Consider the following 142,615-nt stretch of genomic DNA (forward strand, 5'->3'; position numbering starts at 1 on the left):
GATGCATTACATCCTAAAGGAGGTGCATCCCCTCCTTACTCCTCCCCTCGCGAACAAATTGATATGTTTGCCCCTAGTGGCAGGTATGGGAACTAAGAGCTACAGTCTATGTACTACTCAGATGGCCTCATTCATTTATAGAGCAACCCAGACCAAGTGCGTCAATTGTCTGCATCTCAGATCGACAGCAAACGTTGCCTGCAACAAAGTGAGTAGATTTTGATGTGCTTGTATTTTTTTGATTATGTAATTGATTGATTTGATTAATTCTGTGCTTGACCAGTTTACATAACATTGACATGTTGATGTTTAATCAAACGCTAAAGGTTCTTTGCCCCAGAGTAAAGATATAGAAATGTGTGAAATAAGAAAAAATTTCATGCAATAACTAAAACGATGAATTGAGTTTCTTCATGAATTATTTAATGGTGACACTCATAGCCCATCTGACAGGCATTTACAAGAAGTTAATGCAAGAAAGTGTTAAAACCCCCCCCCCCCCCCGTTTCTGTTAAAAAGTCAGGGTTAGCCGATTGTCGATTTTATCCTGCAGATTTTTTCGTTTGGCCAATACGTTAAGTTTTGAAGTTTTTCCCACTGTTTGCATGACAAAATTACCACCTTAAGCCAATGTTTCTTATCGTTTGCACTACTTATACAAACTGCACTACTTTTATATATATAAAAATATATTTATTTACAAAAAACGTATGTATATACTGTTGTTTACAAACACAATGCTGCCTCTTATTTTATTTTCTTTACCAGTTGCCAAGCAACGACATTTCGTTGCCAGTTTTTCACTATTGTGTTCTCTGTGATGACAATGACAGTAAGAGGAAGTCTAAGTCTAAAATGTAACACTATGATAAAAAAGAAGATTTTTTGAAGATTTTTTGTTTCCAACACCTCGCCTTGAGGGTGTTTCATGTTCACTTCGTACATTCCAGACTGCGTGTTAGGGTGATACAATTATAGTTCTTTTTTTTTTTTACATTCTATGTTGCGGAGAAGGCACGAAAAAAGCATGCGAAATAAACAAGATTTTTCAAAATGTAATTTGTGATGGAGTTTGGACATTCAGATTTGCAACTTCCTGGTTGGCAGTTAGGGGGAAACTTAATGGAAACTTAAGCAACGACGATCGTGAAATAAAGGCTTTTAAAGGCCGACCAAACAGCAATGCAAACTTTAGCTTTGGGAAAATGGCCGGTGAAGAGCTGACTTGTGTGACATATGTACAATATAAGCTGTCGCTCACCTGTGTCTGTGCATGTGAACAGTGCCTTTTCAACACAATTCATTGGTTAAATGTTCTGTCTGTTGGCTTGTTTCCCTCCACAGCGCAGTCATGGCCCTCAGAGGCTGCCGCATGACCCTCTTAAGCAAGTTTGCCCTCGGCTGCATCCTGATTTTATTAATTACAGGACTTTTCATGACGTATTTTGATGGCGTCAAGTTCCCCACTGTTGACAGTTACATAAAGAGAGGTCATCACTCTTGCCAGTGTCCAGTGGACGCAGTGCGGCAGGGACCAAACCCTAACTGTTCCTCAGAGCAGCAGATCAACCCAACTGACATCCAGAAGATCCAGGAGGATGCCGAGCCCGACACTGTTGTCTTGGTCTGGTTCTGGCCGTTCGACGTTCCATTTCTGCTCGGCTGTGAGAAATACAATATCACAAAATGCCACGTGACCGCTAACAAGTCTCTCTATCATAAAGCCCATGCAATTCTCATCCACAACTGGGAGATTTCAAAGGTAAACATGCCAAAAGAGCCACGTCCCTGGTTTCAGAAATGGGTGTGGTGGAATATGGAGGCACCTACAAGGTCACAGAAAATCCCTCAGGTTGATGAAATATTCAACTTGACCTGCAATTATCGCCTCGAGTCAAACATCCCTGTGCCTTATGGGCATTTGGAGCTACGAGCACCTGACGAGGAGGCTTTCCAGCTGCCGCCAAAGGACAAGCTGGTCTGTTGGATTGTGAGTGACTGGAGTGAGGACTATGAAAGAACCAAGTACTTTCATGTATTAAAAAAGCTTGTGAATATAACTATTTATGGACGAGTTTTTGGAGACAACTTATCTCCAGAGGACTACGTTCGCGTTGTAACTAGTTGTAAATTTTACCTGGCCTTTGAAAACTCTGTGCACAAAGACTACATTACAGAGAAGTCATTCCGCCCACTGATGTTCGGAACTATCCCTGTTACTCTGGGCCCTCCAAGGCAGAATTATGAGGAACATATCCCTCCCGAATCTTTCATTCATGTCGATGACTTTCCCACAGCAGTAGATCTGGTAGAGAGGCTCCTTTACCTTGACCAAAATGATAGTGAATATCTGAAATACTTTGAATGGAAAAAAAAGTATAAAATTATACGGCCACATTTTGGTACAACACATGCCTGCCAAACGTGCACTTACATACAACAGCACAGAGGGTACGAAGCTGTTCGGAATCTTAAAGAGTGGTTCTGGGGTTAATGTGAAACTCATGAAACATGTTTGGTACTTTTACCAAGAAGGTGTGTGAGGCGTATAACTCAAAAAGTTAAATATAGATGTAATGTCACCTTAGGAGGAGGTAAAAATGAGTTGAGATGTGGTTTTTTGATTGTTTGGTTTCAATTGACAATTGGTGGAGGAATGAACCCTCTGATAAAGTGGTGAGATTGGTATACCTTGACCTGGTGCATTATTTTGCTGGCGTAGCTCCGCCACTTCATGACTAAGGGACAATTCCAATTCCTATCTTAACCCTCAAGCTCAACCCTTAATCTTAACTGGCCCACAAAACCAAGTGTTGAGGGTTATTTTGTCATTTGGGACACCCCTTAAATGCAGATACGTCTTCAGACTGTAGGGGGCAGAATGACGCGAAAGCTGTCCGTCAACTCCAAACAAGAAGAAGAAGAAGAACACATTTTCGTCACGATTATTTATTACGATCTGTTTGTCAGTCAAGTTATTAGGTTGTCAGTTATAAGATGATACTCATACAAATACCACAACCACGGACATATTCAGCTGACAGTTACCACACACCACGCCTTATTGAAGGGTAAACAATAGCAAACCCTCGCTTGTCCGCACCGGCCGGTTATTGACAAAAGATCGTCAAATAAATGTTACGCAACAATGACGTCAGTAATCCATAATATGGGCCTAAACTAAGATAATACAATGATTTTCATCATTTTTATATCTCTATTAACAAAGAAAATACTTAATTTGTAGCGTACTCGTTTCGCTGCTTTCGGCGCCATCTTTGTTATGTCAAAACACACTCTGGGTAGCCCTTGCTCCCAAGGGTGGTCTCGGAAAAAAATCGCAATATTGACGGCGATACAGCCCCTAAACTTGCCCCTCAATTAAATTTTTCTGAGACTCGGGACAGCACTTGCACTAGAGGGAGCGCGCATTTTTGAGATTGAGGGTAAAGCAAGGAATTGGAATTCACTGTGTCCAAAAATAGTGGAGATACATTTTGTTTTTGTTGATGTATGAGTTCATTTTAGTTTGGGATGTTGTTAAGGTGGAGTTGCCTGTAATTTTGTTAGGTACATCTTTTAAGTTTCTCATGTAACAGGGGGTCATTATGGGTGAATAAAAACTCTTTCTTCATATCTTGGGCACATTTTCTGAGTCTGCATTCATTGTTTAACAGCTTTAAAGGTACAGTATGCAAGAAATCTAAAGCAACTGGCCATAAAATCCTTGTTGGGTGGAGATGCGCAAGTGCGGTGATCAACATCGTCATCAGGAGAAGTGGGTCAGCCACGCCCGCTGCAGAGATAGAGCAAAGACACGGAGCAGCAGGGAAAAACACAGGAACTTGCAGAGATGAGTGAATGAGTGAGTGTGGATTATGACAATCCTCGTAATATGTCACAGAGACTCAGGAATAATGAATGAATGAATGAATGAATGAATGAGAGTTTGAGACCCCTGTTGTAAAGCATTAAGAAAGTAGGTGTCTTGATTCTCCACAGAAATCACTGTGAGTCAAGGATATGGTCTAACTGGTGTCTTAGAGACTCTCTGCTCACAGATGTTGACTCGCCATCGCTCTACACCTCGCGTTTCGTACAGGTGTTTTAATCGCTGCTTGTAATGATTCACAGTGTGCAAACACACACACACACACACACACACACACAGAGAGCCACACACCCATGTGTGCACATACGTGATGCTGTATGCAAATGCACAGCGATGGATTTTTTTTTTTTTTTTTTTAATTTTAAAACAAAACTTTTTTGCTGAATCTTTTATCTGCAGACAGGGATCACTTTCTTTTAAACACATACATGATTTACAGGGTGTCATTGAGGTGTGTAGCAACATCGCCCCAAACAACAATGAACAATCTATTTTTTTAAAAAGGAAGCAAATATCTTGGCTGGCATCAGGGCGCTGTCACTTCTTCCTGCTTGCGATCAGTCACACATTAACTTGATGTTAACTTGATGTTAATGTGTGACTGATCGCTGCAAACCGAATTGCTCCCTTGGGGATAATAAAAATCTAGATACCACGCAACTTGAACCTTGAATGTTTGTCTTTGTGCTTTATGACACGGCCCTGCTTTTACAAGCCACCTTATAACCAGACCCACGGGTTCCTTTTTCCCCACGAGGCAGAACTTTGGAGTCCTTTTTGCGGCACGGACCCGTGGACAATCACTGCCAATTGGGAAGTTGGGTGTGACATGAAGACTTTTGCAATTACATTCGCAAATGAAACGCAATGATTCCCCCCGTTCTGCGTCTGCCCTCCTCCTACCTGTGCATGTAAAGCGGGCCACCTTATCACAAAAAATGTTTTTCGACATCCTGTTTCTGTATTTGAACGTCACACCCAGTCGCAGAGAAAGCGAAGAGGACACATTCTTGTGAATGCTGCATTTACAGGATCTGGATCAAAGGGTGTGCTCCGAAGTTTTTCATTTTTCCCTCAAGGTGAGACTGCTGGTTCCTATTATTATTATATATATTTTTTTTAAATGATTTCATCACCCCGTTGAAAAATAAAATACAGTGCACTCTAAATAATTCCTTTTTAGAGCATCCTTTCTTCTAAAATGTACTGAAAAAAGCTGTGAATAAAATTAGTCGATTGGAAGTCCAGAGACTGAAAGCTATTATTGAAACGAAGGCTTTGGCAATATTATATATCTCTGAGAGCAAAGTGAAAAATCACTGTTGTTTCTCTGTATTGCTGTGATTCCTTGTCATTCCAGTGTTACACTAGATTCTGCCAAAGGTACTGGATGTAAACTTGTGCACAGACTTTTTCATCAACCTGAGTGTGTGTACGTACGTGTCAAAGGTTTGTGGTTCTTTTTATTACCACAAAGGAAAAACTGTTAAGTAGATTTGCACTTTTTAAAACAAGTGCAAATCTACAAAACGCTACATCTGGAAAGAAAAAGCAATAAAAGTCCAAGATGAGATTAAAAACACAATGATTTTTCCACTTTTAAATATGCTTTTCTAATGGAGAGAAAACAAACACGGATTAATTATTAAATGTTCTTTTTTTCTTTCTCTCCACAGGTGAGTCATGTCCCTCACAGGCTGCCAGATGACTCTCCTGCGCAAGTTTGCCTTGAGCTGCGTCATGATGTTGTGTTTTGCTGGGTTGTTCTTGATATATTACAATCCTGACGTCAACTTGCCCACTTTTGCCATTTACATGGAGAGAGGTAATCACTCTTGTCAGTGTCCAGTGGACGCAGTGAAGCAGGGACCAGACCCCAAGTGTTCCTCAGAGCAGAAGATCAACCCAACTGACATCCAGAAGATCCAGCAGATCGACCCATCTGACATCCAGAAGATCCAGCAGATTGACCCATCTGACATCCAGAAGATCCAGGAGGATGCTGAGCCCGACACTGTTGTCTTGGTCTGGTTCTGGCCATTTGGCTTTCAGTTTGATCTCAGCTGTGACACATACAATGTCAAAAGATGCCTCTTGACTTCTGATAAGTCTCTCTATCATAAAGCCCACGGGGTTCTCATCCACCACAGGGACATCCGATGGGACAACTTGCCAACAGAGCCTCGTCCCTTCTTCCAGAAGTGGGTGTGGTTTAATATGGAGTCGCCCGCAAACTCGAGCCCAAATCCTAAAATCGATAAATTATACAACTTGACCTGCAGTTATCGCCTTGATTCAAGCATCTCTGTGCCTTATGGATATTTGGAGCCACGAGCATCTGGAGAGGAGACTTTCCAGTTGCCGCCAAAGGACAAGCTGGTCTGTTGGATTGTGAGCAACTGGAGTGAGCAGTTTATACGAGTTCAGTTCTTCAAGGAATTGAAAAAACACGTGAACGTCGCCGTTTATGGGAAAGCTTTTGGAAAACCCACGTCTGAAGAAGAATACAATCGCATAGTGTCCAGTTGTAAATTTTACCTGTCATTTGAAAACTCTGTGTACAAAGACTACATTACAGAGAAGTTATTCCGCCCTATGATGTTAGGAGCTGTACCTGTTACTCTGGGACCTCCAAGGCTAAATTATGAAGACCACGTCCCAGCTGATTCTTTCATTCATATCGATGACTTTCCCACACCAAAGGAGCTGGCAGACCGGCTACTATACCTTGACCAAAATGATAGTGAATATAAGAAATACTTTGACTGGAGAAAAATGTTTCAAATCAGAATGTCAACATTTGGTCGAGAACATGCCTGCAAAACATGCGCTTACATACAACAAAACAGAGGGTACAAAGCTTTTCGAAACCTTAAAAAGTGGTACTGGGGTTAAGTCAAAGCAGTGTGGTGGTGATTTTCACGTTTATTCCGACACCAAACACCTCAGTTGACCACATACATAAAATGGTCTCTTTCTTCTGTCTCTACCTCACCTCCCTCTCGTCCTTTCTCTCCTCTTTCACCCCAACCCGTCTCGGCAAACAGCCGCAACATCGTTTCTGTCGGGAGATTGCTTCTCTCCGCTGAGGCTTCGGTGCTTTGCTGATTGAGTGTGTGAATTGTTGGGTTGCCTCTGCTCTCCACGATGCTGTGGTCTGTGTACAGAGCCTCGAGATAATGTATGTTGTGATTCGGCACCGTACGAATAAAATTGAATTGAGTTCGTTCAGAATCGTTTTTTCATCCCAGGACGCCTGGTCCAGATTTTCTCCTCTTGCGTCGCCGCCGCAGCACATCGCATCAGGGCCGACGGTCGAGGCTCAGCGTCTGTGGTGAGTGAGACGGTGGTTGGACGAAATGAGGCAAAAGTGGAACTTCCAGGGAAGCTCAGCTTCTCCGGGCGAGAAGATTCACGGTGCTCGGAGGAACCGTCTGATCGGCGAACAAAAAAACACTTTTAGATTGTAGAAGTATACACAACGCGATGAACGCTTTCTGTCTCCGTTTGACGTTTGTACATACTGTAAACCAGGGGTGTCAAACTCATTTTCACTGAGGGCCACATCAGCATAGTGGTGACCCTCAAAGGGCCACTGTCATGTAACTGTCATACAGAATAAATGTAACTAAATGTAACCAACTACAATGTAAACTAAAGCTAACTACTCCGTAACATATTGCTAAATAACTTTCTGTATTTATTACTTATTCAAATTACAAATATGATGCATCACAGATGTAACCTGGTGATTTCTTCAGCCACTATAAAGCTAGCTTTCACTGCCACGTCATTTTTTTTGGGTTGCGGCCTTTGTGAACACATTCTGCTGCGAGCGCAGTCTCAATCTCAATTTCACTTGTCGCGTGATTGCATATACAGTGATACACTGCCATCTAGTGGCAGGATGCCGTCACTTTGCGGGTAACGCGATCGCCATGCACTATGGGAAAAGTAGTTTATGGTCAACGCACGCCTTAAAGCAGCACACACCTATTTTAAAGGTGCATTACGTAATAAATCTAAAGCAACTGGCCATAAAATCCTCCTAATGTGTCACAGAGACTCAGGAATAATGTTCATATAACAAACTGAACTCACCAACAACAACAGAACAGCCAAAATATTTACTTAATTTTTTTTTTTTTTGCAGACTGCAAATCATGTTTATGTCTTGAAATCATGTTTTGGCATGTGGCGCCACCTACCACCATCTACCAATCATTGCAGTCAGTAGAGTCTCAGCTGCCGAGCAACCACGGGTTGCCAGTTACGTCAGAAAACGAAACCAAAAACACCTCGGTATTTTGAATTTGAATGTAGTAAGCGTTTTTGGCCACATTCTTACATATGGCGCCTTTAACACTGATTTTTAAGACCAATTCATCACTCGCGGGCCACATAAAATGACGTGGCGGGCCACATCTGGCCCCCGGGCCTTGAGTTTGACACGTGTTCTGTAAACTATAACGTGCTCTGCACGTAAATGATTGTTGTGGACATAGAAGGGTTCTGAATTTACAAGATTTTTTTTTCTTTTTTGGCTCTGAATTACAGGTTTGAGTGTTCATTCCATCCGATCGACCACAAACTCCTGAGGTGCCTGCATAAAGTTGACAAAACAAAGATAGGACCATGAAAACAAAATCGGGTCAATTCAGAGGTAGAAAAACAACAATGTACACAGTACAAAGTACACTGTTATGTGTATTTATCGCGTTTTATTGCATTGATTCATCCCAATCTGGAAAAATTCATCCATCATCTTCCTCTAAACCTGAGTGTCAGACAGCCAGAGAGTACCTGAGAGTATTCCTCCACCCATTTCCACTCCCACTGCAACCAGCTGCTCACCTGATTCCACTCGCTCTCAATCAAGACCAAGCTTTTATGTACTGCTGATTTCCATGGTTCTCGTAATGGCACAGACCTAATGTGACAGTCTTCTGCAACTCAGAGTTACATGCAACAAAGTGAGTGGATTTTATTGAGTATTTCTAGATTGTACCTGTATGCTTGACCAATATAGAGGATCTTGATGTTGATTACATGTTGTTTTGTGTGTAATTTCATCTTCAGGCTTTAACATTTTTTGGCCTTTTTTGTCTTCTTATATCCATCCATACATATTAAAAACAGGAGGAGAGATAATTGTGCGGAAAGTGTACAATAGACCATTTTTATTTTTATTTTTATTTTCGTTTGGAAAAATGAGCTGAGCGAACTTTGAAATGTGACCTATTTCCAAATTCCAAGATTTTGAATTTTGAGATTTACAAAAAAAAAAAAAAAAAAAAAAAAAGCCTTTTTAGAGCAACCTTTCTTGTCTCATGTCCCTTTAAGACACTCGGACACTTATATCAGGCAAACGGTCAATTATACAAATAAGGCGATGACGTCATTTAGCAACTTCGAACTTATCCTTCATTTATCGCTATCGAGGCGAGCTGCTCGATATATCCTGATATTGATTTGAGGCCATATCGCCCCAGCCCTAGTTTGTGGTTCTTTTTATTACCACAAAGGAAAAACTGTTGACGTTTTTTAAAACAAGTGCAAATCTACAAAACACAAAATCTGAAAAAGCAATAAAAGTCCAAGATGAGATTAAAAACACAATGATTTTTCCACTTTTAAATATGCTTGTCTATTGGAGAGAAAACAAACACGGATTAATTATTAAATGTTCTTTTTTTTTTCTCTCCACAGGTCAATCATGTCCCTCACAGGCTGCCAGATGACTTTCCTGCGCAAGTTTGCCTTGAGCTGCGTCATGATGTTGTGTTTTGCTGGATATTTCTTGATATATTACAAGCCTGACATCAACTTGCCCACTTTTGCCATTTACATGGAGAGAGGTAATCACTCTTGTCAGTGTCCAGTGGACGCAGTGAAGCAGGGACCAGACCCCAAGTGTTCCTCAGAGCAGAAGATCAACCCAACTGACATCCAGAAGATCCAGGAAGATGCTGAGCCCGACACCATTCTCTTGATCTGGTTCTGGCCGTTTGGCTTTAAGTTTAATCTCAGCTGTGACACATACAATGTCAAAAGATGCCTCTTGACTGCTGATAAGTCTCTCTATCATAAAGCCCACGGGGTTCTCATCCACCACAGGGACATCGAAAGGAACACCTTGCCAAAAGACCCTCGTCCCTGGTTCCAGAAGTGGGTGTGGTTTAATATGGAGTCGCCTGCAAACTCAAGCCCAAATCCTAAAATCGATGAATTATACAACTTGACCTGCAGTTATCGCCTTGATTCAAGCATCTCTGTGCCTTATGGGCGTTTCCAGCCACGAGCGTCTGGAGAGGAGACTTTCCAAGTGCCGCCAAAGGACAAGCTGGTCTGTTGGATTGTGAGCAACTGGCACGTGGAATTCGAAAGGGTCAAGTTCTACAACGATTTGAAAAAACACGTCAACATCTCCGTTTACGGGAAAGCCTTCGAACAACCCACGTCTGAAGAAGAATACAATCGCATAGTGTCCAGTTGTAAATTTTACCTGTCATTTGAAAACTCTGTGTACAAAGACTACATTACAGAGAAGTTATTCCGCCCTATGATGTTAGGAGCTGTACCTGTTACTCTGGGACCTCCAAGGCTAAATTATGAAGACCACGTCCCAGCTGATTCTTTCATTCATATCGATGACTTTCCCACACCAAAGGAGCTGGCAGACCGGCTACTATACCTTGACCAAAATGATAGTGAATATAAGAAATACTTTGACTGGAGAAAAATGTTTCAAATCAGAATGTCAACATTTGGTCGAGAACATGCCTGCAAAACATGCGCTTACATACAACAAAACAGAGGGTACAAAGCTTTTCGAAACCTTAAAAAGTGGTACTGGGGTTAAGTCAAAGCAGTGTGGTGGTGATTTTCACGTTTATTCCGACACCAAACACCTCAGTTGACCAAATACATAAAATGGTCTCTTTCTTCTGTCTCTACCTCACCTCCCTCTCGTCCTTTCTCTCATCTTTCACCCCAACCCGTCTCGGCAAACAGCCGCAACATCGTTTCTGTCGGGAGATTGCTTCTCTCCGCTGAGGCTTCGGTGCTTTGCTGATTGAGTGTGTGAATTGTTGGGTTGCCTCTGCTCTCCACGATGCTGTGGTCTGTGTACAGAGCCTCGAGATAATGTATGTTGTGATTCGGCACCGTACGAATAAAATTGAATTGATTGGAATTGAGTTATACGACAAGTTCGTTCAGAATCGTTTTTTCATCCCAGGACGCCTGGTCGCGATTTTCTCCTCGTGCGTCGCCGCGGCAGCACGTCGCATCAGGGCCGACGGTCGAGGCTCAGCGTCTGTGGTGAGTGAGACGGTGGTTGGACGAAATGAGGCAAAAGTGGAACTTCCAGGGAAGCTCAGCTTCTCCGGGCGAGAAGATTCACGGTGCTCGGAGGAACCGTCTGATCGGCGAACAAAAAAACACTTTTAGATTGTAGAAGTATACACAACGCGATGAACGCTTTCTGTCTCCGTTTGACGTTTGTACATACTGTAAACCAGGGGTGTCAAACTCATTTTCACTGAGGGCCACATCAGCATAGTGGTGACCCTCAAAGGGCCACTGTCATGTAACTGTCATACAGAATAAATGTAACTAAATGTAACCAACTACAATGTAAACTAAAGCTAACTACTCCGTAACATATTGCTAAATAACTTTCTGTATTTATTACTTATTCAAATTACAAATATGATGCATCATAGATGTAACCTGGTGATTTCTTCAGCCACTATAAAGCTAGCTTTCACTGCCAGGTCATTTTTTTTGGGTTGCGGCCTTTGTGAACACATTCTGCTGCGAGCGCAGTCTCAATCTCAATTTCACTTGTCGCGTGATTGCATATACAGTGATACACTGCCATCTAGTGGCAGGATGCCGTCACTTTGCGGGTAACGCGATCGCCATGCACTATGGGAAAAGTAGTTTATGGTCAACGCACGCCTTAAAGCAGCACACACCTATTTTAAAGGTGCATTACGTAATAAATCTAAAGCAACTGGCCATAAAATCCTCCTAATGTGTCACAGAGACTCAGGAATAATGTTTATATAACAAACTGAACTCACCAACAACAACAGAGCAGCCAAAATATTTACTTAAATTTTTTTTTTTTTTTCAGACTGCAAATCATGTTTATGTCTTGAAATCATGTTTTGGCATGTGGCGCCACCTACCACCATCTACCAATCATTGCAGTCAGTAGAGTCTCAGCTGCCGAGCAACCACGGGTTGCCAGTTACGTCAGAAAACGAAACCAAAAACACCTCGGTATTTTGAATTTGAATGTAGTAAGCGTTTTTGGCCACATTCTTACATATGGCGCCTTTAACACTGATTTTTAAGACCAATTCATCACTCGCGGGCCACATAAAATGACGTGGCGGGCCACATCTGGCCCCCGGGCCTTGAGTTTGACACGTGTTCTGTAAACTATAACGTGCTCTGCACGTAAATGATTGTTGTGGACATAGAAGGGTTCTGAATTTACAAGATTTTTTTTTCTTTTTTGGCTCTGAATTACAGGTTTGAGTGTTCATTCCATCCGATCGACCACACACTCCTGAGGTGCCTGCATAAAGTTGACAAAACAAAGATAGGACCATGAAAACAAAATCGGGTCAATTCAGAGGTAGAAAAACAACAATGTACACAGTACAAAGTACACTGTTACGTGTATTTATCGCGTTTTATTGCATTGATTCATCCCAATCTGGAAAAATTCATCCATCATCTTCCTCTAAACCTGAGTGTCAGACAGCCAGAGAGTACCTGAGAGTATTCCTCCACCCATTTCCACTCCCACTGCAACCAGCTGCTCACCTGATTCCACTCGCTCTCAATCAAGACCAAGCTTTTATGTACTGCTGATTTCCATGGTTCTCGTAATGGCACAGACCTAATGTGACAGTCTTCTGCAGCTCAGAGTTACATGCAACAAAGTGAGTGGATTTTATTGAGTATTTCTAGATTGTACCTGTATGCTTGACCAATATAGAGGATCTTGATGTTGATTACATGTTGTTTTGTGTGTAATTTCATCTTCAGGCTTTAACATTTTTTGGCCTTTTTTGTCTTCTTATATCCATCCATACATATTAAAAACAGGAGGAGAGATAATTGTGCGGAAAGTGTACAATAGACCATTTTTATTTTTATTTTTATTTTCGTTTGGAAAAATGAGCTGAGCGAACTTTGAACTGTGACCTATTTCCAAATTCCAAGATTTTGAATTTTGAGATTTTGAGAAAAAAAAAAAAAAAAAAAAAAAGCCTTTTTAGAGCAACCTTTCTTGTCTCATGTCCCTTTAAGACACTCGGACACTTATATCAGGCAAACGGTCAATTATACAAATTAGGCGATGACGTCATTTAGCAACTTCGAACTTATCCTTCATTTATCGCTATCGAGGCGAGCTGCTCGATATATCCTGATATTGATTTGAGGCCATATCGCCCCAGCCCTAGTTTGTGGTTCTTTTTATTACCACAAAGGAAAAACTGTTGACGTTTTTTAAAACAAGTGCAAATCTACAAAACACAAAATCTGAAAAAGCAATAAAAGTCCAAGATGAGATTAAAAACACAATGATTTTTCCACTTTTAAATATGCTTGTCTATTGGAGAGAAAACAAACACGGATTAATTATTAAATGTTCTTTTTTTTTTCTCTCCACAGGTCAATCATGTCCCTCACAGGCTGCCAGATGACTTTCCTGCGCAAGTTTGCCTTGAGCTGCGTCATGATGTTGTGTTTTGCTGGATATTTCTTGATATATTACAAGCCTGACATCAACTTGCCCACTTTTGCCATTTACATGGAGAGAGGTAATCACTCTTGTCAGTGTCCAGTGGACGCAGTGAAGCAGGGACCAGACCCCAAGTGTTCCTCAGAGCAGAAGATCAACCCAACTGACATCCAGAAGATCCAGGAAGATGCTGAGCCCGACACCATTCTCTTGATCTGGTTCTGGCCGTTTGGCTTTAAGTTTAATCTCAGCTGTGACACATACAATGTCAAAAGATGCCTCTTGACTGCTGATAAGTCTCTCTATCATAAAGCCCACGGGGTTCTCATCCACCACAGGGACATCGAAAGGAACACCTTGCCAAAAGACCCTCGTCCCTGGTTCCAGAAGTGGGTGTGGTTTAATATGGAGTCGCCTGCAAACTCAAGCCCAAATCCTAAAATCGATGAATTATACAACTTGACCTGCAGTTATCGCCTTGATTCAAGCATCTCTGTGCCTTATGGGCGTTTCCAGCCACGAGCGTCTGGAGAGGAGACTTTCCAAGTGCCGCCAAAGGACAAGCTGGTCTGTTGGATTGTGAGCAACTGGCACGTGGAATTCGAAAGGGTCAAGTTCTACAACGATTTGAAAAAACACGTCAACATCTCCGTTTACGGGAAAGCCTTCGAACAACCCACGTCTGAAGAAGAATACAATCGCATAGTGTCCAGTTGTAAATTTTACCTGTCATTTGAAAACTCTGTGTACAAAGACTACATTACAGAGAAGTTATTCCGCCCTATGATGTTAGGAGCTGTACCTGTTACTCTGGGACCTCCAAGGCTAAATTATGAAGACCACGTCCCAGCTGATTCTTTCATTCATATCGATGACTTTCCCACACCAAAGGAGCTGGCAGACCGGCTACTATACCTTGACCAAAATGATAGTGAATATAAGAAATACTTTGACTGGAGAAAAATGTTTCAAATCAGAATGTCAACATTTGGTCGAGAGCATGCCTGCAAAACATGCGCTTACATACAACAAAACAGAGGGTACAAAGCTTTTCGAAACCTTAAAAAGTGGTACTGGGGTTAAGTCAAAGCAGTGTGGTGGTGATTTTCACGTTTATTCCGACACCAAACACCTCAGTTGACCACATACATAAAATGGTCTCTTTCTTCTGTCTCTACCTCACCTCCCTCTCGTCCTTTCTCTCCTCTTTCACCCCAACCCGTCTCGGCAAACAGCCGCAACATCGTTTCTGTCGGGAGATTGCTTCTCTCCGCTGAGGCTTCGGTGCTTTGCTGATTGAGTGTGTGAATTGTTGGGTTGCCTCTGCTCTCCACGATGCTGTGGTCTGTGTACAGAGCCTCGAGATAATGTATGTTGTGATTCGGCACCGTACGAATAAAATTGAATTGATTGGAATTGAGTTATACGACAAGTTCGTTCAGAATCGTTTTTTCATCCCAGGACGCCTGGTCCAGATTTTCTCCTCTTGCGTCGCCGCCGCAGCACGTCGCATCAGGGCCGACGGTCGAGGCTCAGAGTCTGTGGTGAGTGAGACGGTGGTTGGACGAAATGAGGCAAAAGTGGAACTTCCAGGGAAGCTCAGCTTCTCTGGGCGAGAAGATTCACGGTGCTCGGAGGAACCGTCTGATCGGCGAACAAAAAAACACTTTTAGATTGTAGAAGTATACACAACGCGATGAACGATTTCTGTCTCCGTTTGACGTTTGTACATACTGTAAACCAGGGGTGTCAAACTCATTTTCACTGAGGGCCACATCAGCATAGTGGTGACCCTCAAAGGGCCACTGTCATGTAACTGTCATACAGAATAAATGTAACTAAATGTAACCAACTACAATGTAAACTAAAGCTAACTACTCCGTAACATATTGCTAAATAACTTTCTGTATTTATTACTTATTCAAATTACAAATATGATGCATCATAGATGTAACCTGGTGATTTCTTCAGCCACTATAAAGCTAGCTTTCACTGCCACGTCATTTTTTTTGGGTTGCGGCCTTTGTGAACACATTCTGCTGCGAGCGCAGTCTCAATCTCAATTTCACTTGTCGCGTGATTGCATATACAGTGATACACTGCCATCTAGTGGCAGGATGCCGTCACTTTGCGGGTAACGCGATCGCCATGCACTATGGGAAAAGTAGTTTATGGTCAACGCACGCCTTAAAGCAGCACACACCTATTTTAAAGGTGCATTACGTAATAAATCTAAAGCAACTGGCCATAAAATCCTCCTAATGTGTCACAGAGACTCAGGAATAATGTTCATATAACAAACTGAACTCACCAACAACAACAGAGCAGCCAAAATATTTACTTAATTTTTTTTTTTTTTGCAGACTGCAAATCATGTTTATGTCTTGAAATCATGTTTTGGCATGTGGCGCCACCTACCACCATCTACCAATCATTGCAGTCAGTAGAGTCTCAGCTGCCGAGCAACCACGGGTTGCCAGTTACGTCAGAAAACGAAACCAAAAACACCTCGGTATTTTGAATTTGAATGTAGTAAGCGTTTTTGGCCACATTCTTACATATGGCGCCTTTAACACTGATTTTTAAGACCAATTCATCACTCGCGGGCCACATAAAATGACGTGGCGGGCCACATCTGGCCCCCGGGCCTTGAGTTTGACACGTGTTCTGTAAACTATAACGTGCTCTGCACGTAAATGATTGTTGTGGACATAGAAGGGTTCTGAATTTACAAGATTTTTTTTTCTTTTTTGGCTCTGAATTACAGGTTTGAGTGTTCATTCCATCCGATCGACCACACACTCCTGAGGTGCCTGCATAAAGTTGACAAAACAAAGATAGGACCATGAAAACAAAATCGGGTCAATTCAGAGGTAGAAAAACAACAATGTACACAGTACAAAGTACACTGTTACGTGTATTTATCGCGTTTTATTGCATTGATTCATCCCAATCTGGAAAAATTCATCCATCATCTTCCTCTAAACCTGAGTGTCAGACAGCCAGAGATTACCTGAGAGTATTCCTCCACCCATTTCCACTCCCACTGCAACCAGCTGCTCACCTGATTCCACTCGCTCTCAATCAAGACCAAGCTTTTATGTACTGCTGATTTCCATGGTTCTCGTAATGGCACAGACCTAATGTGACAGTCTTCTGCAGCTCAGAGTTACATGCAACAAAGTGAGTGGATTTTATTGAGTATTTCTAGATTGTACCTGTATGCTTGACCAATATAGAGGATCTTGATGTTGATTACATGTTGTTTTGTGTGTAATTTCATCTTCAGGCTTTAACATTTTTTGGCCTTTTTTGTCTTCTTATATCCATCCATACATATTAAAAACAGGAGGAGAGATAATTGTGCGGAAAGTGTACAATAGACCATTTTTATTTTTATTTTTATTTTCGTTTGGAAAAATGAGCTGAGCGAACTTTGAACTGTGACCTATTTCCAAATTCCAAGATTTTGAATTTTGAGATTTACAAAAAAAAAAAAAAAAAAAAAAAAAAGCCTTTTTAGAGCAACCTTTCTTGTCTCATGTCCCTTTAAGACACTCGGACACTTATATCAGGCAAACGGTCAATTATACAAATTAGGCGATGACGTCATTTAGCAACTTCGAACTTATCCTTCATTTATCGCTATCGAGGCGAGCTGCTCGATATATCCTGATATTGATTTGAGGCCATATCGCCCCAGCCCTAGTTTGTGGTTCTTTTTATTACCACAAAGGAAAAACTGTTGACGTTTTTTAAAACAAGTGCAAATCTACAAAACACAAAATCTGGAAAGAAAAAGCAATAAAAGTCCAAGATGAGATTAAAAACACAATGATTTTTCCACTTTTAAATATGCTTTTCTAATGGAGAGAAAACAAACACGGATTAATTATTAAATGTTCTTTTTTTTTTTTCTCTCCACAGGTCAATCATGTCCCTCACAGGCTGCCAGATGACTTTCCTGCGCAAGTTTGCCTTGAGCTGCGTCATGATGTTGTGTTTTGCTGGATATTTCTTGATATATTACAAGCCTGACATCAACTTGCCCACTTTTGCCATTAACATGGAGAGAGGTAATCACTCTTGTCAGTGTCCAGTGGACGCAGTGAAGCAGGGACCAGACCCCAAGTGTTCCTCAGAGCAGCAGATCAACCCAACTGACATCCAGAAGATCCAGGAAGATGCTGAGCCCGACACTGTTGTCTTGGTCTGGTTCTGGCCGTTTGGCTTTAAGTTTAATCTCAGCTGTGACACATACAATGTCAAAAGATGCCTCTTGACTGCTGATAAGTCTCTCTATCATAAAGCCCACGGGGTTCTCATCCACCACAGGGACATCGAAAGGAACACCTTGCCAAAAGACCCTCGTCCCTGGTTCCAGAAGTGGGTGTGGTTTAATATGGAGTCGCCTGCAAACTCAAGCCCAAATCCTAAAATCGATGAATTATACAACTTGACCTGCAGTTATCGCCTTGATTCAAGCATCCCTGTGCCTTATGGGCGTTTCCAGCCACGAGCGTCTGGAGAGGAGACTTTCCAAGTGCCGCCAAAGGACAAGCTGGTCTGTTGGATTGTGAGCAACTGGCACGTGGAATTCGAAAGGGTCAAGTTCTACAACGATTTGAAAAAACACGTCAACATCTCCGTTTACGGGAAAGCCTTCGAACAACCCACGTCTGAAGAAGAATACAATCACATAGTATCCAGCTGTAAATTTTACCTGGCCTTTGAAAACTCTGTGCACCAAGATTACATTTCAGACAAGTTGTACCGCCCTATGATTTTAGGAACTGTACCCGTTACTCTGGGCCCTCCGAGGCTAAATTATGAATAGCACGCCCCAGGTGATTCTTTCATTCACATCAATGATTTTATCACAGCAAAGGAGTTGGCAGGAAGGCTACTTTACCTTGACCAAAATGATGATGAATACATGAAATACTTTGACTGGAGGAAAAGGTTTGACATTAAAAGGGCCGATTTTGGCCGAACTCATGCCTGCAGAACGTGCATGTACTTGCAGCGAAACAGAGGGTACGAAGCTTGTAGAAATCTTAAAAAGTGGTTCTGGAGTTCTTAATGCTGCACCTATGCTAAGTCATATCCTGCTATCATGACGGATTTTTGTTGAAATTGCTAAAAAAAAAAAAAGTATGGGAAATGTATTGACACTGTATTTGTTTGCTGTGGTGGAATGTGCGCGCACTAATAAATTGGCAGCTCTGCATCATGGTTGACACTGATTTCAAAAATGTTCTAACCAGTCTGATCACTTTTCCTCCCCCTTATCACCACAGGAGCGCATACAAGAGTGGCGAGAACATGAGGCACTAATTTTCATTTGTACATAGTCTAAAATAACTAACTGCTAAGCTCTGTCATCGCAACACAAAGAAGAAATCTTAGTCGCTGCCAAAAGTGCCTCTGCATCTCTGCTGATCTGAACAATGATGGTGGTGTGTGATGAAGATAATTGTGATTTAATGGTGATTTAGGGTGAATTCCAATTCCTTGATTAACCCTCAATCTTAAACCCTCAGTCTCAAAAATGTGCGCTCCCTCTAGTGCAAGTGCTGTCCCGATTCTCAGAAGAATTAAGTTGAGGGGCAAGTTTAAGGGCTGCATCGCCCTCAATATTGAGATTTTTTCCGAGACCACCCTTCGGAGCAAGGGCTACCCAGAATGCATTGTGTGTTTTCACATAACAAAGGTGGCGCCGAAAGCAGCGAAACGAGTACGCTACAAATGAAGTATTTTCTTTGTTAATAGAGATATAAAAATGATGAAAACCATTGTATTATCTTAGTTTAGGCCCATATTATGGATTACTGACGTCATTGTTGTGTTACATTTATTTCTATTTGACGATCTTTTGTCAATAACCGGCCGGTGCGGACAAGCGATCGTTTGCTATGGTTTACTTTTCAATAAGCCCTGGTGTGTGGTAACTGTCAGCTGAATATGTCTGTGGTTGTGGTATTTGTATGAGTATCATCTTATAACTAACTGACAACCTAATAACTTGACTGAAATAAAATAATAAATAAATAATCGTGACGTAAATGTGTTCTTCCTCTTTTTTGGAGTTGACAGACTGGACGCAGCTTTCGCGTTATTCTGCCCCCTACAGTCTGAAGACGTATCTGCATTTAAGGGGTGTCTCATTTCTAAGTGACAAAATAACCCTCAACACTTGGTTTTGAGGGCCAGTTAAGATTAAGGGTTGAGCTTGAGGGTTAAGATAGGAATTGGAATTGGCCCCAAATCTAAATGATAGATTTCCAGCGTTGTATGACAATTGGTGAAGAAAAGAAGCCTGAATCCACAGTTTATGCCACCTTCAATGGACGTATTGTGTGAAATGCGTCCAAAGTGTGAGTGAATTTCTGTAGAACTGTAGTGTTAAAGCAGCTTTCAGTGGTTATCAAGACGAGGAAAGTAAATACAGACCATTCATCGTGTTAAGAGGTTATAAAGTCCAGTTTTTTTTTACGTATCGTTCTGTGTTGCAGTGTAGCTCACAAAATGCTATCTGTGCTCCAGTTTACAGTTTAAGTATACAGAGGTCTGAGGGTTTTCTGTTCAGGCAGGCAACTGCTTGGGGCCCCGAGTTGATAGACCCCCCCCCCCCCCCCCACACACACTTGGAGCCTGTGGGCTGGTTTTGCTGAAATGTGCAGTGACCAGCCGCCTCCCTGTCCCCCTCAAAAAACAATGACATCTCAAGAGGGAAACCTCCCTAAAGGGATCACACCTCACGTTAACCTGTGTGAGGTTATCGTTCTGCAAGTTGGAAAATGAAGAGGATTATTTGCATCTCTATCATGTTATTTGCATTACATATGTGAAATGCATATCTTTTTTACTCAGTTTATATATGGTTTTTTTCAGTTATTTACAGTATTTTACTGTTCTATATATATATAGTGTTTTATAATGTGGGTTCTTTACAGTGTAATGTATTTTTTACTAAGTTTATATCGGTTTTTTTAAAAGCTATTTACAGTATTTTATTGTTCTTTACATTTATATTTTCATATTTTACAAGGTTTTTCCATGTTATTTCATTCATTCACCCAAAACATTTTGAACTGAAATTATTTGTAACATAATGGCGATGAACACTGGTTGTAAGGGCCCCCTGGGAATCTTTGCTTAGGGCCCCTACAGACTCTAGAATCGCCACTGAAGCTAGTTGAAGTTTGATATTATTTGTGAGGTTGACCCTGTTGCATTGAGAAAGTCTTATACTGCCCCCTGCTGGCTGCTTTTATGTTATGTTTCTATTTCGACACCCTCACACACCTTCCCGCTCACTCAGGTCAGCTTGATCTGTCTTTATCGTGTTTTTTTTACGTCTTCTGATTTATTGGAGTCGTTTCAGATGTGTCTTATCGGCTCAAGTGATGTCAAAGAAGGTGGACCTCACCCCCATGAAACTTTAAATTCAACTGTATGTTCAGTTATTTATTATAAAAGCGAATATTATATGTTTAGTGGGATGGAACGGACACTTGATAGAACAGTTTTAGAACCATTGATGCATTCTTGCCTTTCGTCTCAATGAGGGAAAAGTCATTCGAACATTTTTGGAATGTTTGGAAACGCTTGTGTGGGAGCGCCCGCCAAACTCTGCCTCTGATTGGCTTACCACGTTGAACACCTGTGAACACCATGATGAGTGTATGAAGCAGGAGGGCAGAATGTAGCTCAACGAAAAACCGGCGGATCATTGTGTTTCCATGTGAGGTCTGGACGGTGATTGTCAAGTTGAACAGGTTTTCCAGTCTTACCCACATGATCTGTGTTGTGCAAACAATGACACTGGGCTTTGACTAAAAACAAGAAGTGTTTTTTATTAAATTAACACCTTTACAAAAACATAATACAATGGTACGGTTTTATTGTTAATTATATATTCACGGTGCTTTTGGAATATACTTTGACTTGACCTAGTTGTTATAGTTGGATCATTTTTAACACCATCGATTTCACTTTAATTTAGAGCTGCTCACAAACAGAGCAAAGACATGACCGAGCGTTAACCCCAGTACCACTTTTTAAGATTTCGAAAAGATTGGAACCCTCTGTTTTGTTGTAAGTAAGCGCATGTTTTGCAGGCATGTGTTCTACCAAAATCTGCCCTTTCAACGCTATACCCTTTTCTCCATTCAAAGTATTTCTTATATTCATCATCATTTTGGTCAAGGTAAAGTAGCCGGTCTGCCAGCTCCTTTGCTGTGGGGAAATCATCGACATGAATGAAAGAATCAGCTGGGACATGGTCTTCATAATTTAGCCGTGGAGGTCCTAGAGCAACAGGTACAGCTCCTAACATCATAGGCTTGAACAGCTTCTCTGTAATGTAATCTTTGTACACAGAGTTTTCAAAGGACAGGTAAAATTTACAACTGGACACTAAGTGATTATAATCTTTGTCATCGATTTTTTTCCCAAAAGCTCGTCCATAAACGGTGACGTTCGCATGTTTTTTCAGTTCATTGTAGAACTGAACTCTTCTATGTTGCTCATTCCAGTTGCTCACAATCCAACAGACCAGCTGGTCCTTTGGCGGCAACTGGAAAGTCTCCTCTACAGACGCTCGTGCCTCCAAATATCCATAAGGCACAGGGATGTTTGAATCAAGGGGATAACTGCAGGTCAAGTTGTATAATTCATCGATTTCAGGATTTGGGCTCGAGTTTGCAGGCGACTCCATATTAAACCACACCCACTTCTGGAACCAGGGACGAGGCTCTGTTGGCAAGTTGTTCCTTCCGATGTCTCTGTGGTGGATGAGAACCCCGTGGGCTTTATGATAGAGAGACTTATCAGAAGTCAAGAGGCATCTTTTGACATTGTATGTGTCACAGCTGAGATCAAACTTAAAGCCAAACGGCCAGAACCAGACCAAGACAACAGTGTCGGGCTCAGCATCCTCCTGGATCTTCTGGATGTCAGTTGGGTTGATCTTCTGCTCTGAGGAACACTTGGGGTCTGGTCCCTGCTTCACTGCGTCCACTGGACACTGACAAGAGTGATTACCTCTCTCCATGTAAATGGCAAAAGTGGGCAAGTTGATGTCAGGCTTGTAATATATCAAGAAAAATCCAGCAAAACACAACATCATGACGCAGCTCAAGGCAAACTTGCGCAGGAAAGTCATCTGGCAGCCTGTGAGGGACATGATTGACCTGTGGAGAATGGACAAGCATATTTCAAAGTGGGACCTTTATTGTATCTCACTGACTTGTTTCAGTTGTTTGGATTTCTAGTACGATGTGACTTTTTTAAAACATGCTGATTAAGAGTATTTCACGAGTTTGTTGTGTTTAAAGGTTGCCATTTATTTGATGTGGCAATAAAAAGAACCACACACCGTGAGTTCCACAAACAGAGGTAATAACTACAGTGAAGGAAAGTCTGCTCATACGTTCACATACAGCACCTTGACAGAATGTGTGACATTTAGTGAAACCTTTTTTTATTCTAAAAACAAAGGTGGTAACAAAGAAAGTGCAGTGATTTTAACTTAGCTGCCCTTAGCAACCGTAAACATCAACAGTTTAGGTCTCTTCTAAGTGACATTTTTATGTTTTAGAAAAGCAATGCGAAGTGCCCAACATGGAATTATATAAATCGTTTTATTAAGTAAAAAAGTATTTGTTTGATAGACTGCGTTTGCTCAGTGGAATGGTTAGTGATATCTGGAGAGAAGTTACTCTGAAAAGGCATTATTATTCAGACTACACATTATTTTATTTTTTTTATTCAAATAGGGTGAAATAAGTCTGCTACAACAAACATTAGAATGTACTGAGGAATGAAAACAGTCTCACCATGAAGAAGAAAAATGCAGATTAAAAAAAGAAAGAACGAAAGAACAACAAAAAAAGATCCAGATTGTGTAGAAAGAGCATTAACAAAAATATGTCCTCTTCCCTTTCTCTGAGGCTGGGTGTGATCGTCATTGTCGTACCTGGAAGTGAACAGTCATTTACATATCTGTGTGGTCAGGTGGCCTGCTGCAAATCAAACCATGCCAACAGGTGGTGAGGGCAGAATGTACGTCAATGAAGAACAGGTGAGTTGTTCCTGAATCCTCATGAAAGGTTCAATGAGTTACATATTCGTTTCACACAATGAGATGCTTGGCAAGTTAAACAGGTTTTTCAAACCTCACCTGTTTCATGCAAATGAAGGCTAAAGACTTTGCTTTCTTCTTTTTTAATCTTGTGCCCAATGCTCTTCCTGATCCTCCCATTCTTCTGGGCTTGGCACGAGGAGTACATTGGACGTGGCCCTCACCCATTACTGGGGTCAATTTAGAGCAGGGGCCTCAAACTCAGGTGACCAGGGAGCCACTAAAATGCAATATTTCACTGAATTTCAAAGTGAAAGTGTTCATTTTAAAATGGAACAATGTATGCACAAATATCTTTGATAAGTCTGAGAAATATTGTCACAAATATGATTATTGTGGTTCTATCACCCACCCATGACTACTTTTTTTTCCCTCCGAGCATGACATGACATTAAGCACCCACCCCCCTCCCGGTACCTGACCTTTTGAGATCCCAATCATTTAATAGAAATAAGTGCAATTACTAACTGAAGTTGGATTTTTGAGAGACACTTTTTTTGTTGAAAGAATTGGTTTAACTGTATTTAACTGTACTAAATCCAGTAGTTTAAATGTCTTTTTTGCCCAGTGGGAAGGTAGGACATGGGTTAACTGTCCAGAGTGGGAGGGAGATGTTGACCTGTAAAAGCTGAAATTGTTAGTTTAAAGGTGCCATATGTAAGAATGAGGCCAAAAACGGCTACTACATTCAAATTCAAAATACAGAGGTCTTTTAAATTTCGTTTTCTGATTTAAGTGGCGACCCGTGGTTGCTCTGCAGCTGAGACTCTACTGACTGCAATGATTGGTAGGTGGCGCCACATGCCAAAACATGATTTCAAAACATAAACATGATTTGCAGTCTGCAAAACATTTTTTTTTAATGCAAATAGTTTGTCTGTACTGTTGTTATTGGTGAGTTCAGTTTGTTTATGAACATTATTCCTGAGTCTCTGTGACATATTAGGAGGATTTTACGGCCAGTTGCTTTAGATTTATTACATAATGCACCTTTAATTAATTATGTTGCTATGTTTTGCTTTTTTCCATGACAAGCAGCTGGATTATGTCAGTTGCTAGCTAGCTTGTCAGAACTGCTGGTTATGATGTTAATGCCAGATGAAACAAATTAGATAACATCTTAGTAGTTTTTTTTATTTCTAAAAAAAAGTATTTATTTACAAAAGGGAAGTCCACTTGTCATATGAGAAACTTCAAAGTACCACTCAAAATTACAGGTGACTCCAGTTTATGGAGACGAAAATGAAGCAAATTTACCAAACACCAATTGTATATGGCGACACACTGACAGTCAAAAGGCTTCTGTTTAAATTGTTGCATCAATACTTTTCTATTAACCACAAACCAACAACAAGGTAAATAGGGGGCATTCTGAGGCTTTTTGAAGGACCATTATGGTGACTCATGAAGTAAGAGCAAGTAACTCGAAATGGGCAAGTTACCACTGACGCAGATCATTACACAACTCTGTATTACATGTACAACATGTACTTGAGAAGCAGCTGGGTGAACACATGAACAAGAAAGATCTTTATTGGCAAGAGCAATGTAACTAGGGAATTAGAATTAATTAACAGAGATGGGGATAGTAAAACCAGAGACGGGGAAATCTCCCTCATCCCCCCTGCTAATCGCACCCTGCCTGCAGTGACACCACATCCAAGTACCAGTCCTACCACTTTATTAGAAACCAAACAATCGAAAATCCACATGCCATGTCAACTAATTTTCCCTAAGGTGAAATTAAATCTATATTTCACTTTTTTGAGTTATACTACTCACACACACCTTCTTGGTGTAGGTACCAAACATGGAGTTTCACATTAACCCCAGAACCACTCTTGAAGATTCCGAGAAGCTTCGTACCCTCTGTGCTGTTGTAAGTAAGCGCATGTCTTGCAGGCATGTGTTTTACCAAAAGCTGACATTACAATTCTATACCTTTTTCTCCATTCAAAGTATTTCTTATATTCACTATCATTTTGGTCAAGGTATAGTAGCCTGTCTGCCAGCTGCTTTGCTGTGGGAAAGTCATCGACATGAATGAAAGAATCAGCTGGGACATGGTCTTCATAATTTTGTCTTGGAGGTCCCAGAGTAACAGGTACAGTTCTTAACATCATAGGGCGGTATAACTTCTCTGAAATATAATCTTTGTGCACAGAGTTTTCAAAGGACAGGTAAAATTTACAACTAGATACTATGTTATTATATTCTTTTTGAGTTGTGGGTTTTCGAAAAGCTCCTCCATAAACCGTGACGTTCACATGTTTTTTCAATTCCTTGAAGAACTGAACTCGTCTAAATTGCTCATTCCAGTTGCTCACAATCCAACAGACCAGCTTGTCCTTTGGTGGCACTTGGAAAGTCTCCTCTCCAGATGCTCTTGCCTCCAAATGCCCATAAGGCACAGGGATGTGTGACCTAAGGCGATAACTGCAGGTCAAGTTGAATAATTCACTAATGTGAGGGAATGGATCTGTGTACGTTGGTGACTCCATATTAAACCACACCCACTTCTGGAACCAGGGACGAGGCTCTGTTGGCAAGTTGTTTGTTTTGGCTCTGATGTCCCTGTGGTGGATGAGAACCCCATGGGCTTTATGATAGAGAGACTTATCAGAAGTCAAGAGGCATCTTTTGACATTGTATGTGTCACAGCTGAGATTAAACCTCACGCCAAACGGCCAGAACCAGATCAAGACAACAGTGTCGGGCTCAGCATCCTCCTGGATCTTCTGGATGTCAGTTGGGTTGATCTTCTGCTCTGAGGAACACTTGGGGTCTGGTCCCTGCTTCACTGCGTCCACTGGACACTGACAAGAGTGATTACCTCTCTCCATGTAAATGGCAAAAGTGGGCAAGTTGATGTCAGGCTTGTAATATATCAAGAACAATCCAGCAAAACACAACATCATGATGCAGCTGAAGGCAAACTTGCGCAGGAAAGTCATCTGGCAGCCTGTGAGGGACATGATTGACCTGTGGAGAATGGACAAGCATATTTCAAAGTGGGACCTTTATTGTATCTCACTGACTTGTTTCAGTTGTTTAGGCTTTTAATATGAAGTGATTTTTTAAAATTTTAAAATTTATTTTTTAACATATTGATTGAGAGTATTTCATGAGTTTGTTGTGTTTAAGGGTTGCCATTTATTTGATGTGGCAATAAAAAGAACCACACACCGTGAGTTCCACAAACAGAGGTAATAACTACAGAGAAGGAAAGTCTGCTCATACGTTCACATACAGCACCTTGACAGAATGCGTGACATTTAGTGAAACCTTTTTTTTATTCTAAAAACAACGGTGGTAACAAAGAAAGTGCAGTGATTTTCACTTAGCGCTCAAAAATGTCCCAACACTAAGCATCAACAGCTTAGATCTCTTGTAATGGACATTTTTATTTTTTAGATAAGCAATGTGAAGTGTCCAACATGGAATTATATAAAACATTCTAAAGAGTAAAAAAGTCTTTGATAGACTATGTTTGCTCAATGGAATTGTTCGTGATATCTGGACAGGGTTTCACACAGAGAACATATTAGCTTTGTTAAGCACAGTTTACAAAAAATCTTATTCTGAAAAGCCATTATTCAGCCAACACACGATATATATATTTATTTTAATTTAAATAGGTTGAAATAAGTCTGCAACAACATACATAGGAATGTACTGAGTAATGAAGATTGACCAGCTTTCTCACCATGAAGAAGAAAAATGCAGATGAAAAAAAAGGATAAAAAAAGAAGAGATGTTTCCTCTGATCCAGATCGTGGAGATCTTTTCTGTCTCTGAGGGTTGGTGTGAGTGTGTGAGTGTAATATTAGCAGGAACTTTAACAGTGGTCAGGTGAGTTTTTTTTTTTTTTTTGGGGGGGGTCGGGTGGGGGGGGTTCTAAAAGTTAAGTCCATTTTATCTCAGAAAATTACTTTTGATACTTAAGATGACAAATACTTTATATACAAGACTTTTACTGAAGCAATGTTATAAAAAGCGACTTCATCTTCTGCCAAAGTCATTTTCTGGTCAGATATTTGTGTCCCTTTAGGTCCTTCATACAAGACTGGGTGACACTAAATACTTATACACAGAGGTGGATAAGTAATGAATTACTGTAACTGAGTAGGTTTTTTTTAGTGTACTTGTACTTTTTACAGTCATTTAAAAACTGTACGTTTGAAATCACATCTGTTGCTGAGTAAAAGAAAATGTCCTGAATTTAAAAAGAAATGCTGCTAAGCAGGATTCAGCGCCAAGGGCAGACAAGTTGAACCTGTTTTATGAAAATGCTGCTGTCGTCAATGGTCCTACCTCGCACAAAAAAGTATTCAATGCAGTAACTAGAGTACATGTATTTTGTTACTTTCCACCTCGGGCGTTCACTGAGTAATTTATCTGACAGTCTGAACTTTCAGATTTCACGTTACGATGACAGTCTGTTCATAATGTGAAAAAGTATATTTGTCAGTTTCAGATACCTGTGACTAAATGTTGTGTGCCTTTGTAGATCTACTGTGATCTGTGTGTTGTGTAGATTGTAAACTTTGTTGTTGAAGAAATTTCAAGTTTATAAAAAAAAAAATGAAGAAAGATACTTAATGGGGTGGTGCATTATGTAATAAATCTAAAGCAACTGGTCATAAAATCCTCCTAATGTGTCACAGAGACTCAGGAATAATGTTCACATAACAAACTGAACTCACCAACAACAACAGTACAGACAAAATATTTGCATTAAAAAAATATATTTTGCAGACTGCAAATCATGTTTACGTTTTGAAATCATGTTTTGGCATGTGGCGCCACCTACCGCCGTCTACCAATCATTGCAGTCAGTAGAGTCTCAGCTGCCGAGCAACCACGGGTTGCCAGTTACGTCAGAAAACGAAACCAAAAAGACCTCGGTGTTTTGAATTTGAATGTAGTAACTGTTTTTGGCCACATTCTTACATATGGCACCTTTAATAGAGAATTGTGTTCAGTTAGACATGATTTTATTTTGATAGTTTTCTTAGTTCTCATTATTTGTATTCGTTGATCAGTCTGTCAATCAGAGGAGTTCTAGTTCTAAGAGTACTAATTTGGTGAATTACACCAATTCATTGAAGGCTGTTAAACAATTGAGTCAGACCCAGTGTTTATGATGGAAAAAAGTCTTTATTCACCAAAGAAAAGTCCCCTTAAAAAAGTCATATGAGAAACTTCTAAGATACACCAATCAAAATGACAGGTGACTCCACTTTATGGAGACGAAAATGAAGTCATGAAGTCAAAAGGCTTATGTTTAAATTGTTGCATCAATACTTTTCTATTAACCACAAACCAACAACAAGATTAGTCCCTTACACAGACTACATGTATACTTATGATAACAGAAACAAAGTGTGACCCACTTTATCGCCACACTTTATGGGTTCCTGCAGTGACACCACAACCAGGTACCAGTCCAACCACTTTATTATAAACCAATCAATCAAAAAACCACATTCCGTCAACTCATTTTTACTTCCTCCTAAGGTGAAATTAAATCTATATTTCACTTTTTTGAGTTATACTACTCACACACACCTTCTTGGTGTAGGTACCAAACATGGAGTTTCAAGTTAACCCCAGAACCACTCTTGAAGATTCCGAGAAGCTTCGTACCCTCTGTGCTGTTGTAAGTAAGTGCATGTTTTGCAGGCATGTGTTTTACCAAAATGTGGCCATATAATTCTATACCTTTTTTCCCATTCAAAGTATTTCATATATTCACTATCATTTTGGTCAAGGTAAAGTAGCCTGTCTGCCAGCTCCTTTGCTGTGGGAAAGTCATCGACATGAATGAAAGAATCAGCTGGGACATGGTCTTCATAATTTTGTCTTGGAGGTCCCAGAGTAACAGGTACAGTTCCTAACATCATAGGGCGGTATAACTTCTCTGAAATATAATCTTTGTGCACAGAGTTTTCAAAGGACAGGTAAAATTTACAACTAGATACTATGTTATTATATTCTTCTTTAGTTGTGGGTTTTCGAAAAGCTCCTCCATAAACGGTGACGTTCACATGTTTTTTCAGTTCATTGTAGAAGTGAACTCTTCTATGTTGCTTATTCCAGTGACTCACAATCCAACAGACCAACTTGTCCTTTGGCGGCAACTGGAAAGTCTCCTCTCCAGATGCTCGTGCCTCCAAATGCCCATAAGGCACAGGGATGTTTGACTCAAGGCGATAACTGCAGGTCAAGTTGAATAATTCACTAATGTGAGGGAATGGATCTGTGTACGTTGGTGACTCCATATCAAACCAAACCCACTTCTGGAACCAGGGACGAGGCTCTGTTGGCAAGTTGTTTGTTTTGGCTCTGATGTCCCTGTGGTGGATGAGAACCCCGTGGGCTTTATGATAGAGAGACTTATCAGAAGTCAAGAGGCATCTTTTGACATTGTATGTGTCACAGCTGAGATTAAACCTCACGCCAAACGGCCAGAACCAGACCAAGACAACAGTGTCGGGCTCAGCATCCTCCTGGATCTTCTGGATGTCATTTGGGTTGATCTTCTGCTCTGAGGAACACTTGGGGTCTGGTCCCTGCTTCACTGCGTCCACTGGACACTGACAAGAGTGATTACCTCTCTCCATGTTAATGGCAAAAGTGGGCAAGTTGATGTCAGGATTGTAATATATCAAGAACAATCCAGCAAAACACAACATCATGATGCAGCTGAAGGCAAACTTGCGCACGAAAGTCATCTGGCAGCCTGTGAGGGACATGATTGACCTGTGGAGAATGGACAAGCATATTTCAAAGTGGGACCTTTATTGTATCTCACTGACTTGTTTCAGTTGTTTAGGCTTTTAGTATGAAGTGACTTTTTTAAAACATACGGATTGAGAGTATTTCATGAGTTTGTTGTGTTTAAACAGAGGCGCAGTTTGTGAACAGGCAAGGCAGGCAACTGCTTGGAGCCTGAGGGCTGTTTTTACTGAAATGTGCAGTGACCAGCCGCCTCCCTGTCCCCCATTAAAAAACAATGGGCGATTTGCAATGACATCTCAGTAGGAAACCTCCCTAAAGGGGCCCCACCTCCCGTTAACCTGTGTGAAGTTATCTATATGTTTTTTTCAGTTATTTACAGTATTTTATACTATATATTGTTTTATAATGTGGGTTCTTTACAGTGTAATGTATTTTTTTTTTTACTAAGTTTATATAGTTTTAAAAAAAAACAACTAGTTACAGTATTTTATTATTCTTTACATTTATAGTTTCACATACTTTTTAATTACAAGGTTTTCAAAATATATTTTGAACTCATTAATTTTTCATTGGTGTAAGATTATTCATAACATTTTTGCTTCCGGCCCCTACTGACTCTAGAATCGCCCCTGGTCCTAAGTACAATCAGGAACGACAAACACTTAGAGAACAACTAGCAGTAAAGTAAAGGTAAATCTGAATACTACAGACATATTGCAGTATCCAGTATTTTCTTTATTACTTGAAAACAATAGGGTTATTCCATAGAATTTATTGTCGTAGAATCCAGACCCACACTCCTATTCAGAAGGTGGCGGTAATGCGCCTAAAAGCTGTTTGCCAACCGCCATAAAGCAAGAAGAAGAAGAACAACAAACGTGATGACGTCACACAGAGCGCTCAAAATGGCGGTCGATTTGACTCCACGATTCAGACGGTTGAACAGCCAAACTAGAAGTTTCCGTGAAAACATACAGCATGGTACGGTACAAGTGAAATAACTAAATGTGTTTTTGCGTCAGACAATAAAAGCATTAAAGTTAAGTAACCAGACAGACGGTTCTCGGTTCTGCGTGTTGCTAATGACAGCGGTGACAGGTCAGTGTCCTGCATTAGTCATCACCGCCGTTGGTGGACATCTACATTTACGAGGCTTAATAAGTGAGAATATGGTAATATGGCGTATTTAGATAAGATACCAGCTCCGAAGTAAATAATATAATAACTCAATAATAATAGCTCCTTTAAAAACAAGACAAAAGCACACGTAAAATGACTGAAGTGACAGGTTTACATGGAAAGTAAAGTTTGGCAGTTCACACATGCTGCAGTTTATTGTTGTTAGAGCTGCAACTAATGATTATTTTCATAATCGATTAGTTATTTTCTTGATTAATCGAGTAATGGTTTGGTCCATAAAATATACAACAAATAAACGTTGTTCCAGTGTTTGTCAAACGTGGAAATGATGATGTTCTTGAATGTCTTGTTTTGTCCACAAACCAAAATGGCTACTGTGATTATTTGTCATTATTTGTTACCTGTCACACACCTGCAATCTGCCAAATATAGTGTGTCAGACATGACAAATGTGCTATGCGCTATATGATATTTTACTTTTGTATAAGTAATGAATGATCAACTTTGTCGAGCGATTTTGACAGATCTATCTTAAACTGTAAGGCAGATGTGTTGTCATTCATTTGTCATGTCTCCTAATAGGATTTTCAGGCCCCTTTGGTGCCACCCAGCTGTGGCACAACATCATCCAGGCCCTGCAAACCCAGGTGGAGGTGCGCCGCTGTAGGCGGCATCTACGCGTTCATGCCGAGTGTTTCACCGGCTCGGACGCCGTGGACGCTGTGCTCAGTTACTTGATGCAGAATGTGGTGTTTTGCACGAGCGAAGTGTCTCGCCTCAAAGCTGCCCGACTCTGCCAGGCTCTGATGGAGGCGAAGGTGTTTGAGCCAGTTGGCACAAAGCTGTTTTGTAGAGACAAGGAAGTGGCCTTTGAGGACAACAGCTCTAGCCTTTACCGTTTTCTGGAATACAAAGTGTTGCCTGGATCTTCTGCGACAGACTGCAATAGTGTGACGGAAAATGTGCCACCGGAGGAGTTTGGGATTAAGAGACGGAAGAGCTCCAGGTTGCTTTTGAGGACCTTTTCACAAAATACAAAATCTGTTTGCGATACTTGTTTTTCCCCTAGATAAGTGTGTGTGTGTGCCTAGTAATTACTTAATGAAGAGAATATTGTTTTTATTCTGCAGGCTAAATGAACTGAGAACAATCTCCAATCCTCTTGCTGTTGGGCCGTCAGATTCGAGGGTTGAGAGGCTGCTGAAAACCGTCAACCTGCGGCCACGTGTTTCACCAGCTTTGAATACAGCCCCGACTTCTTACACCTTTCTATCTAAAGCTGGTAAGACTAGAACTCTTCATTTTATATATATATATATATATATATTTCATTCACTCCCTTATTTTTCCTCTATTTCTTTCAGTTGTGGGTGAGGTTTGGAAGCAGCAGACACTGCTGCAGCTGCTGCAGATAGTAGAGTTACCCATGCTGGACTGCATCCTGACCTCTCCTGTCCGAGTTCAGCCTCAGGCCTGTAGAGCTCTCCTGAACACCCAGGACCTGGTTTTCTCCAACACGTGCCTGGAGAGAGAGCTGCCCGATGCCCTCAGCCTGCCCCAGTCAGTGCTGTAAATAATATGTTAAAGCGTTTCATGCATTGGACCATATGGATCTGGCAAAATGAATTTCTTAACCAGCTCGGCTAAAGTTATCTTTTGTTCTCTCCCCCCCCCCCCTTTGATCTCAGGTTGGATGACTGGCTGTCGGCTGCAGCGGACTGCCTGGAGCTCTTCCCTGACCAGCTGATTGTGTTTGCAGGTGAACAGCTCAACCAAGGCAGTGGTGCCTCTGTGGAGGATGGGAATGCAGAGCAGATGGCAAACCAAAAGAGACTTCTCTTTGACATTATTTCCAAGTACTACAGTGGACAGGAGAAAGCCCCCCTTCTCTCGGGACGCTACCTAGATATCCATGTGGCAATCCTGAATCTACTGGGTAAGAGTTTTAATCAATACTTCAAATACTTGTTGTCTACTCATAGATTTTCCGCTTTATCATTTATTTTCCTCTAAATGGGAACATGATCTAGAAAATCAATATCATGTTCTAGTGAAGAACGCATGAAACACACAAGACCGCAAACCTCCGGTCCCTAAACGAAGTGTTGAGATTTGGAAATAATGATATTCTCAAATGTCTTGTTTTTGTCCACAAACCAAAAATATCCATTCGTAAGGATTTCTTTGTTATATGGAGCAAAGAAACCAGAAAATATTCACATTTAAGAAGCAGCAAAAATCACAGAAACAAGAAAATATTCACATTTTTACGAAGATAAAATGATCAGAAAACTTCTTTTCATAATGAAATAATGAAAAAACCCTCAAATCGATTATCAAAATAGTTCATGAATATATTCATTTAGTAATCAATTATTCGAGTAATTGTTTCTGCCCTAGTACAGAGACACACTGGTGTCCCCTCATATGTAGGAAAGTAGGAATTGAGGCCATTAACTCTTAGTTTTTAAAAGTTTATTAATGTTGTAAATCAAGTGAAAAGCAGACTCGTTTTCTCATAGACTCTGCGTCCATCTTTACATACAGTCTATGCTTACTGTATATCATCTTAAAATGTAGAAGACGGACTCATTTGGCCATCCTTTACTTTATATGGTGTTCTCGCTTTTTTTCTGAACTGACCGCATCTTCTGTCTTTCAAGATGGAGGAAAGGTGCAGGATGCCGTTAAAGCCTCACAGTTGTGTTTGCGTCTACTGGAGCCGAACGTGAGGGACGAACTGCGGAGATTATTGGCCTTCATGGCTATAGCAGCTAACCCAGGTTCCTGTCGTCTGCAAAAACAAGTAACTCACAGCGTTGCTACAGAGTATTGTTCAGAGCACTTAAAAGTCCTGGAAAGATGTTTTTTTTCTTTTCTTTTTTTAATTGTGGGAAAACATTGAACACATCTGCCATGCTTTATCATCTGTTTTCCTAGAAATGGGAATGTGATGTTCTAGTTAAGAAGTAAAACTAAAAATAACACGCTCTAGGACTTTAGGGGCTCTTAATTTTAGGTCTATTATGTTGTACTGCAGTTGAGGTGCATAAGCAGTTCATACGTCTGATTGTGTTCTTCCATTGCAGATTGAAAACAGGGCCTTGGTCTGCCGCACGTTTCTAAAGGCAATTGTGCAGAATCACGAGCTAAGTCGATCGCAGAGTGAAACCCTGGCTCTTTTCCTCATGGACAATCACACCGAGCTCTTCATGGTACGCCTGTTATCTCCCGAATCACAAACTGTGAACCGTGTGTTTCATTAACTTGACTTCGCTACCTTCGCCCGTTCTTGTCCAACACAGACCCCTGCGTCTCTCATTGAAGCTGTGAGGAGAACGCTGAGGAGTATGCAGCAGGGAAGAGACCCCGATTCACTTCCCAGTAAGTAAAATACAATATAAATACAAGTGCGTATACAGACAGTTAACTAAGAAATACATTTATTGTAGAAACGACAGACAATTCAGTCCCAAAATGAGCTCGTGTTGTGATCTGATCTGCAACAAAAATACACTTGAATAAAGAAAATTAAGGAATGACGAGGGCTGAGCAGTTCTTTGTTTGGCACCAGCAGCCCCGAGACTCTCATGTGGAGGATAAAAGTGGTAGACCTAGTTATGACCCAAACCCGGACATCCATCTGCAGACTGCAAGAAAGGGGGCGGGACCACAAGTGGGCGGGACTTCAAGTTGTCCAATTCACACAGAACCACGCGAGAAGTCGGCAAAATAAAATAACAAGAACAGATCAAGTGTAACGTGGTATGGGTTATGCTTATCGTTAGTGAAGTCACTGTTTTGTGAACTGCAAAAGAAGGGGCGGGACTACAAGGGGGCAGGACTGTAAGCACGGGGTGAAACTTAAAGTTGTCCAATTCAGTTTTAGTTCAGAACTCTTATGTTACGCATATTGCAGACGGACCCTTCTCGATTCTAACCATGTGCCTTGCTTGCAGTGTTCACCTTCTGCCAGCAGGTGACCCCACAGGTCTACGAGGACCAGTGTGAGGCGACCACCCTGGAGAGTCTCAAACAGCTCCTCTGTGACGTTTCCTCCGGCAAGAACATGTCCGTCAAGCAGAGGAGGAAGCTGCTGAAAGATTTTGAAAAGCACCACCCAGTGGTTTTCCTCCAGCATTTCTCCAGCACCTTCTGAAACAAGCGGCACACGGGGTTTGGTCGAAGGTACATTGCTTACACTGAGGAATACTAATATTGTGAAGCACAACATTGCTTTACAACTAGCTCACTGCTATTCCTTTAATCCAATCTGGTGTGTAATAGATATAGATGCATTTATAATTTAAGGCTGCAGTAGCAAATCACTGCTTTTTGGTGAAGGAATTAGTTGTGACTGGTTTTGCACTAGTTAATCAACAGTTCATCATCAGCGATACTAAACCTGTAGTTTAAAGAGGGAAAGTAGGAAATCACACTGATTTTTATGATTATTGAAATGAAACGGTAATGGAGAGGGAGTTTATCTTCAGCGCGATTTTATTTATCTGAAATATGAAGTTATGAATCACGGTCAAAGCAATCACTGGAATAACATTTACTGTAAAGTAGCTGCTTTTGAGGTGAAGCACAGATAATGTAATGCTGGGATGTCTTTCAGGTGTATTTGCAATTTCCATTGGGTTGATGGGTGCTTCGTTAATGACATTGTGTTTGTCAAAAGTGATGCTGTGCACTTAGCTCGGGCATTAGTGTTCAATCAATTTGATCATTGATCAATAACAATATTAAAGCAGCCATTTTGTGGTTGTTTTTGTTAAATTTACTGCAGTGGACTGTGCTGAGTGCAGCTAAGAAATCACCACTAATGTAGCTAAATGAATTCAAAATTTTAAAAGTATATTTGTGTATTAGACTACTCAGGTTAATGTGCAGTATTTTAAAATCATGGATATTTAACTGTAACCAACTGAAACGGTGTAGGATTTAAACAAAAAGCCACTATTTTAATCTTTAAAGGGACAAAACATTTTCTAATTCTTTTTTTTCAAAATAATTTGAATTAATGTACGTTAGAATGCACTTTATAATGTGAAGATTGCCTTATTTTCTGGTCTAATAAAAGTTTGATCGAGTCTTCAAACAAAATGGTCCTGATCATTCAGTTCTTTAGTGCATCAGTTTCCTCTGAAATGAATTATATCTTAAAAATCATGTATTTTGTTGCTATGATAGACATTATGTCGTTTTAGGGAGATTTGTTTTGCTCAGTGGTAGTGCACTTTTCATTTCATAATTTTAGATAGTCAAACGTGGCGATTAATAGTTAAAAAAAGAGAGGCTTGTTTAGTGAAGGAAACAGTCAGATGACGTCGACACACCTGACGCCATTAAAAAACCCGGAAGTAGGCTAATTCGTCCACTAGCGCACTGAGCTAACTAATTTCGTATGCTACTGGAAGACATGGGGGGCTGTGTTTAACAGCCAACACTGACAGCACTGCTTCAGGGAGTCCACACACTGTAGGGAGAATATCTGACAGCTATTTTCATCCAAAGGTAAGAGGCTGTAGACTGTGTCACAGTGTCGTAATGATTAAGACAATCAGGGCTGTGTACCTACGTGTTGTTGGCTAGTTAGCCTGGCTAGGCATATACACCGTGGTCTGTTTGTATTAAAACGCATTTTACAGTTCCACGGCGGTGTTGTCAGCCCCTCTGCGCGACTCTGACAAGTTTGAAGGCTTCAATAGAGGATTTAGTTGGGGCTGCTGTTGGCGACGGTGTCATTGTGTTGTGCTAGTATCCGGTACAGGCTAAACAAGACTACTTAACTTGGCCAACATGGATGTGTTTCGCAACTAGACACTGCATTCAGGTTAAGCGAGGAATAATACATTAAAAGAACGCTTTAGTACGAAGCTAAGATGTGTTTTTTTTCCTTTCTGACGCGGGCAGCATGTAAAATATAACCAGGTAAACTGTCTGGTATCATGTGGCTAACATGCTAGCTGTTGTTAGTTAGGTTGAGTGGTGCAGGTGTTTTTTGTGAGCCTTGCGCTGAAACAATTACTCGATTAGTCGATTATCAATCGATTATCAAATCAACTATTCTTTGTCAACTATTTTGATAATCGATTAATCTGTTTGAAGATTTTTTTCCATCATCAAAACACGATTTCTGATTTAGCTTCTTAAATGTGAATGTTTTCTTCATTTATTTGCCCTAAATAACAAATACATTATTAAAAGTGAATAATGTTGGTTTGTGGACAAATCATTGGTACTTTACATTGATTTAATATGTCTTTATGTCTATGTATATATGTAATATGTCTTAGTGCTGCTTGATGGGGTCTCATGTTCTCATGATTGTGTTCTGTATTATTAGGTGTTTTTTGTATCTGTAAAGCACTTTTGTTTATAATAGTTTGCATGTTCTCCAAACATGCAGATCTGGGGATTCTTGACCTGAGATGTGAGTGTGATACTGAATGGTTGTTGTCTCTGTGCCCTGTGATGGTGTGGTGACCTCTAGGGCCTTTTGCCCTATGTCAGCTGGGATTGGCACCAGCGCCTCCTGCGCCACTCATGTGGAGGATAAAGTGGTAGAAGATGGATGGATAAATAGATGTTTAATTATCATACTGCCTCAGTCCACAGAGGAATATTTGTTAAATCACATATTATTGTCATAGGTCTGTGCCTTTGGCAAATTTAGATTGTATTCATCACAAAGTAAACACTTAGCAGTGACACAGTTATGTCACAGTGTTGACAAATGAATAGTGACTATCCCCTCACTGCTGAGTAAATCATTGAAGAAATCCTGTCATGCCTCTCTTTGAATTAAGCATGTTTTGCTGAGGTACTAGATGTGCCTTATATGAATACAAACTAAGCCTATAGCATCCCAAACCCAATCCTTAATCCTCAATTATAGACTACATATTTTAATGTACACCTTAATTGTGTACCAAAATTGAATCAGATTTCTTTGTTATATGAAGCAAGGAAGCCAGAAAACGCAATCTTGGTTTATAAACTAATGACATAGTGCTGAGCATGTTTTGTCTTGTTTCTGTATCCTGCAATTAACATCAATCTTACTGAAGATAACTAAAACAAACAAGGAGGAGACTGTGGCCTGCCTGACATCTTCTTTTGTCAGACTTCCTTTTTTGTGTGTGAAGCTGAAGTATTTCATAAGAGAGTCTCACTGTGGTGTGCATGAATATATCCTGAGTCATTTCATAATTCCGGTGGCAAATGGGTCTATTGAGGTGTATATTCTCTTCATCACAAGTCAGATGCTGGTTGATGTGCAGATTTTCTAGCAAGTGCAATGAAGTGTGTGACTAATGAAATGTTTAGACTGAATAAGGTTTAAGCCACAGCTGTCTCATATAGTGATACCAAAAACTTTTTTTTTTTTTACCTACCCGAGTTAACTGTATTTTTCTTTCCCTAGGTGCCAGGTCAGGCCTGAACATGGAGTCCATGCTGAACAAGCTTAAAAGCACTGTCACTAAAGTGACAGCAGATGTCACCAGCGCAGTCATGGGCAACCCAGTGACACGGGAGTTTGAGGTTGGACGACATATTGCCAGTGGGGGTCCTGGCTTGTGCTGGAGAATCTACAATGGCACCAAGAAGTCCACCAAGCAGGTGCGTCTTAATATTTGCCCACTTATTGGACCAAATCTAAATTAAAGACTGTGAAACTTGATGAAGATGGTTTAATCTGAGTTGTCTTTGGTCCTCCAGGAAGTGGCAGTGTTTGTGTTTGATAAGAAGATGGTGGACAAGTATCAGAAATTTGAGAAGGACCAAATCGTTGATTCGCTGAAAAAAGGGGTGCAACAGCTGACCAGACTGCGTCACCCGCGTCTCCTGACTGTGCAGCATCCTCTGGAAGAGTCACGGTGAGTAACACACACACACACACACACACACACACACACACACACACACACACACACACACACACACACACACACACACACACACACACACACTGAATGAGTCACCACTCTAATTCATTCACAGTGTAAATATTGGTCACCCAGAATGTCCTTTATGTATTTTATCTTTCTTGTGTGTTGACCACAGAGACTGCCTGGCATTCTGTACAGAGCCGGTGTTTGCAAGCCTGTCCAATGTGCTGGGCCAGTGGGACAATCTGCCCAGCCCAGTGCCCAACGACATCAAGGAGTACAAACTCTTTGATGTGGAGATCAAGTATGGCTTGCTGCAGGTAAGAGTGCGGAGAGGTTTTATCGTAAAATAAACTTAACGCAGTATCAAGTCGCCTGGCACAATTTACCAGATCACGAGAACCATACCATTACCTTCATAGTCACCATTTGAAACCAGTTATTTGTGGGTGTTTTATCTTAAAATATATCCAATTGTCAGACTGTTTACCTTGTTTTTTCAATCTGTTGACTAATCAACTGATCACCCAGTTGTTACACAATTAAAAGACACTGTAAAACAAGAAAAAACTATAATAAAAGCATTGTACTTTATTGTTGTACTTGTCCTGGGTGGATTCACATGCTGTTGTTTGTCAAAGCCAATTTAACCAGCCAGAGTCTATGCCTTCACCTTTAAGTGTCATTCCGCTTTGTCTCATCAACTACATCAGTCACAATTTATCTTATTTTACTGTTTTCACAGCCTTTTTTAAATTATGTTTTTAGAGCTGAAACAATTAATCAATGGCTATATTAATCGTCAACTATTTTGATAATCGATTAATCGGTTTGAAGCTTTTTTCATTATAAAAAACAAGATTTCGGATTGTTTCAGCTTCTTAAATCTTTGCTCTACATAACAAAGAAATCATTAAAACTGAACAATTTTGGCTTGTGGACAAGAACATCGTCATTTCCAGGTTTGACAAACATGATCAACGTTTTTTTTTAAAAACATTTGATATTTTACGGACATAACGATTAATCGAGAAAATAATCGCCAGATTAATCGATTACGAATATAATCGTTCGTTGCAGCTCTACATGTTTTATTTTATATTGTGCCCATACAATGGGGAAATACATTTCTCAGCCACATTCTGAATTTCCCTTTCCCTCCATTTTCTCTCTCCAGATCTCTGAGGGCATGGCCTTTCTCCACAGCGGGGTGAAAATGGTACATGGAAACCTGTGTCTAGAGAACATCATCCTCAATAAGAGTGGTGCATGGAAGATCATGGGCTTTGACTTTAGCATCTCCTCCACAAACCCCACAGAAGCTGAGGTGCGTTGATGGTTCACCACCTTCGGGGAACGTCTACAAAATTGAGGTGTTGCAGTGAATCTTGATGTTCTGGTTGTCTCCTTCTTTTCCTCCTCCAGCCGAAGTACACATGTAAAGAATGGGAGCCCAACCTTCCTCCTCTCTGCCTCCCCAACCCTGAATACCTGGCTCCTGAGTACATCCTGTCTGTCAGCTGTGACTCTGCCTCTGACATGTACTCACTGGGTGTTGTCATGCACGCCATCTTCAACGAGGGCAAGCCTGTTTTCCAAGTCAGCAAACATGACATATTTAAGAGCTTCAGCAGGCAGCTGGACCAGGTAAGTGGGCTAAGTGCTAAATGTGGACGCATGACAAATTAATAATTAAAATCAGGCTCCATCCTGTTTCACACCCTTGCTACTACTGCTTTGCCCGCTGCTCCTTTGTGTGGAGGGTTTAGGGGAAGATGGGTAGGGAGACTTGTGAGGGTTAACGAGCATTTTTAAGGGGCACACTTCAAACAGAGGATTATGTGATTTTATCCAGATGAACTGAATCCAAAGTAATATGTTGTGTAGCTACTGTATGCCTACCCCAACAAAAAGTGCTGTCTTTTGTCACCAGTATTCCCCGGCTTTGCTGCAGACATGTGATTAAAGCTCCCATAGACCGGAAGTTCCAATTAATGGTGTTTTTTGGTGTATATCTGCGCCGTTACCTCGTTTATGAAGCCCTAAACTGTTCAGCCGCTGCTGAGAACGCTGGGTTTTATTGTATTCTCAGCCTCTGCAAGCAGTCTGAAAAAGTCTGGAATCGTGGCCCAACGATCCCGTCTCCTGAACAGCAGATCCTCCTGTTGCGGGCACTAGTCCGGGCACGTCTGGTTGCGTACATTAAACCGCAGAAGAAGAAGAAGAACATCCGTTGTGGAGGTGTTTCACTTGCGACAGTGTCTTCTGACTCTGGGTCCGACTCCGGTTCAATGAGGGACTACGGCGGGGAGTCGTGACGAAGCTATTTAACAATGTTTTGATAATGAGTAGCAGTGCATCCGGCGTTCCAGAGGGGGAGCTCCGCTTCTGAGAGCTGACGTGCAAATTGCGTCACTTCCAGGAACCTGGCCAATCACAAGAGAGTTGAGAAAAGCTCTTGTTGGCTGGCCAATCACAACACAGCTCTGTCTTCTGGGGGTGAGATTTCGGTCTGAAACGGCGTGGCTGACGAGAGCTTCAGTGAGGAGAGATTTCGATCGGCTGGTTTGCAGCAACGAGGAGGTTTTTGACCATAAAAACAAGTTAATGTATGCAAGTAGACCTCCATAACTCGATATAACGCGATATGACCACTCTATGGGAGCTTTAATAATGGCTGTATTCCACGATTGGTGACAACAATGACAGCAAGTTAAATTTTGGGCTAAACATTTCGTGTCTGTTTAGATGAAGCTGAGTCATGATCTTGAAGGGGTTTGTCATTTCTTCAACTCGGCCTTTGTGTGAGTTATATCTTTTTGTTTTTCAATCATAGCTGAGCACCATGAGTCCAACGCTGCTTAACAAAATCCCTGAGGCTGTGCGGGAGCATGTCAAAATGCTGCTAAGTGTCACACCCAACGTCCGTCCTGATGCTGACCAGATGACCAAGGTTTGCAGTAGTATTTGTATTAAGTCGACCGTTTTGTCCAGGTTTGTCTTTCTGTATATTTCTTATTTCCCATGGTTTTTTTTGTCTCTGTGCACGGCAGATGCCATTTTTTGACGACGTGGGTGCCGTTACTCTTCAGTACTTTGACTCCCTCTTTCAAAGAGACAACCTGCAGAAGTCTCAGTTCTTCAAAGGCCTCCCGAAAGTGCTGCCCAAACTGCCCAAGGTAAAGGAGATGCAGTGTAAGCTCTCTGCACAGACTGATCTAAGTGTTCAAAAAGTGATGATCTAAGGCTTTCTTACTGCTGCAAATGAAGTTATTATTATCCTGAATTCACCACAATCAGCTGGTGTGTTTTTTTTTTGAGCTCATCCCCATTTACTTTTCCACAGAGAGTCGTGGTTTATCGAATCTTGCCGGCGTTGACCTCTGAGTTTGTCAACCCGGACATGGTTCCCTTCGTGCTGCCCAATGTGCTGCTGATCGCTGAAGACTGTACGAAGGAAGAGTACATCCGTCTCATCTTGCCTGACCTCACGCCAGTTTTCAAGCAGCAAGAGCCAGTTCAGGTAGAAACACACAATACAACCTAGATGTCTAACTCCAGCTGGTTGTTCAAGAGGCTGCACTGTTGTCTGTTTGATATTAATCATTTACAGTTCAATTTCTCACTGCATGAATTTCTTTGTTCCTTCTCTGTATTTTTCTTCTCATGCCTCCTCAGGCTAGTAATATGGTGAGTGGTCTCTATTGTGCATAGGCTCCAATTACATCAGCTTTGTGTGTGTGTACATGTTTGTGTTGTCGGTTGTGTTGCACTAAACGCTGCGCCAGAGCAACTAAAAATCACATTCGGTACGTTTCCATTACTGTCCTTGAATTCATGTAAACGTACCGAGTCTCTCCACTCGCTTCCATTTACCACTATACTCACAAGCGCAACATTAGATGAGTGTTCTCTTGCTTCTAACTGGGTCTTTTTTCGTTGTGCAGATCCTGCTGATCTTCCTGCAGAAGATGGACCTGCTGCTGACCAAAACACCCGAAGGGGATATCAAGAACTGTGTGTTGCCTATGGTCTACAGGGCTCTGGAAGCTCCTTCTGTACAGATCCAGGTACAGGAGGGAACAATAAAAGTTACTTAAAAGTCTTACTTATGTCATATTTTCTAACATTCTATTGGTATTTGAGTAGGAGCTGTGCCTGAACATCATTCCGACGTTTGCCAACCTGATCGACTACCCATCCATGAAGAACTCCCTCATCCCCAAAATCAAATCAGCCTGCCTACAGACCTCCTCATTAGCTGTGAGTCTTTTCTTTACTTCACCACTTTATGATTGTGTTTTTTTTTTTCTTTTGTTGTCCTTAATTTTGCCCTCGTTTTTGTGTCTGTTGCACAGGTGCGAGTGAACTCTCTGGTGTGTCTGGGGAAAATTTTGGAGTATCTCGACAAGTGGTTCGTCATTGACGAGATCCTGCCCTTCCTGCAACAGATCCCCTCAAGAGAACCAGCAGTCCTCATGGGCATTCTGGGTAAGGACACTTGACTCAATCCATCCGGTTTAACCAGATTAACTCTGCCACACCTGTAATCCACACTGTTCCGGTGTTTCAGAGCCGTGTTTTTAGTCTGGACGGACAAATACAGTTTCCCCGCAGTCACTTCCTGATTGGTTCTAAAGGCCACAACTTGACCATCAGCTGTGAACAAAAAGCTCTGTTTAACACTTGCTTGCAGTTTCAGTCCCTGCTCTGTCTGTCTGTTTTTTTTGTGCTTCCACACTTGCACTTGCCAATTTGACCAGCAGAGGCCGCCAGAGGCTTGTTGCGTGAGTGGGGGGGGGAAGTCTGCCATCTCTGATCGCCTTGTTCTTTCTGAAACTAAGTCAGCAGCAGAGGACAGAGGAGAGACTCGGCTTCCTGCTTACACTGCCAAGTGTATGCCTTTTGAAATTGAATGGTCGTGTGGTATAGATGTTTAGGGATGTACGTCTGATACAGAGTTGAAACTTTCCTCTGGAAGCAGATACGATAGTATGCACTTTTATTATATATTAGACAACTCAAAGAATTTAACAGTTGAGCTGCCTATGACTGGTTATTTGCTTACTACTTACTTCTCTCAATTAAGGAATCTACAAATGCACCTACAGTCACAAGAAGCTGGGCATTCCCAAAGAGAACCTTGCTTCCAAGACCCTGCCTCACCTCGTCTCCCTGAGTATAGACAACAACCTCAACCTGAATCAGGTATCGTACTCGCGCACACATACAGTACGTTTTAGATGAATTCATTAAAAGCACCATTCTTTCACAATATTTACTTGGGAGAGGGGGTTTGAAACGTTCTATGTTTCAGTTTAACGCGTTCATGGTGGTTATACGGGACATGCTGAGTCGCATGGAGGCTGAACACAAGACCAAGCTGGAGCAGCTGCACATCATGCAGGAGCAGCAGAGGTTTGTGTGCTGGCGTCATGCGTTCTGAGCGACTGAGAATATTAGTCAAGTTCTCATGAATAGTAATGGACATATTTGATATAAATTGGGTTGAGACCTCAGGGTTAATTGGAAGGAATCAACAGTCATTTCTTGTGTAAATGCCTTTTATTCAAAACCCTTTCATTCAAAACCCTTTCTCTTCTCACAGGAGTATGAACATTTCAAACTCAGGGAACCAATCAGAGGAAACCAAGAGCCCACCAAGCTCTGGCGGCCAGGTGAGAGACTCAGAAAATATGCTGACACTGTACTAATTACTGCCAAACAAATGTTTTATTTTTCCTTTTTAAAAGATCCTGAAAAAATAAAAAAATGCTCTCTTTGTCTCAGATTGACGATATCTTCAGCAGCACAGGGGTTAACGGGAAAGAGAATGGCTCTGCGACGACGGCCTCGCAGCCTAATCGAGTATGAAAATCCTCCCACATCACATGTGCTCACTTGTTGCGTGTAGTTTGAGTTTGTTCATGGTCTCTCCCCCTTTTGTCAAATCCCTTCAGATGTCTCTGACGTTAGAGGAGAAACAGCGATTGGCCAAGGAGCAGGAGCAAGCAGTCAAACTGAGGAACCAGCAACCATTAGCGCCGCAGACGATCAAACCAGCCGCCTCTGGCAACTCTCGGGTAAAAACTGCAGGGCTGTTGCGTGTGATTAGTGATTTATTTTCCAATTATTCCATTCATATTTAGGCTTGTGTTGGCAATAAAGTACTTATAATAAAAAGAACAAAGCAGAAACATGTATTAATTATCATATATCATATCATATGATAGGTGTAGTTTATCAGAAATAATGTAAAAATCATGCTCCATCCCACAGACTGATGGCATGTTGGAAATGGAGCTTATTTTGATGATCGATTAATCTGTCGATTATTTTCACGACTAATCGAGTAATCGTTTGGTCCATAAAATGTCAGGAAACATTAAAACATGTTGATGATGTTCTTGTTTTGTCCACAAACCAAAATCATTTGGTTTTTAATGATTTTCTTTGATCTGTGGAGCAAAGAAATGAAGAAAATATTCACTTTTCAGAAGCTGAAACAATCAGAAATCTTGTTTTAATCATGAAAAAAGCTTCAGATCGATTAATCATTTATCAAAATAGATGACGGTTAATTTGGGTAGGTACCAAAACTGTAATATTTGTACAGTAAACAGTAAATTTGGAAAAAACTCTAAGAAAAATGTTCATGTTTACTTCATATTATTATTATGTTGTTTTATCTATTTATTCATACTACAAAACGTTGTTTTTTCTCGTTATTGCAGACCAAGGATCTGAGCAGTAGCCTTCTCAGCAGCATGACATCACTAAACAACCTATCCTTGGCCAACACGGCACGACCAGCTCCAGTGCAGGGCACCACCGTCGCTGCCTTCCCCACCTCCAGCCCCATGGTTGGCTCTATGGGTGCCCCAGTCTCTAATGGCTTCAATTCACCCATGGGCTTCCAGACAGGAGGCATGGGTGGGATGGGCATGCGGGCCCCCGGGCCGGGCCTCTATGGCGGCATGTCCACCACCACCAGCACTCCAAACTTTGGTACAATCTCACAGAATCAGGCAGGACAGACAAACAGAGCCCCGGACATGTCGGCTTTGGACAATCTTTTTACATCCAGCAAACCCAAAGTCACCCTCAACCAACTGGGTCCCACAGCTGCACCTGGACCCAACTCCCCTTGGCTCAGTCAGTTTGGTTCAGGCCAGAACCCTCAGACTCAGATGCAGGGTGCGGCAGTGCCCGCTGGCTTTGGGATGCAAGCGAACCCCTTTTTCAGCCCGCAGAACTTTTCTCAACCCGCCGCTGCCCCGAATATGAAACCTGGTGCGTCTGTCAACAATGACCTGAAAGACTTGTTTGGCTAAGTCAAACTGAAAAGACGCCCGGGTCATGTATATTGTTTTAATAACTTTGGGACAGAAGAAAAAAAAGACACTGATTTATTGAATGTGAAGATATGAAATCCTTTCAAGGATTGTTGCTGTCTGTGTTTTTATCCGGTTTAAAATTTGATTCTCTCTCACATTCTGCTGGCAAATTAACCTGCACCTATATTTCCATCTGTGTTTAACTGGAGAGACTAGAGAAACTTCTTCTATACGCTACTCGGTTTTCCTATCATTTTGTAATTGAAGGTTAAGGTTTTGTGTTCATATCATGAATGATTGAGTGGACTGGGCGCCTGCGTCAAACAAGTTGCATCGGGTTCGCACGTCAGAATTGGAAGGGGAAAAAAAATGACTTCAGTTTCTTTCAGCTTCTGCAACTTTTATCCTTCTTATTTGAGCAATTACTTAACTATCACAGATGATCATCATTGTATGACACCATCAGAACATTAACTATAGTATCTCTTACCATTCCAAACAACATTCATTTGTTTGTTCTTAGTTAAACAAATAGTTTTGGTTGTCCCGCCCCCCACAAACAGGATATTCAGATTATTGTTCAGCTCTAATCCAATCAGATTTGCTCGAGAACAAATTCACACACCAAAACAAAGGTGGACCGCAAAGCAGCTGCAGGTTGGGAGGGGGGGGGGACAAATGAGTAATAACCCTTCTGCAGTCCGTCGCCATGGTAACCGTGTCTCTGTCCGTCTGTCTGCAGCGCTTCCCTGTTGAGAACAAAAGTCAATCCAGTCTGTCCTCGCGCCGCAAATCTCGCTCTTTTTCATGACTTTATTTGAGATTACACACTGTATAAAAAAAAAGTTACAGTTTTAACGTATAGTCTTCGGTTGGACGATACCAGTTGTCAATCACGCTCGTGTTTGCTGTATTTCGTTATCGATTTTGATTTAAATCGGAACATGAGATTTACAAAAAAAATTGACACGAACAGAGATTGAGAACCATTATTTCATAAATCATGTGGGAAGAAGAAGCGAATTTTCCCGTGGACTGCCATTCAAGCAGTTTTTTTTTTTTGTTATTACCAGCAGAGTCGCCCCCTGTGGGCTATTTCTGTATTTCTACTTCCAAATTCTAAAGTAGAAGAAGATGCCCAATTATTATATGTTTTTTTTTAAAAACAGGGCCTTTCTGCAAGGAGTTTGCATTGCATGTTCTCCCCGTGTGTGCGTGGGTTTTCTCCGGGTTCTCCGGCTTCCTCCCACAGTCCAAAAACATGCGATATGGGGATTAGGTGAATTGGTCACTCTAAATTGACCATAGGTGTGAGTGTGTGAGTGAATGGTTGTTTGTCTCTATGTGGCCCTGTGATGGACTGGCGAACTGTCCAGGGTGTACCCCGCCTATCGCCCAATGTCTGCTGAGATAGGCACAGCACCCCCCGTGACCCTCTGGTGGAGGAAAAAGCGGTAGATCATGGATGGATGGATGGATGGTTAAGGAAGTCTATGGTGATTTAGCATCACAAATATTTTCCAATTTCAGAAAGTGACACGGGTCGGTTTGCAAATCTCAATGCTGAACAACAAGAAATCACTTTGCGGCCGTGTCCATTTTTATATACAGTCCATGTTTGATATTGAAGAGTTTGCTGACCGTTCTAAAAAATAAAGAATGAATGACTTGCGTGGCTGACGGTGGGTTAGAATGTGTTCCGCGAAGCTATCCGTGCCGAGATGCTAATGTTCACATGCGCTCATCTGTTTCTCAAGTATTATGTCCCCCGTTAATCAGCTGTTTGGCGTTTGCTCTGTTGCTCTGCGTTACTGAACTTCACCGATGTGTTTGTGACCATGTGGATGTTTTACTTCTTGTGAAATTTCTGTTGATTTGTACGGTTTGAAGGAGATTCTTCTGTTTTTCATTTAATTTCAGCCGTCACGGGACCAACGCTGGCAACTTATACTTATGAAGTGTAAATATTTAGTTAGTTTATTTAAAAATCTATTGCCCTGTGAGGACCCGTGCGTTTTTATGTTCTGGCAACAATGGTGAAGAGGCCTTAGGTGAGTCATGTGCAATAATCCTTGTTGGTAGATTTTGATTGGCTACTGCTGGTTTTTTCGACGTGTCCATCCCTTCATCTCCACTCACCGACAGAAACTTTATTAGTCTTGCTGATTTTTGACAACTCCACGGCTAACACAAAGAAGTTTAACGTCTTTTATTGGATTTACTTGTGGTTTTTTTGTGTCATGTTGCAGCAGCATGGCTGTGTGGAGCTTTTTGTAATTTTGGTCATACAGGAAACTAACGCGTAAGATCAACACGCACTGTTGCACATTTTACATTTTCTTTCCGAGTATATTACCCTGGCAGAACCCCAAAGCAGAAAACAAAATTCCTATTCTTCTACAGACTTGTTTGTATTCTACTGCTGTCTTCTGTGTGTGTTGTGTGGCCTGTGTTTGTGTGTTGAGGTGCTCGTCTCTGAGGGGGTTGAATCTGTACATATAAAGGAAAGTACACAATCGAACACTTGCAAGGTGCATGTTTACATTTTTTTGTCATCTTTGGAGATGGGGTTAAAAGAGGTAAGTGCACTGGTGATGAACCAGTAATAATAATAATAATAATAATTTTGTAGGTAAACAATATACTGTGCTAAAAATGTTACAGACTTGACAAAAATCTTAGTAATAAAGACAAAAGCAGTTGTAAATGTATTTATTATTATTATATTTATTAGTCTCAATCTACTAATTCATCGAAACTTATTACTTTTTTAAAAGATGCATCACCTCCACTCATAACTTAAAATATATTTTGGATAAACCTTATCTTTTTTTTTTTTTAATTACTGCAGTTTAAATGTAATACTTTATTTTACTTAGCTTATAATAATATAATAATAATAATAATCATAAAATATATTATCTTCATTAAATGTTTGTTGACGGGTTCAAATAAAACAAATCAAAAGTTTACGTTAAAAATATATACATATATATATATATACATATATATATATATATATTATGTAGTGCAATTCGCACTCCCAAACACTGGTAGGCGATAGTGAGCTGCTTATGACACTGGCGCGTCCTGATAACAAGCGACGATATGAAGCAGGAGGACCCTTAAAAGACATGCGAAGAAGAATGTAGGTTCCTCTGGATAAGAACGACCTACGAAGGACACGTAAAAAAGGCCGAAACTAAAATTAAAACGCTTTATATTCGCCAAAATGGAAACCCGGGACCACGACTACACCAGCACCACCTATAATAATATCAGCCCCGCGGACAATACGTATAAAAGTGAGTATAAACGTCAGAAAACACGGGGGGATATTGTGCTCGGTAGCTTCGTCACCTAGCAAGTGAGGCAGGTAGCAGGAGACGAACCTACATTAGCAGTGGGCGCGTGCTGCCTGTGTAGTTTGTAGACTAAACTTGGCGAAACAAACTAAAAGTAAACAAACAATTCAGTGCAACACAACATTTGCTGTAAAAGTGTAAAGCCTACACTCGGATATGAAGTAGGAACAAACAAACTGAGTGCAATTCTAATGTCAAAATAAGCACAATATACACATGTCCTCTGAAATGTAGCTATTAAATACCAATTTGATATATATATATATGTATGTATATGTGTGTATGTGTATATATATATATATGTATTTATATACACACATATATATGAATAAATATATATATATATATACATGTATATACATATATAACATTTATTTTTAGACTATTAGACTAATCCTGAAATGAAACAACAAATAATAAAAATGCAAATTTGCAATATACATATCAAACACATTATTGACTTTTTACGCAATTTTTCTCACATTTTGACAAAAGACAGCAGTGCTTGTGTTTTTATTTGTGACTGATTTTGAACTTCAGCGGCAAATGTGAGTGCAATGTTTTGTATTTTTCCCCTCATCTTTCTCTCTCTCTCTCTCTCTCTCTCTCTCTCTCTCTCTCTCTCTCTCAGTGACTTCTAAAGAAACTGAAGACTTTGTGAATCTGAGGGTTTTGAACGATTACCTCTTCTCTGGAAAAAGAAACACCACCATGGCGGCATGGAGGTACAGTCATTAAGTCAGAAAATGTTGAAACAGGAACAGGAAGTACTCTGATAATGGGACATTTTGCACTCTGATCTGTATTTTACAATTCTCCAGAAGTTCTCCACATGTTTTAAAGTTCACTCAACATGTTTCAGTGTTGTTTACAAATGGTTTTACTTGTTTAACAAGTGTTTTGATTTTCCATTTGTCGCCTTTTGTGTTTAATTATACTTTATAATTGCGTTACGTAGCAACACTTGAGTGTGGTAGTCAAATACAATTCGTAAAATATTCTACAAATATTTTTCTGTTATATTTTCAGAGCAATCCTCAAGCGAATGGGATTGCAGCACAAGATGACCCATCGTCAAGCATCCAAAAAATGGGAAAACCTGAGGAAGAAATACAAAGTATTGCTACTTTTGACTCTTTTTTACTTTCAACAAAAACCTTCTGACAGCTTTAGTTTTGACCTGATGACTTGATCTCTGTCTCCTCAGGAGCTGAAGAACCCTCCAGACAGGGTGACAGTGTTCCCCGACATGTGGCGTCACTTTAGACAGATGGATGAAGCCATATTGCGGCTGGAAGGCAGTGGCCATTTGCTTAATGGTTTACCCCACAATAAAGACAAATGCAACTTCTCGACCTTCTCCAAACCCAAGAAGAGGAGGCTGTCAACATTGCACCCTACAGCCTCCGTAGAAGAAGAGCCCGAGGTAAAAGTGACATTAAGCGGAGATGACGAGGAGGTCTTGCGGGAAAGACGCCAGGACATGAATCGCGTCGTGCGAGAGGTGGAGGACGAGTGGAATGTCATGGAGAGTGAAAAACAGGTCATCAAAAGGGAGAAGGGGCTGATTGAAAGAGAGTGCCTGGTGCTGCAGAGGGAGAGGGCAGTGCTGGATCGGGAGGCGGCCACTCTGGAGCGAGACCGAGCCTCGCTGGAGAGGGAGAAGGTGACGTTTGAGCGAGAGAAGGACGGTTTGGAGAAGGAGAGGGTGACGCTCGAGAAGGACAGGGATGATTTGCGCAGAGAGAGCCGGGCTTTGGAACGAGAGAAAGCCAGACTGGAGAGACTTTCCGTTCCGAAAGGCGTAAGCGAGGACGCGGAACACGGCGGCAAAGACGCACGCGTCGTGGACATGAACAGGAAGGAGCGTTTCCTGTACCTGTTTGAAAAACTCGTCGAAGATTTTTAAGAGAGTCACAAAGCAGTGAGTTAAAGGTCCATTGTGTAAGAAATAGTGACATCTTCTGGTGAGACTGTAACAGAGGGAGGACACCTCTGCTCACCCCTGCTTTTCCTAAGGGTTTCAGGGATCTATGGTGGCCTTCATATACCAGAAAGGATGATGTTCTTCTTCTACGTTTGCGTGGTATGTTCCTGCTTCAAAATGCAATACACACACTTTGGTTAGTTTATCATTTTGGGCTGCTGGTGGCACAAGATGACAGAATCCCATAGACCGTATGTGGTATGAAATGACTGTAATCTTCTGGAGATTTGCTGTTTGACCAATGCCAAGAAATAGTTTACTTTAATCAACCCTAAAGCTAGCGTTTGAGACATTGTCTCAGGAAAAAGTAGTGACTTTGTAAGTCGGGTGAGAACTAAAGGCTTATTTTCCACATAGAATTTGATTCAAACCCCAGTTATTTTTGCTATTAGCAAACTTCTTTGGCCTCACTTTTCAAAGCAGAAGACTACATCAGTTTTAATATGTAGTCAGTGCAGCCTCTGTAAGGACAGACCCTTGCCTTAATTACATTTAAAGTGATTATACACCTATGATGCGTTCCAGAGCCCATCCTAACAAATGGGATGTGGGACTTATCCTACCTGGATTGTACTAGCTCCTACTTCAAAGCGTTCCAGCAATTGAAGTCGAATGTTAGAAAACATGGACGATCGCAGGCGCTTTAGATTTATGTTTGAAGATGCATTTTGACTGCCGGCAATTCAGTCTACTTACATACACAAGCGAGCCGTATTTGTAGAAGCGATACATATCGATATGTAACGTCATGAGTATATTTTTACGGTAGAAAATACCAGTCGCCGCCATTATTCTCCGATGTCATTTTTTCTAGTTGGAGGTAGGATAAAGCCCCACGTCCAGCTGGTTTGGATGGGCTCTGGAACGCAGCATTACACAAACATATATTTGGCTCGTTAATTCACTGTATGCCAAGAAACCCCTAAGTTGTACACATTGGACCAATGCATTTCTTAACAGCATAGCACGTGCACCTATAAGTCGTCAATGAAAACGTTGAGCGTTTCAGAGAGGTCTTCAAAACAACTTTATTCACTTGTGGTTATTCCATACAGAGCACACAATTCCAAGCTATTGGCATTATTTTTTAACCCCATCCACAATCAAAACAGCCCCCCCCCTCCTCCCAAATCGAACAATAGTCCTTAGTTGTTTAGTTGGACTCTAGACAGAAAGAGTCTTTGGTTAAAGGCTATTGTATATGGTTAAAGCATCACTTCTTGAAATGTGATTTACCAAATATTACAGTTCATATAAAAAAAAAATTGTTTTCTTCAGAATATATATTTTTTTATATTACAGTACAGACTTTACAACAAATGACTTTATTTAAATGCTTCTTTTATTGCATTAGATATTCCATTGACCTCCCGTTAAGCTCCAGCTTCAACAGGTTTATGCCAGTAAATATTGAATTTTCCTAAAGTGTTAGAATTGTCGTTAAAATATTAATATAATTTTTTTTTTTTTATCCCATTTCATTTTTACAAAGAAAACAAAAAAAAACTCTTTTAAACAATATGACTTTGCCGGTCTTATTCAGACAATAAACAGAAACGTACATGTTTTGGAGGATTTTTTGTTTAATAAACTGGTTTCTCTGAATGCCACAGATTTCTTTGTCATGGAGTCGTGTTGTAGAACAACTAAGTTTTGGCAAAGTTCATGTGTGAATGTGTGTATTTATACGTGTGTGTAGAGTTGTTTTGTTGTTGTAGCGTGGTGGAGACGGTTTCAGTGTGTGCGGTTCAGAAGTCGGAAACAACAGGAAGAGCAAAGGAGCCTTAGCACGTGCGGTGTGTATGTGCTTGATGATCACCACACTCTGACTCCTAATTTACTTATTTGTGGGTGTTTTTTTCGAGGAAACACATTTCCACACAAACTTTGACCGACCTGAATTACACAACAGCAGCAGCACGAGTGACGGCTGAAAGATCTGCTGCTGGAATCGACTGAACAAAATAAACGGTTTACATGGTCCTGCGTGCGTGCGTGTGTGTGTGTGTGTGTGTGTGTGTGGTCTCTTGTGCCGATATGTACAAGGAGCGAGTGCACATGTGGTTGCATTGGTGCAAGATTGTGTAAGAGTGTGTCTGCGTTGGTGGTTAAATGAGATCCCCGATGGGTATGCGGGGCAGGCAGATGTAAGCCTGCGGGGTCCTGCTGAGGTTGATGGGGTTTCCGTCCAGACGGATGTCCTCCAGTGCGTTCCTGATGTAGTTGAAGTCTTTCAGATTGCAGAACGTGTCCTCGTGCATCATTTGAATATTGTTCCGCTGTGTGAGGAGACATGAGCAGAGGTCAACTCAGGATTGAAAAACCAAAAACCGCCATGCACTTTTACAAGTACCTGCAATTATGGATAGGGATTTAATCCCATGAATGCAAAGAACAAGCGTTTTATGAGGGGGTTCAAACGTGAGGCCAAAGCCAGGTGTTACTGCACCTGTAGGTGTAGGGATCGCAGGCTCTCTGGTTGAGGCACAGGGATGTAGTCCAGGTGGTTGTCTGTCAGGTAGAGGAACTGCAGGCTCGACATATCCTGGAAACAATGAAGAGAAAACGGAACGATAAACGCCACGCCTTAATTTCGAATTCTCAACACATTTTGAAGCTAAGCCGAGTATAAGATCATGCACAGGTACAGGTGCACATACTTTGAACGCCTCCCTGTGAAGGCCCTTGGTGCCAATGTTGTTGTGGCTGGCGTCGATCAGGGTCATGGTCTCCGGGAGGGCAGGCAACTGTGAGATGTGGTTCTCTCGGAGCACCAGCTCCTGCAGCTCGGGCAGACCAAAGAATGCTTTGTCGTCAACGCTCGTTATCCCGTTGGCAGTTAAGTCGATTCTCTTCAGCTTGTCTAGAAAGAAGCAGGAAGAACAACACTGCGAGACGCTCGATACCGACATTCATTCACGCCGACAGTCAGAGGAAAGGATGTGGATTGATGCTGTACACCAGGGGTTCACAAAGTTTTGATACCTGAGGGCCAATTTAGGAACCCAACATTGGACTGAGGGCTGCCAAAGGGAAAAAAAAGAAAAAAAACTGAAATAAATCGTAATAACTTGTAATAACTATGTCGTCCAAAATTTTAAAATTTTTGGGGAAAAAAATGTTTGGTCCAAAATTTGACAAAAACGTCAAACTATGTCGTCCCGAATTTGACAATTTTTTTCCTAAAAAATGTTGGTCCAAAATTTGACAAAAATGACACTATACTATGTCGTCCCAAATTTGAAAAAAATTTGGTCCAGAATTTGACAAAAACGTCATACTATACTATGTCATGACATAGTAAATACAGTTCTACAGTTTATTCGTTGTAATTCATTGCGGGCCGCCATTGGCTCACGGGCCGCACTTTGAGAACCAATGCTGTACACTAATCCCTTTGTCTAATATGCGTAAGTACTTTCATTCAAATGGGAAACATACTCATGGAGGCGAAGTCGGACTTGTTGATCTTGGTTATTCTGTTGTAACGCGCATAGAAGTGAGTGGTGTCTTTGGGCAGAGGTGGTACGCTGTCCAGCTTCAAGTCATCACAGTAGACTGAACCACCGAGGCACGTGCACAGCAAGCAAGTGGGCATACCTGTGACAATACATCCAAGAAGAAGAGAGAGCGTGAGGTGTGGGAAAATAGAAGGATACTGTGGAAAGTGTGGATACTAATCTGTGGAATAAGCCTCAACCCCTTTCAGAGCCTAAAAGGCAATGTCAGTTACACTCAGGATACCAAAACGGTACCGAGGTTTCACGCGACACCCCTCTGAAATCCGTCCCCTGTTCTTCTTCACTGACCTTGTCTGTCAACCACAGGCTCATCGGGCTCATCAGGTTCATCGGGTTCTGGCAATTCAGAGCTCACTGACCCTTCTACAGTGCCAGTACCCTCCTGAGGGGTTTCTGGTGTAGTCGGGATCAGCCCCTCCTCTTGTTAGAGACAAGACCAGGTGTTAAAAGAGACAGGTTAGATGAGCATGGACATGGAACAGGAAGTCTGGCAATCGGCGGGCCCCGCTGTTTGCCACAGAGACGAGTTAAATGCAGTACAGTATATTATCAGTTTCACACTGTTAATATATCATGTTTTAGTTGATGAATGAAAATGTCTGTTGAAAATATGGTTGTTAGAAAAGCACAAACACTTAATTCCAAATAGGTTTGACCGTTAAGAGTTTCAGTTGCCCCCATGAACCACAAAGTACATGTACTGACTAAAATGTTGACAATTCTGGACCCCACCCCTCCCCCATCCTGCTTAATACTGACCTTTATCAATGTCAGGGACCAGAATTACATCAGGCAACTCGGTGTCTCCTGAGCCTGAGATACCAGACGTACCAGAGGCTCCGGAGACATCTACAGAGACTCCACTATCACCTGAGGCCCCTGAGATTCCTGAAGCTCCTGAGAAATCCCCAGAAGCACCCGACGCCTCTTGAGGGATCGTGTCGGGAATGAGGGGCAGCTCCTCCTCTTGTTAGAGCCAAAGGGTCGGGTTAGATGACACAAAGTTAGGAGTTTATGGGGGTGAACGAGACAATCGACCAATTAAACAATCCCACTTTAGGTGAGACGGTATGTTAGAAAGACTGGACATAAGCAAAACAAACAAACAATGGCATTTAGTCACACAAATAAGCCGGATCAACATTTAACTACATTTAAAAAAGGATGCAGTTGAATGGGAATTTAAGAGGATAAATAAACACAAATCACAATTAGTTATTATTTCTGCTCAGTAAAGGTACTAACCTCCAGATAATAAAGTTATGCCAGAGTCCCCAGACTCACCAGAGGCCCCAGAGACCCCTAAGCTTCCGGAGGCCCCTGAGATCAAGAGATCTCCAGAGAACCCAGAGCCAGACTGGTCCCCAGACTCTCCAGAGCCTAGAGGGAGTTCAATGGAAATCCCAGAACCTCCAGAGCTTATTTCCCCAGAGGCTCCTGAACTTGCGGATCCCAGGGTATCCCCAGACCCGGAGAGACCTCCAGATCCCCAGAGATCCCCAGATATCAAGACATCCCCAGACAAGAACTCTCCAGATCCCCCAGAGCTAAACAGCTCCTCAGAGGCTCCAGAGATGAGGATAATGTCACCAGAACCCCCAGAACCCCCAGAGTACCCAGAGACCCCAGAGACCAGGAGATCTACTGAGCCTCCAGACCCTCCAGACCCAGAGACTCCAGAAGCTCCCGAAGCTCCAGACCCTATGGAACCCCCAAAATCCCCGGATACATGAAGAATGTCGATGGGCATCAGACGCAGCTCCACCTCTTGTTAGAGACAAGATTAGGTATTAATAAAAAGACAGACAAGAATGCAGTGGGTCATTAATCAGGCTTGGATTTCACAGTGATGATGGTTAAGTTCAGCAGAAGTGGACAACATTTAAACATTCAAAGCTATTTAAATGGAAGTCATGCACATGGAAATGATTTTTGTTGGGGATGCAGAAAATGAGTTATCAGGATAGATGATAGTGTTTGTTTTTTGTTTTGGAGGATTTTTGTTAATTATGGGTAATAATGCTGCTTTTACGAATCCATCAGCCCCAAGAAGAGCAAGATCAAACTGAGGTGAAGACGTGTGTGTGTGTGTGTGTGTGTGTGTGAAGTGGATTCATATTGATGGGTGTGCAGACCTAAATGTGTGTGCTTTTTCAGACCTTTTTGTGTGTCTGGGCCCATGAGAACCCCAGATCCCCCTGAACCCTGAGGGACGAGTTTGTGTTCTAGGGGCAACTCCTCCTCCTCCTCCTCCTCCGCTTCCTCTGCTTCCTGTTCCTCCAACGAGGCCTCGGGTACAGGATAACTATAATCAGGTGGGGCCAGTGTTCCAATCTCTATCTGAGGGAAAGACAGTAGCAGTGAGTCAAAATTGAACCTGGAAAAGAGATCCTGGATCCAAACGCAGCAAGACTTCTTCTTTCGGAAATAAAAAAAAACACCAACATTTTGTAAGCTCTGATATATGAGTTGTTATGATGAGTTGTTTTAGTCACAGTTTACCAATCAAGAATATACAGAGAACTGGCTCCTCATTAAACTGAATCTCAAGCTTGTGTAGTCCAAGCGCGACAGCAATTCACCAGACCGCTATTGGCATTAATGTTATTTTTAAAATTACAATCCTTCGTAGCTGCAAAAGGAACCCCTTGCAGATCACTGCAGAAAGCCAGCACATGCTGAAGTGCCCTCACACCTGGTCTATACGGGCAGCTCGTCATCGGGCCATTCATTGGAATCAGGTGTGCTATCGCAGGGGCAACGTCTAAAGCATGCAGGGCATTGGGTTTTTGGGTTCTTCCCAAATAACGTCAGTAGCAAGGATCCGTCCCCTCCACAAAATCGCAGCAAACCTCTTCCTTTTCTCCACCACTAGATGACAGCAAAGCGTTTAGGTTGAAGTCACCGAGGTCGAGACGGCAAAGACAAACTCAAGATGCTTGATCCACCACCACCACCACCGCACCAACCACAGTAGGTTCAGCACAACACATGGAGCCGTATGTGAAAGCATCAGACGGATAATGGAGAATGATTTAGTGTAATTTTTGAGTTTTCATATCACTTTGTTTACCCTTTAAATTGTACAACTCGGTCAAATAATCCATGCATAGTGCTTTGAGTTCCGTCATTAGAGGACTCAGGTATGCGTTTTCCTCTGTGATGTTTTTTGGTGCATGGTGAAGCCTGCAGTTCTGTCATTGTCCAGACGAGGGCAACGAACCTCCACACACTACCTCAGGTAATACCTGACACTTGCTCACGCCCAACAAGCCTGACTCAGCCTTGCAGAAAGGGAAAGGGAATGGTCCTTGTGGAACCAAGACACACATGGTAGCTGCAAGAATGCATATTTTAGTCTATATAGTCATTTTAGTTATATTTTAGGGTGTTTTTTTTTTTTTAGGTAAAAGTAAATGCTTAAATAAAGGCAAACTATGAAGAACCTCAGTGGGGAAAAGAACTGAATAGAAGAAGTAGTGCAAGAGGCATTAAATCTCGTAATGAAGAGATATTTAGCAGTGAATCTGACTTTTTAAAGCAGCGACATAGTTTGGGATGCAACAAGGTAGACCTTTGAAATGTGTTGTACAGAGTTAGCTCTCCCCTTCACCCCCCCCAACCCCCCCAAAGCAAACATTTAGCTGGCCACTAAAAATACAGAGAGAGAGAGAGAAAAACTCTGGAAAGAGCATGGGAATCCAGAGAGCAGAGGCAGAGATGCCGAACCCAAATTATGTTGTTGCTATATATATTACGGGCATGTCAATCATAAAATGGTACATTCTGAGAGTTAATTAGTGAGCTTTAGATAATGTGCCAGTCTGCAGATTGTGTTTCCACTCCTCCGCCTGCTCAGTTAAGCTAAGCTAAATGGCAGCAGCTATAGCTTCCCAGGCCATTTCCAACAAGTGGTACGGTTTGATTCAGTCCGGCATTGACCAAAGTACTCGATCCACTTTTTCGCCGCTCTTCCGCTGTCGGGTACTTGGCAAAGTGTCCTGGCACCCAACGAGTGGCGCTAGACACCATCGGCAACAAGCGGAGCGGAGGAAACGCCGATGGCCGCTTGTGTTTCTTTTTTAATGAATAATGAACGTCGGCATGCAACAACAGTGTGTTCACTGTGCCGCCGTTTCCACAACTTTGTCCAAGAAACTACTAACAATATTCAAGGGTACAATTTGCAGTGGACTAACCCTGAAGGTGCGAGAGAGGGAGAGAGAGAGAGAGAGAGAACACACCTCGATAAATCAAAGCCTTTGCAGAGGCTTTTGAAATGCAGCAGCAGCCTGAAGACAAGACACTTTGCATAATGCAACATCACAGACGAGCCTTCGAGCCTCGAGGAGAGACGCGCTAACAAAGAGCTGGAGGTGGAAAGGAAAGACTCTGCATTCCAGAGGCACGGAGTTCATCACCGCTTAATTCCCCCCCCGACGTCTATCCTGAAGATCTGCCGCCTGCATGTCGCAGACCAAACAAAAGTGATCGTTTACCCAAATTTGTGTTTATCAAGTGAAAGAGAGACGACGCTCGCTCTAATTATTGTTTCTCGTCCGTCACTTCCACGCTCGATCAACAGAGAGACGTAGCTGAAGCCATCCCCCCCCCCTGTAAGGCACGCCAACGTTCTCACAGCGAGCGCTCGTGTTGTAACGGCTGCGAACCTTTGCACGGCAGAATTCATGCGCTCCAATGTTGGCGCGAGGCCTACATCTGCTAAAGCTGCACTGGATTGTGGACGAGGTCTTAGATAACAGCAGTGGTGCGAGTACAATCCACATCGGGTTCAAGTTAAGTCAGCGGTGCAGAGGAAACATGTTGAAAGTCCCGCGTGGACGGTGCCAGCTGCTTATTTCCTTGTGCCACCTCGACTCCGTCGCTCGTTAATCGTAAATCTGGCAAGTTTCAGAACGCACTGCAGGTTTGGCACATCGGTCGGTCCTAATGAAAGTGTATTTAAGGCACTTTTCTGAATCAACTTTTCTAGAAGCCACTTTTTTTTGATGCATCAATCCTGTTTGATTCCATGGATGAAAGTTAGACTAGTCCAGGGTCAACATGGTGGCTGGCTATGGTCTGAATCAGAAATATATTTAGTAGGTAAAGCTATAAAGCAAACTTTGTCCCTTTTTTCTCACCTCGATTTAAAATTTAAAACCATGCAGTTCACCATTATCACAGAGCCACAGGTGGCATCTGTGAAACCTGGAAAGAAATCTAGATTTTGGATGAATTTTGTGTGGTTTGGAAAGTTGACGTTTAATTAGTTCATCGCAGATGGTCTTTTTCAACTTGGGTTTAAGTTCTTGCCCATGGACACATCAGCATGTAGACTAAAATACCCAGGTGGAACCCTAACCCACTCTACCCACGGAGTAACAGCTATCTGTTTTAAGTATATTTACTCCGCCCTTTTTGCTCTGTTTTTGGTGTCCACCATCCATTCACCATTCGACATAGTCACCTGGTTTCCTCCTGAAGCCAACCAGGAAGTTAAAATATATAGAATTGCCACCAGAGGTGGGTGACTCTCTTGGTTGCAAGAATAAGTCTGTTTGAATGGAAAAAAAACCCTAACCCAAGTACCGCACCGTATCATCACTCAGGTATGCTAAGGGAAGGGTACGGAAGAATGGAATAGTTAGGTATTGGTTATTTTGGTACTGTTCCTATTGGAAATGCAAAAAAATTACGTAGCTCTCTGTACCAAACTGAACTGGACTGTTATATGAATTTGTGTTTGCAAATCCCCAACATGATGCTAGCCAAATTGCAAATCTTGAGGCCTCAAAATGGGAGTTCTGATCCCATGACCAGTTGCCACTTGGATGTGACAGACATAAATATCAACGTGCCATTAGCCTTGTAAGCAAAAATAAATTCACTGTAAATCACTGATAAAAAAAAACCCAAACGGTTTTGGATCTGTGCATTTTCTTACCTGAGGATCATCAATTGTCAGCCCATCTTCGTAGTCGTACATATCCGGGTTCTCCACGTTTAAATTGTCTAGATCCACGTCGTAGTTGGCGCCGTCGTACGAGTCCAGGTCCACTTGTCGGGAAAATCTGGGGCTGGCCACCACTGCTTTCAGGACCAGGAGTCCCAACATGAGCCGCACGAGCATCCTCATCGTCCACCTGGACACGCACAGTTACTTGTTATTTGTTGTTCTGGTAAAGGAAATGTTTATTTTGCTCCTCTAAACTGGTGTGCTGTTAGAACTGAAGTAATTCCATAGTTCCACAGCGTGTAGGTGCCTTTTAAAAAGGACATGTCTCGAAAATCTCTATACATATACTGCTATAGACCAGGCCTTGACTTTGCTGTCACGTCATAAAGGTCAGTGAATTCATTACTGAGGTGCAGACAGCTCGAGAGATCACAATATGAAAGCCTCTTGCCTCACACAGCCAGATGCTCACGGCTCCAGGACGTGGCCATCTTAGCTTAACTCTATCCTGTGTCCTAAGGGACCATGGGACCATGTTTCAGTGGTGGTTTTTGGATTTTAAATAACAGATCTCCTTGGGTTAGGGTTAGAATTAGGGTTAGTCTTTGGTCGTGGCTTCTGAAAAGGCTTTGGCAGAATTGTGTAGCTCTATTCTTGGGACAAAATGTTCCCAAGAATGATGGTACAGGTTCTCAGTCATCCAGGTCATAGTCTTCTTCTGCAGTTGGCTGGAGGCAACTCAACTCAAGCAAGTCCAGTCGCCTACAGCCAACGACGGAAGAACGCCCTGAAATAAGTGGGCTTTTTTAGTTTGTGTGTAAAAGAAATACTTGAATGGAGGCACAGAAAAGCTTTTAGGGAGTCACACTTCCATATGTCGTCTGGAAACCCTGCTGAAAGTGCGGATGGTGCAGACGAGAGGAGGCATGTGGGAAAGCCAACATTCCTGCACTCAGGACAGCAGCAGCAAAATGCTGGACCTTCTTATTCTCGTTTAGTAACGTGGACTTTTGATCCACCAAATGCTGATTTTCTTTAAAAAAAACGTGGTCAAAATGTGTTTCTCCTTCTCGTAGCGCTTAATGACGTCGTTCATAAATGCGATTAAGTGTATTTAATGACCGCGCGATAAGCGTCTTTCACGTTAGACTTGGGAAATCGATCACGTTGCCGTGAGGAATGCTCTCGCACGTTAGTGGCAGGTGTAGTCGCAGACGCTGAGTCCTCTAGGCCTGGGCAGAGAAATGGAGAGCGAGGGAAGGAGGTGATAGATAGAGGTGGACAAGATGTTGGCCCTCAGGGTTAGATGGAGCGAGTGAGGCAAAGAGCAAGGGAGCGAAGGAGAGAGAGAGAGAGAGAGAGAGAGAGAGACAGGTTTTCCTCAGCTCGCTCGACCCCTTGCCCCCTTCACAGAGGGGCTTTATGAGGCCCGGCCGCTGCATGTCTCAGCACTCAAACTCCAAATTCCACCGAGGTTTGTGGACAGGATGGCAGTGAGTTACTGCTGCAAGGAAACGCTTCATTCAGTGCGAGTGACACACACACACACACACACACACACACACACACACACACTGAGACACATCCTCTCACAGACACACACTGTGTCTCAGCACACGTATCTTTTCAGAAACCTCTGCAGCTATTTTAGGACGATAAAACCCACATCGGCCGCGAGTTATTCACTTAACCTCTGTCATCTGTTCTGATACGCATATTTGATATATATGTTATTTTTGATTCAGAATTACAAAATGGGCCGCGTCGGTTTGGTCGGCGTCGCCACTGAAACTGACTTTCTGTCACGAGGCTATGGAATCCAGCATGGCTATACTGAATTGAAGGACTGTGGTAAAGACAGAGGTGTGCTTCATTCGGTCCATCACAGTGTGCAGTGTGTGTGTGTGTGTGTGTGTGTGTGTGTGTGTGTGTTTGTATGTGAGCGTAGCCTCTCGACTACCTCTGTGTTATGTTTGGCTCCGTGTTGGGCATTCCTGTCCTGATATCCAGCGATTTTCTACCTTTTCACGTAGAGCATAACTTCGACAAACATCCGAACATTTGCATCACAAAGAGGCCTCATTCATTAAAAAACAGGTGACAATATTAGTTTGGGTAAAAATAAAATATGTAATATATCATTTTAGACAGATTGTGCCAAAAAAAAGTGGTTCGTAGTAAGGTTTTCACCAATTTTGCCCTAAATTTGAAGACAGCATTTGGAGCAAAATTGGTCAAAAAACCCCAAAAAATGCAACATAAAGTCATTGTCATCAAATCTAACAATCACCTGTCGGACACTCGTCGGACACCTGACTCACATCTAACAACAACAGTCGACCATCTCTCAATCACCAAAATGAGTGAATAAATGACAACAGGGACGTCGTGATTACAAGAAAATTAGCAGCGACAGCGCTAAAAAATTAATTAGCCAACAGCTTCCAGTGCAAAGCCGGAGAAGCAGTATTCTTACAGGGGGCTCTTTGAGCTCGCATAATTCTCGCCTAATTCTCTCTGAAGCAGAGTGAAGATAGCTCCAGGAACACTTACCTCTGTCTCCTGCTTTCCCGAATGGTCCCGTCAGCCGTGATGGAGATGCTGAGGGCTCCGGGACTTGGCCAATGGTGAGGGGTCGCACAGGGTGCCTTGAAGAGGGAGGGTATGTGTGTGAAGTGTGTGAAAGGTGTATGTGTGTGTGTGTGTGTGTGTGTGTGTGTGTGTGTGTGTGTGTGTGTGTGTGTAGGTCCGCGTGCTCTGGCAGACCTGAGTGCCCTGCCGTTTATGTGTGAAGGTAGGGCACTGGAGACTGATTGGACCTGAGCAGATTGCTTTTGGTCACTGGGAGTGCACCCCAGCCTGCACTGTGTGCACCCAGCATGCACGGCCCTGTCAAACACACACACACACACACACACACAGACGAACACAGACACCCCCCCCCCACCCACACCCAACCACCAGCGACTTACTAACCTTTAAATCCCCTACAAGAGTATCCTTTATTTTTTTTATTTAAGATTGAGTGTGGCTCAATCAGCTTGGGATATTTGTAAGGCTTTTCCTGGTGTGAAACTTTGGCATGTGCTGCTTTCATGTATGGGGGGGGGGGGGGGGGGGGAATCCATTGGGGCCCTTGAACACAATGGGATCTCTGTGAGGAGCCTATGTTAGCATGGTGCTGAGAGGAAGTCCCAGCTTGGAGGAAGGCCTCTGGTGCCCTCCCTCTTGGTTGGAGCTGCTCCCTCTCTGCACCATCACTTGTTGAACTGCAGGTCTGCATTCAGATTCAATAACTCCTGAGATCTAGCAATGAGACAGTCGCTTATAAGTGTCCACTGATAAAACGGTTGAAATAGGACAGACAGGAAGCCCGTGGCTAACTTCACTGTGTAAAGTGGGTCACGTTTGGGCCCCAAACAACTGGATCTGCCCACCTCTCCCCTCTCACTCCTGTGGTAACTTTAAACCCTTTGATGAGTGACGGGAAAGAAACTGGCCAAAATTGTCCTGCACCTGCCACATAAGCTGGGATTTATAGTTTTGCCCTGAATGCCTTGACGCAATGAATGATACCCACTGTGTATGACAGTCTGAGAATTCAGTTGGTATTATTACACCAGCAGAAACAGATTATGTCTGGCCTTAGGGAGTGGAACAAATGGGTTAGGGTCACAGACAACATTTTTTGGGGTTAGGGTTAGAATAAATATTCTATGGGATATTTATGTGTTTTGTGTTGGAGATGCAAACAAGACACAAGCACACGTTGTTATTTTCTGAAATTTTATTCAAATTGACGACGAGTACATTTCCTTATCTCTTGTTTATCCCATTCTGGTCATTTGACAATGACTCAGAATGGAGAAAGAGTGTTGGCATTCTCATGTCCAGAACAATGACCGTTTACTCAAACGAATTTAAATAAAAATAAAAAATAAATTACCTACAGCACGTGTACATGTACATAATTGTAGAACTTAGTCTTTGTCTAACGTTAAGCACACAAGACCATTTATTTGGCTTCAAGTCTACAGATATAAAGAAAAAAACCTAAAAATCCATGTCATACCAACAATTCCCTGCATATAAGATCTGTCGCCCGCCCAATTAAAACTAAATATATATGTATATCCACATATGAAGAGAGATTTTCTCTCTGCATCATTATTTTATACCAGACTTTGGTTCACAACTCTACTTGCAGATGATAATAACATAAGGCACAAGTGGTCAGCAGATTTCAAGTCACTTCCTTATTGACTTTGTTGTTACTTTTGAATGAGCTTTTTCCCTTAAAAGTTAGCATCAACTGGTGTCAAACAGTTTCACAAAATCACGTCAACATTTCCAATCCATGGTTTCACAAGTGTCCTTTTCCCCTCACGCCAGCATCCACGTTACGGAGTTGGCGACTGTGTTAAATTAGAATTGGCAATGGCTTACAGATGATTTCCCTTTCTTTTCTTAGATGACGATGGACCGAAGGAGGCGGAAGCAGAGGATGATGTCCCTCGAAATCGGCGGCTTAATCTCATTGCCATCCAGCCTGAGGTAGCGCAAACGAGGAACACTTTCATTGACAGAGTCGTCAATGGTGTCGACTGAGACAGGACAGATGTTGGAGCCATTTACACCTGTAGAAAACCAAAGGGGAATCAAGGTCACAGGACTTATAATACCATCCCAAAGATCCGTTGAACAGACGCATAAGAACATCTTGATATATCTATAACTATAATGAAGTACTATAATGACAGAAACAGTGATCGATGTTGTGGGGAAAATGCCTCAGACTTACTTTTGATCATGTTGTGGTCCAGGAGAAGATGTTCAAGGCCTGTGGGAATCATGGGCACCTCAGTCAGCTGGTTATGGGACAGTTGCAAGTCCAAAATACTGGAGACATTGAACACATTTTTTGGAACGCCGTCGCTGCCAAGTTTGTTGTGATTGAGCCTCAGGAACGCCACTTTAGGCAAACCTTTAAAGTAGCCCGCTGGGATCTTCTCAATGTTGTTGCCATCGAGGAAAAGCTGTGTCATGGTGGGCGGTAACCCTAGAGGCATGCTTGTCAGCTGGTTCTTGGCTAGGTTGATTTGCACCAGATTGTTCAGACCCTTCAGGCTCACCTCAGTCACAGCATCATCCAAGAGCTTGTTTCCCTGGAGGTCCAGGAGGCTAAGCTTTTCCTGACCGACGAAGACTCCAGCAGGGATCTTGGAGATACGATTGCGGGAGAGACGCAGATGCTCGAGGCTGGCAGGCAGCGGCGATGGCACAGAAGACAAGAGGTTGTCGTCCATATACAGGTGCACGAGGTGAGGCATTGCACTCAGGACGCCTTCTTCCACTCCTTCACTCGTGATTTTGTTGCGGTTGAGGTTCAGCCAGCGCAGCTGTGTGGCGTTACGCAGGGCATCGGCTGACAGCACTTCTATTAAGTTGTTGTGCAAGTAGAGATACCAGGTGTTTGCAGGGATCTGGGGGATGCTCTTCAGGCCTTTGTTGTCACAGTAGATGGCACGGGGGAAGTTGGGGGGACAGTGACACTCTTGAGGGCAAGCTTGGATCTGGGCCATATATTCTTCGTAGGTCATGTCTTGACTGATAACTGAACCGACCAAGCACAAGATGCAGAGAACACCCAAGGGGAGTGCCATTTTACTATGCAGTCTATAAGAGAAAGGGAGAAAAATAAATGTTATTGTGGATGGTGTATGTGAATGCTCCATATCCCAGGCAAAGAGGATTAAACAAGATAATAACGTTTGGAAAGGATTGAGGAGTTAGGAATTAGAAAAATGACTGTAATTGGTGGCCCATACAACTGTTTGCACTTGGGAATTCTACTAAAAACTATTTTGGCAGAACCTATCATTTTCACAATTCCAACTTCAACAGTTGAGTTAGTGCTCACAAATGCAAACAAGGGCTGAAAAGTAGGCCACGACAAATGTAATTGGATTTCAAACAGATGAAAGACGACTGGTGTTTCTGGGTCAGTAATCTGTCTGCCAGCGACAGGTAAAGCTCTAAAGACGGGACGTCGCCTCGGGTCAGCTTTAATTGCATTAGGACAACCTTAAAGATCTGACTTGAAGACTTTGCATGTCACTTAAAAGATGGACAATGTTCATTAGGTTGTGATTGAAGTGTATCTAATAGAACTGCAGACGTGCTTAAACACAAGCTCACACACCTTTGAGCTAAGCATTGCACATATGTAACCAAGCACAGATAGTAGACAGGTATGATAGTTCAGGATAAGGACAACTATGACACCCAGGGTAAAGCAGGAAAAGTAAGACAGAAAACAGACCAAAAAAGAAAAGGAGAACAGAGCAAAATCACAAGTTTTGTCTGTGATATTCTATCCATCATCATGTCAAGCCTCTGTTTGATTTCTCTCAGCTGCCATCTGGTGCTTGTTTGGATTTTTTTGATTCTCTCCACATTTGTCTGGAACTCATTTTCAGTCGGGCCATATTTTTCCACGGATGGGCACACTTCAAAGGCTCAGCCATCATATCTGTGCTCGGAGACAAGCCCATGTTTTCTTCTTGTATATGGGTCAAAGCTTCTTCACCCAACCAATGGTGCAAACTTGTCCCTAAAGTTCCTCAACAAACGATTCGACCAAAATCAACTCTGCCTTTGAGAACCCCCGACTTACCTTAAATGTAGACAAGTTCCCTCTTCGTCCTCCTTTCCCCTCTGCAAGTAACCAAGTGTTGTCGCAAACGGTGAGGCTGCGCCTCTCACCTGTATTTGTACCACGAGGCTGTCCCATTCAGTATGTGACGGCCCGTCAATCTTCATGACAGCAAAGCTTCTTTTGGCCAATCGAATGCCGTTAAAACCAAAGGTCATAATCCCAAGGTGTTGCGCGCTAAGCCTAACGGGCTAATGCAAGACCGTGTCTTCTTAGTTGGCTGACGACCACATGTACGATCCTCCCTCCCTCGGTCACATGCTTATTCGTGTTGTAACGCCACACACACACACATGAATCCGTAAGTCCTTGCTAACGTTTGTATCTTAGCGCTAATTTTGTGCTGTTGCTGTCCGCAGTGTGATTGGGATTAATTATTCTAACAGACTGAGCAAATTATCACATGTTTTGCAGAGCTTAAAGTTAACGCAGTGTGTAAAGATGTACTCTAAGAGTTTGAAGCGGATTCAGGTGGAGGTCATGTGGACTTTCTGCAACTCTAGACTGTAAGCACATGATCATCACAACATTCATCAATGCCTAACAGATAAACCTTGATAAAGCAAGTGCAGTTTGAGGAACTACATATTTTTATGGCCAAATATATAGATTGAGATGAACTTGCATTGTCAGGAGGGGGTCGTACCTATGTTCCCCGGGTCCTATGTTCCCCGATCGGGGAGCATCGGACCTTTTTTGTCCGGGAACATAGGACCCTTTGGGTGAACAGCGGGGAACATAGGACCCTTTTTTAGAGAGAGGGTCCTATGTTCCCCGGTCTCATACAAAGCGGGGAACATAGGACCCTTTGGGTGAACAGCTGGGAACATAGGACCCTTTTTTAGAGAGAGGGTCCTATGTTCCCCGGTCACATACAAAGCGGGGAACATAGGACCCGGGGAACATAGATACGGTCCGGTCAGGAGGGAGGAAAAACATTTTCTCTAGACATGAGAGATAATGTGTTTTTGGCGGGAGGTCAGACGGGGATTTTTTCTGCATGCTAGCGACACGAATTGCCGTAGCTAGCCGGCGTCAGGATTGGTGACCTTTCAACGTGGCCGTGAGCTTGTGCTCGTTGCCAGCAGCGACGGCAAAGTCTTGCATGCAGGAGGATAATCCTTTGCTAACTTGTGCGCGGGGACAGAAGCAGACACATGATCGGCCATGCGAGGCCATTAGCGTTCTCCACCAGCGTTTGCCAAAGCGCTTTTGTGAACGTTGCGTAACCTGACGCAGCCAGACGCTATTTCGGTGACATTTATAGGGGCTGTGCGTCAAAGACAAATAGCGGTGTAATTGAATAAACACACGTTTGCGTCAATCCTGGCTTCTTTTTTTTTTTTTTGCAAATGAATCCTTAGTTATTTGGAGATTTGCCTTATCATTGTTCTTAGTTTGCTGTTTTATTTGTGAGACTGCTGAGGCTTTTGACCTCACATGCAACATGTTAAACAACCAGACAGTAATGACTGGAATAATTGCAGTAAGCCTCCGCACAGCCTCTTTATTACCGCTGGTTTAACAGCCTTGTAAGCTTTGTGGATTAAATTCACTCAAATTGCCAGCTATTGCAACACTTAAGCATCGCACAAAGGGCGGGCACATGTGTCTTATTACAGGCGCTTAAAGTGAGAGTAATCAACACTTATCAGTGTCAGAAATGTGAAAACATTGAAATTGCAGACTCCAAATTGAACCAAACGATGCATCGTTTTGTTTTAAACAACTGGAATTGGTTGTGAATTGATAGAACTCTTCAATGTTCACGCACAGATGGAAAACCCTTCCAATCTCATTAGAAAAATAACAATAATCCTTGATATCGTGTGTGAGATGGATGAGTTGAACATTTATAACTGCAAACAAATGTTGGCTTCATTCTGTCTGACAGACAGAAGAGAAAACACATGTGGAGGAATATGATAACGCTAATTTCCTGCCAGGAGCTTTGTATCCGAGCCAGTTATGTTAATTACACCACGGGTTGTACTTGCACTTTTTTTTTTTTTTTTTTAGGACTGGAGTCCAATTTGCTGAAATCCATTTGGAAGAGTTAGGCTGAATCCCAATACCACCCCTTAGCCCTCCCCCTTCCCCCTACCCCTTTGTCAGAGTTCCCCTTGGCCCTCAAAACAGAGTTGAGGGAGCGAGGGGTACGAACGTTCCCCTAAGAAATGAGACACACCTCCATTACGTCATCACGTCGTCCGGACTTGACGCTCGCAGACTGCTACATCAACAAGCCGATGCGATGCTTGTTGATGTAACAATCCAAAAATGCCGTCCTCACAAGTAATGTCTGTTGCCTGGGCTATTTTTCTGTTTTTACGACTGTCAGCTGCTAACAAAGACATCGGCGGCGACGCTGTGAGGAGTGTTCACACACACAGTTACAGCGACTGCAGACCCGCTGCATTACCATAGCCCCACACACACACACGGTGCAGAGGGAGAAAGCTGCTCGCAGACAGAGCGGAGTACAGCGGGGACAGAATCTCCTGTTCTGTCCTGAAGACGTAACTGTGCACTCCGGCACAATTTGTTAATGTTAAAAAAAAAATAGCGATAGCAGCTAGCTAACCACTTACGAAAGGAACGCCGGGATAGCATCGGCTACGACTAGCTAGTAATTCAAAACAAACTTGACGAGTGATTCAGAAACACCGTTGACAATTGAAGAAGACCACAATACAATCATTACACATGACTGTCGTGATTAAAATACTGAAAATACATTGTGCGAGTCTTTAACGGCCAGCTTTCAAACTTCGCTGACAGGTGACGCGGCGGAAGCTGCGAAATTCCTCGAAGCCCTCCGTTTCAAGTGTGGTCCTGAGGAAGCTTCGTTTCGAGGGCTACGTAGCCCTACGGCTTGGCCCTACCCCTTAACCCTTATGAGAAATGAGACAGCACTACCCCTCACATGAACGCGCAAAAACAAGGGGTAGGGGGAAGGGGGAGGGCTAAGGGGTGGTATTGGGATTCAGCCTTAGCATGGCTTACTGCATCCAGTGATTGTGTTTACGGGTAAGTAAGTATTGTCTGGGTGGAAAAAACAAGTTACTGGCAGTAACAGAGACTTTCCAAGACGTGTGTCATTCGGAAACCTAAAACCACAGCTTTTTTCTCCCTTGGTTCACCGATTCACACGTGTAACCCAGTCTAGTAAAATGGTTGTAGCTTGATTGATCTTGATATTGATTATAAGCATAGTCATTCATAAAATAAAAACACTGGAACAAGGGAAATGACAATTGACGTCATCATGATGGAAACATTAACATTTTAAACTGTCAAATATTCCCATACTTCCCATATTTGCACTTGACCCATTTGTGGTAGTACTTATGGTTTTGAGAACCAGGCCTTATCATTATTTATTTATTTATTTATTTATAATAATATGAAAAAAAGCAGCTTTGTTCAATCAAATCAATTAGATATTAATATAGAGAGATAAGATAAGATCTTTACCTGCTTCTCCAAATGGTCAGAAGGCAGAAGAAACCCGGCTGGTCTCGCTGTTCTACTTCCCCAAGGCTGCACCTTGGACACAAAGGCTCCTGCTTGAAAATGAGAGGATGGAGGATGTGTTGTTGTTGCTAGGAGAGCAATTGTGTCTACGTTGGGATGTCCTTTCAGCGTTTTGTGTTGCCAGCCCAGCAATTTTTTTCTCAAGTGTCTTTTTTTTGTTGTTTGAAAAATGAAGTCATGAGTGTGCTCATGTCGGGGGGTTAAAGTTAAAGTCCTTCTCTCCCCCACCCCAATTTTACCATTTTGGTCTCCATTTAAGGGGCCTGGTCTTTACCCATCGCTCCAGGGGACGAGAGCATGACCTGTTTACTGGCTCGTTGAAGTTAACAGGCCTTGTGTTTATAAGACTGTCAGGTCAGGGCGTTTGCACTTGGAACATTCACACCCGACTTTTAACAGTAGAGTCCATCCCCACACACCACCTTCCTTTTGTAGTTTTTGATCATTTTGCGACTGACTGACATCACACTCTTACACTTGAGCTCATTTCCAGAAACACTTTTACAATCCCGCGCCATCTATTGTGATTAAACTGGAGAAGAACGTCTTTGGAAGCAAAATTCAAACTTTATTATAAACTTTTATTTGTAGTGACTCATCCATTACACATTGTGCACAGTTATAATCCCTCTAAACCTGCATTGGAGGTTTGTTGAGCGTGTTGGCTAATACTAAATGATAAAACAAATGGAACAGGCGGTTGGTTCCTAAAGTATTTATCCTTCAAATGTTCTTTATTCTTCAGGGATTTCCTGAGTTTGAGCTAAAAGGTTTTTACTATTGGATGGATTGCCATTGTTGCCTTACTGGCTTCTCTGCTCCAAACATTATTTCTGTTGATCAATCAAACCTCCATGACAGTAGTGTTTGGTGAAACTTAAATTTCAGGGACAGTTTGTTGAGTTTTAATCCCTGTAGAACCAGATCAGGGACAGGGGGACACGAGATGGATGCGGAATATTAATATAAAACAGAAACAAAGTGGGACAGAACAGCTGGAGACGGTCTGGACTGAAAGATGGCCTTTATGGCTTCAGCTGCCAGACTCTGCAACAGCTGATTATACTTTCACCGTCCTAAGCAAGAGGATGTGAAGCTTAAGGCTCTATAAAGGACTTTATTGTCTAGACACGGGGCAGCAGAAACTTTTGCTTTTCTCTGGAGGAAATTGAGGTTGGGAACAGGTACACGTGTGGCCGTGTAAAAACATGTCAAATGTGGAAAAAGGGGATTAGAATAAGCGTGTATCGTGTTGTAATAGCAATGGCAGTGAATCGGCGGCGATTAGTTTTACCTCCTGGCTTGTATCACGTTGACCCACGCACACAGTAGAACAACTAGACCCAGCGTATGGTTTTTAAAATTGGTTAATGACAGATCGACAGACGAAAAGACAGACAGGCAGCTGACTTTCATTTGAAAAAGTAGGTCGAATCTCATGAATAGTCGACTTGAACAGCTGGTTTACGTTAGAGACACCTCGCCAACATCACACTGGACATCTGGAAAGTATTTAGGCAATAATTACTCGCCACAAATCTGATCAGCTAACCCACTGACTTTGAAAAAGCGTCTGTTTGAATAAGGAGCTCTTAATACGCCGACAAGAATCTAACGGATCCTGCACATGTGTCGCACATCAGCCGGGATTAGCGGTGCCGTTGTGTTGTTTATGTTCAGTTGTGCGAAGGCAGAACAAGTGAAAGTCAAGTGCATAACAGAAGGCAGCGTGCCCGTGCATTCATGAACATTTGTTTAATTTGTTTTGACAGGAAGTTGCCCTGTTCAAATCCAGAGATCTATATGTCAAGCGACTTGTCTCTTGATCCTGAGAGGAGAAGATAGTTGGATCACGGTCGTAAAAAACAAAAACAAACAAAGAATCACCATTCCATTTTCAAATCCCATCCCATAATTATTTACAGTACACTGCGTTTACATGCACGGTTTAATTGAGCTAAGGTCGTAGTACGACTAAGTTTGGGCAACTTGCCAAATCAAGCCTTGTACGTCTGACTCCGCCTCTGTACAGTAGGTGGCGCTGTGTCTCTCTATGAGCGAGTGATCCTTGAATCAGTTTCCTGTTTTGGTGCATGCCCAGAATGCCTAGTCCTATTCCAGTCCGACTAAGCATATACATGCAGGAGTAATCGGACTATGGTATGGTATGCTAGTCCGACTAAGGGCCACTTTATATTACGCCTTTCACGCCGAAATTTCCCGATGTTGGGACACCGCTGTCGCGACGTCTTTAGACACGCCGCCCGGAAATCTGGCTCTTCCTCTTTACTTGCATTTTTACGTCGGCCATCTTGTTCCTGGATGACTCCAGCTTCTTCTGGATCTCGTCCCCCGACCAGATACTGATCGGGCACTTGGTTTCGGAGGTGCTCCACGTACAGCGTCCATCGCCCTCCTTCACCCCCACCAGTTTTTTTGGGGAACAAAAGTCCCGCGGTATATTGCTAATTAGCGCGCGCTATATGCTAATCGCAGAAACCCTGACCTCCCGCTGTCGCGAGCCCGACGCGTTCTCTTTATACGCACTTTGAAGATGTCGGGGACTCCCGCTGAGTTGTCGGGCGAAAATTTGTCGCCAGTTCTGCTGTTGCGAAAAATGTAATGTAAAGTGGGCCTAAGACTAGCTCGATTTCAGTCGGACTAGCATGTTTACATTGTCATTAAAAAAACGAGTTATTGTCTTACGTTGAACACTTTTAACTTTTTGACACCCTTCCACTGATGACAACGCCGTCTTTAGCTTGCAGTTGATGATTTGCCACAAAGCTCGATTGTGTCCTTTTGTCTCCCCACAGGCTCTTCTAAGCTTCCAGGGACTCTCCGGAGTAAAACAAGGAAAAGTTTCTCAAATAGTTGAAGAGGAATATTGCAGGTCTGGAATGACGTCTGCTCCAGCTGTTTCCAGACTCACAGAAAGCACCCGGGGGGACGTTACGGAGGTCAGTCATATTCAGTCTGTCAAGTTTTGGCGATAAATTGCCAGATCTCTATGGATTCAGCGTGCACAGTGAACTCGGACAGCTTGAAAGCGGCACTTGTGTATGAATTTTTTTTGAGAAGAAACATGTCCTGCCAAAATGGCAGGATAACAGGTATGAGTCAATCGACATCCGTAGCTCTACAGTTCTGTCATTTCCAGCTTTCTTTATTGTCTCAGGGGGGAAAGATAAAAAAAATCTAAAAGATTAGAAAAGAAAAGATGATTAAATCCTCTCCACAAAAAGAGTTCAATGTGATGAAAACCAGCTTTTTTTATGGCCGTTAGAAAATCCAAAGACATCCTCTAGTGATCTCGTGAAAATGTAGTCATGACCTCTGAACATTGACCTTTTTGGTTGATTTGGATGAATAGCTTTAGTCTGTATTTTTGGAGTTTTCCTCGCTGTGTGTTTTGTGAATTGCGCTACCTGTTTTATTTTGTAGTTTTGCCTGTGTCCACCTTCAGTTATGGTTACTTCCTGTATTTTCCCTGCACTGCCCTGTACTAATGTGGCTTCCCTGGAATAATAGTATCTGTGCTCTGTGTCTTTTGGTCCTTTGTGGCATTTTTAATGTTCATATAACAAACTGAACTCACCAACAACAACAGTACAGACAAAGTATTTGCATTAAAAATATATTTTGCAGACTGCAAATAATGTTTTTGGCATGTGGCGCCACCTACCGCCGTCTACCAATCATTGCAGTCAGTAGAGTCTCAGCTGCCCAGCAACCACGGGTTGCCAGTTACGTCAGAAAACGAAACCTAAAAGACCTCGGTATTTTGAATTTGAATGTTTTTTGGCCACATTCTTACATATGGCACCTTTAACATATTTATGGAACATATAATATACAGTATATGTATGTACGATTAAACCCAAATAATATTGATAACAACACCTCACAGCAACACCATGATAATAATTGTTCTTAAAGCATTTAAAGGTTGATGCACAAACCAAAAAGGACTTCTTCTTCAATCACCGCAAACTTGTGCATTTTGAGAATTTCCTGCTGTGGCTACAAGACTTTTATTGATTCTGAAAGATAATGAAACGCAGACTTTCTCAGGCTCGTTCAGAATCCACAGACATTTCAGACATCTTCTGTTGATGTAGACACACTTTAATCCAGGTCAGGAGCCATTGTGAGCAAATTATAAAATACTATTTGTGTAATTTTTTTCATTTTTTTTCAAAGAAATAGAATGTAATAACAAATGTAATCAAAAGGATTTTAACCCTAACCCCCCCAAAAAAACAACATGCCAAACATCTCACTGCTATTCCATAATAATAATTATTCTTAAATGTTTTGAAACTTGGTGTACAAACCAGAAGGAATGTGATGGTTTTTATGGTTTTCTTTCACTCTGGCACGTCGTAAAAACTCGCATTTCTCCGACTTCTCCAATTACCGCAAGACTGAAAGCAAAAAAAAAAATGGTTGAAGATTTCCCCGGAGATGTCATTTTCTCTCGAGCGTCCAAAACAAGCGAGAAAAATAAACGATTATTGATGCCAAAACGTTTTAATGACCTTGCATGTATTGTTCCTCAACATTTTGCTGTGAAAGAAAAACTTTTGGATGAATGATTTACAAGAGATGTCGTTTATTACTCTTCACCACAAATGTTGGAAGCAAGCAGATCCCCTGAAATATGCAGACTGAACTGTATCATGGTGGAAACACTAAGACAGTTCTGTCTTAAGGAAATATTAACTTAGGCTCCACAAACCAAATACAATACTTTACAGACAGTTGAAAGTGTGGATTTAAATCCCCAATCCAGTCCTGGCAGTTCTTGTTTCATGTGAAATGTGGGACTGAACGATGATGATAGTGTTTTTATATGTAAATGAAGGACTGTGGAGACACAAAGTCAAAACTGTTAAATAATAATAATTAAAAAAAAAGCTAATTATAGGATCACAATGAAACAGCCGAGTCATGAATGTCAACGTTTATTCAAATCACACTCTTTTGATTTCAAAAACCTGTTTTAAACAGTAAAACCTAAAGTATAACCCTAACCCAAATCAAGGACTGGGGTTCCCCTCAGCAAGCCTTCAATGTACAGATACATATCTGATGTATATCATGTATTTACCCTTGTGGACAAATACTAGTTGGAGATTAATTGTTGTTTTTGTTGGTTCCTTTAAAATGTCCTATAAATATTTGTGCAATCAAATATGCATTTATTCATTATTTTATATGTAGCTGCCTTTGTACATGTTTGCTTCCTGTTTTCTTTAAAAAAAATAAAAAATAAAATAAAAAATAGAGCTTTCTATCATATAGCAGCCGCAATGTTGTTGTTAAATAGTGACTTAACCCTTTTGTTTTTGGAGCACAGTGTTTGTATTAGCATATGAAGGACAATAAGCATGCTAATATGTCAAGTTAGCAACCCTGTTCAGCTATCGTCGACGTGACCGTTCGTTATTTCCGGTTTAACAGGAAGTTTATATTGATTAAGTCTGTATCTGTGTGTGAGATTAAGAGATAAAACATTTAACAAAGATTATAAGCATCGGTCAAGAGTGGCAACAAGGTAAATATTGAATTGTGTCTTTTATTTAACCGCTAGCTAGGTGAACTCTTGTGTCTGCTAGCTTACTCGGTGATGAAGCTATCACTGTTTTTTTCTGTCTTCACTTTTATCTTACTCTTACATTGGTCTTTCACGATCAATTAAACCTTTTGACCGTCAGTAATTGCGCCCCCTTTCTTTGACTGGATGCTACAGCAGGTTTAAAAAGCGATATCATACAAATATTTTGGAAACATCGTTTATTCAACTGTTTTTTTTTGTTGTTGTTTTTTTTTGGTTCCCCAACAGTAAATCCATTCGCAGTTACTGAGACATCAGGATAAAAATGACAAATTAAACCCAAAAAGACAAAAAAAGGACATCAAGCCAAACACTGGGACTATGCTGCACAAGTTGACCTTGTGTTAATCCCTTATGGTAAACAGCAACGTAACAATGAGAGCACCTTAACTGCAAAAAGCTGTAGTTTATTATCAAAGAATGGTATGGAACGCATGCAAATGTATACAAATCAGCAATGTGCATGACAGTGGACAGTTAAGAATTAAGCAACATGACGAAACAATTTTTTTTTTTATTGATGATTTCTGTAAAAGAAGAAGGAATGCAGACATTTCTAAAAACCAAAAGGTTGAAGAAATATGTAAATCCCAATTCAGTTTTTTTTTTCTTTATTGTACTAGGATGTTATAAACCTATATAAATACATAGGTTTATCAATTCAAAAAGGACATTCAGTGTGACATCGTGTCACATTTGCATTAAGACGTTGAGTATAAAGTAAAAAAAAACCAAGACAGGCACAAAAATGAACACCGAAAATTTTACTGCAATGTAACCGCTATATTACAATTTGACCATAATTCCTCACGTAGGCATTATGCAATCCTAACTTGCTGATCCTTTGCACAGCAATGGATTAATTACTACTGTACCCATATTATATTTTACATGCCAAACAATGAATACACAAGACAGACGACAGACGGACACTACAACTGAAACGAGACATCGGAGAACATTAGCTACTGCTTACTCCATGGTGTCTGCATCAGATGTAATCGAATGCAAGTTACGGAATGTTTAAAGTGTGTGTCGAATCAAAGCACATGTATAATCTCTGTGCATACATTTTTGGTTTAATATTTTTTTTTCCATCCCCACAGTTTGACAAATACTCCTCTAATACTCTCAAATGTATGAATCGTATCTGAAATTAGCCCAGTTTTAAGACACGTGCATATTTAATATTCAAAGATGCCACAAAAACACCCCACGGAATGTTTGGACGATGTTTTGGATGTGTCGCGACAGAAAGGTCGTAGATTTGACGGAGGCTTCCTATTCAAACATGATATCTGAAGCCTGGCGCAGGCACTGGGAGTAGTCGACCGGGAGGTTGCCCTGTGTGACGTTGTTGGCGTCCAGACGCAGATGCTTCAGACGGGAGAAGTTTACGGGTCCAATGTACTTGCAGAAACTTGCCAGTTCGATCTCTGCAGAGGAATGGAAATAGAGAGCAAGTTATTGAAATGGCGGGAAAATCATAAATACATTAGCATTTTCAGCTACCTTTCAACCACCTTGTGCGGAGAGTTTCAAGGAAAATGGCTGTTTTTGGGAGTATTGACGTGCATGCTGTTTTCTTTGCATTGACTTTGTATGTCATTCGATCGCATGACATATTTCAATCGTGTGTCTCAGAGAACACAAACGTCTTCTAGGGTTTGTGCAACGTAAATTGGCGCCTACAAGAGACAATGAATACGATGGAAACTTCCTTAAGGTATGGTATGTACAACTCAGTGCTCAAAGAATGCTGGGAAACACAAATTAATCTGACTTTCTGCTACTAATGCGAGCCCATGTACTCGTCCGTGAAATGCTGCGATGACACGGACCCTTGTTAATGTAGTGTGATGTCGTGCCACTCACTGTTGATATCATTGGCCTGGAGGTAGAGTTGCTCAAGCTGCTCGTTGATCTCAGGGATGGACTGCAGCTTGTTGAAAGACAGATCCAACTCCACCAGAGACGTCACATTGAAAACTCCAGCGGGGATCCCAGAGTCCACCAGCTTGTTGTGGGAGATCCTCAGGTACTGCAGTGTGGGAAGCTTGTTGAGGTATCCAGCCCCAACGCCTTCAATGTCGTTGTAGTCAGCATACAGGATTTCCAGTGAACTGGGGACACCAGCCGGCAGCTTCTTCAGCTTGTTGTGGCTCACATCGAGGGACAGCATCTTCTTCGACCCTTTGAATGCCCCTGAAATGGCTTCAGATGTGAGCTGATTGTGCTGAACACTGACGAAGGTCAAATTTTCTTTGTCAGACAAGAGTCCAGAAGGGAACTTGGTCAACTTGTTGTGCATCATTTTCAGCTCATCGAGGGATTTTGAGGGAGGGATGACCGGCTCTGTGAGGTTGTTGAAGCTGAAGAAGAGTTTCTCCAGGCCGGTGAGCTTGTCGATCGTTCCCTTTTCGATCTTGCCGTTGGTGATCTGGTTGTTGTCAAGTACGAGCCAGCGAAGTTCAGCAGTGACATTATCAAACACTCCAGCCTTGATCTCTTCAATCTGGTTGTTCTGGAGGTAAAGGTACTTGATCCCGGTCGGGACAACAGGGACAAACTTGAGCTTGCGGCTGTCACAGTACATGGCAGTGGGGAAAGTCACTGGGCAGTCACATTCCTGATGACAGTTGGGCCCTGAGGGTCCTAGCATGGAATACGGGGAGTCTTCTTCATACTGGCACAGGGCCACACTGACCAGTACGGCCAATAGAGGAACGAGTAGCGTAGACATGGCTCTCCTGGAGATCCAACAGACACAAAGGAAGGGGAAGCAGAATGATTAGAACTTGCCCAAAACCAGCAAACACTGCATTAAAATCAAAAATCTTTTGGGTTTTTGTAGCTTTAGAACAATCCGTACATAGTTACTTTAGATCAGGGCCTTTTTGACGTGGAAACCTTACCCTGCAAAAAGAAGAAGAACGGCTCCACCCAAATAAACCACACGCATAAACCAATGAAGAAAAAGAAGGAAGTGGCAGAGAGAGTGTTTACATCCTTTCTGGTATGTAAAGGCCAGGTTTCCTGGTGTGTTTGGAAACGGGAGAGTTTGTTGTACCCTCCAGTCTCACCGTTTGATGTCACAAATGCTTACACAACTGGACCTTGAAACCAATGATGACCCTAACCCCAACCCTAACCCCAACCCTAACCCTAACTGTGAATCTTGAGTAAAATTGCACTTTATTGATTTATTGAAAAGTCTGCAGTAGTTGGGAGTTGTGGTAGAAAATGGACAATCTGGACAAAAAGTATCAGACTGAGAAAGGGCTTGGGTTTGAAATGTCACCTGCTATAGTATGTTATATAATTATAATATTATTATATTTTTTTTTTTTTTTCTGGTAGCAACAATTGGTGTGCTGCCTCTTTTTTTGTTGCTTTTGTCATTTTGCCAATCCTGGCAGGCACCCAGTGTGTTAACTTAAATGTTATGCACTTTATCCATAAATTTAAATGATGTTAAATGATCTGTTACTGTTTGAAAAAAGCAAAAAGACAAAATGGACAACGTATTTGAACTGGGATTAAAAAAAAGATGTCGGTCCTGCCCCCCAATGCAAATCACAGCCAAAGTGCCACACCCACTCTCCAGAGTGCGATTGTATATAATCAATCAAGAGTTCATGTCAACTCACTGGACACCAATGACTCCTAGGATTCCTGGATTGAGTTTTCAGTTTGGAGCCACATCATTGACTAAAACTGCTGCAGCAGCACTTCATCTATCATCTGGATACATAAACCAGCAATGGGAGCAGTAATGCGATGCAGATGTTTCAAGAGAACTACGAATATATACATATACAGGATTAAGGATTTGATAGATCATTTAAATGTTTGTTTGTTTGGGGGTTAGGATGGTAATGAATACATCTGTAAATTGTAAACTAACTGTTCTTTGTTAGGTTTATAAACAACCAACCAAACACATAGTAAGGGTGACTAAAGAGACAATGCAACAGCAGAATGATGAGTTCCAGATCCATGAAAAATGCAGACAGACATTGGCTCCAAGTGCAGCTGAATATTTTCCAAAGGCTGAAGTAACCAATGTTAAAAACTCTATTTCAATAAACACATGCACAATCAAGTCTAATAACACCGGTGCTCTTCATTCAATATGCAAACTATTAAACTTATTACTCATTCCATGCACTGATATTCTAATCTGCTCTGTTGGAGCACAAGCCCGTGACCAAAGCGCCAGCTGTGACGGCTGATAATCCCGTCCAGGAAAACAGAAATAAAGAGGAATAGTCAAACAGGAAATCACAAAGCCTTAGCCACCATATGCAAGCTTACCTGTCCTTCTCTCTTTGCTTGTGTGGTGTGGGGTGGAGGGCCAGTGGGTTAGAACAGTGTGGTCAAAAGCTGGAGGTCTCTGGAGGAAAACACAGAGGGAAAGAAGGAGAGAAGGGGAGGAGAGAGAGAGAGAGGGGAAAAAAGAGGAGGGGGTGGAGAGAGGGCCTCTCCTTCCTGGAGTTATTCAAGTCATCATATAAATTGAAGACGACATCAGGATTAATGTTGTGGGGGAACATCATCGTCCAAAAACAGTGGTCAACTAACCGTGAGCAGGTGCAAAAACAAACTCGTTTGTATCACGGTGTCAACTTTTCCACCGTTTCCTGATCGTTGTTTTTGCGTTAAACGTCTTCCCGACAAACAAAGTGTTTGCAAGTTCCACCTTTGTTCGTTGGGTAGATGCATCCGTGCACGCATGCATGGAAAAAGCCTTAAAAAAAAACACAACGATATAAAACAAACGTCAGGGAGAAGCTATGTGTGGGGGAAAGTGATGTCTGGCTGCCGCGTAAACCCAGACACCGGAGATGATGGAGACTCAATTCAACTGTGCTGCTCGAGCTGCGAACGGCGAACGGAAAATCTGACAAAACGGTTGCAAGACGGCCAGAGAGACGACTTGCATAACACTTGACGCAGACTTCTTCGTTTTTTTGGGGGGGGGGGGGTTTTCTAGACAAAGGAACGGCACTGTAAGCGGAGAAAGGCCGGTTATGAGTTGTTTTTTTTGCACTATACCTTTCCTTTAAAGTCCGTTTTCCCTCTAAAGTCCGAGAATAGGTGGACAAAATGTTTGATTATGGGAGAAGAGTGGGACAAAAGTGGCCAAATGTTTCCTCCATTTGCCCGGTGCTCGTCCGTCAATGCCGTCGGGGTCATGCTGAGAATTGACTCCTGGACTGAATTGGTCGCAGTGTGGTCTGTTACTCTACTCACAGACCACTCTGAGAGACTGAATATTCAAAATATTTGATTTCCCCGACACTCCCGCACCAGATACTCTCTTCAGCAACCACTTTGGCTCGCCCCCTCTTTCCCAGAATGACTTACATTCTTCGATTTGAAGCGTCGTTTCAGCCCTTTCGATTATTAAACCGCTTGGTCATCATCGCCTTCCAGATTTGTCTTAGATGCATAGATTGGGACATTTGCCAGACCCGGGTTAAACTCTGTACCATCTGCCCTGATGGTTAACAGCTCATATTGACTTTGCAGAACATGGGGATTCTCTTATGTTTGAAGACACGCTGGTCAAAGATGGTCTAGAAGCTGCACAGAGGTCACAGACATACCATACCATCTAATCCTCCAGGTGGTTTGTGTCGCACGGATTCCCAAACTGACTGATCGTGATGCCGGTATTTAACCCACATTCAGGGACAGAGCTAACACAAGTTGGAAAAGTGAGGAGTTAAGAGTAACATTTGGCGTTCGCTGACCCAAATGTTCTACATCTGTTAGCTCTCTGCAGCCACATTCTCTGTATCCCAACTGAATGTTGACCCATTTAATGAACCACTACAGTTCTGTTTCTTTCTCTGTAGTTAGACTACGGCCAATTCTTTTCTTTTCTATCTTGAGTTTGAACTCTCACAGGTTTCTCGTTACCAATCGTCGACACGCACCCCAAACAGAAACAGATTCTTTGATTGTAAATCAGGATCAGTGGCCTAACCCTCAGCTTCCATTTTATTGACGTTTCGCTCGCCCCCTTGTTCGCTTGAATCTTACACCGCAGTTCTTTCTATGTCAACCTGACAGCTCACCAGAAACCAGATGTGCAACCTCTGTGTTACATAACGTGTCATAACATATGGCTCATGGCCTTCATGGTGATGCCACCTTTTTTTTTACTTGCTCGTGTAGATACTCCACTAGTTTAGTCCTCTTATTACACAGGAATGGTTAGTTAAAGGACTGGTATATGTATCATTAATGATGAAATTGTCTTTGAAATAGAGGGCAAAGGCTGGACAAACCCTCTCAGATGCAATAACCATCTGCTCCATTGTTCCAGACACAGGTCCTTCGTCAGCAATCTGCCCAAAAATATTTATTTCCTTGGGGTTGCTGTGTTTTTCTTTACCCCCGTTACAGGCAGTGTTTTTGTGTGAACCCAGACTTAAGCTGTTCCAGATTGTTCACACAGTGGAGGCTGGAAAGCAAACATTCTGCACTTTTTGCTTAGTCACCGTTGCTCCTCGGTCTGTCCTGTGCGCTCACGTCCCTTCCATTTAACCAGATGGCAGACGTTGGCGCTCGACCTTTCTTTCCTAAAGTTTGTTTTCGAACAGTAACTTGTTTAATTTTCCCCCGGCAGTGACGCCAAGTTGGGTTTTATAGTTTAATATTACTCAATGTTTTGCGTTGAATTTGGCCGGTTTTGCTGGTCGAAGAAATAAGAATATACCACTGTGGATGTTGAACCAAATCGTATAATTTGGTTACTAATGCATAAAATACAGGGGATGGGACCATTCCACTTTTTTTGTGACCGATACTATACCGGTATCACAAAATCGAGCATCTACTGATACTGATATTAGTCTGATACCATCATTTTAGCCCATTTATGAACTACGAAGCTGTTGTGCTGAGTCATTTCAAAGTTATCATTTTCCAATGGATATTTAGAAAGAAATAAACAGCCCAAACATGACTCAGCTAAAATGCTTTTGCTGATTGTGACCAGTATCGGACCGATACTGATACGATCAATGCTGCACACTAAGAAATCAGAGTACGAGACTGTACCTAAAAAGGTCCAAATGCTCCAGTTGTACCCTATCATGGTACAAGCACTGTACCTTTCTCAGTGTGTACCAATTAGTACATTTTTGTACCAGGACATAAAGGTAAATTTTTTGTCACTAGGGGGTGCAGAAATGTTTCTTTAGAGGTACAAACACATTTTTAAGGTACAGTGCTTGTACCCTGATAGGGTACAACTGGAGCATTTGGACCTTTTTAGGTACAGTCTCGTACTTTGATTTCTTAGTGTGTATTACTACTTGAAGTACAACTAAATCCCATTTTTGTGCATGCTTCTACAGTGGTAGAGATATAGTATATGTCAGTCTGTCAGATCAAATAAAACACGGAGCGTCTCTGCCCTGAACTCCCATCCAATCAGCTTATGAGGATCACCTGATCTGAGATCAGTTTCAGGTGTGTTCAAACTGATGTGGCACACATTAAAAGAAGCTTTCAGGTGTTCAGGAGTTTTTGTTGCATCTGAGTCTGGGGTTTCTTTTTAATCTGATTTTGTCTGTGAAAACACAAATATTTGCTGAGAAGCCGTAACAGAGTGAGAAGCCATAAAAAAAAGTCCATCTCATTTAACTAGTAAACAACAGAAAAACACCAAAATATGAGAATTAAAGTGTAAGGGAAGGATTTTTATTGTATTTATCTGCACGTCTTTTGTTTCATATTCATATTTACAGGGAATTCTTACCTAAACCAGCTCATCCATGGCCACAGTAAAGCACAAGGAGCCTGGTTTTGTTTACTTACAGCAAACATTTGTGTCTTGAGGAAAAAGATCCTTATGTTGGATTTATAGGCAGAAATGTAAACATACTACACTTATATTTGCATGTCAGTAAATAGTTCATGTGCCGCAGAGTGTACGTGTGCGTTTTTTCAAGCAGAAGTTCTCACACAGGCCACCGTAGCACACGGGGAGAGCGAGGAGTGAGCGGAGGTTTGCCCTCCTGTTTGTTTCTTACACGCCGGACCTTTTTTTTTTTTTAAAAAGGGGTTGATTATTTTCAAATAAAAACCCTCTCAATAACAATTACGCAATCGCAGTTCAGTGCATCGTCTTCCCCGTGCATCCTGGGATACTCTCCCTGCACACACATGCTCTGACAGGAGAGCACAGATCTAAGCAAGCACATTAGCAAACGTGGGGATATTCTTGGATGTCTTGGCACGGGACACACAGAGGCTTCTAATAAAATCTCAGACATCACCCAGACAGACACCAACCCTCCTGTTCCTACCATGTGCTCATAAGATGCTCATCCACGGGCAGAGGAGACAGACGGAATCACAGATCCTCGTTGTTGACACACAAACAAACACGTATTTTGACGTCTGCTCCGTTTTTTAAGTAAAGTTAGGCTTGTGCAGGTAGAAACTGTGCAGCACGTTTTTTTTTGTTTTGACACGGTGAAGGAGCTCAGGTTACTTTTGCTTGCATAAGTGTCACGAGGCGGCCCACTTAACCCACAAACAAACTCGCATATGTGTGTTTTAAAAGTCAATAAATCTCACGCATAGGACACGGATAATAAAAAAGTCTTGGCGGCGAGCCTAAAGCAACGGCTCTAAGTGCCGATAGTCGAGATGGAAGATGGATTATGAGATCGAGTTGCATCTGCGGGACAGGGAAAAAAAACACACACACAGTGTTGTACTGATCACCACCACATGGGGGCAACAGACTGAAGTACAATCGAGCCTGCTGTGTCGGAGCTGGGACCACGGCCAGAGGCTTTTCAGTCCTGTCCTTGTCTTAAAATAAATATAGAAATAAATAAAAAAAACGAAGTCATATCAGTGTGGTGGGACCTGGACCTGGAGGAAGCTTTGATTCCTATTAAATGTTCTTGTTTCTTGACTTTGTTGCACTTTAATTTTACAAATCTGACGATTAGTGCCAGTCTAATTTCTCATATCTGTTGTTCCTGAAATAATACAATATAAGACAATGTGTGTGTTTTTTTTTTTTTGTAAACTTTTGACGATAGATGAATTATTCAGGGCTGAGTTTAACTTGTTTTCGTACGTCACACAGGTTCTATATACAAGAACGGAGACAATCTCACTGTTTATGAGCACTGATGATTGAACATTTACAAGCCGTTTCAGAAGCAAGAATCTCGACCACTTCACGTCTCCAGGGAGATCTGCCTTTTTTCCTCTTCTCCTGAAACCAAAATATCTCCATTACAGTCACATAAATGACTGAAGGACCATAAATCACTGAAATGGATGCTTATGCAAATATTTCCCCCTTTTTTTTTTTTTTTTTTGGTGTGTTTTTTTTTTCTCACCGTGGGACCCGGATGTGCGATGGTGGCTCAGCGATTGACATTGTCGCCTCACAGCAACGAGGTTATTGAAGCAACACACACACACACACACACACACACACACACACACACACACACACACACACACACACACACACACACACACACACACACACAGTCCAGTGAGACTGTGGCGTTTGCATATTCTCCCTGTGTCTGCACTGTTTGCTCTGCGAGCTCCAGTTTCCCAGCCAACAAACCATGAGACCTGAGAGACACATGAATGCGTTGTCTGTCCATACATACACACACACCCATATATATAAATATATATATGGGTGTATATGTATACAGTAGAGAGATGGATGCATAAAAGCACTATAAATGTATACAGTACATCCTGTAAAGGACCTGTCCAAAGTTTATCCTGACTCTACGCCAGCACCTTCTGAAAATGACTCTATCTATTGCTGATTTCATTCACAACTGTGCTTTATATATATATTTTTTATCTCATTCAGAGGACAAAAATACGTAATAATACGTTTAAAAGCGCCTTTATGAATGTCCAAAATGTCTACTAAAGAGCTGAGGAATTCTCACCTCCCAGTCCAGTTTTTTTTTTTTTATTACCTGCCTCCTCCTCTTCTTGTTCTTGCAGGAAAATCCAGCGTCACATTACGTATCACATTCATTCCATCCATCAAAAACCCTGCTACTGTTTCCATTAGTATGTTTTATTTTGTTCAGGACACCTTAGCTGGAGCCCCTGCTCCTGTCGAGGGGGGGGGGAGAAAAAGAAAAGAGGAAGACCTTTTTATTTGTGCTGATATATTACGTCTGCGCTATGGTAAGTGCTTGTGCCTATAAGTGAAGAGAGTTTTTTTTTTTTTTTTATACAGCATTTATATACAGCGTCTATACATACAACATCTATACTGTGGGCACCATTGGGCATGCCAGTCCAACAACGCCCTCCAATAGTGCTGTACTTGACAAACAATAAAATAAAATGAAAAAATAGTAAAGTAAAGAAGCAGGGAAACATGGAGAGAGACATACATACAGGCATGAACGAGAGATTCCAGAAAAGCACCAAAGAAAGAGGAAAAAAACAACAACAGCATGCATATAAATCTTTGGGAATGGCCTCTGTTTAAAACATACATGGTTTATTCTATATTTTCAGAAGCTATTTTTTTTTTTTCTTTAAAGAAACATACACAAAAGGGAACAGGATGGAATGTGGTGAAGGAAAAAAACAACAACAAAACAAAAACAAAAAAAACATCCAGAACTGAAGCAAACAAAGGAATCACAATGTGATAGAAGTCGTCACGGTTGCTTTTTATCTCTACTTGAATCGAGAGCACAATACAAATAGAAACTCGGCAGTTCTTTCATGGAGTGCGGCGTGGTCATCGCACGCTCCAAATGCTATTCCTAGTACACAGGTAATATCTAGTACATTCTCGTATACCGGCTGCTGTTCAAAGGTATCGTTAAAAACACAAGTTGACCCCTTTTCGCTGCCTGCTCTACAGGCCAGTCCTACAATGGATACAAGGTCATAAGAAAGTGGGATAATATCACATGAATGACGTCATATTCCACATAGAAATCTTTTTTTCTCCTTTTTTTTTTTTTTTTTTGGTTAGGGTATCACGGAAGTTCAATTTGTCCATTGCATGTTTTTTTTTTTTTTTTTTTTGCACACAATTATGCAATAAAAATAATAATGTGAGAAGGTGTTGTGTTAACGCTGACCTATAATGACTACTGTGCTGAGAGAGAGAGCATCACCATCGTACGCCGGTGTTTGCCGTAAGCTGTGTATGTGTGTGTGTGTGTGTGTGTGCTGCTGTCGCACCGACCTCGAAGCTAAATATTGAAATTGATATGTTGTGTTTTAAGGTCCATGTCAATGAGATCATTTTTTTTTTTTGGAGGGTGAGGGTAGGCAGTGTTGGTGTTGGTGGTGTTGGTGGTGGGGGTTGTGGTCAAAACACGCACGCTTACAAAACGTTCACACACTCATTCACAAACACACACGGTCTTTGCAGAGGCGTGCGCGCGACGACGCTCTACTTCTTCCTGTAGTTGCCGAGCTGGATGGCGGAGCGGTCGAAGACGCAGCGGAAGGTGATCGGCTGAACCTCCCAGTACGGCACGGGGTTGCTGAACAGGCTGATGCCGGAGTACATGGCCTTCTTGGTGTTGAAGCCGGGAGGACAGAAGTCCTCTGTTCCCACAGCGGCAATCTTGTTGGCGTGGAGGTAGACCACCTAGAGGAGGGATTGGAATCATAACAATCTTTAGTCGCTGATGGCAATAATTAAGGCATTCCCAAAATAGAGCACATAGAGAGGGGATGATACGACGCCCACAGAATGAAAAACAGCATTTTTTTCCCCCTTTAATGTTTAACTACAAACAGAGGAAAAAGGAAAATTATATAACCCTTAAGTGGGGAATGGATTTTGAATGAAATGCATCTGCCTCCACTACACTAGGTGGCGATATGACCCCTTTCACCTTGTTAATATTAGACAATAGTGTCCGATTTTTTGCTGACGGCTAATTGTTTTCAGTCAATATTTCTTTCTCACGTGTTCTTTGCACTCCCTCATTTGTACTTTGCCCTACCACACTTGTACTTTGAGCTCCCTCATTTGTACTTTGAGCTCCCTCATTTGTACTTTGAGCTCCCTCACTTGTACTTTGAGCTCCCTCATTTGTACTTTGAGCTCCCTCATTTGTTCTTTGAGCTCCCTCATTTGTACTTTGAGCTCCCTCACTTGTACTTTGAGCTCCCTCATTTGTACTTTGAGCTCCCTCATTTGTTCTTTGAACTCCCTCATTTGTTTTTTTCACTCCCTCACTTATTCTTTGCGCTTCCTGATTTGTTCTTTGCACTCCCTCATGTGCACTTCTTGATTGTTCTTTGCACTCCCTCACTTGTTCTTTGTGGCATGTTTTTTGTCTGTGGGCGGGCCTTAGGAAGCTGCCTGCTGATTGGCTACTGCGTTTTGGAGCGACAGTAGCCACAGTTCCACAGCTCCATTGAACATTCATGCGACTTTGAGGAGTTTGATTTCGTACAATATCAGTTGCACTAACGTGTTTACTTGTATTTAATAGGAAACCTAACATTATAATTCGTTTTTTTCCCCTTCAACATTATGCAAACATGCAACATTTGTAGAACATCTTACAGCACTTAAGAAGGGCAAGACAACAAGGCAACAAAAGGAGAGGAGGGCCACAAATTCACTGAAGCAGACAATTTAAGTAGATTGTGAAGCCAGCGGATCCGAAACCCTCAATTATACATGTCATAATGAATAACATTTGTCATGTTATCTGATTGAATTATACTAAAAACAAGTTTGCAAGAGCACGATGAGACCACAGATAATACTATAAAACTAAACAGCTCATTAAGAACCAGCTTTTAGAACATTTTGAACGCATTGTTGTGAGTATATTTAAATGATCCTGCACTCATAAACCTCATGTGCCACTTGAAAAAAGGTATTCAAGACACCAGGAAGGGTTTGTTTACACTTCTGCCTGCACAAACTAAGTGAACCCAGGTGAGGATTGTTACTGAAGCCTTGGTTCATTTGTAATCGGGCAATGTGAACCTAAACAAACCCCCCCAAAAAAAGCTGCAAAGTAAACTCTCCCGATATGGTTTACATCAGAGACAATGAGCTGTGTGTGTGTGATCGCACCGCAGGAGAATGAACAATGTGATTTGCTCCGGTGAGAAAGTTAATTTGCTGGAACAAAGTCTTTTCTTGTTGATCCTGTATTTGAAGTAACAGCAGAGATACACAAGGACTGTACCTGGATGTACTTGTGGTCGGGCAAACCCGGAGGAACGCTGGTCAGGATATTGTTGTCGAGGTGCAGCTCGCGCAGGTGGGGGACGTTACCCAGTGTGCCGTTCTCCACGGAGCTGATCTCGTTGTAGCTCAGACCCAGTCTGCAACGAGAGTCAGGAGTCGTTTAGGAACAAAAAAAAGCACAAAACGAGATTAAGACATCAAAGTTTGACTCCTGCATCTTTAGCTTTGGGAACTAACAAACACAAAAAAACCAGTCATAACAAAAGCCTGCTTTGTTCTCGCCATGGCATCGTTGGCATAATCGGAACAGTGATCCAATAAACACAACATGTAACCAGTTCAGTAAACAAAACAGTTATTTTGACTATCCAGAACCTATTGTTTAGGCGTTAGCGTTTCTGATATGAACTGGCAACCAGAGGTATGTCAATGCATGTCAATCCAGAGAATAAACACACAAAGCATGAGAAACTGAGAAAAGAAACATGAAATGGAAACGTGTGTGACCTAAATCACAAAATAAATCATGACAAGAGCAAATGTGTGCAGCAATATCAGTAACAATGATATGGGGGGAAATTATACCAAGAGTTGCTTGGTAAATTAATGAAAACTTTGAAAACAAATCCTGTTGAGGGACCCAAAGAAAACATTCCGCGACCCATCTGTGGGTCCTGATCCAGTTTTTGGGATTCACTGAACAAACAAGGGAACAAAGCCAAAGGCTCGACCACAGCTGCTCTCACTCAACTAAACCATTAAGTATTAACGGTGCAAATTCATTAGAAAATGTATTGTGATCGTCAACAGGTCCAAGTCGAGAAGAAACTGCAAGATTAGCATGATTCAGTGCTTCTAAAAAGGAGGATTAAGATTCCCAGTACTTAGCCAGGTTCTTCAGGCCTTTGAGGCTGCCAGATGTCACCTTGCTGATCTTGTTTCCATCCAAGTGGAGCTCAGAAAGAGAGCTAGGCAGACCTGGCAACCCACAAGACAAAGATTGTCACAAATGACTCAAGACTCACTCACGACATTACATTGACATTTTCTCAGTGTTCTATGAGTTGCGAGGCTGCGAACCTTTGGGGATGTCTGTGATGTCGGTGTCCGCTATGCGAATGTAGGAGACTCTTTTCAGGTCAGAGAAACAACCGGCTTCAATGCCGGCACTCTTCAGAGGGTTGGATCCGAGCTCTGAAAAAATGAAGAGAAACTTAATATGACAGAAAGAGAGGGAGAAATAACAGCAGTATTGGATCAGTTCTATGAGGTTTATTCCCCTCCTCGTCTGTTACGGGAACATGGGAGTGACGAGTAAACAAAGTCTTGGGCAAGAGAATGGCTGGTGTTTACAAAAGAGATTCCACACCAGATTCTCCAATTTGTTACAATGGGACCGTAACTCTCATATCAGTTCATTTTAAGTGACTGAATCCACTCCTTGTTAAGTTTAAACTATGCCAAAAAACCATTTGTGAACAAGGAAGTAAACAGCTTTCAGTCAGTTGATCAACAAAGGCTGAGAGGGGACTTTTGCATAAACTGTATGTCCAAGCACTATAATAGCTTTCCCCATTGAAGTACAGCACGATATGTATTGGCACAAGACTCTGAAGTCCACTTTTTGATCAAATAGTTGCAGGAAATAGGCAAAAGTAAGGAACCAGCATTCCCATTGGTATGGCCCTATTTGTGTTTCCCTTGAGTTGGAAGAACAAAGACACATAAAACATATTTCGGACATCTTCTGAACACATGTTGTAATTGCCCTAAAAAGTCAACTTGTATCAAAACAGGCTGAACCAAAGCAGCACATTCTTGGAGTTCATACCCATGACGATGACATGGGACATGCCCTGGAAGGTGGCCTTCTTGATCTTGGTGATGTCGTTCTCGTGGATGCGCAGCTCCTGCAGGCTCTTGGGCATGTTGGCTGGCATATCCTTGAGCATGTTCTTGGACAGGTAGAGGCGCTGCAGCTTGGTCAGAGGGCTGAGGGCCTTGGCGTGGATGACTGTTATTTTGTTGTTCACCAGGATCAGAGCCTAAAATAGAGGAATACCCTGAGGATTAGATACTTATAACAATATCCTCACAAAACTGAATTTCCAACTGCAGCATCATTGGTATGCTCACACCCGCGGGAGCTCGCCACAGCCACAGCGAGCTTCCTGGTCTCCGGCCAAAACAGAGGACTCTGCAGGTCTTTACTGACTGACAAGATTCACTCTGATGAGGTCACTAAAACAACACTCGATGACGGTCCCTTTCCTGTTTGGCTAAATGGTTCTGCGGTCGATGAAAAGTTTATTTTTATTTTCAAGTAGCAGTCACTGTTGTGCTGGGAGTGACTCGTTTGTTGATATTAGCAGACTCCATTTCAACCCAAACAACAACTCATTTCACTTCTCGCTACTTGCTGCTTCGGTAGCAGTGGTTTGGAAGTTAGCCACTGATGTTAACCTGAGGCATAACGTCACATCTTTTTCATCAGATATGGAGCAAATCCCTACGATTCCTACATCATGGATCACTGGCAGGTTAATGTTCATCTGCCCTGCTGTACTGGTGATGAGTGGCGCCCCAAGACGTAGTGGAGTGGCTACAGAACTTGGTGTTGCCATCTGTAGAGAACCAGGAGGAGAACCACTGAAAGTCAGCACAGAGTCAGAGGGTATTCCGGGTATGGAAGGCCCCAACTCGTCCTTCTCAGCAGGTAAGATGGAACAAAACCACCAACTCGCTACTGTTTCTGGCAGAAGGTCCCAAACCACAGGCCTTGCCCACATCCTACCGCTAGAGAAACAGCGACAAGTTGGCAACGGGAAGCTCAGCTCAGAGTTGAGACCTGCCAGACGCAGAGGATGAATGTGCCATTCAGCGGCTCTCCTCCAGATTCTCCCTTCTCTTCACTTGCAGATTTAGATATAGATTTAGAACACTGAGCTTCCAGTGAACCAGTGATCAGCCACTCTAGAGTTTACATGCAAGTGGTCCGGAGACCATCTTTTTCCAAGCGGACCAGAGTTCAAGTTGTTTGGTCCACATCAGAGGTCTGACCCAAACAACCACTACTTAAGGGATACACGCACCAGGGTTTAGTTCTACCACACTAAACAAGGCTGACGTGAACCACACCCTTACTCTAATGTGGATTACTCTGAAGTAAAATATGTGCACTTTCCGAAAATGAGACATTTTGAGCAGCAGCAGCAGCAGCTGTGAGATACTCCAACCAAGATGGAGGGTGAGGTCTGGGGCCGCTGTGACTTATCTCTAATGCATTTTTCAAAGGAATTTTTACTCCCGCTGTTCCAGTCTTGTGTAAGCAAGTCGATGTTAGGTATGCGGTCCATTCCACTCTGGAAGAGGACTGTTTCATTACAGTGAAAACATCTATGACTGTCAGACAGAGGTAGTTATTGCGAGCATGAAAGCTGCAGGAGTTTTAGAGGTGTGTGTGTGTGTGTGGCCGTGAGACTGTAAGGCTAGTGGGTGAATAGTTTCCATGCACCTGGAGACTGGGGGGATGTGCTAGTGATGGGAATCACTGTCTCTGGATGGGAAGTGGGGGGTGGGGTGTTATGTAAGATCAGAGAGGAGGAGGAGGAGGAGGATGAAGAAAGATCTCTGGTGTGGGCTTCTTGATTGGATTTTGCTCTGTGTGCTGCAAAGTGTGAGTCAGTGTTTTTGGCTACGCATTATCACAGCTGGTTGTGATCTGTGGACACACACAGACACACATACTACAAATATGCTGTACTTCCTCCCTTCCTGTAGAAGAGGGGTTGTAGGGAGTGTGATGATTGTTAGTGAAGACATTAATGCACAGGTAACGAAAGCCCGACAGATCTCTTACATGCAGTCCTTTGAGGTTCTTGAAGTCGTTCTCCTTGATCTCAGTGATCTTGTTGTTCTGCAGGTCTAACAGGGTGGTGTCATCAGGAATGTCCCCAGGAACTGCCTTCAGACCTGGTGGGACAGTTTATATGAGACAAGTCGTTCAGTAGATGCTCTGCAATGAAACCATTAGAGTGATGTATGATGGAAAAAAACGAGCTCGACGTGAAGTGGTGACAGCTCTGTTTCAGGGGATGAGTGGCTAACCGTAGTCTGACCTCGACAGGAAATGGACACAAAAACGGTATGCGGAAAATGACTCATTCAATAAATCACAGTTACATTAGAAATGAAAGTGTGTTTCAATGCAAAAACAAAGTAAAAAAAAGTTGCCTAAAGGTGTCCCCTGAAGCCTTTCACTCATTCACTTTGAATGGGGCATTCTCAAGCATTGCCAAAAATGCATTGTGGCTCCATTGCTGTGCTTTTCTGCAAAAAAAACAACTGAGGAATGTTAATCTTTTCAAGATTCAGTGCGAGCGGCAGCCAAGTTTTTACGCGTTCAGGCTCAAACGCACCGTCCAAACGGAGCTATCGGACAAGACTGCTCTCCTTGTATCCAGGGTTTTTCAGAGGTTAGCGTGCACTCATGATGGATGGACGCAAAAGGGACACCATGACTTTGGAAAAATGGTCGGCATGACACACTGATGACTCCCCAACAGCCGTCTACGATCACCTCGCGTGATGGAGGTAGTGCACCGTAACCGTCTACTGCTTTTAGGATTCTACACGAAATCAAATCAATTTCACTTCCTGTCTCCTTGTGTACATAATTGTAAAGTGGGCTGGCCTTTTGGAAAAGCAAATGCATAAATTCATTCTACAGCTCAGCACATGAAACCCATCTATATCTTCTTCTACCGCTTTATCCTACACAAGTATCTTTTTGGCCTAATACCCAAATCTGTATATATATGTATATATATATACATATATATATATATATAACTATTTAAATAAATCAAAGCAAAGATCAAATCACAGAACAGTTATCCCCCTCCCTAACCAACTAAACATAAAAATGCTTGGAGTGCTTGGAGACTCTTAAGTCTACTTCAGGAGTACTCCAAAAAGTCAATCCTGGAAGTGCAGGAGAAGGAGTTTAACAGCGTTTACACTGAAATAACAAGGTCTGCTTATAGAGGACCATGCTACATAAAGCCTCAACGACAGGGACTTGATGCAGAGTTGGTTTTAATGGCGACATTCTTCACGGACCACATTACTGTTGTTTAAATGGTGAAAATGGACCTTAAAACTAATATCCGTTGGGGGGGGGGGGGGGGGACTCTAAGGTTAAAGTATATCGCACATCACGACTAAGGTGACTTAGAAAACACATCTTCTGGTCGCGTGTTATTGAACGAGGCCAGACGTGGTAAGGCAAATACAACACACACACTTAGATTTATAATACGCAGTTTACATTTCAGAGCAAGAGGCGTCGGATAAACTGTTTAGCAAAATTCCTCATTGCCTCTCTCCGCGTGCATACGTACTGTACATGCTGTAAGTCTGGACACGTTTTGTGATGATTTCTGCTAAGTTCACCCAAACATTGCCTCGAGCTAGGTTTGCTTTAGCTGTCAACTTTTCCAGCTCTGCAGCGAACGAGCCACAAAAACCATCACAGCTGTTTGTGGTCGCCGCCGTCATTACAGCAGCACACTACGTACCTCTATCTGTGGATGCTGCAAATTCTCTTTTTATTGTTCTTGTCCCGGTCGGACTTTCTCAGCCTTTGCCGCTGCAATTTGGAATATTCTTTTTTTTTTTTTTTTCTGTCTTTCTCTCTGCTAATCTGTTCTTCATTTTTGTGGCAACGCAAAAACCAAACAACTGGAATCGGCCTTTAGCACATTTTGTTCTCACCGTTGTGTACAGTTGAAATGGGTGTTTAAAACTACATCACTTTATGTAGCAATGTATTCTGCAAAAGTACACTGAAAATGATTGAAGTGAGCGATTGCTTCAGACTGGACTCGACCGGTCTGGACTGGACTCATATCAGCTCTTCCTCACAGGGTTGTGTAATATCCTGTGTCTGGTGCTCAGTTTGGGCAAAACATGTTCATGTGGCTGTGTCTCGTGGGTTAGTTTGAGTAAACCTGGACTTTTTTTTGTTGGGTCATTTGATGTGAGTGTGAGTGGACGTGACTTGGGGTGAATTCCAATTCCTTGCTTAACCCTCAGTCTCAAAAATGTGCGCTCCCTCTAGTGCAAGTGCTGTCCCGATTCTCGGAAAAATTAAGTTGAGGGCCGAGTTTAAGGACTGTATCGCCCTCAATATTGAGATTTTCCGAGACCACCCTTGGGAGCAAGGGCTACCCAGAATGCATTGCGTGTTTTGACATGACAAAGACGGCGCCGAAAGCAGCGAAACGAGTACGCTACAAATTAAGTATTTTCTTTGTTAATAGAGATATAAAAATGATGAAAACCATTGTATTATCTTAGTTTAGGCTCATATTATGGATTACTGACGTCATTGTTGCGTAACATTTTTATTTTACGATCTTTTGTCAATAGCCGGCCGGTGCACACACGCGATCGTTTGCTATCGTTTACTTTTCAATAAGCCGTGGTGTGTGGTAACTGTGTTCTTCTTCGAGTTGACAGACTGGACGCAGCTTTCGTGTTATTCTGCCCCCTACAGTCTGAAGACGTATCTGCATTTAAGGGGTGTCCCATTTCTAAGTGACAAAATAAATCCTCAACACTTGGTTTTGAGGGCCAGTTAAGATTAAGGGTTAAGATAGGAATTGGAATTCACCCTTAAACTTCTTCCTGGAAGGTTTTGTTGTCATCCTGCAACGAGAAATCAGACGAGTGCTTTGTGATAATGAGCAGACTCCTTCTGTCTTGACCAGGCCTCTCTCTCTCTGTGTGTGTGTGTGTTCAAATATATACAGGTTTGAATCATGAGTGTGTGTGTGTGTGTGTGTTTGCGTGCATGCCAGCAGGTCTGGGGAGCAGATGAAGGCTTGGGGCCAACCTCGCTAACGCTGGAGTCGGAGATCCAGCCAATGAGCTTCATCTAGGGGGGGAAAGTGCTGCTGATGGTGGTGGTGATGGGGCCCCAGCTGCAGCACTGATGTAATGGAACCAGTGGAACCGACTGCATGTGTCTTTGTCTCTGACTGTTAGCTACCTGTCCATCTGCCCGCATTATGTTGACTTCTAACATCGTTTCTTGTCCTGTGATTCATTTCCTTCTTAATTTATCCCCTTTAGCCTGATACTGAACGCGGTTAAACGTCGTCTCGCTCTCTCTTCTCCGTTTCCTCCATCTGTTTCAGTGAAGCCCCTCCCTTTGCAAACAAACAGGCCGAGCCAAAAAAACAATCAAACCCAACTGTGTTGCGAAGCACTTTTATGTAATATACAAGAATAAATGAGGTCAAAGCCTTTTTTTTTTTTTTTTCCTGTGTGCAAGATGACTCGAGCTCTTTTAATTGCCATACATCAGACTGAACAAACAGCGCAGATAAACTCCAGATACAGACGCTGACGCTGAGTAAACTGTTGTGACTGAGCCGCGACAAAATGCTAACAAATTGTCGCATGACGGGACAGAAAAAAAACACATATTTTGGACGTCTGAGGTGCAAGGATTTGTTCAAGACTTTTGCAAACTATCATTTAAGCGTCACCATTGTTTTTGGGTTTTTTTTGCCCACAGTGAGGAAATAATGTGACTGTTAACAAGGAAGTGGAATACGGACTCTGTGGGACATCTGTGAGCGTTTAACTTATCGACATTTGTGTCATGTTCTCTGGGAGACTTCGTAACACAACACACCCGACCAATGACCCCGTGGGTTTGGGTGGATGGTGGAGACAGACCGGCTCGTAAACTCGGTGACTTTAAAAAAAAACCCACTAATGTCACTCACCGCAGTAAAAGTGTCGCAGATGCTGCCTGACTACTCAAATAGAAGCCTTTTTAGTGAAGACAATGGATCACAACAATAGGCTTTTCCAAGGCTACATGCAGCATAAAAGCTAAATGAGCTTTTATTCGTTTTGCATTGCATTGTCTTGGAAAAAGACTAACTTTAACATTTTGGTGCATTATGTAATAAATGTAAAGCAACTGGCCATAAAATCCTCCCAATACGTCACAGAGACTCAGGAATAATGTTCATATAACAAACTGAACTCACCAACAATAACAGTACAGACAAAATATTTGCATTAAAAAAATATATTTTGCAGACTGCAAATCATGTTTTGGCATGTGGCGCCACCTACTGCCGTCTACCAATCATTGCAGTCAGTAGAGTCTCAGCTGCCGAGCAACCACGGGTTGCCAGTTAGGTCAGAAAACGAAACCTAAAAGACCTCGGTGTTTTGAATTTTAATGTAGTAACCGTTTTTGGCCACATTCTTACATATGGCGCCTTTAAAGCATAAATATATACACTACCGTTCAAAAGTTTGGGCTCACTTAGAAATGTCCTTATTTTTGAAGGAAGAGCACTTTTTGTTCAATGAATATAACATTAAATGAATCAGAAATACACTCTATACATTGTTAATGTGGTAAACGACTATTCCAGCTGCAAACGTCTGGTTTTTATAATGGAATATGTACATAGGTGTGTAGAGCAACCATGTCTCCAGTGTTCTAATGGTACATTGTGTTTGCTAATCATGTTAGAAGGCTATTGGATGATTAGAAAACCCTTGAAAACCCTTGTGCACAGCTGAAAACAGTTTTGCTGGTTCTTTGATGAAAGGGCAAAATCATTATTTCTAATGTTGTCAATGTCTTGACTATATGTTCTATTCATGTTGCAACTCTTTTGATGAATAAAAGTGACTTTTAATGGAAAACTGGGCAAAATTGTATCGGCGACCCCAAACTTTTGAACAGTAGTGTATATATTTATAGCTAAAAATGAATTGTGTGGCTTAAATTTGCTCTGTTTTATGCTATTTATAAAGACTTCAGTTTTCAATGTGTCTGGAGTTGAATCTACGAACCTCTAAGGAGAATAAACCAACGAAGAGAATGAATGGGTTCATATATGCAAAAATCAGTAAGTGGTGTCTGTTCTCACCGAGGTCAGAGCACTGGATCACGCGGAGGTGGCACTGGCATCTGAATGGGCACTTGGGTCCCTCGGGGATGGCAGGGACGCTCAAGTCTGGAGTCAGACCCGATCCCGGCTCGTCCTCCAGCATGAAGTCTAGGAAGCCGGATTGGTGGAAGGGCAGAGCCCAGCAGGCGGTGACCAGGAGCAGAGAGAGACAGGCCGACCTCATGGTGCTGCAAGCAGTGAGCCTTGGAGGAACGAGAGGACACAGTTTAAGAAAATTTGGCCCTGGAAACCGTCTTCAAAAATAGTCCCGTGTAACTATCTGTTTCTCGACTTAATGTTATAATCTGCAGCAAAGTATAAGGAGGATAGATTTTCAGCATTGGCAGCGGTTCAAAGGCAAACCGGCGGCGACAGAACACCAGGCGCCGAGTGACGTCCCAGAGAGGCAAAGGTCAACGGTCAGAGGTGAAGGAGATGAAACACTTGGGTCAAACAGTTTAGTGAAGACTTTGTGCAGAAGAAGGTGAAAGACAGAAGCCAAACATGAGAACATGACACCTTGTTTTTTTTGGAGAAAAGAAACAAATCTCAAAAAAGAGTAGAATTGTATTGTCTGGAAGTGGAGAAGGAACATTTTCTTTGGGTCATGATTAAGAATACAAAACGAAGAAAAAACAACGTCGGCTTCCAGTTTCCTCCTGTAGCCAACCAGGAAGTAAAATGTATATCTAATAGCCACCAGAGGGCGACTGATTTATAACATTGGTAAACATTTACGTGCAGAGTTTCACTTCTTCTTCAGTAGAACATCATGACTGGTTGACACTTAATTCATAGGCATAAAATCCATAATATCCAGCCTACATGCTCTTATTTAAAGAGGACCTAGACCGGAAGTTCCAATTAACGCTGTTTTTTTTGGTGTGAATCTGCGCCATTACCTCGTTTATGAAGCCCTGAAGGTTCGAAACAAACAGTTCAGCCACTGCTGAGAACGCTGTGTTGTATTGTAATCTCGGGCTCAGCGAGATCTCTGAAAAAAAACCCATCTGGTTACGTAAAAAGCATTTCTGAGAGCCAGTGTGCTAGTTAAATGACTTCCGGGTATTGGCCAATCACAAGACAGTTGGGAAGGCTCTACGCTGGCTGGCCAATCACAACACAGTTCAGTCTTCTGGGGGTGAGATTTCAGTCTGAAACACCGCGGCTGAGGAGAGCTTCAGTGAGGAGAGATTTGTATCGGCTCGTTTACAGCAACTAGGAGGTTTTTGACCATAAAAACAAGTTAATGTGTGTAAGTAGACCTCCATAACTCACATATATGTGCAACAGGACCACTCTATGTGAGCTTTAAATTGCCTACAGTTGGTTAGTTTGCAAAGAGAACATTTCTATCCAACAAATGCAGCGATATAAGCTGAAATAAACCCATATTAAAATGGGTCTTGACATACCGTAAAAGCTGATATGTTGTAAATTCTGTCTCGCATCGCTGGAGCTACTTGACTTGAAGGGATCACCAATAATGTTTCCACTTCAAAACTACCTTAGCCACAGCGAAAGAATAACAACATCTGCATTAGCTTTCACAGTCACACACACACACACTCACACACACACACACACACACACACACACACACACACACACACACACACACACACACACACACACACACACACACACACACACACTCACACGGGAGACATTTTCGTGGCTGCCACTTTTCTCCGCTGTAGGCTGCAGCATTTTCTTATTCTGCGGTGATGAATCACAGTCATCGTGTGTTTGCCAAGAACTTCACCGTGTCATTGTGTGTGTGTGCGTGTGTGAGTGTGTGTGTGTGTGTGTGTCGGGAAAATACAGCAAAGATGCATGAATCCTGTGTCATTGCTTCCTTATACAGTCTGTTCCCAAAGACACAACTGTCTTTCTGTCTCTTATTCAAATCCGGTGCGGACATCCAGGAAGACTGCTTGACCTTTTACACACACACACACACACACACACACACACACACACACACACACACACACACACACACACACACACACACACACACACACACACACACACACACACACACACAGAAAGAGTCTCAAAGACCTAGCAATCTGCTTGTCAAGCGTAAAGCCAAAAGTTGCTCCTTCCTTCTTGGTGCCACAATAATTGAAGGGCGGATTTTTTTTATCCGCGGCTGCGAACAAATGATTTGGGAGAAGCTGGTCTGCAGCAGCAGCAGCAGCAGCAGCAGCAGCAGCAGCAGCAGCAGCAGCAGCAGCAGCAGCAGCCGTCCTTGACCTGAACATTTTGATGAAACTGACCCAAAAAGAGTTGAAAGAGACTTGTGCATACGATCCGTGTCGATGTGTTGTAACTGGGTTTCACTTCCTGTTTTTTCCGCGCTCCTCGTCTCTCAATGAGAGAGGAGGCGAGAAAACAAAATGGGATGTGCTGATCCAGTGTAGTGTTATCCAGGTTTAGGGGTTACGTGAGGTCATGTGGATCACGCGGCCGCCAATGACTCTCAACACACTCTGTAATTACAGTCGACGGCCACCGCTGTGACACACTGTACAGCTTCGCTGCGGTGGTTATACAGTGCTTGAATACAGTATGACCAAACTTGAAATGACTTCAGCTCAGAAGATGCCTGGTGCCGGACGGGATATCTCTTCCCGATGTGTTCTTCTCCTGTTGCTAAGACGTGGAATGAAGCCGAAAAAACACACACTCGACGAGGGGATGATTTCATACATGGACGCGATGTTTAAATGTTGAGCCGTTTTTCCACTGGTCTTAACATACAGTGGATCCAGAGGACACGTTGTTCTAGTCTTCAACGCTGAGTAATCTTGGCCGTGCGAGAGCATCTTATCTCACCGTGGCTGAAAGCTCGGTCCAATGTAAACCTTGTTTGCAGATTTGGCGGTGATGTTCTGCTGCAGCACTGTAAAGCTCTCTTGGGTCATGCAGTCTTTGATGGTTCACTTTATCCTCTGTAGATGCCAGAAGGGTTTGGGCTTCGTCCTGTAGCTTATTGCATTTATTACAGAGACTTCGCCAAGAATTTGAACGTCAGTTTATCAAACTGATTTTTTTGTGTTCGCGGCGCTGCTGATGTCGTGAACTTTTCACATCTGGCGCGTAGAGCCAAAGCCGTGTCTCTCTGCGAGATCTCTGCAGAATAACAAACAGGTTTCACTCGCGATCACTGACCCTTATCTCCATGCTTTGACCTGTGACCGCAGGCACATGAACAGATATAATACATATGTGCGTTGGTTGTCCGATTGTCCATATGTCCTGCCTCCGAACCCATCAATCATGTCCATACATTTTTCAGCAGCTTTTAATGCGAGCCAGGCGGGCAAGAAGTCATCTCTCTGAACTTTTAATGGCTTTTAAACCCTTGTGCCGAGACAAGGGTTACAACTTTATATTATGGCGTGTTTCTGAGTGGAACAGTCCAGTTTGGTACGCGGAATAGTACCAAAATAATCAGGCCCAACCATGTTCCATTTTCCAGTACCTTTCCTTTGGGGTGCCAGAGTAAGAGCCAATTCCAATTCCTATCTTAACCCTCAATCTTAACTGGCCAAAACTGATCAAAACCAAGTGTTGAGGGTTATTTTGTCACTTAGAAATGGGACACCCCTTAAATGCAGATACGTCTTCAGACTGTAGGGGGCAGAATAACGCTAAAGCTGCGTCCAGTCTGTCAACTCCAAAAAAGAAGAAGAAGAAGAACACATTTACGTCACGATTGACAGTTACCACAAACCACGGCTTATTGAAAAGTAAACGATAGCAAGCGATCGTGTGTCCGCACCGGCCAGCAAGGAATTGGAATTCACCCTAAGTGATCGAGACGGGTGGAGCTAAACCCCCGACAGTCAGCCGATTGGGCGTCACTCCCTTGCAACCGGCTTGACGTCTCATTGGGGAAAAAAGAGCTGCTGGATGTCCTCCTTTGTTGTGTTGCGTTCTGCATATCTCACTGATGCGGCCATCGGGGATTACTCTTTAGAACATTTGTGTATGTATATGTGTGTTATGTGTAACTCTGGTTCTTTGTAGCATCATCACAGGGGTGAACTCACGCATCATCCAAAAGGTCTGTGGGCAAACATGAAGGTCAAACTGAGAAACACAGCAAGTCACGGTCCGACGTGAAAAACGTGAATATCAATTCAAAGATCTTCACAGCGGCAGGCGAGGACCTCTGAAGACGCGCGGTGCGTGAGACGACCTGCCGGGCCCCAGGCTCCGGTTCTCTCATTACCAGTCTGCTCTGATGTGTCCACAGACCCCTGAAGGATGACCTTCCCGGGCAAAGAACGCACGCACATGAAAAATCCAGTGAACACAAAACATACATAGGGCTCCTAAAGCAACACACTTGTGTGTGTGTGTGTGTGTGTGTGTGTGTGTGCACATGTTAAACCCAGAGGGGCTGGCAACACAGCATGCAGGAACATGAAAGGACCATGCAAGCGCGTCCCATCTATCAGCATCTCAAATCCTTGTCAAGATGATTCAGCTTCCTGGGATCTTTTTTTTTTTTACAAAAAAAAATACCAGTTTTTAATCAACTTTGGCTGTGATTAGCCTGAGAGTGCAAAGACCAGGGTAAACACACCCATTTCTTCATTGTCTGCTTCATTTCTGGTGCAACGCTACAACATGCATTCATCTTCCCCGGGGTGTTAGCATAGCTGTTAGCCATGAATGCTTTAACCTAACCTTGAAATCGTTGATCAGGGAAGTAAACAGTCCATTGTGTTGTTTCTTTGGCAAACTACTTTTGTATCTGGTGCATTTGTTGATATGAACATTTCGTGCACAGGCGAGAACAACCACTGGTAATGGGAAAAGACGTTAATTGTTCTTTTTTTCCCCCACACTGGTTAAGAAAAGACCCACAACTTTCAGTGGGAAAAGAGGCTCCAGTGATCCCACCAAATTGACTGAACGCAAAAATCTTACGCTTAAAAACAGGGTTCACTTTTGTGCCTTTTCAGGTCACAATACAACAACGGGAGGAGGACACATCTGATGACTCTGACCTTTTTTGGTCACATTTGGAACTTTTGGGGAAATACTGCTTTGAGACATTCCGAAGAGATTGAAAGGACTTTTCAGCAGATGCCAGTTGACACACCGCACAGCTGAACGACGTCACGGATGTCTCCAAAGTAATGAACACGGGGGCAGATGTGTCAAAGTTAGGTCTGTGTTTCCAAAGATTAACATTCCCCGAAAAGGATAGGTGGTAAAGACGTTTGCTAACCCGCTCTATCTTCATCTCCCGTGTGTCTGAAACCTGCGATCAATCACCTCTGCTGTGTCGTCGTCTGACCAGGGAATTAAAAAAAAAAAAAAAAAAAAAGGGGATGGAGGTTGACATTTCCTGTGGTGCGGCGGCATCCTTGTCAATTCGCCTGTCGCCCTTCTTTTGTCTCATCCCTCTCTCTTTTCTGCGCTCACCCCCCCCCCCCACCCCCCACCCCCTCTCTCCCCAAGTCTGGGCCCCAGCATTACTAATGATTCCCAGACAGGAAGCAAGCGCTCGCATGAGGGAGTAAAGTGATTTTCCCTCCTTTGCTTTGTCACTTTCTCCCTTTTTTTTTTTTTTTTTTTGTCACAGCTTTTAATGACACAACTCCGTCTGCAGCGAAAAAAAAAAACGATCCGAGCATTAAGACGGCGCCGACACCGCGGATACGACATAAACAGACACCGACTACCTCGCCCCCATCCCATCTATCTCTTCACCTCTGCAGCCCGTCTGTCAGCAATGAATCACTGCGAGGTATTTACAAGGCCACAGGACATTTAAAACACGTGTGGCCCTTTTAACCTACACCAGCAAACCAATACGAGCGTCCCCTCCCACGCGGGCCGCGTAAACACACGCTCGGACACAAAGCTGAACGGATTTTGCCAAAGTGGTCATTATTTTTCAACTTATGTCAGATATGTCAGGGGGATTTTTTGTGTCTGAAAATATGCACGGACACGGCCAACAAACAATTTCCGAGCCAAAACGTTCTTCGTATTAGGGGTTAGGCCAACTCTTGTCCATGCTTCCATGGGGAGGATTTTTTTTTGGCTTTGAACACAATCACTGTCATTTTTCTTTATTTTGCAAGTGTCAGAAGTGCCTTAACTATTACTAACACGTCATGTCGGGGCATATTTTCTGTTGTTCGGAGCCGTAGCATGAGAAAAGAGGGCGCGCGGTTAAGCCACATTTCAGCTGTTCCATGAGAAGAGCTGTCGGCCTGCCATCAACCTCAGTCCCATTATCAACAGTCTGCTGTGCAGCAACAGACGTGGACAAACTGCCCGACCTTCTCTGCTTTCTTCTCTTTCCATCTCCTCCCAATTAAAGCTCTCTCATTCCCCTCCCATAGCTTATGGCTATTTCTCTCTTTCTCTGTCTGACCCCGAGAAAAACTTTGGCCAGAAAGACTGACATGTGGAACTTTCTGGTATTCCAGTGAGCAAAAAAGGAGAGAGAGAGAGAGAAAAGAAAAAAAAAGAGAAAAGCCTTCATGGCTGATATCCATTCACTTCCATTGTTCTATGGTGCTTTTTTTTCTGACCCAGAGAGCTGAAGTCCAGATGGAAAAAATGCAGCCCCTGAGTGCAAATCTGGGCCTTGTCTCCTCCCAAGCCTCCATTTGCTCAGTCCTGGTTTCAAATGCTAAACATCTGCTCTGCTGAACTCGAAAATATGAAGGTACTTGTGTATATTTGACTTTTTTTAAAATTCCATCTCCACTCAATTTCAGTGCAGCTGAACCTTATTAGTTTTTTTTTTCCCCTCCTGGCAAAAAAAAGGATGTAATGAGTTAGTTGTGTTGGGAGTTGTGCGGTGGCTTTGCTGCCAGGAAGCCTTTCAGAAAGACGTCTCTTTGATAGGAAGACGCTGTATCATTACAGGATTAATGGCACCGTTGTGTTGCCAGGTAGAGCTTTTTCTATAAAGAAAATCCTCCCTCCTTCAAAGTCCCTCACTTAAAAAAAAAGTTGCCCCCTAGCAATTTTCAGGGTGCCGTTCCATCCTGCTCCTTGAGAAACAGGCAACGCCACCAGCGGGCAGACGAAGGGTCATGGTGTGTTGAGAAGGAACAGACAGATAAGACACTGAGGGGGGGGGGGGGGGGTTACTAACCCCTAACCCCTAACCCAACACAGAGAAAAGCCTCATTGAGGAGCGGAAAGAGACCAAAAAGTAGGTAAAGAAAACCTAACCCTTCACATTTTCCTGTAGAAATTCACTCAGTGATGGACACATAACACAGATTAACATACGTTTTTTTTCCCCCTCTTTGGCACAGTATTGAGGGACCAGCATCAACACCACCACCACCACCACCACCACCACACCCCCTTCCCCTCTGCCGCTGCTCTTTTCAGTGCCTTGTATGCAGATTGGACTGGAAACAATTAAGTCCTCTCATCACAAAGCCAAGATTGTGTTGTGGGAACAAGACCTGGCAGCATATTTGGAATATAATACAACACAGACGCATTTCACTCACTCACTCACTCACTCACTCTCTCTCTCACATACACACAAAAGTAAACGCAGCATAAATACATCAAGCAGTAAATTTGCACACAAAAAAATGATATATGGGAACATTATGCACACGTTGTATTTTAATAAACAGAAGAAGCAGCTCGTGAAGACATTTTTCTTGTGCAGGAAGTCTCAATCAAGTCTTTTAAAATCAGTCCAAAGTGAAACTCTACTCCTTTACCCCCTCAAAGCTCACTCACTGATAACACTTTCCTCTCTCCCCCCCCCCACGAGATAAAGGAACAAACCTACCTGTTCTCAGTTTAAACGTGACACAAAGAGTGCAGAAGTGGGCGAGCGAGATGAGCCTGACTCCCAAAAATCCAGCCGAGTGTGTGGGGGGATGAGACTGTGAAGTGGCTGCGAGGGCCTATGGGCTCGGTAATTGGACTCGGAGCAACGCTCGGCCAAGATCAAGCAGGTGTGCTCTGTCACAACAAGGGGAGGAGAGAGAGGGCGAGAGAGGAAGGGGAGAACAGAGGGGAGAGAGAGAGAGGAGAGAGAGAGAGAGAGAGAGAGGAGGGAGGGGTCCGAGCGTCGAGCTCCTCTCAGGACCGACAACAATTGGTGGAGGACTTCCCCTGAGTTCTTTGCTGTGCGAGTTTCCACAAAAAACAGCTAGAAATGGAGAAGGGAGGGAGTGTGTGTGTGTGTGTGTGTGTGTGTGTGTGTGTGTGTGTGTGTGTGTGCAGGGAAAGGGAAGGGAAAGAATAAGAAGAAAAGAAGCAGAGAGTTAAAGGCAAAGAGCAGTGATTGGGCAGGCGGCCACGCTCAACTGTGACATCTGGTAATGATAGGTCCTGTGTGGAGAGGAGAGCTGAGAACTCTGCACACTAACTCTTCTTCTTCTTCTTCTTCTTCCTCACACACACTCTCTCTCTCTCTCTATCTGTGTGTGTCATTCATTCTCTTTAAGACTCTACACACACACACACACACACACACACACACACACACACACACACATGCTCCTGATGTATTACCTCAGCCTAAACGTAACCATTAAAAATGAATGCCCAACATAAACCTTGACTCTAACGTTAATAACCCCCCTCACTAAACCTGTCTCTACTCTTTGAAATCTTACGATTTATGGGAACTTTTGTCCACTTTTTAAAAAAAAAATCCTTACAGTCTGAAGTTTCAAAACAAACAGTTCAGCCATTGCTGAGAACGCTGTGTTTTATTGTAATCTCGGGCTCAGCGAGATCTCTGAAAAAACCCGGTCCGGTTACGTAAAAACCGGTTCTCCCGAACAGCGGATCCTCCTGTTCCGGGCACTAGTCCGGGCACATCCGGTTGCGTATACATTGAACCGCAGAAGAAGAAGAACGTCCGTTGTGGAGGTGTTTCACGAGCAAAAATACTGTGTTTTGATAGTGAGTAGCAGTGCATCCACCGCTCCAGAGGGGGGAGCTGCGCTTCTGAGAGCTGACGTGCTAATTACGTCACTTCCAGGTACCTGGCCAATCACAAGACAGTTGGGAAAGCTCTACGCTGGCTGGCCAATCACAACACAGTTCTGTCTTCTCGGGGTGAGATTGCAGTCTGAAACAGCGCGGCTCAGGAGAGCTTCAGTCAGGAGAGATTTCTATCGGCTCATTTACAGCAACTAGGAGGTTTTTGACAATAAAAACAAGTTATTGTATGTAGATAGACCTCCATTACTAACATATATGTGCGATAGAACCACTCTATGGGAGCTTTAATGTTATTGATAGATAATGTAAACATTTCCCAACATTTGCAAATTCACATTATAAATCCTGATTTAAAAAAAAGCTTATTTGTGTAAATATTATTTTTGAACGGATAAAAAAACGCATTTCCAAGACACAAGTTCATTTCCTACATGAATTATTGAAAAGATCTGAAGGGGAAAAGCCTGCAAATTTATTAAAAAAAAATAAATATCCTGCTGCAACCCATATGTATCGTCTCGGACCGAGTCTCTGGTAATGACTGAATTAATGCAGGCAGACGTTTACGGTTTAGTCAATAAAATGACAGCATTGTGTTTTTGGTTTATATGCAGTTTCATGCCTCAAAAAAGAAAAGACAAAAAGATCTTAAGGCTTTGTAACATATTGTATTTTGTCACATCATGACAGCAACCTGAATGTTCACTCTCTGGGGACGATGAGCTGCCAGATTCAGCTGTCAACATGTCAGACTCTCAGGAAAAGTCACTCAAATGTATCGTAGAACTCATATAATGTATTTATAGAAGCTTTAATCAATTAATTAATTAACCTTGGCATGTTTTCAGACTGTGGGAGGAAACCGAAGAAGAACCTGCAGAAAACACACAGAAAGTGCAAATATTGTGCTCGAACCGAACAGGACCTAATCTGCATGTGGGTCAGATGGAAAGGTCCGAGGTTCATCATGACTGGATGGCATCGAGTGTTTATAAAGACACGGGTGCCATGCTGTTGAAGGAACGTCTCAAGTTTTGACCATTACCTAATGTCTCCGTTGCATGTGGTCACAACAGTCTCGTCCTCCATCGACTTTCTCGTTGTTTCTGAGAACCAGAAATTGGGACACATGATTCCCAAGTGTGTCAGCAATCTATGGTTGCCTTCACAAACCGAAAAGGACGTAGACACTATTTGATTTCCTGTATCTCTCTCTCTCCCTGCTGCTGCTACTACTACTCCCTCTGCCATTTCCTCTCTTACCCATTAACACATTCAACAACCATTCATTCGTTGCATTGTTTTTCGAACTCTATACATCGTTAAAGGCACCACATGTAAGAGTGTGGCCAAAAACGGTTACTACATTCAATTTCAAAATACCGAGGTCTTTTAGGGTTTGGTTTTATGACGTAACTGGCAACCCGCGGTTGCTCGGCAGCTGAGACTCTATATTACTATATAGAGTACTATACTCTATTATAGTAACAGTTTTTGGCCACATTCTTACATATGGCACCTTTAATATTTTGAATGAAAAATCATTATTTCTAATCGTGTCAATGTCTTGACTGTATTTTCTAGTCATTTCGCAACTCATTTGATGAATAAAAGTGTGACTTTTAATGGAAAACACAACAAAAACAAACTTTTTTGTTATCAGTAGTATATAAACCCTCCCTGGATGTTAAACAAAGGGAAATGAACCTGTCATACCTCCTGTACCTGGAGCTCTTTCGTCCTTTCTGATAGTTTCCAGTCAAATTTTGTTCTCATGTCTTTACCGAACCCTTGAATTTTGATCCCGACCATTGGACGACTTTCACTACAAAAGACTGCATCTGTCGCTCTGACTCATCTCCGTCTTCTTCTCTTTATCTTGGAGGCTAAAAAGGGATCAGATAGCAGAGGAGCAGGTTTCATCCTGTCCTGACTTTGCTTCTCTCTTCTTGACAGACTCCATTACGGAGGCCTCAGATGTTAATATTGTCCGTCTTCGTCTGAAGGAGAGCGTTTCCTCCCATTTTCTTTGGTAGACAGTCGTGACCTAAGCTCATTGTAATCCTTGACAGACCCAAATTGAGTCAACAGAACAGAAATGAGGGGAAAGGACCGGCCATGGAAACAGGTCAGGAGGACATGGAGAGTTACAGCATGACCAAGGAGCAGGTGTTAAAATGCTGTAAAAAAAAAAAAAAAAGCGGAGATCATACCTGGAGCAATTTTTCAGTCATGGAAATTGGGGAAAAAGTCAGAAAAACACGTCTGAATCTTTCAATCTTTGAGATACATGTGGAGATTTAACCTCTTACCCCCTCTGGCTGCTCAAACCTTTTGAGAAAACGGAATCCTAGAGCTGAAATTAAGGTCTTATCTCCCTCAGGAAAACCAAAGCAGAGTATGATTATGGAGAATCAAAAGAGTGCCTTTTTTTTTTTTTACAAACATATGAATTAAAAGGCACCGGCTTTAATGTCCCACCACAGAGACAAGAGGAGAGAGAGACGGTCGTTTCAAAGGACAATAAAGGGTGTGATAGCATCAAGAGACGTGAAATGATAGCTTAGGTGAGTCATAACAATTGAAATTGATCAAACTGGGAGGCGAAGAGGGAGCAGAGTGACACAAATCTACCATTTAAAAGTGGGATTCCAGGTCTTGTTTGTGTCCAGAACAAATGGTGGAAAGGTAGGCAGGTATGATTACCTGCATTTGGAAGAAAAATGGTTTTAAAGGAAGGGTCAGATGAGGCGATAACCTCAGGATCGTCTTGGCCTGAAGTGAAAAAAGGCGCGATTTGGTTCATCGAGGTGTCTGCATTTATGAGTCCTGGTGCAGTGGAAGGTCCGATACTATATTTGAAATATAGCGTTACGGGTACACGACTTCCTGTACCGAGACAATTCACCGATTTTCCAAATTTAGTTTCAATTATTGCGACTTCTATGCATTGGTTTGCCTGTTGAGACGTGTTCAGACGTGGTATGTTTTCTGTAGACCACAGCACTTTGGAAATAGCTGTGCAGTTTTGTGTTGCAGCCATCGACAGTTTGCCAATATAATGGGGTTAGGGTTAGGGTTAGGGTTAGGATTAGGCTAACCCTCATATATATAAGATCAACTTCCAGTACAGCATTTGACAGACATGATAATAACAAAGCTCTAAACCTGGCACATTGCAGATCATCAATACCAATTTTTTCCCGTAATGACGATTGAATCAAATCGAGGAAAATGTTCCCCGACGGCCGCTCTCACGCACACTTTACTCGACGTCTGCTGCGGAAACGCAATTATTATTAAGCAAAAACAAAGAAAATCCTTTAAGGCACATTAAACTCAGGGGGAAATGATGTATGTGATCTTTAATGCGAGACACGTGTTTGTAAAAGGGCGTGGTCCTCCTGCTCAGAGAGAGACGTAGCCTCGGGCGATGTCTAGATGAACAAGGTGATGAAATATCTTAGGCTTTTCTTTTTTTTGTTGTTGCAGCTTTTCATCTTTCCGCACGTATGAGTCATAAAGTCTAAATTTAGCAGATACGCGGAACACATTGTTCCATTCCGATTCCATTCTCGGTCGCTCTCGCTCATGTCACATGGCCAAACGTCGGATATCGGATCGAGGAATTGACGATTGCATTTCTGCGTCCACACAGTCCTGAAACAATCAGATCTGAGTCGCTTCACACCAGAACCCTGGTTTGGAAAGTCCGGTTTGCTTGGGGGAAACTCTGGTCCACCCTAAAAAAGTAGGTCTCGGTTTGCAGGAAGTGGACTACAATTCAGGGCATTGTGGGTAAACACAACCAAATCATATGGCCGTGTAGAAGAATTGTACAGTTTGATTGATGCATTCTTTTTTGTGTGAAAATGTTTTAATTAATTGGTTAGAATCTGATTTTCAAGAGGATTTTAAGGAACATAGTAAAATAAAATGCTCCAGAAAATGACCCCCCCACCCTTCATTTAAGCTTTAAGGGCGAGAATTTTCAAAAAAATATGAACAAATGGTTGAATAACCATTTTAGCCTAAACGTTTTAATTTAATTCACCAATTTTTTCCTCCCCAAGTGTCAGAGAGTCAGATTTCAGATGACAGGTTTTGAAAAAAAGTTATAGGATATTATATATAATATATGTAATAATTATATTTTAGCATTAAAAAATATCATTATTTATCATCAGAGCTTCTATATACAGGTGTATTATTACAGAAACATTAAAAAATTAGTTTGATAATTACCAATTCTGTTTATTTAGGCGACATAGTATCAAACTTTTTATGTTGTTGCTTGTTGAAGTAAATGACTATAAAATCAAGTAACAATAATGTGCTTTACTAGTTTTTCTTTTAATGTCTATACTGGTGTATTGACCACTATAGAAACTCCCAGGATTTGTTTGTTCATCAGCAGATATTGAGTTCACCTGTGTTCTTCCACACCTGAGCACAATCAGCCTGACACAGAGTATAAAGAGAGGTTTGTGAGTCTTTGCTCAGTTTGGTTAAATGTCTCCAGAGAGTCAGAACCTTCCTTCAGTCGAATTCCAGTGTTTGAGTTGGGGTTTCTTTTGGAAATGTGTCTCCCACAGGCCATATTTATTTTATTCCTGTGACATCACTTATTTATTTGGGTTCATCTATCACTTTGAGATTGAATTAGCAGGTGTTTTGTGGGTGGAATTTTGTTCCTACCTCTGCATTTTTAAGAAATCAGTCCCATTTGTTGTCAGTTTTGTGAGGTTTTTTTTCCAAATCTCAATGTGACAAATTTGTCAGATCCACTTCAGTGGCTTTGTTACAGGTTACTGGTAACTTCCCCCCGAAAGAAGCCGCAGAACCCAAAGTGCTTCTGGTTACTTGAATCCCCCTCGAAACTGACTTTTTCCACGAGACGAAACACATTCAAGCGACGCTTTGATGAATGAAATACAGGCTCCGTTTGCCACCAGCTAACTGTGGTCTTGACTTGGTGGCGTTCACGTCAAAATAAAACACTCTGTAACATGACAGCCGGGGGCAACCCACAGAGTCACCATCTCAGCATGGGAAAAAAAAAAAAAAAATCCCAGTCATGTTCTCACATTCCGAGAATCCTTCCTCGCGGTCCGCGAGAGACGGCAAACTACAGTTTACCGTAATGAGTTAAAAGTCGTGTTTAACGAGTGTTTACGATGAAAGAGACGCCCTTGATGTGGCGGCAGTTAGTGTAAAAGTGTAAAGCCAAACGGCACAAGACGGAGTCGCATCCCACCCACGTCACATATTCGGTCAGATTAGTCCACAAAATTAGCATTTTTGTGTGTTTTGTGAAAAAAATAACACAATTTAAATTGACTATTAAATATAGTACTACTAAACACTGGCCCTTTTTTTTCTATGTTCTAATGCAAAGTTGGTGATCTAAATGTATTGTTTTCCTGTCCTGTGTAAAAATTAGAAAACTCTTTCAAAAACGTGTTTAAAATGAAACAAAATTTGGCAAATAAAATTAATTAAACTTTTTATCCCACATTTGAGCTGGCTCACTGGGCTTTGATGTGTCTAGCTCATTTACGTTGGGTGCAAATCGCCAAAATGGACGCTAAGATTTCAAATGGCCGACTTCCCGTTGAGTTGAAGCCATGGTTACGGTCAACTTTTTTGTTCATCTTGGTCGATAACATCTTCCCACCAAGTTTCGGGAAATTTGGTGGAACTCAATTTTGCCTCCGTTTTCACCTTAGCGGGGGCGCTATAGAGCCCTCGAGCAAAACACTGGTACGGTAACTATGCTAATATCGCATTTTCGCCAGACCTGACCTCTGTAGAAAGTTTCAAGAGTTTTTATTCATGTTAACCCCCTCAGAAATGACCGCAAACATTAGGTTTGCGCCAGGAGCCGTTTCGGGGCCCCCTTCATTTGCGGGCTAATTATTTAGGGCATCTGTTTAAAGCCTTAACAGTTCGGCAGTTGCGTGGTGATGTGAAAAAGGCCCTAAATAAATACCTGCGTTACATCATAGCTTCATAGCAAACGTCTGCGTTCGTGGAATTCTTTGACAAAGACGGTTTTGTTTATCCGTCACGCGAACAAAAAAAGCCCAAACGGAAGCCTTTCGCACAAAATCCCAACAGCGCAGCCTCTTAAGTAAGTTAGCAGCTGAGCGGTGGAGGAGCTTTGTCACTGCCGTCTCTGACTGGAGTATCTCATCCGTGATGGACAAAACAGACCCGGCCTCCACACACACACACACACACACACACACAAATAAATGCAGAGCAAAGGCACCAGAGATGGCAGTGACAGGCTGACAATCAGGTTCTGGGCCCAGTGCGACTGTGGGAAATGACCTTGTTTGGGCCAATCAGTGGGAGACTGTGCTGGTGATACTTCATTCATATGATAATGGCTCCGGAGCAAATCCTCAGTCAGTTTGCTTCACTGTTTACGCACTGTCTCTGAAGCTAGGAGAGGGCCACACACACACACACACACACACACACACACACACACACACACACACACACACACACACAAATAACTCTGGTTTTTAAGCACTGGATGAACGTGAAAACGATCATCCATAGAGTGAAACCAAGAGGAACCTCCTTTTATCATCCATTGTCGTCCTAACGTCCTCGTTCACTATTCCCCCGCGGCCCCATATGGTCTCTGGGGACAAAAAAACAACAAAAAATCACTCCCTAAAGTAGTGTTTTGGTATAAACGTTGGCCATTCAAGGCCAGGCAGGATTTTTTTTTTTTCTTGTCGCTATGGTGACAGACTCCTCGGCGGAAAGCTAAGTAAAAAAAATGCGGGGGGGGGGGAACACATCACAACCGGCCAAGTTTTTGCACCCTGTAATAAAGGAGCGGGATACGGTGAAGTGTATAAACACAGCTGCCTGGTGGTGTCGCATTAAAACATTAACTAATCATGATTCAATTTTTTTAAAAAAGGAAAAGAAGCAAAGGATTTTACATTATTTCGATTTCAAAACCAAATCTGTTAATAACAATGGTGAGGATGACGAGTTAACGTCTTCTTCTTCTGTGCAGCCCCCATGAAATCAACCAGTCCCTCATCATAAATGTCCGGTCAAACAAACACAGCTGCCGGCAGCTGAATATTATGGCATTAAAGAGCTGATTTAAAGTGATTGCATGGTTTTAAACGTTGGGAAGTGAGATTTAAGGTTTGGGAACAACAGGACAGGAGTTTCTGTGGAATCCTTAACCGACAAAGTGTAAGGAACAGTGCAAACAAGCTACGTACGGGTCATTTTGTGCCTTTTATGACCCGATTCTTCTGGAGTGTCTAAATGGGTTGTGTTGGTTGCGTAGTTGACGCTATTTACTATCTTGAGGCGGCAGAAATTGCATCCATTGACTGTATAGCACGGTATTTTCCGTGCTTATTTGTCAAGGACTCTGCAGGTTTTCAACAAGTCAAATTTAAGACTTTTTTAAGATCCATTTCACATCCATACTGCCAAAAAAGTACAAAAGACATGAAGGAAAATTGGAGCCACAAATCGTTGAACTTGCACTTACCTATCTTATGCAAGCAATTCGGCTTAGCTGTGAGCTAAGCTAGTCCGCTGCTATGCTAAGGCCCACCTTACATTACGCTTTTCGCGACAGCGGGAACCCCGTGTAAAGTGAGAACGTGTCGGGCTCGCGACATCGGGAGGTCAGAGTTTAGGCGATTAGCATATAGCGCGTGCTAATAAGCATATAACGCAGGACTTTTGTTCCCCCCCAAAAAATGGCGGGGCTTTACATCGCGAAAAGCGTAATGTAAAGTGGGCCTAAGCTGTAGCACACCGCGGCGCGCGCCCACAGCATACTAGCTAGTAGTGCTCGATAAATTCTCACTGGGCAGTGCAGGTGACCTACTTTAGTTATTTAGTTTAGTCATTTCAAAGCAAGACTGAAGTTTATGCATGTTTTGAATAAAAGTAATATTAATCGATTTTTAAGACCTTTCAAAATTGTTTTGAAGACCTTTTTATGAGATTCTAGGGGAATTTTAAAGAAAGTACAACGATCTAACAAAAGTGAAATAAGTGCATTAAAAAAACACAACTTTTCCACTTTTAAAAAGAAGTCGAGCATTCAAAACTCTCTTTGAAATAAGTGTTTGTCGTATGTGACGATCAATGCTACCAAGAGCATTCATGCTCAGTACGTCTGTAAGAGTTTATGTGGGACTAATCCAGTTGGCATTTTCTGAAGTTCAGTAAGTGCACAGTAGGTTTTTCTTTCTTCTTCTTTTTTTTCCCCTTTGCTGCATTTTTTTTTTTTTTTTGTTGAAAGCTGAATTCCATAGATGCACTTTGGTCTGTTGACAGTTAGTGAAAGTGGGAGACACAGAAGTGCCTGCACAGCTGTGACTGTGTGTGAAGAACAGGGGGAATTGAAATGGCATCATCATCATCATCATCATATAGTGTAAGTGTTAATGAGGCTGCTAGTGGACGTTAGCACGCGTTAGCACGCGTTAGCAGACGTGTTGGGAAAAACGGCAACGGGGGACGTGGTCTCGTTAACCCTAGAATCTCTCAAATTCAAAACACCATCACCAACGCCGGGTGATTTTTACCCGACATAATAAATACACCCAACAAAAAGTACTTGTCATCAAAATATATCAAAATATATCAAAACATGACAATACATGACAAATTTGAGTAGTGTTCTTTTATTTTAAACTGCATCATGAGGGGACCATATAAAAATCCTCCAAAATTACTGGGAAATTAGGAATTTGGGAACAAAAAATGTCTGAAAAACAAAATTATGAAGATGAAAACATACATTTATTTGCTCTGGTAATGGTGTTCTAGGGTTAAAGTTAGGAAACGCATGCAGCTTGGATTCCATGACCTCCACTGATGTATGAGAATATTAGAAGAATAAATACAAGAAGGCTTTTTGAGAAGGATTAAGCGCTTTAAAAAAAGAGGTTTAAACCTGACAGATATTGTGAAAGGTGTGTTCTTATTTAATTACTTTAATTGTCGTGGTTTGAGTCGACGAACGCGAACAGGAATCTGAACCAAACCCTCAACAAACAACACTTTTATTTTCCCAACAACTTCATCTGTCAGACGTGAACAATCCGCTGCTGTCAGACAAGCATTTTTACGCGTTTTTAAGTGTTCACTGGTCGTTGGAAGCAGAGCCGTTTCTTGCTATATGCGGACTATGCAGCTGCATAAGGCCCCACAACCACCAGGGGGCCCCAAAACTGCAAGTTCAGACTCATATTTTATTATATTTTTGAGAATTAAAAGTACCTGTCTTTATTTGCATGTATTGGATGCATTTATTATGCATATATTTGCAAAGCATGTAAGTGTGAAAGTTAGCAATCTCTACCTCGAGTTTGAAAAAATAGGGGCCTCCAAATAGTATCTCGCATAGGGCCCCCAAACAGCTAGAAACGGCCCTGGTTGGGAGTGACTTCACTCATCTCCTGCATGGGTTTTTTTTTTTTTTGGAGCGAGTTCTTCGTGGGCACTTTTTCTCTCCCCTCTCTTTCCACTCGAGTCTGTTTCTGCTTTACTGGGCCGAGGTGAGCGGCCAAGAACGTCGCTCGTCTGCCAACAAGAACCCGAGCGCGATCCTCCCAGAGCTGTTTGCGTTTACACAGAAACTATGATGCGTTGGGAGCGCCAAGCTTTTCGATGAAAAAGCCCTTTGAGCGCCACATATCTACAGTTTCCCTCCGTCTCATAACTCTGTGTCATGGAAAGTATATTATTGCAAAGTGTGATGCATTTACAGATGATGATGATCCTCCAAACTTGATACCTGCCAACCGCTACACGAAAGCTTTAAGACTGTCCACTCTGGATAATCTATAGTTCTATGATGCATGATGTGTCATAACACAGTGTGCACAAATCAGCAGAAAGCTTCAATGTATGGAATTGGCACAATCGCCATCTGTCGTCCTGAGAGGAAAGAAACGTAGCTTAGCTTAGCTGGCTCTCTTCTGTCCAAAGCAAACACAAGAAAGCAAAGCAAGGATTTAACTGCTTTGCCTCTTGTTTTTGACACTGTGATGTCACTGTGCCAGCACATGGTCCTCCATAAAGAGCCTGTTGTTTCCAGTCTTAATGCAAAGCTAAGCTAACTAGCTGCTAGCTGTAGTTTCGTTCTAAGTGTACAAAATATGTGTTTTCCACAAATAAATCTTCCAAGTGACCTGTTTCTACTTATTTTCTATCTTATTAACATTGACTGGGGTTTTATACAATAAGAACATTAGCTTAGCTTAGCTCGCGCTCCTCTGTCCAAAGCGAACACATCAAAACACACATTTAATGGCCTATGACATGTAGATTTAACTACTTTGCCTCTTGTTTTTGACACCATGAGATGTCACTGTGCCAGCCCATGAGCCTCCATGAAGAGCCTGTTGTTTCCAGTCTTAATGCGAAGCTAAGCTAACTAGCTGCTACCTGTAATTTCGTGTACAAAATGTGTTTTCAATAAATAAATCTTACAAGTGGCCTGTTTCTACTTATTTTCTATCTCATTAACATTGACTGGGGTTTTATAAGAACATTAGCTTAGCTTAGCTTAGCTGGCTCTCCAGTTACTGGCAGCATTTCACGACGGCACAACCGGGAATCCACACAAAGGGGTTGAAATGCGTCAGAAACACTCGTGTTTTGAATCAAATAAAAATGCCAATGGACTTGCGCTTTTCCCTGTGGGATAAAAAAATGTACAGAATGATGAAGATTGTGCTGACGTACAGAGGTCAGATATTCATTCATGATCAGCGGTCGTGTTAGAGGAAAGGAAAAAATGGCTGCCAAAGAACAACCACTTATTTTGTACTTGTACTGTTTCCTGTAGATTTAAATCATGACATCTAAAGTACTGCTACTACTAACCAATAAAGGGAATTAAAGTTGTATTTTTATATTTGTACATTTTTGCCTGATGGTGTCTGGATGATGTCTCTCATCACGTGAAAGTTGTAGAGAAAATTAATTTGGCTCGACTCGTGGTTAGAAACTCTGAGGGTGAATCGTTACATATTAATTGATTCAGAACTCAAACCACACGATTTTGCACTTACACGTGCGATAAACAATTTAGAGATGACGGTGTTTTCATGAGGTGCAGGTTTACCGTGGTTTTTAACTGGAATCACGGCCTTGAGAGCATTTGAGTGGAAACACGCACGGGCCGTAAAAAACGCGGTGATGCCTTCACCAGGTGATCCAAAGCTCCCGGGTGCCGTTTTGGCGTGAATGCATCCGACCTGGGAAAGACATTACGAGCCAAACGCGCCGCCGCCGCCACAATCGTTAGCGCAGCACGGCGGAGACAATCGCCTCTAACACGTACGTCTTCGTAAATCGGAGACTAATGTGTTGACTAATGTGGTGATGACATGAGGTAAGAGACCATTAAGTGGAAAAGGAGAGTAAATAAATGTACCATGGTGATGTGTCCAGTCTGGCTCTTGCAGCTTTTTAACATGAAGGGCTACTTTGTTGTTATTAAAGAATTATCTTTGGTAATGATGGTAATGGTTGTGAAGCCCAGGACCCGCATTATAAACAAGCTAGCGGCACCATTTCATAATCAAGAGGCGACCAGGGGAGGAAAGTTATTGTTTGTGCAAGTCAATGAATGAACAGCTGGGAAACAGAGCTGAAATATAAATATTGTTACAAAAATGTTTTAAACAGCATAATGGAAAAAATGGAAAATGGCACAATATCTGCTGCCCCCAAGTCATTCATCCAGATCCGGCATTCTCATCATTTCCATGTTGGTCACTGAATGTTGACGGAATTAAAAACATATTGTTTTTAATCAGGATTTATATGGATTTAAGTAGAATCACTCGGCCTTTAGTCATACTTTCTGTTTCTGTTTCCACATGTCTGCTCGGGTCCATGTGAAGTAGCTGACGCTGACCGAACACTTCCCTGTCCCGTTGGTGGCGCTGTCCCTTTGTTTTGGTCAAAAGTGACAATGATGGTGCCATTTTTCCAAGTGAGAAATCGTTGCCACTCAAATGAAAGACGCTAATTAAAGTATGAACAGTATCGCAGGCTTGTACACGAACAGAAAAAAAAACAACCTTAGCTTATTTGTCATCAACAAGCAATTAGCTTAGCTTAGCTTAGCTTAGCTCTCCTGCCAAAAGCCCAACAAATTATCACCTTTTATTGTCCGGTGACCTGTAGAATTGAATACTTTGGCTATTTTTGGACTACTCCACTATTACTACTACTTGAATACTCCATAAAGAGCCCATTGCTTCCAATCGTTATGTGAAGCTAAGCTAACTAGCTGCTAGCTGTAGTTTCATGCTAAGTGTACAAAATATGTGTTATTTTCAAAAGGAAATCTAACAAGTGGCTTGTTTCTACTTATTTTCTATCTTTTTCATAAGACCATTAGCTTAGCTTAGCTTAACTGGCTCTCCTCCGTGCAAAGCAAACACAACAAAAAGCAGCTTGACTGGCCTGTGACCTGTAGATTTAACTACTTTGTTTTGTTTTTGAGGTTAACTGGCAACCAGAGATGTCACTGTTACCAGCACATGATCCTCCATAAAAAGCCTATTGCTAACTAGCTGCTAGCTGTAGGTTCAAATGTTCAAAAAGTGTTCTTTTCAAAAGGAAATCGTCCAAGTGGCCTGTTTCTACTTATTTTCTCTCTCATTAACATTGACTGGCTTTTATAAGAACATTACAGCAGCTTAAGGGGGAGCCTTGTAAACCACCACTGCCTCCAGTTTGTTTCATTTAATCTACTGTACTTTTCAAAAGGGGATTTGTTGTTTTTCCACTCTGTTATTGCTCCAGGTAGATTCAAAATCACGGATGCAGTCAAGACTTTAATGGATGCACTCGGGCTTTATTTGGCGTTTTACCTTCCAGTTACAGCAGGATTCATGACTGACTAAGTGTTCCCACTTGGTTATTACAAACAGGTCACTGCAGGCCATATTGATTATTATCACTGACTCTGCAAAACTGTTTGTTATATTTGGCGACTTTTCTTTTTTTTTTTTTTTTTCTGCAGATTTACTGGAAAATCCCCACCGACAACATGGGAACTGTCTCATTGATTTCATAGACTCCTGGGACACTTAACAGGGAGTACAATCAAATATATATCATTGCGATTGTTAGCACTGTATGGCTGAGCGACTGAGCGACATGGACTCCCTAATAAACCACCGCCGCGTCTCATCCACACCCTGTTTTGGCAGAAACTGTGCCGTGTGGGTGTTCATGGTCAAAAAGAACGTCAGCCATGTTTCTTTCTACCATGGAATTCACGCCAAACGAGACTGGAAAGAGCCAGGCGATGAAGAACTCTCTTCATCGGACAAAAAACCCTGTTTTCCAGACAGACACCAGTGTTTGTGTCCTGAGGAAGTTTGGACTGTTCCATTCACATTTATCATTTGACTTGCCAGAGGAGCATAAGCCCCAACATCCCTTTTTTTTTTTTTTAGCTTTTACGTTTATTTCTTCATGGTGTTGTGGCAGGAACCTGCCGGTTTGTTGCGGAACAGTATGTGACTCTGCGGAAGACGGTGAACAAAAACACCCCGGGAACACACAGGGTTTTGTTATTTGGCTTCTTCCACGTGAATAAAACAAAAAAAGGGTGAATTCCAATTCCTTGCTCAACCCTCGATCTCAAAAATGTGCGCTCCCTCTAGTGCAAGTGCTGTCCCGATTCTAGTCGTGGTGTGTGGTAACTGTCAGCTGAATATGTCCGTGGTTGTGGTATTTGTATGAGTATCATCTTATAACTAACTGACAACCTAATAACTTGACTGACAAACGGATCGTAATAAATAATCGTGACGTAAATGTGTTCTTCTTCTTCTTCTTTTTTGGAGTTGACAGACTGGACGCAGCTTTCGCGTTATTCTGCCCCCTACAGTCTGAAGACGTATCTGCATTTAAGGGGTGTCCCATTTCTAAGTGACAAAATAACCCTCAACACTTGGTTTTGAGGGCCAGTTAAGATTAAGGGTTGAGCTTGAGGGTTAAGATAGGAATTGGAATTGGCCCGTATTCTGTAGTTTATTTCTTTGATGGACAGTTTAACGTGATCTAGGGGGTTATAGGGAGCACACATTCTTTACATCCCCCGATTTTAATTCAAATACCATGCTAACACTTTCACTCCCAATTCCTCTGTGATATCATAGCACAAGTATGAAGCCGTATCTCGTTCTCCGGCTGCACATTTGTGAATTCCACAACTCACAGGAGGTAGATACAGCCTCGGTATTCGACGCGATTGCGTTTTTTTCAGACGGTCAGAGTAGTTTAGACACATCGGCACATGGGACCACTCGCCCAGACGATGGAAACCGCTCTCGGGGCTCGTGTAATGTGGAAGACACATGTTGACTTCAAAAACAACAATGTGCACTCCCTCCGAATGTCTTCTGCAGAGAAGTGAAAGCAGGAAGAGGGGAGTAGCAGGATGAGGCAGAACAAGAGGGGGGAAAAAAGGATCAGCAGACGGAGAGAGTGTTGTTGAAACCAATTAGGTGTTTGGCCACATCTGTTCTCTCCTCGACTCTTCCTAATTCACCCGCGGTCGATGGCAGACCGGCTTTTTGCGTGGAACGGATAAGATGTGGTCAGACGTTTTTTTTTTCTCCAGCGTTCTCATGGCGCGTTCCAAAAAAAAGAAGAAAAAAAACACGCCTTGGCCCGCTCCGAAAACTTTAAACAGTCCATGTGTGTATTCCAGTGTAAAATGGAATTTAATATTCTTGTATTGGCCATTTTTGAATAACTCAGTGGTGGCGTATGGCAGCCAGCGCACATGGCAGCGAATCAGAGCGCACAGAGCCAATGACTAAGATTACTTACTCATTGAGTCCAGCATAACTGGTTGAATCTGGATATTTCAGACCAGCAGGTCAGAGGATCGTTCAGTTTCTCTTGGATCAGGCATCGTTTACTCTAGAGTCTGCCCCCCTCCCCGAACCCCCCCATTCTTTCCACATACTTCACATTTTCACGTCCAAGTCTGCATGGCGTTTCGGTGTCTATCCTGTCTACAACCGATGGGAAAGATAACCACACAAAAACAGACTCATGGTCGTAATGTTTCCACCTTTTATACACGTCTGCATCTGTGAGCTGTGCGAGGTCTCTCTGAGGCTGCGATACACTTGTCTGTACAGCTACCGTTCAAAGGTTTAGGGTCACCTATACAAAAAACTCAAACTTTTATTAATTGAAAGAGTTGCAAAATGAATAGAACATACAGTCAAGACGTTGACAAGATTAGAAATAATGATTTTTATTCAAAATAATAACTTTGCTTTCGTCAAAGAACCAGCAAAATCATTGCACAAGGGTTTTCTAATCATCCAATAGCTTTCTAACGCCATTAGCAAACACAAAGTACCATTAGAACACTGGAGAGGTGGTTGCTGGAAATGGGCCTCCACACTCTTAGAAAAAAGGGTTCTTCTACAAGGGCTGAGGTTCTACCTGGAACCATTTGCTTCTGAAGGGTTTCAAGGGTTCTTGGTAACACTAATGGTTCCAGTAAGAACCATTTTGATCCAGAGAACCCTTTAAAACCCCATTCCTGAATAAAGGGTTTTAAAAGGGTTCTTGGTGGAACCTTTATAAAAAGATTCTACCTGGAGCCAAAAAGGGGGCAAGCCAAAGAACCTTATATGGTTCTACTTAGCACTTTTATTTCTAAGAGTGTATACACCTATATTCATATTCCATTAAAAGCCTTTGTTTGTAGCTGGAGTAGAGAGTTCACCACATTAAAGGCGCCATATGTAAGAATGTGGCCAAAAACGGTTACTACATTCAAATTCAAAATACAGAGGTCTTTTAGGTTTCGTTTTCTGTCGTAACTGGCAACCCGTGGTTGCTCGGCAGCTGAGACTCTGCTGACTGCAATGATTGGTAGGCGGCGGTAGGTGGCGCCACATGCCAAAACATGATTTCAAAACATTAACATGATTCCTGAGTCTCTGTGACATATTAGGAGGATTTTATGGCCAGTTGTTTTAGATTTATTACATAATGCACCTTTAACAATGCATAGAGTGTATTTATGTAATAGAGGCAAGTTTTTAAAATTAAAATCTAATAAAGTTGATATCATTGTGACCCAAAACAGATTCAGATGCTGCAGGGGAAAAAACAAAAGCATCAGTAATGAATAAGAACACATACTCTCAGACTGTGACGCTAAGCGATAAAGACGCCTCGCTCATAGTTGTGGTCGTACAACTACAAGTGAATCGTATGTCAAATTAGTCTTTTGGAAGTTTGACTACACGTCTCTTGATTTTGTGGATTAGCAGATGTGAGCAGAGAACAAACACAACAACGCACTGCAACCTCTTTAATTGGTTTGGACTTAAGTCACAATCGAGTAAACTCAACGAGCCGCAGTGGCACGAGAACGGCGGTTTTCCATAATCCTGACATACATGTTTTACATGAGAGGAAAGTTGGATGATATTTAAAGGGTCCAGTGTGTGTACAGGTTTGTTTTGAATGTGGCAAAAACTTGAAGATCAAGTTCATTTATTCATTCTCCAATAGTTTTTCCTCCCCATGATGGAGCCAATTTAGAGCGTCCAGTTAACCTCTGCATGTTTTCTGACTGGGCCACACGGGTGGTGCAGTGGTTTGCACTCTTGCCTTTGCAGCAAGAAGACCCCGGGTTTGAGCCCTGGTTGGAACAAGATGACCAATGAGTTTTAAAGGGTGCATTATGTAATAAATCTAAAGCAAGTGGCCATAAAATGCTCCTAATATGTCACAGAGACTCAGGAATAATGTTCATATAACAAACTGAACTCACCAACAACAACAGTACAGACAAAATATTTGCATTAAAAAATATATTTCGCAGACTGCAAATCATGTTTTGACATGTGGCGCCACCTACCGCCGTCTACCGATCATTGCAGTCAGTAGAGTCTCAGCTGCCGAGCAACCACGGGTTGCCAGTTACTTCAGAAAACGAAACCAAAAAGACCTCGGTATTTTGAATGTGAATGTAGTAACCGTTTTTGGCCACATTCTTACATATGGCACCTTTAAAGCTAACTCTCCAGGTTCTCCATCACACTTGGAGGAGGAAGGGTGAGGATAACATGTTAAATACCTGTGGACTGTTGCACAGCTGCAATGTTTGGCACCAGTTTCATTGCAGCTCGGCACAAATAAATCCATAAATCTTTGCAGGAGTTTTCTAGTGAGTCTGTTTTTAGGAGCTCTTGATTCAGAAATGAGGCGTCTTACTTGACTTCACAGTCTGTAAAGCAAACAGAAATGACTCGCTGGTTTTGCCAGTTCGCAGAGACTGAGATCAGTTCGCCCCACCTTATCTTTTCAGGATCACAGGTTTCAAATTAACGGGAAACCCAATTTGCATGTCTTTGGGATTGTGAGAGGAAGCTGCAGTAAACTGCGGAAATAAAGTTATTTTTGTTAAAATTCCAACCAAAAACCTTCTTCCTGTGAGGCAGCACTGTGCCACCCAGAGACTGACATGATGAAGATATAAAACATTTATTATTAAGGATTAAATATTGAAATAAAATTTAACCTCGTGCCTAAATCCACTCTTTCTTCTTCTTTTTTTTCCCCCAATGAAAGATGGCCCTAAAATGTTTTGGACGAGTGTTTCACTGCGGGACATGTGATGGTTTGATATCATCTGTTTTCTGTCTGCCACTTCCCTTCCTTCTGGAACTGTTTCTTCTCGAGGAGTTTGAAGAGTCACAGAAAGTGGATCGTGATGCTGCCAAGTGTTGCTTCACTGTGCTGACGCAGCAAAGACGCTTCAGGGTCAGTGTCGGTGTCGGATGGAAGATTAAAGCGGGAGAAAAGTCATAGATAGAGTATAATCGAATAGAACTGCTATGATTTGAAGGCTCTTAATCTTAGTTTCAAAAGCAAAGTATGGGGGGAAATATCCATCTATACGTCCATCTTCTACCACTTTATCCTCCACGTGAGGGTCACGGGGCTGCTAGTGCAAATCCCAGCTGACTTAGGGGGCAATGTGTGTAAAATAAAACATGGATTTGTTAATGTCGTCACTGTTTTAAAGTTATAAATTAGTTTTGACTGTTTGTTTTTAAATTGAGTTACTTTGAATTAGTCTTTAGAGCAAGCAGGATTTGCTCGTTTTTTATTAGTTTTATTTTTTTTTAAAAGCTTGGTTTTTGTTTACGTTACATTAGTTTTATGTAACATGGAGTATTAACCTGTTGCAAATATCAAGTGGGTCTTGTCACATATGAACTTATATTCATGTCATGTGAATCGTAAAAACAGCAGCGGCACCGATACGCAACCCTGTGCGACACCCACCCAGTTTTCCTCCATTTAATCCTTTTAATACAGACAATTTAAAGTGGAAATCAATTGAGATTTCAAAAACATGAACATTTTTTTTTTTTTTTAAACCCAATATACCCAATAAAAGACTTAAAGGCGCCATATGTAAGAATGTGGCCAAAATCGGTTACTACACTCACATTCCAAATACCGAGGTCTTTCAGGTTTCGATTTTTCTCCGCCATTGTAGCTCGGACGTAACTGGCAACCCGTGGTTGCTCGGCAGCTGAGACTCTACTGACTGCAATGATTGGTAGACGGCGGTAGTTGGCGCCACATGCCAAAACATGATTTCAAAACATAAACATGATTTGCAGTCTGCAAAATATTGTACTGTTGTTGTTGGTGAGTTCAGTAGAGGAAAAAAAATAAACGACCTAAAGATGCATGTATGAAATATAATGTAGAAAGACTCAATTTAAGCACATTTTACTATAATTTTAGCTGCTTATACTTTATAAACACACACTTAAATTTCAGTTATCATCTCTAGAGTGTGTGTAGTTCATTAATAGGAAAACTTAAAAGTCTTGACATTCTCTTGGACAAACTCCCAGATGACAAAAGTCAGTATGTTCAGCTTCTTCTCCTCTACGGCGTCTCCTTGTGTCCAGACTTGCCTCCCTTTCAGCAGAGTATCGTAGCATCCTTCCTTCCTTCCCTTCCTCCCTCCCTCCCTCCTCACACCGAGTGCTCTGGCCGTACCTGCTGCGATCAGAGAAAGAAATCACCTCTAATTTGTCCACCGTGTTGCCACTGAGACTAATTCAATTTTTTATGGCTGTCAAATTAGAGGCAAAACAGGAAGTGGGAGCTTCCTGCGCTGTAATTTGCTGATGCCGTCGCTTACGTCCAGACTTGAGGGGAGAGATCTGGAGTGTTCTTCTTTAATGACTCAGCTGAGTTTTTTGTTCGACCTCAGCTTGTGCTCGTTGGCAAACTGGCGTCGGAATGAAAACGGCACAAAAACGGAGAGAGTGCTTAGGTAACGTCTGCAGGGAACGTCGGCACAGAATAAGGCCTGTGTTCCAGTCATCAAAAGAGAAACAACCCTTAATTATTTATTTTAAAAGCCTATTTTTTTTTTTTTACTTTCACTGTCTCTTTTACGCCGCTATTTTTAGTTCCCCCCGTTAAACGCTTTGTTATTAGTGACCCAGTTTCTCTCCGTCACATGCAAACCTGTCTAGACGAAACACACAGGAAGTGCTTCCTATCATCACCGAGTTTATAGTGTTTGGTGCCTGTGGCAGACGGATGCTCGAGGAAATAATCTGGACCATAAGAGAAGAGGCAGAGTGTGTATACACTTTATTAAACATTTAAAATAACTTAAAAGATGGACACGCTCCAAGCGGAATGCTATAAAAGTGCTGTGTGGTATGTTTTCATTCATGTTTAAGGGGACACCTGAAGGCCTAAGGGTGGTTTTTTTGGTTGTTGTTTGTGTAAAACCAGGAATTTCCAGGAAGCGAATCAGCAAATTTAACCTTTGACTCAAAGATATGTGGAACAAGGGTTAGCTTAACCCTAACCCTAACCCTAGTCCCAAAGCTCAAACCAATGAAGACACAGCTCATTTATACATTGAAGGGATAGGTGTTTTAATTTCGCGCGCGTCGTTTCCGACAGAGCGAGCGAGTCTGTCCTAAATCAGCTGCGGCGTGGTTTTAATGAGGCAGCAGCAAATGACTGGGTAAGTTAAGTACAGGGCCGGAGATCCAGAGCAGCACAGACAGAAATTTAAGATGGGAAATCTTCAGGCAAAGATCTAATTTCTGCGTGAATAAATGCTCGTTTGGTAGGGGAGCATGGAAGTGACCACTAACACTGTAGGGAATAGAGAAAAAAGGGGGTGGGGGGGGTTTAGTCTAGATGAGGTGAAATATGTGACATTTTACAGTGTGGAATCTGGAGAATTCTCCGAACACCATAGGAAATCTGTGTTTTCACGACACCTTTATGAAGTGCTAGTGTAATCGTATCAAGTGTGTCTAGTTTGCATACATACGGGCTTTATATGTACACTATTATCGTAAAAATTTTAGCGGCACCGGCACGCAACCCTGTGGAACACCCCCTCGCCCCGATTCTCATCCATTTAATCCTTTTAATACAGACAATTTAAAGTGGAAATCACCAGGGATTTTATGCAATATTTGATTCAGAGATCTACAACTATTAGTTACTGGAAAATATATTTTCAAGTACTGGTACTTTCCTCCTTTTACTTCCTTGAACAATCCCAACTTATTATAAAGTTGAGTTTTCTGTCCAACTCCCTGCCTTGCCGTATTTGTACAAAACGAGGTCACTCACAGGCCCCCTGGTGGAGGTCAGAGCACATGTGTACACTGTGTGAGTGTGAGTGTGTGTGTGTGAATGTGTGTGTGTGTTGACAGGCTGCACCACAGGTCTTCTTTTAAGTGTGTGAGAAGATCTGAGTTTGAAGAGATTTACAACGGCGCAGCTTCTCTTTCTGCGCAAGTATGGGATGATACAGACACTTGAATTATTGCTCCTGTGTCAGTGTGTGTGTGTGTGTGTGTGTGTGTGTGTGTGTGTGTGGGTCCAGACCAGGATCAGATGATGGTCCTTGTGTACGTATGTAAGTATATATGTATGTGTGTGTGTGTGTGTGTGTCTGGAGGTCCCTCTGGCTCCCATGGTTTTCTCTGGATATCCCCTCCTCCCTTCTCTTTCTCCCCTCCCTCTTTTGCTTCTAACCTCTCCTCAGTCTCACCCCTGTCATCCCTCTCTCTCTCTCTCTCTCTGGGCTCGACTCGACTCAAGCGCCACCTCCCTCCCGCACATGCAACAGCAGCCTTTTGCTCAGAGACGGAGAGGCAGGTTAACCCTTTGTCGGGAGTTTGAAATTCAGTCTGAGTCCAGGCCCTAAAGTCAGGTTAAGATTTAGGGGTTTGAGGTTTAAGGGTCAGTTGCATAGGTGCACACAAATGCCACAAAAATGCAGCTCATTAAATCCTTTAATATTCAACGTACAGTTTGCAAACACGTGCGTTGATATTGCATGATAGTGCATGATATTTTCCAGCTCCGTCCAGCTGCCTTTTTTGGGAACAAAAGCATCCAAGAATCACAAATATGCGAATTGGACCGACAACTGAAAAAGTCCACCACAGTCGGGTGTGGTTTTAATATCCTGTTCCCTCCAGTTATAATCCCTCTTTTTCTTTTTCACATTCTCCCCTTTTGCTTTGTTTAAAGTATGGATCACAGAGAGAAGGATTTTAAAGTGTAAAACTTCAGTGAAAACCACAACAGGCTCTCCTGAGAGAGGACGCCAGTAAACAAGAGCCTACAAACAAACAAACAAACAAACAAACAGTCGTGTTGGGCTAAAGCACAGGACAGAAGAGGAACACAAATAAATTCACCGCCATCTGCCAAACGACTTCAAATGAGCACATGGGTCCAGACTCTGTCGAGGCAGCGCTTTAACGTGATTATTATGTGTGCACGCACCAGACGACAAGTGTGCAAACAGGTACTGCACGTGCATTATTTCCAACACATCTCTTTTAGCCGTGATGGAGTGACTGAAAAGAAAGAACAACAAGGAGGAGGAGGAGGAGGAGGGTTGGAGAGATTGTGGAGGAGAAACCAGGTGGACGTGTGAGGTGTTGTGATAACGGGTGAGGGTCCTGCTGGACCGTAGGGAGGTGCTGGTGAGCTCCCCTGCCCGGTCGAAAGCTCTTCCCTTCTGGACGCGCACCGAGCCGGTGGAGGAGCCTGGATCCATCCTTTAAGCCCTTCCTCCTCCTCCTCCTCCTCCTCCTCCTCCTCCTCCTGGCACTCCCTCTCGTCCCCCTCCTCCTGCTCTTCTTCCAGGCCTTATGGGTGCAGTGCCACGTCGCTGAGTGAACTTATTAGACTGCAGGAAAAAAAAAAAGAGAAATGTGGGGAGAAAAAAAAAGGGAAAGAAAAGTCCTAAGCACCTCCACGTGGGCAAATGCCTTTTCCTCCTCTTTTGCTTTTTTTCACCTCAAATCACTGTCTCTTAGTTTTTTTCCATACTTTTTCCCTCAAAATTGAAATACTAGTCAAGTTCTTGCAAAAGAATCCCATACATTTCCCTTTAACGCTTCACACTTGTGAGTGTGTGTTTGAGTGAGTGAGTGTGTGGTGCATGCATTTCTACCATTTCCTGACTGGTGTGAGCCCTTAAATACAACCTTCTCTAACCCTCACAAGATAAACTTCCCGAAGCATATGCATGCATTACATTTGCTGCAACTTCAGGGTTTCAGGATCTCCTTTTATACACACACACACACACACACACACACACACACACACACACACACACACACACACACCTTAGAAACACACACCACAGCCCTCCTGACAACAGATTCCTTATAGCTTATTGCCATCTAGTGGGTGTTTTGTTCACAGCACTTTCACTTCTGCAGGAGCTTAAGGAAAAAATACATTGTCATAGATAAAGAGAATATTCTATAATGTTATAGTAAGTCACTGTAAATTGAAAGTTCCTTATTGTAGCAAACAGGATTTAAAGGCGCCATATGTAAGAATGTGGCCAAAAATGGTTACTACATTCAAATTCAAAATACCGAGTTCTTTTAGGTTTCGTTTTCTGATGTAACTGGCAACCCCTGGTTGCTCGGCAGCTGAGACTCTACTGACTGCAATGATTGGTAGACGGCGGTAGGTGGCGCCACATGTGAAAACATGATTCGAAAACATAAACATGATTTGCAGTCTGCAAAATATTTTTTTTTAATGCAAATATTTTATCTGTACTGTTGTTGTTGGTGTTTGTTATATGAACATTATTCCTGAGTCTCTGTGACATATTAGGAGGATTTTATGGCCACTTGCTTTGGATTTATTACATAATGCACCTTTAAATGTACAAACATGCAATAAAATTTGATTGTGAAATCCTGAAAAATGTCTTTCAGATGCCAATTTTTCAAATTATTATTTTTGGGGGGGTGTCAGAAATACAGGAGGTCACACTATGACAAAAAGCCTTTAAAGTCTTTAATAGCCGATCCACTCACTCATATTCCCTATACCTGGGATTATAAAATTCATTTAACCCAGTAAAGCTCGTTTGTACTCGTCTGAAAAAGTCACAGGAAATATACTGAACTGCAAATGTCCAAATAATTCTCTTTTCAAATTGAATTCCTATATGAATGCAGTCATCTTTTTAAATAGACTCAAATGAAACACATGATATTGTCAAAATAAACACCTCAAGAATGAAAATGTAGTAGATTGGGGGAAGAAACAAGCTTTTATTCACAAGGGAATCAGAGCTGCAATCAGAAAAACTAGGTTTTTCCGTGAGTTAAATGACACATTTAGCCTTCAAGCATGAAATGAAGTCACAGGTTAACGGGTTAAAATGACTTGGTTCGAGTATAATCTGTCGAATATTTCCCTCAAGGTTGATGTCAAATCATTCTCAGTCATAAACAACATTTCCGTTACAAGGGAAAATTGATGCAATGCAATATATTTCTGGGCGACGGGGGAAAAAAACCACAGTATTTCATTGGTTTTATTGGCTATTTGTTAAACAGTGAGCTGTGATCTCTGAAATCTAACCCTCGGGGATGAAATGAAGTCATTTCGAGGAAGTCACAAGGCATCAGTGAACAGCATCATGCGTCATATTTGTTTATGTATATTCCAGTGGGTTAAAATGACTAAATGAGCTAAAAAATATAATAAATTAAGTCATATTGAGGATGAAGAAGGTGGGGGAACATTTTATTCATAATAAATACGGTACAAATGTGGATTTTTTTCTCTCTCAGGAGAAGTGCACCACCTGGAATCCCCGTAAACACCTAAAAGCCTGTGCATCCAGCTTCCCCATGTCTATGAAATTGTGCTGTAGCTGCACGTGTACGAGTCTGCTGGGTCCGCTGCTTCTGTCGCCCCAGCAGAACGCGTCGCGCGGCACCGACTGGATCTTATTGTGCGCCAGAGCCACCGAGTGCAGAGCCTGCGGCAGCTGCCTGGGCACGTGGAGCAAGGCGTTGTGGCCCAGGTCTAACTGGTGCAGGAGGGGCAACGTCCTGAAAGCACCCAGTGCAACTCTGGAGATCTTGTTCCTCGCCAGGCCTAAGTGTTCTAGGTTTTTCATGTTGCTAAACGCTGCTTTCTTGATTGACGTGAGTAAGTTTCCTTTCAGATTTAGAGTTTTTAAGGAGCTCGGAAGGTGCTGAGGAACTTGCTTCAGTTTGTTCCCCTCCAAGTTGAGGCTTTCTAAGCGAGGAGCATTCAGGAGCGAATCCCCGACGAGGCCTTTGTTCGTGAGCCTGTTTGCGCTCAGATCTAACACCAGCAGCTCTGACGCTCCATCGAAGGCTCCCCCGCGGACCTCCTCGATGTGATTCCCTTTGAGATGCAACTCCTTGACGGACGGCGGCAAACCCAGAGGAACCTCCGTCATCTGGTTGTGGTTCAGGTTCAGGGTGCGCAGGTGACGCAGTGGAGACAACACCGCGTCAGGGAGAGACTCGGAGTCCTTCCCCAGGATGTTGTCGCCGAGGCTGAGGACCAAGAGGCCGGGACACTGGGCCCAGGCCGCCTCAGACATCACCGTCAAATGGTTGTCGTCGAGGCGAAGCTCCTCGAGGGAAGCGGGGAGATCGGTGGGCACGCCTTCCAGAAGGTTCCTCTCCAGGTAGAGGCGCTTCAACGCCGCGACGCCCTCGAAGGCTCCCTCGATGGCGCCGTCCGTGAGCAGATTGTTGCTCAGGACGAGGAACTCCACGGAGACGTATTGACGCAGCAGGTCCGGCTGGATGCTGTCGATGTGGTTGTTCATGAGGAGGATGTAGCGGGAGTTGTAGGGTATGCCGTAAGGGATTTTCTCCACGCCTTTGTCTGAGCACTGGACCACTCTGAGAACACATCGGGTACATTTGTCAACGCGGATCACACAGACACAATCGTATTTTATTGAGTGGTGTGGAATCTTTAAAGTGTACACTCCTCATAGGAGAACCCTTTTTTGCTCCAAGTAGAACCTTTTTATAAAGCTTCCACTTGGATCCCTTTTAAAACCTTTAGGGGTTTAAATGGCTCTTACTGGAACCATTAGCGTTACCAAGAACCCTTGAAAAACCCTTTATTCGGGAAAGTGTTTTTCAGAAGCAAATGGTTCCAGGTAGAACCTCAGCCCTTGTAGAAGAACCCCTTTAGAACCCTTATTTCTAAGAGTGTAGCATGCAACTTTTAAATATAACCAAACCTGTGATGTGACATTCAAAGAACATGCAAGGCCATATTTCTCACTAAGAACATAATAATGTCCGTATTTCATGCTAATGTATATATTGTTTTTATTTGTTGCTAAATATTGTGTTTTCTACATTTTATCCTGAGAGTTATTTTGTAAATGTAGCATTATTAAATGTGCACTATGTAATAAATCTAAATCAACTGGCGCCACCTCCCGCCGTCTACCAATCATTGCAGTCAGTAGAGGTTGCCAGTTACGTCAGAAAACGAAACCTCTGCATTTTGAATTTGAATGTAGTAACCGTTTTTGGCCACATTCTTACATATGGCGCCTTTAAAGTGAACAGCTGCACTAAAACGGTTGTAAGAAGTGAATTCCGCTGCTTCTTGTCCCGTATACACACAATACGCTCCCTCAGTCAGAGCTGATAGTATTGCTTGACGGAGCCCGTTTACAGATGAAAGACGCAGCGTACAAATACTTTACGTCGTTTCTCTTCACAGACAGAAGCAGAACAACGACATCTTTAAAGCTGCAGTGCGTAACTTAATGTCAATATACAGCTACGCTAAGCTAAGTGAAATTTCCCCTGGTTCTCTGGAACACGAGTGATGTCTGAAAACTGTCTTACCTCCCGTAGCAGGCACACTCAGGTGGACAGTAATCGTCCGTGAAGTAAGGAAAGTATGTCGGCGTGGTGACCTTCTCCTTCCTCTGGGTTTCGCTGGCCTTTTTCCTCGTCTTTTCCTTGGACTTTTTGCTCCCTCTGTTGATTTTCGTTGGCCCCGTCGAGGGCGTTTTGGCCTCCGTCGGTCGTGGTCGCTCTGAAGGTTTGGGCGTTCGCGGTCGAGGAGGAGGAGGAGATGCTCTGGTGTCATTTTCCACCGGTTTATTGGATTGGGGTCGGTCAATGGGCCGCGTCGTGTTTGGTTTCCGTGTAAACCTGACCGGTTCAGCTGCTGTCGGCGTGTTTCCGCTTGATTTCGGCGTAGGGTTTGGCCCCTCGCTGCTCGACTCTTTGAAGATGAACTGTGCTGCGTTTGGTTTTGGCGTTGCCGCGTCGACCCTGGCGGCAAACTCGCTCCCTGCTTGAGCAACCGTGTTTGTGTCCTGTGCCTCGTGCGTGGCGTTTGGCTCCTTCCGGTCAGGTTCGAACCACGTTCTTTGGTCAATTTCTGTGACCAGAACATGTGGAGGGACGTGGTGAGGGGGAGGCAAAGTGGGAGGATTTTGAGAGCGGGTGATGATTTGAACTGTTGCAGCCATCTTTGTCTCCGTCCCCGCTCGAGCAGAGGACGTTCTTGACAAAGGAGCTCGCGTGAGATCCATCCATTCGTCATGTCTTGCACGTTTAATGCCTTCCCCCTTTCCTGCGTCTCCTCTCGTCTCATAAAGACTGATCCCTGCCACGAGCTCGCTCTCTCTCTCCTCTTGTCTCAGCTCATCTTCTTGTCGCCTTGAATTGACCGTTTCCCAGCGTTTGCCGTCGTCTGAACGTGTTGTCGGAGTTCTCGGCGAGTTCCGAACCAGATCTCGACGCTCCCTTAAAATAGGGCTTTGAGAAAACGTCTCAAATCTCTTCCCGCGGCCTCTGGCGTCTTCAGTCTCCTCCACAGTCAGGTTGCCAGGTCTCCTCACTGGGTTCGTGTCCAGACTCCGGTGGTTTCTCTGTGCTCCTGAAGAACAAAACACAACACAATTCCTTACAAATACAAATACAATACAAATCGCGACTTGCGTTTCCTTTGAAAGGCCCGTTAAATCATTTGCACGTGAGTGTTTATGACCTCTTAATGGCACACAAGGACAAGTGGAAAGTCAAACCGTGGGACTTACTTGGCTGCGGAATGAATGATGAATATCCAGGAAGTGTGCAGAACATGAGGAGCAGGAGCACGAGCGTTTCCATTTTATCTGAGGGACAAACATCGGATTAGAACATCTTTAAATGCACGACACGGCACTTTTGCACAGTTTTACCATCCTGTGTTCTGTTTGACATCCCATTAAAACAACCTGAAACTGTTCTAGCACCTCGATATCTGCTCATTTTGTCTAATATTGGAAGTAGTATCTCAAAATGTACATTTGAAATGAAATAAACAAGTAGTAGTAGTATTAAAGTAGTATTAAATATTACACTGATTAATAAAATGAATTTGGTCAATAATGGCATTGGAGCATGTTGTGTGAAAGGAATGTGTATTCACACTAATTGTTGTATAACCAATGTATAATATATTTATGTATGTATGTGTACAGATTGATGGATAGACAGATAATAATGATAATAATAATAATAATAATAATAAATGTATCACCCATGCTTAATCTGAATGACATAAACCATGACTAATCCACAGGTTATGGCATATAAAATACTTTTTAACCCTACATTTGGTCACCATCACATGTTTATGTGCAGTTTCTCTAATGTAGTAGTTTGAATTTCATATACTTTTTTGAATACTACTAAAACACAAGGGTTAAAAGACATTAGCCTAAGGAAGTTCCCTGATAATACAAGAAAGAACCCTCATCATGACATCATGTAATCAGTTATAGATAGATAGATAGATAGATAGATAGATAGATAGATAGATAGATAGATAGATAGATAGATAGATAGATAGATAGATAGATAGATAGATAGATAGATAGATAGATAACCCAGGAAAAGGGTTGTTTGAGTTCCACATTAGCATCTCTACATGTTCACAAAAAGGCCGGAGACATTTCCCTGACAATACAAACAGCTTGATTTATGAGTGCAGTGCAGTGCAGTGCTTACCTCAGCGCCTCAAACTTCTTGAATGAATCACGTGTTTATCCCCTGGAGTCTACACCTGTGCCTCTGCCCCGAAAGAAATGTGGACAACCTTTGAAGCACACACACACACACACACACACGCACACACACGCCCACTGCCACAGGACGTTCATGTCTTTTAACGGTGCGTCTCAGTGGCCGATAGTTAACGCTCCTCAAATGCTTCTTTATGTGGAGGAGAATTCTCACACTTACCCTCAACGTCACAGGAATCCCAAGGGATCAATAGCAGGAAAGAGGGGGTTGTTTGTGTGTGTGTGTGTGGGGGGGGGGGGGGGGGGCTTTAGGGACACTGGTCAAAGGTCACCGTTGCTTTTTTTTTTCACACAGGTTACTGTTTGCTCCGCTCAGAAGAGGCACATTAGCATCCAAGTGGTCGAGTGACAAGTAGCCCCTGGAAAATGCTTAGCCTTTGACCCCTGGGCTTCAGGAAGTCTCAGGGTTGTTATTTTCCTGCAGATTCAAAGGTGAAATGTGGAAAATTTTACATCAGGAGCATTTTGTGATTTCTAATGTGCTAGCACAAGGTTCTTCTTCGTGCTTGGAGAGCTGCAACATGCAACTTCACCACTAGATGTTGCTGATAGTATTGCTTGACAGAGCCTGTTTTTGAGACTGATATTTTCCCCTGAAAATCTAAAAAAAAATGTCAAAAGATACACTCACCATTTTTTGACACAACGATGTTACAGGAGAAAGAAATATAACGTTTTTATGTTTGAGATTTTTTGTTAGAATAACTTTTAATCAGGTAAAAACTCGACTGACAAACCCATGAAAAGTTTCAGAAGTCAAATCTACTGCTCAAAAAAACTTTTTTGTTCCCGCCAACTCCTGCACTGCTACTGTATACACACAAGCGCTCCCTCAATCAGGTTTGATGTTCGTTCTGACCGACAAATACAGACAATGAGGGTTAAAAATGTGCTTTTATTTTCTCAAATGTCAGTCCAAAGTGCTTGGAAAGTCTCTTACATAGTCTGGTTTTGTTTGATTTATACTTTAAATCCAATGTTTTGAATGTATTATGATATAAAACAGAGAAAAGCAGGAAATCTATGTCAATCTTACGAGAAAATACAAAAATAAAGCCACCTGAAGCCACTCTAATTCTGAAAAAAGTAGTAAATAAAAGTAAATAAATAATAAATAATCGCTTAATTGTTATCTTTAAAGTTAAAAACTGAGGCCCTGGGGAAAATTACAGTGTCAGATTTTCAATATGTTTTTAATATACATATGTATTTTCATTTTCTTTTAATAAAGTTCGTATTTTATCCACTTATTCTTTTATTACGAGTGCATTTATTGCTTTTAAAGCACATTACACAACGCTATTCTATTCAACATGAAGAAAATATATAGGGTGTAGTATCTTCTCTCGACCACAGGGAGGCAGCACATACTCACACATGAGTGCACTCAGTTTCCCTGAGAGCAAACAAAGCAGAGGCATCAGTGTGTTGTTGTTGTGTTTGCAGCCAAAATTGATCCTGTTCCTCAGGACAACAACAACAACAACAACAGACACATGAATAGTGAATGACGGTAAAACGTCTCCGACTGAACGGAAAAGCCACAAAGACCGAGATAGAGAGAGAGAAACTGGAGGAGCCTTTTAACAACTCGAGCTGTGGTGGCATCTCATTTCCTGTTAGGGTGACGTAATGTGCAGAAGAGGAGGAGGAGGAGGAGGTGTGAGAGGCGGCGATAATGGAGGAGGAGAAGGATGTGAGAGAGATGGGGGTTGTTGTTGTTGTTGTTGTTGTTTTTTATTATACCTGCACCTGTTGAGGGATAAAAATAACAGACTTATTTCAATGTACATGCACCTGCTGTGGATTTGTGAGATTTGTACTCTCGCTTCCACATCTCTTGGTTTAGTCAAGTCCCTCCAGTCCTCTCATTTAACCTCGGTTTATCAGCGTCTCAGGAGTTTACAGAGGTTTATCATCTTTTGAGTCGTGTATTTGTTGCTGACGCCCACTCTTGATGTCCTTGCATTCATTTTACAGTTTAAAAAACGCATAAATAATGCTCTGGATAGACCTTTAGATCAGCAAAAAACAGCCAGAGGCACAGTATTCACGTCCTGACTGCTTCTTTTTGCGTTTACTGTAACTGAACGTTCACACGACGCATGTGTTTATGGGATATAAATGCCACATTTATGCATAAACAATGTCAGTGTGTGTCCGTTACTGCAAACCAACACAAGTAGATGTGCACACTTTAGCATTGTAGCATTCCATAGTAAAAAACACATGTAAACATGGAGTCTGCAGCTAATTCAAACATCTGTAATGTGATTTGATTGGCTGATGCGGCGCTCCACTTAATATAAAGTCATCATTATTATTATTTATGTCCGTTTTTTAAGTTTTGTGTCATAAATAGATGTATTATTGTCAACAAATGCACCGTTCCTCAACTTTTGTAAAAGTATTTCACCTTTGCACTTCCAGGCCACCGTAGCTTCTGAAACCATGATGCTAGCGATATAATGCTACTAGCATAACATTCACATGAACACGGGCCTCTTTAACGTACTAAACGACGTTAAAAACAACCCAAAACACACACGATATAAAATTATAATATATACAGACATCGTGACTGTCAACCAGGTGCTAAAAGAAACTAATTTGCGCTTAATTTGCGCTATATTTAGCCCGTATGCTCTACTTCCGGTATTTTACCCTTTCAAAATAAAAGCGTCGCTTATGATCAGGCAAAACTACCACAGTAAAGGTAATTAACGCTCTGTTAAAAGCCAACCATCACTGTGTCTCATTTTGTTTTTATTCCACATCATTTAATGCTTTTATGACACTTGTTGCTCCTGCAGTCACAGACCGTAAAAGCGTTGAAGTACGTGGGTGGAAACAAAATGTACAGGATTTATATAACGCTGTTATTGTTTCAGTGGGACACGATGAACAAACAGTGTTTTTCACAAAACAAACACTTTTATTTTGAAATTCTATCAAATATCACACGGTAGCATCAATGCATATCTGTATGCGTATTGGTATGGACGCAGATCGCAGAGAAACAGTATTTAAATGAAAACTTATAATAATAGTGTGAGTAAAGGTGCAATTACAGTGTGTGTGTGTGTGTGTGTGTGTGTGCTGCGGCCACTGCAGAGCGTCTGCTGCGCTCTGATGGAGGTTATTTTAATTGGACAGATAACTGATGACAGCATAAACACCACTTACCCCAGGGGCTTTTCTTTTTCTGGAGGAACACACACACACACACACACACACACACACACACACACACACACACACACACACACACACACACACACACACACACACACACACACGATGTGATTTACCGTAAACAGACTAAACATCAATATTATGAAACTGGAGGGCGTAAAAACCCCATGAAGGAGGACAAGAAAAACACATGCAGTCGAAGGAGTAAAAAAAAAAAAAAAAAAGGCTTGACTGACAACACGCCTGAGTAAAAACCCTGCCCCCACCAAACTATTCCATCTGCTCGGAGTCTGTCTGCTGCAGTAGTGACGGGTTAACAAGGTCAAAGGTGTGTAGGTCACAGACTGCGATCAATTTGTTGGCTAAGAGCATCAGGCGACACACACACACACACACACACACATGTCCTTTCTGTGTCTTCTCCTATCAGGACATCATTTCAGGCACGGCCACACCTTCCCTTCTGTGTTTACATTGTAAACAAACGCAGTGTCCTAATATATCTGGGAAAACTAGGTCAAGCCTTGGAAAAACACAATGCTGACAGTGCATCTTCTAATGTACCGTAAGTCGCACGTCGTCGGAAAAGAGATCGTTTGTGCTCGTGCAGTGAGACTAAATAAGTGTTTATAAGGAGGCGGATGTGTTAATATGAAATGAAATGTGATTTAACATGCCTTAAAAACAAGAGTAAACTCCAGCTAGAGCAGGGGTCTCAAACTGGCGATGATTGGTAGACGGCGGTAGGTGGCGCCACATGCCAAAACACGATTTCAAAACATAAACATGATTTGCAGTCTGCAAAATATATATTTTTTAATGCAAATATTTTGTCTGTACTGTTGTTGTTGGTGAGTTCAGTTTGTTATATGAACATTATTCCTGAGTCTCTGTGACATATTAGGAGGATTTTATGGCCAGTTGATTTAGATTTATTACATAATGATTAGTTATCATGATTCACAAAGATTTAAATATGTTTAAGTCCAGAGTTACTTATTCTACAGACGTTGCTTTTAATACATAACAGTGTGGTATCAGTCAAGTGAGGACACACTAATCATTAACAAATACCGGCTGACCTGTTCAAACAGAGACACTGTCACGTCAGGATAATATTGTATTATCTGTCAAACTTTATTTACGTAGCGACCTATTTTTGCTACTTTGCCGACTTGGTTTTCTTTCGTCCAAATAGTTTTAGGGTTTTTTCGCCCTACAGCAGCGAAAGTTGGAGCCGTCATAAGCGGCGGCTCGGCTTATACGCTGTTGTCTTAACCCTGTCTGTGATAACTGCACCGAACGAAACTCGAGAGCGGAGTTCTCGTGTCAGCGAGTGCAAAAACTAGGGATGAGGATAAGAAATGTTCATTTAGTGCAGGAAAAATATGGATAAAAATCACTACATATATTATTATTAATATGTTTTTTAATGTGTCAGCACACAAACGGACCAGAACATAAAGGGATATATATACTTTTGCATGATTACATGAATCCCCAATGACCCGCCAATGTGCAAGTACACCTGACTCGCCGTGATTTATCGCCCCGTTGCGCGCAAAAACGCACCTATGATTAATTGAGAAACCTTAAGTACAACCTTTGCACGGCAACCTTTCCTCGCTCGTGACTAAAATTTGGACGCGTCCTAAAAAAAAACATGAAACTTAAAATGCACATAAAGCCTTTGAAGAGCGACGGTTTCTACGACGACGGCAGAATCCATTTAGCGTTTTTCCCGCTTCGACATTGGGTCGTCTCTCTCTCGGCGCAGCGCTGTAAGCAGAGCGGCTCCCATTGTCCTGCAAATTACTCCATTGTTACTCCGGAGTGACTCATGTGTTGCCACGATCTCCATTTAGAGCATAATGATGATACTGCCCTGCGTGCATGTGTGTGTGTTCTAGTATTTGCTGCTTTGTGAGGACCAAAGAAACATGAAAACCATGTGGAGTGAGGACATTTTGGCTGGTTCTCACATCTTTAAAGGGCTTTTTCAGGGTTCGTGATGGTTAAGGGACTCAAGAATGCATTATGTCTATCAGGGTCCCTACTTTGAATACTGTGCAAACATATTGTGTGTGTGTG

The 142,615-nt window shown here is 42.3% G+C and overlaps 14 protein-coding genes and 1 pseudogene across 15 annotated transcripts; 8 read left to right on the top strand and 7 right to left on the bottom strand.

Annotated features, from left to right (window-relative positions):
* Positions 1-1,351: 1,351 nt before the first annotated feature.
* Positions 1,352-5,600, top strand: LOC310941581 (4-galactosyl-N-acetylglucosaminide 3-alpha-L-fucosyltransferase 9-like; the record flags this gene model as incomplete). Its single annotated transcript, XM_083906768.1, has 2 exons — positions 1,352-2,342; positions 5,569-5,600. 2 exons carry the CDS (start codon positions 1,352-1,354, stop codon positions 5,598-5,600), a joined length of 1,023 nt encoding a protein of 340 aa, XP_083762894.1.
* LOC310941583 (4-galactosyl-N-acetylglucosaminide 3-alpha-L-fucosyltransferase 9-like) lies at positions 5,597-6,787 on the top strand (the record flags this gene model as incomplete). Its single annotated transcript, XM_083906770.1, has 1 exon — positions 5,597-6,787. One exon carries the CDS (start codon positions 5,597-5,599, stop codon positions 6,785-6,787), a length of 1,191 nt encoding a protein of 396 aa, XP_083762896.1.
* A 2,821-nt stretch (positions 6,788-9,608) lies between these two features.
* LOC310941584 (4-galactosyl-N-acetylglucosaminide 3-alpha-L-fucosyltransferase 9-like) lies at positions 9,609-10,754 on the top strand (the record flags this gene model as incomplete). Its single annotated transcript, XM_083906771.1, has 1 exon — positions 9,609-10,754. The coding sequence occupies one exon, from the start codon at positions 9,609-9,611 to the stop codon at positions 10,752-10,754; it is 1,146 nt and encodes a 381-aa protein (XP_083762897.1).
* A 2,844-nt stretch (positions 10,755-13,598) lies between these two features.
* LOC310941585 (4-galactosyl-N-acetylglucosaminide 3-alpha-L-fucosyltransferase 9-like) lies at positions 13,599-14,744 on the top strand (the record flags this gene model as incomplete). Its single annotated transcript, XM_083906772.1, has 1 exon — positions 13,599-14,744. One exon carries the CDS (start codon positions 13,599-13,601, stop codon positions 14,742-14,744), a length of 1,146 nt encoding a protein of 381 aa, XP_083762898.1.
* Positions 14,745-17,595: 2,851 nt separating this feature from the next.
* LOC310941586 (4-galactosyl-N-acetylglucosaminide 3-alpha-L-fucosyltransferase 9-like) lies at positions 17,596-18,744 on the top strand (annotated as a pseudogene). The gene has a single exon. The product of its transcript is annotated as a 4-galactosyl-N-acetylglucosaminide 3-alpha-L-fucosyltransferase 9-like (transcript).
* A 2,961-nt stretch (positions 18,745-21,705) lies between these two features.
* Positions 21,706-22,851, bottom strand: LOC310941587 (4-galactosyl-N-acetylglucosaminide 3-alpha-L-fucosyltransferase 9-like; the record flags this gene model as incomplete). Its single annotated transcript, XM_083906773.1, has 1 exon — positions 21,706-22,851. The coding sequence occupies one exon, from the start codon at positions 22,849-22,851 to the stop codon at positions 21,706-21,708; it is 1,146 nt and encodes a 381-aa protein (XP_083762899.1).
* Positions 22,852-25,631: 2,780 nt separating this feature from the next.
* On the bottom strand, positions 25,632-26,783 carry LOC310941588 (4-galactosyl-N-acetylglucosaminide 3-alpha-L-fucosyltransferase 9-like; the record flags this gene model as incomplete). The annotated part of the gene is made up of 1 exon (XM_083906774.1): positions 25,632-26,783. One exon carries the CDS (start codon positions 26,781-26,783, stop codon positions 25,632-25,634), a length of 1,152 nt encoding a protein of 383 aa, XP_083762900.1.
* A 2,631-nt stretch (positions 26,784-29,414) lies between these two features.
* Positions 29,415-30,566, bottom strand: LOC310941589 (4-galactosyl-N-acetylglucosaminide 3-alpha-L-fucosyltransferase 9-like; the record flags this gene model as incomplete). The annotated part of the gene is made up of 1 exon (XM_083906775.1): positions 29,415-30,566. One exon carries the CDS (start codon positions 30,564-30,566, stop codon positions 29,415-29,417), a length of 1,152 nt encoding a protein of 383 aa, XP_083762901.1.
* Positions 30,567-31,457: 891 nt separating this feature from the next.
* depdc4 (DEP domain containing 4) lies at positions 31,458-35,851 on the top strand (the record flags this gene model as incomplete). The annotated part of the gene is made up of 9 exons (XM_083906874.1): positions 31,458-31,533; positions 32,275-32,698; positions 32,823-32,974; positions 33,057-33,252; positions 33,381-33,628; positions 34,356-34,498; positions 34,782-34,907; positions 34,998-35,076; positions 35,652-35,851. The coding sequence occupies 9 exons, from the start codon at positions 31,458-31,460 to the stop codon at positions 35,849-35,851; spliced, it is 1,644 nt and encodes a 547-aa protein (XP_083763000.1).
* Positions 35,852-37,155: 1,304 nt separating this feature from the next.
* Positions 37,156-47,241, top strand: scyl2 (SCY1 like pseudokinase 2). The gene is made up of 19 exons (XM_083906540.1): positions 37,156-37,212; positions 39,125-39,321; positions 39,421-39,578; positions 39,766-39,910; positions 40,768-40,917; positions 41,016-41,237; positions 42,427-42,543; positions 42,644-42,769; positions 42,937-43,113; positions 43,269-43,280; positions 43,538-43,660; positions 43,740-43,853; positions 43,949-44,081; positions 44,680-44,798; positions 44,908-45,008; positions 45,199-45,268; positions 45,381-45,458; positions 45,551-45,673; positions 46,325-47,241. The coding sequence occupies exons 2-19, from the start codon at positions 39,145-39,147 to the stop codon at positions 46,922-46,924; spliced, it is 2,745 nt and encodes a 914-aa protein (XP_083762666.1). The 5' UTR covers positions 37,156-37,212; positions 39,125-39,144; the 3' UTR covers positions 46,925-47,241.
* Positions 47,242-50,093: 2,852 nt separating this feature from the next.
* LOC310942009 (uncharacterized protein) lies at positions 50,094-52,498 on the top strand. Its single transcript, XM_083907278.1, has 4 exons — positions 50,094-50,232; positions 50,924-51,017; positions 51,322-51,409; positions 51,500-52,498. The coding sequence occupies exons 1-4, from the start codon at positions 50,160-50,162 to the stop codon at positions 52,199-52,201; spliced, it is 957 nt and encodes a 318-aa protein (XP_083763404.1). The 5' UTR covers positions 50,094-50,159; the 3' UTR covers positions 52,202-52,498.
* Positions 52,499-54,387: 1,889 nt separating this feature from the next.
* On the bottom strand, positions 54,388-61,939 carry epyc (epiphycan; the record flags this gene model as incomplete). The annotated part of the gene is made up of 7 exons (XM_083907019.1): positions 54,388-54,558; positions 54,729-54,824; positions 54,940-55,142; positions 55,721-55,879; positions 56,089-56,220; positions 57,960-58,140; positions 61,748-61,939. The coding sequence occupies 7 exons, from the start codon at positions 61,937-61,939 to the stop codon at positions 54,388-54,390; spliced, it is 1,134 nt and encodes a 377-aa protein (XP_083763145.1).
* Positions 61,940-66,226: 4,287 nt separating this feature from the next.
* kera (keratocan) lies at positions 66,227-67,422 on the bottom strand (the record flags this gene model as incomplete). The annotated part of the gene is made up of 2 exons (XM_083906598.1): positions 66,227-66,396; positions 66,561-67,422. The coding sequence occupies 2 exons, from the start codon at positions 67,420-67,422 to the stop codon at positions 66,227-66,229; spliced, it is 1,032 nt and encodes a 343-aa protein (XP_083762724.1).
* Positions 67,423-77,810: 10,388 nt separating this feature from the next.
* Positions 77,811-82,039, bottom strand: lum (lumican). Its single transcript, XM_083907191.1, has 3 exons — positions 81,949-82,039; positions 79,507-80,381; positions 77,811-79,067 (listed from the first exon to the last, which is right to left on the bottom strand). Exons 2-3 carry the CDS (start codon positions 80,372-80,374, stop codon positions 78,913-78,915), a joined length of 1,023 nt encoding a protein of 340 aa, XP_083763317.1. The 5' UTR covers positions 80,375-80,381; positions 81,949-82,039; the 3' UTR covers positions 77,811-78,912.
* Positions 82,040-87,721: 5,682 nt separating this feature from the next.
* On the bottom strand, positions 87,722-107,854 carry dcn (decorin). The gene is made up of 8 exons (XM_083907222.1): positions 107,645-107,854; positions 99,817-100,040; positions 94,707-94,819; positions 92,679-92,892; positions 91,928-92,041; positions 91,732-91,825; positions 90,846-90,984; positions 87,722-89,278 (listed from the first exon to the last, which is right to left on the bottom strand). The coding sequence occupies exons 2-8, from the start codon at positions 100,019-100,021 to the stop codon at positions 89,078-89,080; spliced, it is 1,080 nt and encodes a 359-aa protein (XP_083763348.1). The 5' UTR covers positions 100,022-100,040; positions 107,645-107,854; the 3' UTR covers positions 87,722-89,077.
* Between the last annotated feature and the right edge of the window lie 34,761 nt (positions 107,855-142,615).

This window comes from Microchirus variegatus, assembly GCF_963457635.1.
Source record: "Microchirus variegatus genome assembly, chromosome: 20".
NCBI lineage: Eukaryota > Metazoa > Chordata > Actinopteri > Pleuronectiformes > Soleidae > Microchirus > Microchirus variegatus.

What these genes read in the sequence shown, in the direction of transcription:
- dcn (XM_083907222.1), bottom strand. Translation starts at nt 100,021, where the DNA reads ATGAGGTCGGCCTGTCTCTCTCTGCTCCTGGTCACCGCCTGCTGGGCT. An exon ending in GTCCCATGTCATCGTCATGG is followed by an intron (nt 92,042 to 92,678) that starts GTATGAACTCCA and finishes TCATTTTTTCAG; the next exon opens with AGCTCGGATCCAACCCTCTG. An exon ending in CATCACAGACATCCCCAAAG is followed by an intron (nt 91,826 to 91,927) that starts GTTCGCAGCCTC and finishes GTGGGTTGCCAG; the next exon opens with GTCTGCCTAGCTCTCTTTCT.
- scyl2 (XM_083906540.1), top strand. Translation starts at nt 39,145, where the DNA reads ATGGAGTCCATGCTGAACAAGCTTAAAAGCACTGTCACTAAAGTGACA. An exon ending in TGCTGCCCAAACTGCCCAAG is followed by an intron (nt 42,770 to 42,936) that starts GTAAAGGAGATG and finishes ACTTTTCCACAG; the next exon opens with AGAGTCGTGGTTTATCGAAT. An exon ending in TACAGACCTCCTCATTAGCT is followed by an intron (nt 43,854 to 43,948) that starts GTGAGTCTTTTC and finishes TCTGTTGCACAG; the next exon opens with GTGCGAGTGAACTCTCTGGT.
- LOC310942009 (XM_083907278.1), top strand. Translation starts at nt 50,160, where the DNA reads ATGGAAACCCGGGACCACGACTACACCAGCACCACCTATAATAATATC. An exon ending in CGCGGACAATACGTATAAAA is followed by an intron (nt 50,233 to 50,923) that starts GTGAGTATAAAC and finishes TCTCTCTCTCAG; the next exon opens with TGACTTCTAAAGAAACTGAA. An exon ending in ACCACCATGGCGGCATGGAG is followed by an intron (nt 51,018 to 51,321) that starts GTACAGTCATTA and finishes TTATATTTTCAG; the next exon opens with AGCAATCCTCAAGCGAATGG.
- lum (XM_083907191.1), bottom strand. Translation starts at nt 80,374, where the DNA reads ATGTCTACGCTACTCGTTCCTCTATTGGCCGTACTGGTCAGTGTGGCC. An exon ending in CCAGGCCAATGATATCAACA is followed by an intron (nt 79,068 to 79,506) that starts GTGAGTGGCACG and finishes ATTCCTCTGCAG; the next exon opens with AGATCGAACTGGCAAGTTTC.